This window comes from Saccostrea echinata, unplaced genomic scaffold (assembly GCF_033153115.1).
Source record: "Saccostrea echinata isolate AGI-Se365-2 ecotype Australia unplaced genomic scaffold, CSIRO_AGI_Sech_v1 ptg000072l, whole genome shotgun sequence".
Lineage (NCBI taxonomy): Eukaryota > Metazoa > Mollusca > Bivalvia > Ostreida > Ostreidae > Saccostrea > Saccostrea echinata.
In genome coordinates this window covers 1529665-1673843 of record NW_026889821.1, presented here as the reverse complement: position 1 = coordinate 1673843, position 144179 = coordinate 1529665, and the positions used below count along the sequence as shown (strand labels likewise).

General features: G+C 32.5%; 3 protein-coding genes, 2 long non-coding RNA genes and 1 pseudogene across 5 annotated transcripts; 4 read left to right on the top strand and 2 right to left on the bottom strand.

Annotated features, from left to right (window-relative positions):
* Window positions 1-16215: 16215 nt before the first annotated feature.
* Window positions 16216-19104, bottom strand: LOC133176245 (uncharacterized). Its single transcript, XM_061311397.1, has 5 exons — window positions 19094-19104; window positions 17904-18274; window positions 17389-17627; window positions 16761-17067; window positions 16216-16466 (listed from the first exon to the last, which is right to left on the bottom strand). Exons 1-5 carry the CDS (start codon window positions 19102-19104, stop codon window positions 16216-16218), a joined length of 1179 nt encoding a protein of 392 aa, XP_061167381.1.
* Window positions 19105-60897: 41793 nt separating this feature from the next.
* Window positions 60898-76137, top strand: LOC133176244 (uncharacterized). The gene is made up of 3 exons (XM_061311396.1): window positions 60898-61036; window positions 75113-75277; window positions 75827-76137. The coding sequence occupies exons 1-3, from the start codon at window positions 60898-60900 to the stop codon at window positions 76135-76137; spliced, it is 615 nt and encodes a 204-aa protein (XP_061167380.1).
* Window positions 76138-78347: 2210 nt separating this feature from the next.
* On the top strand, window positions 78348-88935 carry LOC133176243 (uncharacterized; annotated as a pseudogene).
* Window positions 88936-96127: 7192 nt separating this feature from the next.
* Window positions 96128-104345, bottom strand: LOC133176242 (uncharacterized). Its single transcript, XM_061311394.1, has 5 exons — window positions 104252-104345; window positions 102674-102858; window positions 101158-101302; window positions 97359-97433; window positions 96128-96315 (listed from the first exon to the last, which is right to left on the bottom strand). The coding sequence occupies exons 2-5, from the start codon at window positions 102824-102826 to the stop codon at window positions 96128-96130; spliced, it is 561 nt and encodes a 186-aa protein (XP_061167378.1). The 5' UTR covers window positions 102827-102858; window positions 104252-104345.
* A 2820-nt stretch (window positions 104346-107165) lies between these two features.
* Window positions 107166-108211, top strand: LOC133176285 (uncharacterized). The gene is made up of 3 exons (XR_009719426.1): window positions 107166-107268; window positions 107726-107956; window positions 108170-108211. It is a non-coding gene; the product is annotated as an uncharacterized LOC133176285 (long non-coding RNA).
* Window positions 108212-124104: 15893 nt separating this feature from the next.
* LOC133176269 (uncharacterized) lies at window positions 124105-128533 on the top strand. Its single transcript, XR_009719415.1, has 3 exons — window positions 124105-124186; window positions 125878-126078; window positions 127927-128533. It is a non-coding gene; the product is annotated as an uncharacterized LOC133176269 (long non-coding RNA).
* Window positions 128534-144179: the final 15646 nt, after the last annotated feature.

The window sequence follows — 144179 nt, the reverse complement described above, 5'->3', positions numbered from 1 at the left end:
ATTGTTTTTTTTTATTTGTAGAGTATGGTAAGTGATATCATATGTTGAAGCATAATTTTATTGAGTATATTCCCACTTATTCCATGAAGTGTAAGAGTTCGTTAGTTAATTTAAGTATCGGTTTCCTCAATTCAGCTACTTTACTAATTTACAAAATAAAATACAAAGCTTTAAACACATTGACAATTATGTGATAAACAATTGGGAAATACCTGATGTGGGCGTTGAATTCAATAAACATTTCGGATGTTGAAAATTTTGTTTTCTGTTACTAGAAATATATTTAAAAATTTTTCAGAATATTAGCTTCCTGTGAAGATTAAGTTAAAATACAATATTTGTTTTTAAATTATATCGGAGGCGAACATTGAAAAAATACATGTACAAGCCAGTCTTACCAACTTTTGCACATAATTTTATTGTACAAATCCTTTGAATAAGTTACATGTAGCATTCTTTTAGGAAACAGAGGGACATGGGGTTAAGTACTTATTATAATTAGATTGAACTTCATTCAAACAACATCAAATTAGATGAGTAAAAGTCCAAGATATCCATACAATAAAAAGCTGAGGAACTCAATATCATCTTTTATGAAACAATTGTTTTAAAAAATATATATTGCCCATGTGAAATACAATATTTAATATACTTTTTTTTCATGAAATACACAGAAAACCCTAAGAATTAAAAAAAAAATCTGTTTAAATTATATATAATTCAATATATTTCTTAATTAATTCGATACAAAAGACAATAAATCATGCATCACGCAAACAGCATTTACTTATGAAGGAAGGTAAAAGATTATTTTTTTTGTAAGAATTACACAGCACTTAAATTGAAAGTTTCAGAAGCAGTGTTGGATGTTTGTTTGTATAAATCTGAACATTATCTTTAAATCTGAGTAAGGCTACCTGATATAACATTTGTACTGAAATCATGTATATCTTTAAAATCGATTTATTCTATATGTGCGACTTTCTGGTAATTTACTCTTTTGATTTTCCTCACTCCCAATATCACGAAACCCTACGGCCTCACTCATGACAACAATATTATGTTTCTATTTATATATTTATATATATTCTATGTATAATATCTATATTGTAATAAAAAAAAATATGAACAAATAAACAAAATAAAAATTAAAGAAATTTTTTTTAAAAAATATCATTGTCCATCTTGGTGCCCACGCCTCCTACATCTCTCTTCATTCATTCCTCCCCTCATGTAGGGTATATGGATACCTTGTCCACTGTCCTTCATTATAACATTCTCGACCTTTCCCGACGTTTCGTAGCGTCTCAAGCGTTAACCAGCGCTGACTTGACAACCAGGAAACCACGAAACTACGGTTCCCATATTCGGCCTCGGCCTAGCCTATCACACTTTCGAGAGTGAGTCATTTATAGGTTGCAACCTTCCACAGCAAAAATTATTATAAAGTATCAACATTTATGCAGTTATAAAGGAACCTTCAACAAATGTTTTCAGACATAATAAAACATGACACCAAACGGGTTGTTGAACAATACATAAGTGCTAAAACGTATAAACTTTTCGATAAAAATGCATCTTTAACTAGTAGGAATCAATTCGTGTCATACGACAGAGAAAAATATGTGTACACTAGTAACGAGCCAACATAATTACTTCTACGCTTAAACTCACTAATTGTGCACGTGGTAAAATATCCTGTATACCATTCGAAAACATTGACAATCTCGAGGATATAAATAGAGAAAATGAAAATTCAATCCATATGAATACAGTGAATTACTTTTCAGTATAAGAAAAGTAATTAAAAGGCACTCATTTGATTTGAGATTCAGTCACCACGAATAAACCTATTATGTAATTTTTCATAAACCTGAATTTGTATCTACCTTCACTGGTCAAGGAAATCGAGCGCTACCGAAAACAACCCTTATATAGCAACTGGCTAAATATCTAAGTTCAACTGAGCATCACAAAGTGGCTCGTTGCAGGATAAAATACTCTTATACAAATGAAGTTCAACACAGAGTAATACTAATAAAATAAAGTTAAATGTTCATGCAACTATCATACAATACTACAAAATCGAAATTGATTGTGACATACAGATTGGTTTGTTTAAGATTTACGGGATATTAGTCTCATGAGTAACCAATATATAATAGATTAAATATGTTTTATTTTTTTTTAAACTTCAATAACATTAAAGAATTAAGTTTTAAGAAACGAAAACAAAATTCGTATTCGCAATCTGAAACAATAAGGCATGATAAGAAATGATAACTTACAAAGAACTACGCACGCTAAGTCTCTATTACCGCTTACATTTTACACCTATTTAATTCAATAATAATGGCAATTTGGTCATAAATCTGTGTTGACTGCAAGGAAGAGTTCAATGTTAATTGATAATCTTAACACCAGCGTTAAATAGTTAATTACTCTTAATTCCAGCTTCTTTTATAATGGAATATAACGATGTTTACCTTTGAAATCAGGCTTGAAAGCATCAACATATTATAAAATAGTCTTGGATATGGATAAATGTTCTTTAAATCTTTTTGTATGCTTTAAGCAATTTGAAAAATGACTTAAAGGTAGGCAGGAGAACACTACTATCGTTCGCAGTTCTTACGGGAGTACGACTGAATACCGATACATGTATTCACAAGCAATTTTAAAGAACAGCAGAGAGATAAATCTGCTGTTTAAATATGTGTTATTTGTAAAGTCTATATGGATACTTTTTTGAGAGAGAGAAAGGTGTCCAGATATGGTAAGTATCTATTTGTGTTTTTCCCCTTTGAAAAGTACATCGAGCAAAAAAAAAAATGAAAATCAGTTATATAAGTTTTAATACATAAGAATATAACGTAACTGTTGTTTTGTTACGATGCAATTTGATCATGACTTTGTGATATTTTTCCTTTATTTAATACACACCTTAATCGTGTACTCTTTGTCATCACAAGTCTTAGGTATTTCCCGTTTTCCTACTATAGAAAACAGATTAACAGGAAATAGAATAGATAATTTTCTAAACCCTACAACAGTTGTATAGAAATGGTGATTAGCATGCATTGCATTTTTTTAACAACTAAGTAACTCATTTTCTGTATAATTGAAGAAAGAAGTGTTTTGAAATAATATGTTGCGATTTCAAATGCAATCTTTAATATACTTTTGTTTTCATGAAACAAACAAAACGTTAAAAAAAAGTTCAATTATTTTAAATATATTTTAGCACCAATTAATTCAATATCCATGACAATAAATTATGCATAAATCAAACTCCATATACTCTTTCAAAAAATAAAGAATTCACGCTTTGTAAGTTTTACTCAGTGCTAGCATTAGAAGCTTCATCAGCAGTACTGTTTTGTTGTTGTTGATTGTTTGTTTTTGTTTGTTTCTTTATTTTTATTTCTTTCTTTCTTTTTTTTTTTTGGGGGGGGGGCTATTTTTTTTTTTCTAATAATGAGTGATGCTAAATGATAATTCATGTTAACGAAAACCATATATTTTTAAAAAGACCATTCTATCTGTGCGACCTTTTGGTAATTTAATCTTTTGACTTTGTTTATATATTTTGAAACAAGAGGCGGATTTGTGGTTTTTCCAATTGAAAGATAAGGACTCGAAGGAAAATAGTCTGATATAAGTTTGAATACAAGAGAAAATATTGTATATGGTTTGAACGCAAAGATATTTATCGAAATAGTCATTCTGCTACAATACGATTTTACATCTCGATATTTTTCCATTACATACAATGTGTACTTCAAAGATAATCGCATGTACAACATGGCAGATTTAAAAAGTCCTTCCATTAAGACATCAACGGTTTTGAGGAAAACCAAGCTCACATGTACATGATTTTAAAGAATACCAGGTTTACAATGTTTTCCCAACATAGAAACAGTAACAGGAAATAGAATTGACCAATACCTTGAATAGTTGTATAGAAATGTTAATTTTCATGCATTGCACCGTTATATTTTTTTTCTTTTGAGTACTGGTGACACTACTTAGTCTTTAAATAGATTGCATTTCTCAAGGAAAATATTTAAATCATGCACTCCTTATTAAGAAGTTCTGTGCATATGGACAGAAATATGATATTACTTTTGGAAATTTTCTTTAACTTCATAACTTTTACACTTCGCTATATATGCTCATACATGAATTTCAAGTACTTGAGCTATTTTCTTTTTATTTTTGTTTGTAAAACTTAATCAAAATTTGTATACCACTGCATAAAATATTTAGATGATGTTATTGAAAATTACCAATGTAGATTTATGTTATCATGTCATCATCGATATAGATATAAAAAGATCAGGGATTCCCATGGTCAACTTTTAATTCAATAAGGAAATTAATTTGCACTACCATTATTTTATTGTTTACTGTCGTTTTATCATTTCATACGAAGTGGTTATAAACAGGTTTTGGAGGTAGGTATTGATACTTTTAAAGTCAATGTCACATTTTCACTCCCATCTAAAATCTAATCGACAGGGTAACGAGAGCTGAAGGGAGCAGAGATGCATTTGCACTATTTTGGATCTACGTTATATATCTGCTTTTGGAATATGAAATGTATGGCAAATGTGGAAATTCATTTGACTTACTCAGCTCAAGAAAACAAATTCAGTAGTCTAAATAGGCTCTGTATACGATAAATAATGAATAGATTTTTAATTTAAAAATGTAATTTTTATTGTAGGTTATGGACCATTGAATATTAAAGATCAATATGCATGCTACCCTGTATATCTCAGCAGGAGCGAGATTTGGGATTTTAATAACTGTTTTAGTGGCTGATATTGCTGTAGGAAAAAGACAGGGAAAAGTGCGTGAGATATTACTCCTGTAGAATTTTTAAGAGTTCTTCAAATGTTATATTTCTGTAATTACTGAAACACATTGTAAACAATTAATCATGCACTGTTCTACTTTAAATGAAAATGCACCTGTATTCAATCATTAAATACTGAAAAATGGAAATATAAATAATAAATACAGTTCAAGAACTGGAAGAAAAACGCAATCTATCTTTTTGCCAAATAACTTTTAAAGTTGATTTTTTATTCTATTTCAGAATATCTACGGAATATGCCCAAAGTCTAAGGATACTGTCAAAGATGTAGTACAATGTCCAAGAAATCAAGAGGAATGGAGAAAAAGAAACGACAAAATGAATTGTGCTTCAGTTCAACAATATTGTACCGAACCAGAGAATTTCATTTATCACTGCCTTCCAGATTCCCACTGGAACAAAACCATAGAAGTCTGTACTCCCAGAAAACGAATTGTTCTACGTAAGTAGTATTATTATACCTCATTAAAGTCAATCTTAGCGATGCTACAAGCTAAGTTGTTCTAGACAGGCACGTGACTTGGCAACAAAGCTTCAAATATGAATGTTCCTATCGTCGTCATGTTTTTCATCCTATTCAACCTCTTCGGAGATTCGTGCATTTTTCCTCAATACTTAATCGAACGAAAACTCACAAGAGGAGCTGAAACAATTTACAATAGTACAAAAATTTCATCTACTAGGTAGAGAAGAAATAGGGCATCTCATTTCCAACAAGTATGCGGCTCAATATTCGCTCTTGAGTACATCTGGGAGGACAAATAAAGAATTCTGTAGACACCTTTTTTCCTTAGATTTCTTTATGTGTATTTGAAGTTTTGACTCTAAATAGCCCAAAAAAATGTTTGAATAGATAATCAAGTCAAAAATGAATATTTTATTAATGTTTGAAATATGTGTCACGTAACACATGACAGACATATAGCGTAACATGACAGACGTATGATAAAACGTGACATGATTAAAGAACACTTCTGATGCTTAGCAATACAAATAATCTGTAAAAAATAAAATTGAACAATTCCTTAAACAATGCAAAAAAATTTTCACTCTTACATAGAAGAAAAAAGATTTTTAAGCTTCTTTTGATGCACAAACTGATGATCGTAACACTGACAGACTCCTTTACTTGCCCAGCCAAATGAACCATAAACTTTCATTATTTTATCAAAAAGATAATGTTGCCGTGAGAAATGGACATTATTCAAATTTTGATTCCTTATAGATTTTAAATTTGAATTTTTAAAAAATAAATCTCTGCTATACGCTTTGTCACATACAAAATTTCCACCATGTCTGTCATGTTACGATATTTCTTGAGCAATACCTGTTTGAAACGAGCCAATAAAATTTGTCATTCAAAGCTTATCTTTTATTCTTGGAAATTATAATACACAAGACATTATTATTTATGAAAATACTAATGAAATTTTAAAAAATAAATTATTTCATATAGATTAAACCTATATCGTAACATGTACGGATGCACGTAACCCTGACAGACTCGTTTTAAAAAGTGCAAGAAAACAACTACAAAATTGTATTGTTTAAGTTATAAAGACAAATTTTGCCTTATGATACAGTAATATTCTTAAATAAAAATACTTCTAGGTTTAATACACTGAACGTATAAATCTGAATGAACCCGTTTGATTCACGTAACATGAACAGACATTCGTTTTGTCTGTCACCGTTACGATAGTATTCAGGCAATGTCTGTCAATCGGTACGTTATGTAAGAAATGTCAAATTTTAAGTGTTTATGTAGTGATGAAGAGCGTGCAAGTTCATATTTTTTTTTTTTTTTTTTTTTTTTTAAATCCAAAATACACCTACTAGCTGACAATATTTGATGATATGTGTTTAAAATCTAGAATATAGACAACTTATATTTTCATGAACGTAACATACTTTGTGTAACGTAACACTTGACAGACAAACGTTCGTGGCTTCTCGGGCTCTCTCTGTAGCTCTTCTTATCGAAATGTAAACGTATTTGCATAGAACACTGGAGAAAATTTAAATATTCATAACCTTTAAGTCAAATGTATAAGAAGATCTCCGAGCTCCATTCTTAAAATAGAACGTAACGCCCACTTGCCATGACAGACACAGGAAGCATCCCACAGATTTGTTAATTTCTAAGCACACGTGCTTTTCTGTTGAATCTGCGATCACTTAATAAACAGGTAAATTTTCTATCAGTAGACAAGAAAGATAAAATAGTTTGCATAATCAATGGCCCATGTTATAACAATGTACCCGGTGTATTGAGTCTGAGAGACGTTACGTTCAAAATATGAGAAGAAATAAATTCCAATTTTTCTTTTATTTTAGACATAATGTGCATTAAAATACTTTTGTATGTTAATTCTATCCTTCCTAAACAGTTGTGAATGAAGGTATTCTGTGTACAAGGTATTATCGCCGTATATTTGACTTTTATTTTGACATGATTGAAAATGCCCCCCTACACATGCGTAATTCTAGTGGAATTATCAAATTCATTTCAAGAAAAAAAAGTAAGTTGATGAAAAAAATCTGCTTATTTTATCTTTTTTGTATGTTTGCAATATACTTTTCAATATAAAACATTTCTTATTTCAATTTTTAAATGATTTATTTTATATTCCTCTTGTTAAAATCATAGGTCAAGATGTACTCAAGAGCGAATTTAGAGCCATGCATAACAAAGGAAAAATAGAATTGTCTGTGAATTGACCAAATTAAGGACCTCGGTAAAGTGTTTAAACTAAATGTGACTTTGAAAGCTGTACCAAATTTGAAAGTTTGTGTTTAGTTTTTTTTTAAGATTTAACTTGATCCGGTATAATTAAAAAAATCCATTGCATAAATATTTGGGACATATAAAGATCTATTCACCTAAAGAAACATATGCCATCGGGGACTACCATTTTTCTTGGGTTAATGGATCTTCATATCTCCCTCACTTCCGTGCATCAAATATGTATTTATTGTGAGGAACTCCTTTTAAAAATCTACGTATATTATATGTATCACTCAAAACATTAGGACACATGATTTCTGAGTTTGTACAGTTTGTAACAGATACCCCCTCCACTCAAAAAAAAAAAAAAAAAAAAAAAAAAAAAAAAAAAAAAAAAAAAAAAACTACATTTCTTCTTATACAGATCAAGAAGTTCGCCTTTTGTTTTCCTTGTTTCGGTACCCTTATTGTGAGAGTACATTCAGTGTTTCTTTGGCTCAAAATCATTGTATGCATGGTAACATTTGGTTAGAATTCATCAAAGGAAAAACCTGAAATTATCTTTATACTAGCATTTTATACTTTTTTCTTTTCGTTTTGTCTGTTTTCTCGGTGATTTTCTTTTTGTTTTTCAATACAATGAAGTGAACGTTATGCCCTTTATCGTTCGATATACGGAGGACTTTAATTTTATTTCGAGCTGACAATAATATCATCTTTATGTGTTTCAAATGTATAAAGTTTTTTTTTTTCTCCAGAAAAATGTGCTGAATATAATGAAGAAGGAATGAGGGTTCAAACTAATTTTGAACATTCATGTTCAGACACAGAAAATCCTTGCCCAATGCATTATTTGTCGGACAACGCTTACAAATGTAAGAATACTGTTTCGCTCATTCACTTCTTCAAGCAAATATGTTGCCACCTATAATACTATACTATAATACTATAATGAAGTATTATTAATAGTTAGCTATAGTAAACTCTACACATCTATAGTAATTACTATCACATAATGTCAATTCTAGTTAACTGTAATGATAACTTTGACGTTTTCATTTTTTATAGTGATGCCTTTGAAAACTTTGACCTACCATAATGATCACTATGACACTATGGTGATAACTTTAAAAACTTTGATTAACTGTAGTGATTACCATGGCACTATAGTGATCACTTTGAAAGAAAGAAATATTTACAATTGTGATCAGTTTAACGCTATAGTTATAATTCTGAATCACTATAGCCATCACTATGAAAACTTTGATTAACTTGAGTTATCATTCATTGCACTTCATATCGTTGTATATAAGATGATTACCTTAAACATCTTGTATGTTTTCATGTACCTAATGACATTTATATGATATGACTTACTCATATAAAAAGAACAATTAAATTGAAAGTCAAACATTTTTCATTTAAGAAATGTTTTGCCAGTTTTTTATTTTTTTTTTTTAAATTGACATACAAAGTTTCAAAATTCTATCAAGCTGAAAACATTTTTAAAGCACGAATGTTGTCAGGTAAAATCGTGAACAAGTTGTCAAGAGTGAAAAAATAATAATTTCTGCGTTCTAAAATATTCGCTACTCTTTAGTACATTTTTCATCAATGAACATAGCACATTTCAAATAAATATATTTTTAAATAAATAGAACATGTGATGGTATTGCCTTACGGCACACGGATGACAACGTCAAAGTGTCTAAAGCAGCTTTACGTTTTCTCTTTGCTAAAAGAATGTTGATTAGCCCAAATTAAATTTGAGAATTCCACTGAAGAACATACTCGAGTTTCCGTTTATTCCTCCAGAAATTGTGGAGGGACCAAACTTGCAAACACACGGGATCTTCTGAAGATTCATTAGTAAGCTATTTTCAGTACCCACTCTATCATTCAACTAAATAAGCAATCTTATATCGACGGTATACAGTTAAAACGTATTGTTTGTAGCTGTTTGTCCGTACGTTTTGTTATTCCCGAGGATTCGATCGAAAACTTTTCTTAGAAAACTCTCATTTCACATGTACACTAAGCACCCTAAGTACCTACGTGTGATGATATTTATAGTTTGTTTCTTTCTGTAGTCTTTTGAAGTCTCTTAGGGAGCTATTACTAAATCTAAATCAAACTGAACTGCTCTCCGGTGCGCCGTTACGTCATAAAGCGTCGATATTTTTTTCGTGTGTTGTATTTATCAGTTTCTCATCTCCAATGCTGTTAAAATTAAGCAAATGCTTTGGCAGTTTCCAAATGACGACATAATAGATATTGAATTAAAAGTATGTTAATTTTTATTCCAACCTTGTCCATTTCATATTTCACTTCCGAAAAAAATACTCGAGTTTTCTCTAATGAAACCCTTGTTTTTTATCGTTCACCGTAGGACCGTATCCTGTGCTCATTCAATGATAATATTTTTTGTCTATAAATTATTCGAAAACTAATATGTACTTAAATATGATATATTAACTTTGCTGAACATTTTCACTTAGGGCGCCCATTGTTTTTCGATTAAAACGCTTTGTCCACGATTTTACAGGACAATCCTCGTATTGTATACAAATTGCATGAAACTTTATACTAAATACAAAACATCATCAGATGTCTTTGCAAAAATAATATGAGAGAGTCAGCAACATCGGATGATACCTTTGTTGTGAAATGACCTGAGGCTTCTATCACAAAATTACGAGGGGTGATCAAAAGTTCGCGAACTAATTGAATAACTTCCTTAAAAGAAATAAAATGAGGTTTCAGTGTTCATTATTTTTTAAAGTTGTCCTCTCCAATTTTAATGTACATCTGCCATTGTTCTGCCCATGCGCGAATCACGTGATCCAGGCGGTCACGTGACATGCTTCGTAGCGGTCTGTTCACAGAAGCTAAGAGATTTTTCCGAGTCTTATACTTCTTACCATGCAAGTAATTTATTATAACAAGAACAGACCATCTGTCAGAAATGGCCAAATCTCGGCAATAGGATGGGTGGATAAGGATATCCCTTCCCAGAATTAGCATGGTGATCATCACAACCTGAGTCCTCTGTCTCGGGAGCGTCGAGAATCCAATGTGGAGAAAGAATGGGCGCCTTCTTTTTTTCATATCTCATATGTTTAAAGTCTAAAGTAAACGATATTTCAGGGATTTAATAATTATATTATTGCTCAGATATTCGACTATTTCTCTTACTGTAACTTGGCCATCTTTCAAAGCAAATTGCTCAACTAAGGACACATTTTTTTACCGGCTTGCTTTCGCTGGTCAACAGAACAAACATCATTTTTAACCACCTCCCTGCCTTCAATAAAACAATTAATCCAATTAATTATTGAATTTCTGGTAAGTCTTTTGTCTTCATAAACCTTGTACAAATTATCATATTCTACTGCAGAGGAATTTCCGAGATATACGTTAAACTTTACAGCCGTTCGTTGCTCGAGTACGACTGAGTCAACCATTTTTTGTCACAAGTGACCTACATACTGACGTCATTTTCACATTGTGACGTCACAAACACGAAGCAAAATATTATTTAATATCTGCTATTTATAGAACATGTGTATGACTATATGTGTGTCAAATTTCATTCTGATCTGAATTGTTGTATATCCTTAGCAATATATATTTTTTTTAAATTTTGAATAGCTAGAGTTATCACTTCTAAAACTTTGACACATTTATTTAGTATAGTTTGTCTTTGACAATATAGTGATCACCATGGCAGGTCAGTGATTTTGAAAACGTTGGTTTACTATTGTGAAAGACTTTGATTTACAATAGTTAACTTAGGTAAACTGTAAATATAATTATGTATCTCTAGTTTACATGAACGGTAGTATATTTTGTTAAGAGTGAATCCATTGAAGATAAATGAATAGAAATATGCATATTTTCAATTATTGTATCCTTTGTAGATCAGCAATGTTATAAGACAAAAAATAAAGTAATCATGAACATTTCACAACCTGGAGAAAACGAGTTAAGGCCCACTGTCGAGATCAGGTGAGTTAACTTGAAGTTCCTAAATTTAAATTATTACAAACATTTGTTTTAATTTCGTTTCTGAATCCTAAATTATTAAACATCTTTTTAAGTGAAAAGCCGATACTCTTAAAAATAGTGTTAGGAATCTGAACGACAGAAACATAAAATCTTATGTCGTATTTTTTTTATTTTCTTTCATGCTTACAAATAGAATATCAAAATATAATTAATTTCGGGTCAAAAAAATTGTTCAGGAAATATTAATCACGATCTGGAGTAAATGTTAATATTTTTCTACATTAACAGAAGATGACTCCGTCTAAAGATTGTTATCAATTAATATATATTAGCCTTACGTAGGTATTTTAATTTTCATAAAATCAAGTTCGAATTGGTAAAGGGTGAAGAAAGAACTCTAAGCAATTTACTTTTGCAATATTCTTATCATCGACGTTTCATAATTTTCATCAGATTTTTAATATTAGTTATGAAAAGCATATTATTTGAAGATAAACTAAAATAATTTGAGTATTCAAAATAATCGCAGGTAAGTCCTGTTTTGATATCTTTTGCAGCAGTTGTTCATATACGCATGGTTTACAGCCGGTCTGTATAAGAACAATGTTGTTAGTGGTGGCAGCATTGAGGATTTACCATGTCCAATTCATCGTCACGTGAATTCCAAAATGGCGGTAAAATGATAATGCGAAGAGCTATTCTTACCTCGTCGGATTTACACAGGCAAAATGTGAACAAATAAAAGGAGAGGTACTTGTCGCAGTGTGTCTCTATTTAATACAGCTTATAGTTTTATTGGGTCCGAATTGTAGAATATACAGATATTTAAAAGCTTATTGAGATTAAACTTATTCACTTTAATTTACATCTAGAATAAAGACATTGTAGTCAATGTTGTATATTTACATTTAGAGTAATTTTGCTAATGAAATCCATTGGAAATCTTTAACATTCAATACCCTATAACACACAAAAACCTTGACACTGCGCGGGAGAATACACATTAGGAACTACATGTATTTTCAATACTCTAGGAATACCAAATGTATATTGTTAGGCTCAATTTAAAAAAAAAATTGCCCTTTTAAATTATCGTACAAATATAACAACTCTACCTTTGAAATTAATTTGTCATTTTTCTCTCTCAATATTCATTTGCGTTATTCTATATTCCACGTCACAACGCCTATTACGTCTATTAGCAAACCAGTTCTGAAAGGCGCTAAATTCATAATAAAGATAATCGAAATTAACAAATACGAAAACAGAAAATCAGAGAATGTGAACATAAGTATTGAATTCTTAGTTTTGGATGTCGTTGGTCCTATAACAGCACCTGTCAGGGCCACAAATTATCAGACCTCGCTAAGGCGTTGTATTCAATTTGTCGGCACGGCCAGGTGCTGTCATACGTCAAGGACATCCAAAAATAAGATTTCAATGCTTAAATGTAATATATTGAATCTTAAAAGACATGATTATAATAATTATCAAAAATACCATAGAAAGAAGTTTAGAAAGCCTAAAAGCTTGTCAATATCCGACATTAAAAAAATCACAATCAAGCTTTCCATATATTAAAGAAATTGGGGTAAAATAGTTTTTTTAAATGCAAATTAACTGGTTAGTGTTAAGAAATTAATTACAATAGTTTTTTTGCATTTTGTTAACGAAGACATAAGAAATGCCTGACATTCAGTTTAAAAAAAACGAAAGTGTTAAAATTTCAACAAAACTTACTTCTTTCTATAATTAAAAAGGTTGACCCTTGCATCTATTTCAAACAGCAAACACTTTACGAGCTAGGTTTAATACATGTATAATAATATTAAAAAAGACATTCACTTAGTATTTAACCAAAACAAATACAACACTTTGATGGAGTAAATTACATCTTAACCATGCCTTTTTGACACGTGAAACATTTAGAAACATGCATGTAAAACCCGGTACTTTAGGATGACCCACTAAGTACATGCTGTGTATGATTCTTTAAGCATTTAAAACCCTTAAATGCAGGCGGTGTGTTGTGTTTTCCACGGTAGAGTAGTTCATCTCGACATTAGTTGGATTTTAAGTGATATTTAAAGATACGTACGTCTAGGAGAGGGTCATTTGGAACAAATAATACACTTCAGATTTACCGCGTTGTTAATATCTGAACGTGAATCAAACAATGCACAATCTATAATAAGAAGCTCAAAATTGTCGATCCTTCTAAATTGAAAAGAAATTAAAGTTGTGAAATTTTATATTTCCAGTTACATATCAGTAGTAAAAAAATAAGCTTGAGTCTTGAAAGTTTTCAATGAATTTAAAAGAAATGGTTTAAAAGAAAAACCGGCAATATTTTACAAAATATACAAGCAACTAAATTGAGAAAGTATGTGGCTACGTACAAATCTCATTTTCTACTTGAATACATGTATGTTACTTCAAAATAAGATGAACTTAAACATATCCGTTTCTATTACTTTCTTAAAAAAACTCTTCTCGTGTAAGGTGAAAGAAGATAAAATGTACCACGAATTATTTTTCTAAACAAATCCTCCGTGTTTTAAACCCCCTTTTTCTTTATGATAAAGTTTGAGGAATAACTTTAATATCCGATCGAGGATGTGAAGGTGTACAGAGTTGTCTTTCTTGCAGTTCTTGTAAAAAGGAATGCGTTTGAGGGGATCTGTTTTTGTTTAAAACGATTTTTTTTGAGTTACTTGGTATTTTAAGCGTTAAAGGACTTTTGAAATGGTTTAGGGAAGTTAATTTTAAATATTTAAGAGTTGAATGGTAAGAACATTAATTTAAGATTAATGCCAAATATGCAGTGTCTGTATACAAATTTACCCCATAAAGCTTTTTTCACAAGTTCAGCGTCATCTAAGCTTCCATCTACTCAAAAAAAAAAAAAGAATACAAATTTTGCTGTGTGATTTTAAAAAGAATTTCTGAAGTTTGACAATATCGTTCTACAACATCAAATAATTAGAATTTACATATTTTACTACATAATTATGGAAAAATTACAAGATTAGATTAATCCATAGATATGCTTAACTTAAGAAAAATGCTTTCCAAATATATTTAAATCAAAATGACAGGACACATATAATGATAAAACCTGGATAATGGATACATCCAAAAAAATGAGAAACTGGTACATTTACTTAAATACTTGAAGTAAAATATCAAGATTGAAAAAAAAAAAAATACATGCATATCATGAGCACAGGAAAGTTAACTTTTGTATGGACATTTTCCAGCATTTATACGTCGAAAACTGCTATACATACTGAAGGAATAAAAAGAATTTGAATTGTTGTTCTTCAAACAAACATTATTATGCAGAGATTATCTACGATTTCAAGGCAAAAAGATCATCGAACACCACATGTGCGCTGGATGGCATTTTAGCACAATAATAATAATAAAAAAAAAAACATTGTTACAATAAGCATTCATGTTATCACGAATTTCCTCTCTGCGTATGTCATATACAAGACGGTATGCATGGGAAAAATGCATATGTATATTTCTACTAATATTTCTAATATGTATATTTTCTAATAAAATAAAGATCAGAAAAAATGAGAATACAAATAAACTTTTTGCGTATTACTATTAAGAAAAAAATAATGTTGAAACTGAATCCCTTTTTATAATATTCATTAAGAGAATAATAATAATAGGCGACTAATTTCCCTTCCTTACTATTGAAAGGAAAAGTTAAACAAAGCATTGCCAATCGATATATTGAAGTACATTTCTGCAAAATAGGGCAAGAGAAAAACTTAACCTGGTATATTTGTTTGTAACAAAAAACACATACAAACCTAGAAAATAATGATATCTGAGGAAAAAAAAAATTATTTCATTAATACACATTGTACAATTAACGATTGAATGTTTTATATAAAAAATGGAAGTACACGTGTTTATCGTAAAATAAAAGCACCAAAACTGCATAATTGAAACGCGTTTTCTCCAATGTCCATGCGCTTGAACTTCATCTACACACTGTGCTTCAATGTAATATCCGTATTTGTCAGTGTCCCAATCGAGGCAAATTTGAGAAATGACGCTAACCTGGAACATACTACTCACCAAAGGGTAAGACGCTACAATTCACAACTCTGTTATTGATTCTTTTAAAATTGGTAAATATTAATGTTAATAAAGGGGAAAAATCCTTTTTTATGTTTTCTATTTCTGTTTTCTTGAAAATATACTCCAGGAACATCAATTATCATGTGATTTTCGAAGTTTTGCTTATACGACTGCAACATACGTCTTTGATGACAAAAACATGGTGTTACTGAAACTTAGGAAAGCTGTTTCATGTATAAGGATTGTCCATACTCACTGAAAATCAAGAGCGTCGTATAGATACCGTCATTCGCAAAATAACCCTCTTTCTTCAAAAAAACAAAAATACTTGAGAAACAAGGCAAAACGAATATGGCACATAGCGTTTAGCGTACAAAATCAAATGCTTTTTACACATATTACATGTACAAGCTGAAGTCTTCCATCGAATCAAAGAACAGAATCCGAATACATCCGGAAACATTTTTTTCTCTCCCTTGAATCATATATATCTTCACTTCGTCAGTGTAATATACCTGAGCTGGGGGATTGTTTTGACCTCATTGAGGATTGGTTTTATCATTTTCCTGAGATGGCTCATTTGATGAGGGGACATTTCCTTCCAAAAGCTGAACACCCTCCCAGCTGACGCGTGGTCTTGCACCAGCTCGTTTGAGAAGACAAATCTTAGATTTCCATTATATTGTGTGTGTCCAGTCAGTCTCTTTGATTCCTCGTCTTTGCCTATAATCAGTATCGGCACAGCTGTGACAATTAAAAAATGAAATTAAACGTTACAATGTAGAAAATTTGCTAAAATTGTTCAATTTTTATGTACTTATGCAGGTTCTTTTTAATTTTGAGTGTATTTTTTACTTTTTTCGTTGCAATTTTGATCATCAGAATTTTGCAGTTAAAATGATATAATTTTCATTTCCGATAAATTACGAACAAAAGTTCATCTACATGCATTGTGAATCATTTAACAGTTATACAATATAAATGGTTCACGCTTCTATGAAGAGACGAAAGGAATATAAAAAAACTATTATGACTTACCTCCCCAAGTTTTAAGTACTTTGACAGTTGCTAATCTCAGATCTTTACTCCCGCTTCCATAATTCAAGGTGTTATCACACACAAGAATAAACAATTTAACGTGAGGTATTTTGCTAATGTCATTAAAACTTTCAATAACGTAATAAGGCGCAGACGCAATCTTAATTTCTGTGAAATAAGATAATAGTGTCTCTATAACAGAATTGTAGATACTGAGACATTCTTTCCGGAAAAGTACGATACACATTTCGTTCCTTAGGACTCCGTGTTTAGGCGTTGATGGTGCAGTATGGGTAGGTGTTCCATTCTTTAAAAAAAACAACAGATTTCTAATATTTCAGATAGATTAACGAGTAGGAACATTATCATTGACTAGTAAAAAATCGAATGATTTCAAGTATTGACTGGATTCAGACTATAAATGACAAAATGCTATTCATTTATGAAATCATGCACTATGTGATAAGAATTAGGCTAATTAAATAAACACAAATGTAATGTCAGTAGAGTGATAACTCTTGTCACATTGCAGCGTATTATGAGATAATACACAGTTAATATTCATGCATCTATATCCTTCCCGAACATTGGCTAAAACTGTCTTTTATTTTAGAAATCATGTTCCTACCTTCTTTTCTTTCTCGTCTTTTATGACGCCATTGGGTATAACTTCAGATCCATTGTCTGTGGCGTCTTCTTGTGTTGATGCAGTACTGCCAGTCATAGCTTCTGAATGAGTTACTTCTGATTTATTCAAGTATCTTCTTATATTAACCTCAATTGCTTCCTTCCATTCTCTACTATGGGGTCTTATCCTTGTGAAAATCTCAAACAATATTACTGTCAATAGGAAGTATAAAATGACTTCTGCAAAAGAAATAGGGAAAGAGAATGTTAATGATGCCTTTATCATACAAGAATTTGTCGTTAGTGACTGACTGTACCTGTACTTTTAATACATAAAACATTACTTGCTTCACCTATGTTGGAAGTTAAGATTTCACAATGTACAATTGTTTATTATTTTAAAAAAAACACTATTAACACGCATGTTTTTTAGGGGAAAAAAAACCTGACGTAGGATATACAGAAAATTGATATTTCAATTTCATATAAGTAAAAAGCACGTAAACGGTTACTTACCATCGAAAAATATCCTAGAAGTTATCTCAGCTGCCTGTGCTTCAGCTTTACCACAATGTAAAGATATATTATCCAATTTTTCGAAAAATATTTTCAATTTTTCAGTCAAAATGTAATTCAATTCTGATTGGTTGAGAAAATCCCGCTCTAAATTCTCACTCAGCGAGATTTGATCCTTGAAACTGCTTTCAAGCACATTGATCTTGTCTTTCATTTCTGTGAAAATCATGAACCAGGGACACGATTCTTCGTCCCCTTTATGACATTCCTTGGTTGGATCGTGGGTGACTGTGTCTGAGTGTGAATCGGAAGCTAAAGCCGTCCAAACATACTGAAAGGATGCGATTACTCCAATCACAGAAAATACTGTGCTGAAAAAAGTAATTTTCTAACAGTTGAAATATCTTTTGTCAATTATGATAATATGATAATCAGAATCTCTTATAAAAGTTCTATGTCAGCGTATATGCAATTTGCATCAAAAACTTCACGCATTTTGATTTTAATTTTGCTTTTTTTACATCATTTTTTGTATTCCGTATGACTTGACAAGGTTGAATAAAATTTAAAATATGTTGTAATGTCAAGAGAGAAATAAATGTAACTAAACTATATTAAATTCTGACTTTTCAATTTGACAATGTAAATAAGATATGTGCATAGATCATTAAAAGAGAATAGCAAGCTCTTTCTTTCTTTCTTCCCCTCTTTCTCGCAAAAATGTATTTGTAGAAATTACCTCATAAACCATACTTTGCATTATTAAGTATTTAGAATTGATTTCCCCGACCATCGATAAACCACAAACATCAATTTTTCTAAGTAGTGAACGTTAACTCCTAACAGTAAGTATATAAAAAAGGAGTATTGATTGAGAGGGCCAATATGTTACATTTACTTATTACACGTTGATGCGAGGCTTTTGGGGCCAATTACAAATTACGCTTGAGAATGATGTCCCAAAAACTTTTTTTAAATTTTTTTTCATCTGCACAATATGAAAATAACGAAAGCCTTTTGTATTTACTTGCAACATGTTTTAAAAATCGATTTTAAGACTACTGAGCTTAAAAAAAAGCCGCACTTTAAAGCTGTTTTCCTCATTCTTGCATCACACAGTGAATCGTTAACGTTGAAGGAGAAATTTGATTAAATACCACTAACTAATTAGAAAATTAGCTCGTGATTACCTTATCTCCATTTTGATTTCACTAATTAACGAGATTTACCAGGGCAGATCAGAAATCCACACGTTTTAAGAAAGGCTTCATCAGGTAACAGTAGATCGATAACAAGAAATAATCAGATGTAGAGACACACAGCTGTTACGGCGATGTGACAATCCATGTGTGAATTTCACTGACGACTTCAGTGTTCAATGGAGGTGTTTTTTTTTTTGTTTTTTTTTTTTTGTTTTTTTTTTTCCAATAGAAGCATTTTGTTATTACTATTATTTTTTTCATCGAAAATTTTAATGTTAAAGTTTGTATCAATATATGTATATATTCATTAATTAACTTCTGTTTTTATTATTTTATTTTATTTTTGGTACTTTTAAATTTAATCTATATATTTACTTCATTTATTCATGTTAAATAAAACCCTAGTTCTATATTTTCCTCAAAATTGGCATGAAATTAAAATTGACTACACATATAATAAAAAGTATTCCTTTTATTTCTTTCTTCAGTTTTTATATCTGTTTGGGTTACCTTAAGCAAAACAAATACCAAAGATCTGCAAAAGATTTCTCGGGAATCATAACCAGCAAATTAAAGCGGTCGTCGTTGCGTTGTAGTAGAATATATCGTCAATAATTACATGATCATTCCATTGCTCATTGCTCTGCTTGCTCGTGTGTATGAATATTAACCAATATTTGCAACCAAGCTTAGGTAGATATAATACATTAAGTTACTAGTACATTTATTCAAGATATCCAGTGCATATTACAACGCATGAAAATGGAGCTAATAATGTTAAGTATTTTGAAGTCAGAGGTTGGCTAATTCGTTTTATTATATTAATAAATCAGAATCAGAAAAATTTACTACTCGGATATCTAGCATGTTAAAGAAGAAAACCAAAAGAAAGTAAAAATGAAATACTACCTAAGGATGAAGAGGACTCCTATTGCTTGTCTTTTCACATTTTCAGGAAATCTTCCGAACAGTAAATCTATATATTTACGAAACTGTTCGTTAACAGATAGCATCCATCCCGGTAAATGATCGCTTAATTCGGCCATTGCTATAGTTTTCCCATAGAGAGGTTCCATCATCTTTGATTCTCCAGGAACCAAAACAGATCAATAGAATTATGCAGAATCATGGCTGTGTACTGTTGGGGCGAACTCTGTGTAAAGTTCTAGGGATCAAATCGATTTATGCAGGACAAGAATAGAGTTTATATATTATATGTGGATGATCAATTGTGTTTTATGAGACGGCTAGTTACTGTAGGCTGAACATGCTTACAAATCCATGAATATTTAAAAGAATCCAAATAAAGAAAATATTTTGACCCTTTCAATTTGAATTCGATAATTAAATAGGTTAAAAAGAGTTGTCTTTCATTTTACGGGGTCATTTCCATTTATATTTATGCGGTTCTCTTATTTGTTTGATTATTTATAATTAAATAGGTTAAAAAGAGTTGTCTTTCATTTTACGGGAACATTTCCATTTATATTTATGAGGTTCTCTTATTTCTTTGATTATTTAATCTGCTCTTCTAAAATAAACTCAGAAAGTTCCAGACATCTCAATATGTATATCTAACAACATAATACACGTACATGTATTTATGAAAGCACATCAATTATGATATAAGAAGGTGCGTTCAAAGAACAAATGGCTTTTAGAAAAGATCTCTGTCTTCAATAGTCTTGGAGAAAGTGAAATATTTCTCCCTTATGATTTGATACAGATCTACATGTATTTACAATGCTTAGAAGAAAAGCTTTTTTTTTCTCCTAGGCATTGTTATTAATTTGTGATAAATGAAAATTCAAATTTTAACCTTTAAGCCTACATGAAAAGGAGACATTTGGTGAAAAAAAAGATTTTATCTTCCTTTGGTTAATATATTCTGTATTTAATATTTTGATTTGCTATGAACTCTACGCTAGAGTTTTTTTTTTTTTTTTTTTGAGATAGAAGAATTTCAATAAAAAAAAATTCAGCCTAATAAATTTTCATTTGAAGGGAAAATTATCAAATACGGCTTTTTTTTTGTGTCAACAATTAACACAATTTCCACCCATTTTTCCCTGTATTGTTGTTTTTCCTTGAAAAAAAAATTCGATTAACACAAGTTTCCCCCATTTCCCCCTGTATTATATTTGCTTGAATAAATGCGACAAAGAACACTTTCTTTGGTTATTATTATTAATTATTTGATTATTAGGACTAGACCCTTGTTCGAAATAATAAAACACTGTCAAGGCTACATTTTGTTTACATTTATTGTTGTCACTCTAGTTTAACTCGCTTTTGACAAAAATTTAAATAAACAAATAAGAAGAGAGAGAGAGAGAGAGAGAGAGAGATCTTTACACTGAATCATTGGAAATCTTCCCATTACAAGGTATCTGGTGAAAAAATAAAAAAAAAAAAGGTACCATTTTAATCGGTTTTAAATTATAGTTGTATGAATTAAAATAATGACGTAAATCACGTAAAATTTGCAAAAATAGTTTTATGTTAAAACATGGATGCTGGTAAAAATAAAAAAAAGCTGAGTCTAAATGGCTATAGTCTTGTTATTGGGGGTCTGATATATCGGAAAACATTTAAGCATACGCACTTACGTGTACGACAGATTAATAGCCAACCGATTCATATTTTATATAGCACACATCCACGTACATTGGAAATGGGCACACCAGAAGGGTTCCAAATGTTCTTGGTTCAGTTTAACATTTCAATAATCATACTGGTGAATATATATATATTTTTTATTTTACATAAACGACAGTTACATAACAAAGAAATATATTACAAGAGAAATAAAACAACTACATTCCATTCACACAAGCGATCACAAAATGTTAGTTAATGTTTTGAGCCAACTGACTTATTGAGACCAGCATTTAGATGTTTCAATACAAATCATATGATTTAAAATATGATCAATATTATTAATAATAAAACAACCTAGTTTTACACAGATACACATGTCATTCATACACACAAGAATCTTGACGCCTGTACTCTCATGCAATTTTTAAAATGAACTAATCTTACACTTGGAGATTTTATCTGAAAAGTACAAAATCTTTCAGCGTAGCACCGTGTTTCTCAATCTTCAGCGAGTCTTGAGATCTTCCTTGAGGCAGTGGACGATGAACAGGATATGTTTTAATTTTCTTTCTATTCGCTGACTAGAATGTAATGAGACTCAGGACATAGTTCTTCTAAGTAAACAAAGTGTGAAGAATAAACCGTTTAGAAACGTCCTGAAATATAATAATTAATGAGAGTGCAGTCATTAAAAAAAAAAATAGGTATATAACAAGAGAGAGAGAGAAAGAGAGAGAGAGAGAGAGAGAGAGAGAGAGAGAGAGATTGCATTTGCTACCTTGAACTTGATGAATGAAAATTATTCTCTATTGTTTTCGTATTTGTCTTTCTACTCCTTTTTGCCATCTCGTAGCATGAAGGATCTAAATATGATAAATACAGTAACTTCAGTTATAAATGCATGTTTCATAAATAACATAATTAATAATTAAAATTACATTTTTTGTGTTTTGAAAACCAAGAACTAGGCAGAAACCTATCAAGGAAAATTTTTTTTTTATTAGGAAAACCAATGGTAAATCATTCAATTCTTACATTTATAAGCCTCGGCTGAATTATAACTGGTTGGACATGGTGGAGTATGCTGCGTACAGTCTGCATCGTAATTATCCTGAATAACCGCTCCATGTATATTAAATTCGGCGCAGAAACCTAAAATATTACGAAAATAATCGTTCAAAAAATAAAAAAAAAATATTCAAATTTTAATACACAAGTGTAGCGAACATGTTGTGTTTGTTTGTTTGTTTGTTTTGTCTTGTTTTTTGTTTTTGTTTTTTTTTTAAAATTTCAAACCATCGATCAAAAAGTTGCATTTTATTTTTTTTTTCTGTATGACAGACATAAAATCGCTGATAGCGTTATTTGTGTTTCTTGAAAATAAGTTATATTATATATTAAAACAATGCTGTCTTTTGTGTTGGTTGTTTCTACGAGTATGTGTAAATTTCCTTTAAGGGTAGAAAAAGTTTTTAAAGGGGATATCTTTAAAATTGCACTTTGTGCAATTTTTGCAATATTTCTTTAGCTTATGTTTGTACTTCAAATGCGGACCGATAAGAAAAATGAATCGCTAAAGATTGAGGAAAATATACATTTTATAACGTTAGATGTGGCTAGGGGGATGAAAATTCTAATGAAACACTGAAGCTTAGAGAATTACGCACATACCTAATATTGTGCGATTTAATGCACATACTTCCATCGTTGTGTTACGATAAGCGTTTATAACACAGTGGTATTGGAAAACATAATTCTGAGTATTGTATGGGGGTCCAATAGATTCTGCACATGACTGAGTAATCGATGCACAATTCAATTTTTCTGCTGCTCTCAACCACGCCTCCTCATCCTCTGGACATTTTTCTACAAATCTCAAGGTTAATTTGGATACCTCGCACGTTCCAAATGTAGCAACCTATTAAAAATACATCCCTTTATTGAAGACTAAAAAAAAAAATGAAATTTTCAAAACTGAAAACAATTACTCTTTTTTTTTATCTTTGTATGTGCAGGGAAACACATTACTGTTAGTAAAAGCAATATTTGGCTTCGTATTTCATCTCTTTTCTCTACTTTATTATGATGAAATTTGAATTTGATTCGTATATACAAATTCTGACATATATTTAATTCATTCATTATCTAGCACAAAGAATGGATAAAAAGTTGTTAATTGTTACATGTACTTACGTTTGTAACATGCGTTACAGTAACTATAAAAATGATTGAAAAACTGTAATTTTCTCCCATTGTCTTCTTCTTGCGAATGAAAGTTGAATCTTCTCTACCTTTAAAATGAGATCAATCATTAATAAATCAAAATAAATGGTAAAAATTATATATAATACTGGTTTAATAAACACCATACCTTTGCTAGGACAGGTAACATCATATAAAGCTGAAAAATTTTCATTTGAAAAATCCTAGCTGCACCCATATATTTTCAATGCATAAAAATAGAACGAGAAAATCCCCTTTAAAACGAAGTGCGGTTATAGAAGGCTAGACACTTATAATCTCTAATTCTTTCAATTTATGAGATCGCAATTTGTATACTTTTATCTGCTAGAAGTAGGGAATATACATTCAAATGAATTATACATTGCAGTCGTGCAGAGGAACGCATTGTTGTGACATCTTAAAAAGCTTTAAAGAACAGTAACTCTAACTCTTAATATTTGATTTTATGCATTAAATATTTCTTTACTTGGTACTCCAAATTATATTTATAAAAAAAAATCTCAAATATCTATCAAAATAAAATGTAACTCCCAAAATAGTAAAAAAAAAAAAATAATTGCAATTGAAATGATTTTTTAAAGCAGTATATTATTTGGTACGGTGGCTATTTAAACACATTTTGTTAATTAACTGCTTTGATAATCACTTGTTTACTTCTGTTGATTTATCAGTCCGCTGATCACTTTTCTCTGGGTGGTTACATACACCGAATGTAAAAAATGTTATAAAAATAATAGGTGTTAATTGTTGAATGTTTTTATGCATACATGTATTTTTCTTCCACTTGTAAAAATAAATGTAAAAAGCAATTAAATTCAAATAAAATTAAATAAATTTCACATATTTCGAAAAAAAAAATACAGTGAGAGAATTTATTCTTTCAAAATATATCTTATATTTAAAGACCAAATACGAAGGGAGAACGATGAATATACCAATTGTTACTTACTGGCTCATTAGAGCCGTAGCAATAAGTTTAGGTCACCTTTTCTCATCAGAAGTTGTCTTTATCTAATGCGGTCGTTGTCAATGTCATCCTCATTGTTATCTTTTCACAACTTTATATCTTCTTTGAAACGACTGGGTATATTTCAAAAATTGGCTGAAAGAATCCTTATAAAAATGGAATCAAAAATCTTTGATACAAGTGTAAGGACATTGAGCCCTTGCAAAGGGTATGAGAGAAATAGCAAATATGGTTCCCCGAGGGAAATATTTTCCTGCCAAAGGGAACCATAAATTTGCTATTTCCCAAGTATCCATATCTGTTATATTAAACAGAAACAATCTACAGGAGATTTGTTAAACCAGATATCATACTGGATGGAATATCAGACTTTGAAATAAAAATATAACTTTCAAGTTTTCTCTATTTGCTATAAACTCATTGATTTTTCCTTTATTATCCATTTACATTTTTCCCCTGGCTCGTTTAATATTTTTCATCTTTAATCTGGTTTCTCGTTGAAACCCAAAAGGATCATCAAGTTCAATCTTGTGTAGTATATGAATAAAGGTACGTACATGTACATATTTGCAACATAGTACGTCATCATCGAATATGGCAACAAAAAGGAATATATTAATACAATTTGAAATGATATTGACATCAACAATTTCGAGCTGGTAATTCAATGGATGCAGTAATAAAATAACTCTTCATTCCAATGTTTATCTGTTTGTATCAAACTATTTCTATGAAAAGGATCGCTGTAAGTTTAATTTCATGAGTCGATATTCTTTAAACATTTCATTCACGAATGTAAAGTTTCCTTTTGCCTTTAACAAGGACATAACTTATCATTTAAAGACTAGGAATATTTCTGCTTTCTCCATGTTTGGTAAAAAAGGACATTACCAAAATATTACGAAGCAAACATGCTAAAGATTTTTTATCGTTCATGTTTTACTGCCATCGTATTTTTCACTCACTATGTGATAATGTATCATGAAAATCGTATTATATTTTATTAATTTCTTTATTTTTTTTTAAACATTTAAAAGATATAAAATTAAATAATCAATCATAAAAAAAATGTATTTTTTCCCACTTTTAGATAACAAAAAAATTATATTTTTCTTTAACTTTGTTTATTTTTCAATAGTTGTCACTATCTGTGAGAAAGAAGGAGTTTGCATTGCACATGCAATCGCCACCTTACTTGATGATAGATCTCTGGGGGCTATGTACCCCTTTTCTTCACAACAGCTCAAAAAATTAATTATCCCCTCTCATATTAATTTCAAATGTATTTGTACTGTTCGTATTTTTAAGGCATTTTGATACAGTCAGTAGTATTTATATTTTCATGGAAAGAACACGTGAATATTTGACAAGTCAATGTATGATTGGGATATGTCTGCTCAATTTCAGTTTCAGTTTCGTTGACCCCCCCTCCCCCATTTCTTTTTACACATAACACAACATCAACATGGTAAAGTACTGATGTAGAGCTACTGGCTTTGAATCTCCCGAAAGTTAGAACAGAGCTGAGTTGACTTGCAATTGTTAAAAACATGATTTTTTTCGCCAGGTCAAGACAAATTTCGGAGCGGTAGCTGACTTTTGAAAAATCGTGTCATTGCATTCCTGTCCTTCGCTCATTCGTTTCACGAGGAAAGCTCTAGACTACGTTCTTGTTCATTTTGATTTTAAGTGATGTTGTCAATTTCTATGCATCAGTGTACCAGAATTCTTATGTATGTGATTTTCAATCAATGAAATATACAATTGTCTTTTTTTTTGTACATGTTTATACAGTATTAACCGATTACATCTATATTGCAGAAAAAATATAAAGATTCAAAAAACAACTATAATTATTTGTTGCCATATACTTCGTCATTATGTTTATTTTGTGAAACGTACATGTATGTTCACTCCAAATTTCTACCAAGTTATAAGTTGCTAGTTTGATTTTAAGAGTCGGGTCATATAGCCTGCTGCATTCTGTGTAATAAAATTGATATTTTTTTTTAAAAATTAAAACTCTTTTTGAACTTCTTTTCTTCGTTTCATACTTCAACTGACCAAATACTCCGAAATATCTGACGTTTTCCAGGCTTTTTTTTTTCACGATTTTGATATTTTACGTGCCAGGAAAACGTCAGATCCGGCGCCATTACGAAAACTGGAAATTCGCCGCCTCCAACTGGAGGCGGCATTCTCGGGTTGACTTTCGATACTTGCGAACCGAATTAAATGCTGAATTCACAACTTATTAATAGTACAATGTCTTTAGTACTCACCACCATCGTTTATATGGGTTTGTTTATGAAATATACAGTCTGGTGAAAACATTTTATCAGACGGTCGAGTTTTCTTTTCATTTCGTGCATTTTAAAATCTTGCAACACCTGTATGGAAATGTTGAGTGATATTTTCTTTTCATCGATATTAGTGAGTACTAGAAGCATTGTGCTACCAATAAATTGTAATTTCGGCATTTAATTCAGTTCGCAAGTATCGAAAATAATCTCATGTTGGAGACGGTGAAATTTCCAGTTTTCGTATTTGCGCCGGTTCTGACGTTTTCCTGGCACTTAAAATATCAAAATCGTGAAAAAAAAAAGCCTGGGAAACGTCAGATACTTCGGACTACTGACCAAAATACCCCCATGGTTATACTTTATCCCAAGAAATATGCGCAGAATAAGCATTGTTAAATACTGAGCATAGATCTACGGTGTATATGAAAAATAAAAAAATTGAATTCTAGATATTATTTTTTTTAATTTGTATTAAACTAATTTTATTTCCTAAGTTTGAGAACTGTCTCCTATTTTGTTTTTTTTTTAAACATTTGTTTGATTTGTCAATAAAATCAATGATAGGTAATTTTTCTCTGCCTCCATGAATACTGTTCCCGCTCCAAGAGGTAAGTTGGTAATTTGTATTATATAAACACCGAGATACCTAACTCGTTATAACGAGATAATCATCGCGTATTAACGAAAAAAAAAACAAATCCTTTATACCGAGATAACGAGATATTAAGTCGCTAAAAAGAGATGCTAACATCTTATTACGAGAGATTTATTTAATAATAATGAAATAAAAATTTCTTTTTTATCTTCTCAAAAACAGAGCCTTTTAGGCTTTCGTATTCGTACAAATCAACACAGCCGTGTCACACAAAATATAATTCATGAAAAATACATTTTTTAACAAGAAAACAATATAAAAAGTTGAATTTGAATTACAGCAATTTGCTTCGTCGTAACATGTATGTGTGCACCACTTGCATGCACATTGCACAGCCATATAATTCATTAAAAAATCAACCTTTAAAAATAGCCCCTTAAAATCTGACATTTGCCTTTTTAGAAACAGATGTGTAAATACGTGTATCATTTACGTTAAATATTTTCTTTCCAGTACTGTATCCTTCGTGCATGTGCGTTTGTTCTGATTCTAGCTCACTTGGACGTGCTAATTCTTTTGGAGACGTCTCTGAGCGTCTCTTTTGGGAATCAATGTTAATCAAACTCTTTCTCTCCCTGTTTAAAGGTTCATTTTCATACTCAACGAGGAAGTTTCTCATTTCCGTGGCTTGTGGCTTTTCTGTCCCATCTGTTGTGCACAAAGGGTCGTAATCAACACTTGGCCCAGCGATATCGTCATTGATTTCATGGTAATGAATAACAGTAGCGGAGTTATCTTTCTTGTGTTTTCTGAAATTCCTATATTTACGGCATCCACAATACAGTACAATGGTAAATACGATGACCACAAAAAAGCATTAAAAGCAAAGATTCCTATCAATAATGGACTCTCTGCACCGACAGTTAATGTGCCTCTGTCTTTTTCTTTTGTCTTTGGTATTTTGATTGTGTTTGTTTGAGGAAAATGCGAATGGTAGCTTTCGCTCCTTGCACGATTATACTCGGTTGAAGGTTGTTCATACACTGTCATATTTAAGCTTTTAGCAATATGATCTTTGACTTCAATTTTACTTTCTGCTGTAGGTGGTGTAGAAAACAGAGAGGTTAATTCATACTGGTTCGTCAGATTTCCGTCATCCTGCAAGGCAGCTATGAAAAAAATAGAGGGATACTGATACCCTTTTTAAATATTACATATATGATTAACTAAGCAATATGATTTGAAATAAAGTTGTCAGAAAATATTGAATAAAATACATCTACTTGTATGTTTCAACAATTGCAACAAAATAGTCATAAATCACAATGAAGTCAATATCAAATTATGGTATAAGTAGGAGAGTAAACTGATATAAACTCACTCAAAGCGGCTCGACAACCAATTAAAGGGTTACAAGAGGAGTTGTCGCATTCACATCGGAACTGGCAACCGTCCCCGTACATTGGAAATGGACATATTATCGCACAATGCTTCCCAATGTAACCGGTACCACAGGCTTTCATGTAGATAAAAAAAAAAATCCTTTTTAGATGGATCAAAAACTATCTTATTTCTTTATTTGATGCATCAATAAATATCTTATCTTTATATAAGCACTGAAAATAAAAGAAAATGATGAAACTCGTGTTTCGAATTCCTTGAAGTTACAAATTGCTATCTCGATGAAAAGAATTACAACAATTACATGCATATATGAATTGAACTCACGTATGCAAACGTTTGCATTTATATCAAGCATAAATCCAGCACAGCAACCTGGTCCACAACAATTCAACCTGTTTATTATCACAGAAGAGTCATTGTTTAAAATGATATTCTTCATGTCTATTGGGATTTAAAAAATGCTAATCCATTGAAATAGAAATTTAAATTTTAGAATATCGACTCACCCACGGCATTGACCTGAATTCAATTGTACCAGAATGCACATGAAGAGGAAAAATAAAATGAAAATCCTTTTTCTAGAGTCCATTAAAATGATGAGATGTAGTGAAAATATACACCTAGTCAGTGAAAAAATTTTTTTTCAAATTAAATCAAATATGAATTAAATTTTAAACAAGGAAGGATTTTATCAATAAACATTTCCTGAAAAATATTTTACAACATATATATGATACATGCAAAAACAGTCTGAGCTTAATTATGAATTAATTCCAGTACATCCGCTTTGAATTTAATGGAAATTCAAATTTGATTTGAAAAAAGTCGAGTCCATTTTAGCTAAAATTAAAATTCCCTTTAAACATGATTTTGCATTGCCAGAGATACCTGTCCATCACTTTTCATATGTAACCTTTTATATTTTCATCGATGCGAAAATTATTTTGGTACATAATCTCTTAAAAGTCACAATTTACTCAAACTCATATCCAATCATTCAATTACTACATCGAGGCAAAAAAATTTCAAGCAAAAGATTATTTTTCTTTGAATCCCTTCAATGAAACGCACTCAAAATTGTAAAATTTTACTTTAAATTGCACTTTTCCGAGAGGACCATGATCTAAATGTTACTTTACGATCAGGGTTGGAAAGAATAAAATGTATTCCTTATTGTCTCTTAACATCATCGTGCAACTACAAAAAACCAAGGGGGATATTTGTGCACTTATTCCACATTCTGCGTCCAGATTCTTTCTTCTCTCAAACCATTGTTTTGATTTGCCCCTACTCTCTTTTGCATCGAAAAGGAGGAGCTTTAACCAGCAAATATGTCAAAATTCGTTTTGAACATGAGTATGATTTCGCCTGCTTATTGATGAATTTCCTCTTATAGCTTCCAATCTTATTTGTCAACAAGTAGGTAGTCTTATTTTTTTGTAGAGAAAATTTTTTTTTACACATTTTTATATACGTTTATTAGCGAAGTACTCCATGGATTTTAACAATTGCTTTCAATTGGCACTTTTTCTTGTCTTTCCTTTAAGAAAAAAATGCGATTTATTTGCAATCAAACATTCATCAATATCTGAAATCTGCATGACATACATTTACACTATATGTTACATGATTGTCATTGCACTTATATCAAAGTATACTTTATTTAACATTTGCTACAGTAACATAAAATTAATCACAACAAACCACGGATGTAGTTTCTGATCCTTATGTACATACCCGTATGCACTGTTCAATTCACATTATTATCTTTAATCACACATATCAACAGCACAACCATCACATAGTTAAAAAGAATATATTAAATTAAAATCTACAGACATTCATACATACACCCTCCGGACAGGTGTATTTTTATGCCATAAAAATTGAATTTTTTCAGAGGAAAATACTGTCGAAAAAAAAACCCACTCGCCTCTTCCACTTGTTTTTACGACAAAGACTTATCTGGACACTGTCCTTCTTAGTAAACAGAGTATGAAGAAAAGGGCGTTTACAATTGTCCTACAATGGAACAATAATTATGTACTTTAAACATAGGACATAGATAAATTAAATGAGGTTGAGGTATTATAAGTACATGCTTACCTCGAACTTGAGGATGCACGAAATTCTTCCTCCATTGTTTTTCTGTGATTTTTCGTCATTTCATAGCATGATGGATCTAAATCAAAACTAGCTAATTTATTTCAAAATGCAAAATTCCACGAAAAGGAGAAGAAAAGAATCAGTCTAGGCAAAGGGATACTGTGAAATCACATAAGTTCGTGGAGTAAAATTTTTGTCGTTTAAAAAAAGCATGAGTTTATGGGGATTTAATTTCATTCATAAACAATTGTCAAGTAGTTATGAATATGGCATTTTACATTTCCTGGTGGACATGAATTCTTGGGTCTTTTTGCATTTCATAAACAACAAAAATTAAATCCCCACGAAAATGAGTAATTTAACTGTAAAATACAGATTAAAATGGTGATTGCCTCTTTAAAGAAAAACAATTACAATCGGTAAGTTATTAAATGTTTTACATTTATAGGCCTCAGCTGAATTATAACTCGTTGGACAAGGTGGAGTATGCTGTGTACAGTCTGCATCGTAATTATCCTGTATGACCGCTCCATGTATATTGAACTCGGCGCAAAATCCTAAATTAAGTAGAAAATTCTTGATGATTAAATTAATACAAATTTTTCATAAGCCGGATGTCTTTAGATAATTTGTAAATGAAATCTTAACATAATTGTATTTTGTTGAAATCATTAAGTTATTGAGAGGATATTATAAATTTGGCAGAGCTACTGAAAAGGCTGACTTTTGGTGGTTTAATATATAAATAAATAAATAAATAAATAAATAAAATGAAATGAATACATGAAAAAAAAAAAAAAAAAAAAAAAAAAAAAAAAAACATAAATTGCTCTGACTGTTTCATTTGTGTTTCAGTTTACGCAGCGTAAAACATTTCATTATTTAAAAAATTATCTTTATGTTTTCTATGTTTGTTCAGTAGTCAGGGGACTACAATACAGTTAAAGGTGGGATGAATCCAAACAAAAAAAAAATGTATGCAAAATTTGAAAAAGATAATTTCGTCGAAAATTGATCATTGGCTATGGATTGGGAATGAGGGCTGCCTCACGAATACTTACCCAATATCGTGCGGTTTAATGCACATACTTCAATCGTTGCGTTTCGCCAAGCGTTTATTACGCAGTGGTATTGGAAAATATAGATTTGCGTATTGAATGGGGGTCCCATGGATTTCATGGAATCTGTGCACGACTGAGTAATAGACCCACAATCTAATTTTTCTGCTGCTCTTGCCCACGACCCTCCATTTTCTGGACATTTCTCAACAATTCTCATAGTTAATAAAGAAATCTCACAAGTGCCAAATGTTGTTACCTGGTAAAAAGAAAATTGCGCTATTAAAGATTTTTAAATTCAGATATTCTCCTACCCTTTAAAAGCGGAATAATTTCCATGCCTCAATGGGCATACTTAATTTAAAAATATATATATTCTTTAAGGTCAAGATCTAGTAAATGAAAGGTGCCTACATATTTCTCAAATTTGAGAAATAAATTCCTTTAATGATGCCTCATAACTTAAGCTTGGTCAAATAAGGTGTTTCGGGTCATAATGTGTAGGTAAACAAGACGAAAAATCATATTTTAAACTGCCATTTTTAATGAAAAATAAGGAAAACTAGTTATAAATATGGGAGCTTTTTCCATATCAGACAAAGGAAATGTATCCAGATTGCCTACAGTCTGTCAGAAAACGGTAATTTATATGGTCTTAGTCTCTTCTTTAAAATAATAATAAATTGAATATAGATATCGGAATTATTTTTCACATGATTTCAAATTGAATTCCTTGAAAATATTTTATTTTCTACATAATTCTATAAGAGACGTAAAGTACGGGAAAAAGAAAGTTTAAATTGATTATGACGTCATAAAGGATCTAGCACGAAAAAGACAGTCTAAAGTTATTTACTAGATCTTGACCTTAAATATGTTAACATATTTCTTCATTAAATATCCTATATCATTGTAAAAGGTTCAAATTGCATTTTAATGGACCTTAAAAATGAATTGCCTTCGGACGAATTGATGAGAAAAAGGAACTCCACAAAAATAGCAGAACGTTTTTTTTTTTTGTTTGTTTGTTTGTTTTATTTCTTTTTTATTAATAAACATGCATATATATTATAAATTATGGTATCTTTGATTAGGAAAACAACAAAAACAACGATACATACACATGTATCAAGATATGTATTACACCCAATACCATCCCTCAACCAATATCAAACATTGGTCGAACTTTGATATTGGATGTAATACAGATCTTGCTATATATCATTCTGCACATATTTTGTTTTCGGAAAACGGGGAAAGAAGAAAAAGCATACTTTGGCACGAAGAAACGAAAAGACTGTTACTTACCTCTGATACACATATTGCAGTTACTGCAAGCAGAGTTAAAAAGGGTAGTTTTTCTTTCATTATCCACCTGCATGCAAATGAAGTTTGAGTCTCAATTAAGATTATGTCAATCTTTAATATATATATATATATATATATATATATATATATATATATATATATATATATATATATATATATATATATATATATATATATATATATATATATATATGTGTGTGTGTGTGTGTGTGTGTGTGTGTGTGTGTGCGTGTGTGGGAAGGCCATATTGGGGACCTTCGACAGATACGCAAGTCGTAAATTGGGGACATAAAAAACATTGGGGACTTGAATCAAGTCCCCAAACTTTTTTATCGTTTAAAACGAAAAATTGACATGTCTTAATCCTAAAAAAGTAAAAAAAATAACGTGTCCCAGTTTCGGGGTTTCATCGAACAGATGATTACACAGATATCGTGCGGATTGAAGTTGCCATCTTCACTTACACACCTCTGACGTTACACACATCTACAATGCGCATGCGCGTGTGTAAAGAGAGCGGAAGTCCAATTGTTTTGAAGCGGGATATAATAAACATGTCGAAAAAAAGACGCAGAGGAAAGCCTGGGCAGAGAATCCCAGATTCTTTTGATGAGGATGGATTCTATGTTAAAGAAACGGTGGAAAACGGTATGTTTTATTACTTGTTCGATGAAATATGGTGTATAGAAACTTACATCAAAGTGTAAGGGGGGGGGGGGGGTCAGTGACGATTGCTGCATATCGGGTACTCTGTTGAAATGAAAAGACAGTTCGTATTTATGTGATAATTTTCTTTCTTGGAATAGTACACAATGTTTGCTATTCATTTCACAATGATTTAAAATTCATCAAATGAAAGGTATAATCGAATGTGTTGTGTGTGTCATTTCAACATGAAATGAACTTCACTTGTTTTTGTAAGATTCAACTTAACTAAATTTGGTCCGTGTTAATTGGAGATTTTGGAAACGTAGTTCACATATATGTTTTTTTAGCCAATAGTGAGATCAGATTGTAACCCCCCCCTTTCTTCTTGAAATCTGTAACCTCTTACTTGGTTTTTTAGCCAAACGTGAGATCGAATTGTAACCATCACCCCCCTCCCCCCATCCCCCTTCTTCTTTAGCTCAGCAACCTATTTCTTTTCTTTTTTTTTGTTTTTGTTTTTAAATTTTTTAGCCAAAAGTGAGATCTGATTGTAAACACCCCCCCCCCCCTTCTTCTTGAGAGCTGCAATCTATTACTTCCTCTTATTTCGTGTTATGCTTAGAATATAATATGATTATCAATTTAACTTAAATTTAACTTATGCCTATAATATATAGACATCATTTCATTTGTTTTCAATTGAATATTAATGGTTTCACAACTCATTAAATTTAGCTTAAAGCCTTAAGGAGGATATTCGTGGAGCCAGCTTGAATATATTCTGATCTGCTCTAATGCCCTGTTCACATGGAAAGTTTTATTTGCAGCAAAATAATGCGAATTAAACTAATACAATTAAACTAATGCAAATTAAATTGCATTCAAATGACAGCTAATGTGAACTAAACTAATGCGAATTAAAATTTAATTTCTACAGTAAGGCTATTTAGTCAGACTATTATGACATTATTTTCAAATCACGTCACCTTATGCAAAGAAGATCCATTTACCTGTACACATTTCATTCACATAATTTTCCTTTGTTTTTCACTAAAAAATAGCACAAGTATCTATAATAGCTGACCACCCACATGTGCATTTACCTTACATTTGCCATTACACTGTGATGCATCAAGTCGCCCACGTGGCTTTTGCTCTAGAGTCATGGAGTAAGGAGTTGATCCTTATGTCGCGGGTTCGAATCCAACTGTGGGACATGGAGACCGGTCCTTCGGATGAGACCTTATAAACCGAGGTCCCGTGACACAGTAGTAAGTACCATAAGTACCAAGTATATGACAAAATTTGCAGCTCTCCACCAGCAAGTGGTGGTGTCTCCATATGTTTGTTTGTTTGTGTGTTGTTTAACATCCCTCTCAAGAATTTTTCACTCATATGGAGACGCCGCCACTTGCCGGTGGGGAGCTGCAAATTTTGTCCTATACTCGGCACTTACGGCCATTGAGCAGTGAGGGATCTTTTTCGTGCCAGCACCTACTGTGACACGGGACCTTGGTCTATACAGTCTCATCCGAAGGACCGGTCTCCACGTCCCACAGTGGGATTCAAACCCACAACGTAAGGATCAACTCCTTACTTCGCGACTCTAGAGCAGACGCTCTAACCACTGCACCACGCGGTGTCTCCATATGAGTGAAAAATTCTCAAGAGGAATGTTAAACTCTCCATGAGAACAGAGCATATAATGATGCCCTGTTCACAAGGAGAGTTTAATTTGAATTAAATACGTCAAGTTACTGCGAATTAAATTTGAAGTGCATTCACATGGAGAATTTAGTGTGAATTAGTTTAATTCGAATTAATTTACTGCACATTAAATTACATTGCATTAGCTCCATGTGAACGCTAAGAGAAGCTAACTCGAATTAAATTTTGACGCATACGTAGGCCAGAATTAAGGCACAGGCCACATGTCAGTGGTTAGATTTATGTATCTGTGCTATTTTTGGTTGAAAAAAAGGAAAGTAATGTAAATCACTAAAATGTATACAGTCACTATGATTATATATGTTATGTCAAATGATCTGCTCTGCATACATGACATGATTTACAAATGATGTCATAATAGCCTTACTGAAAAGCTATCGTAGCCTAGAAACAAAATTTTAATTCGCATCAGCTTTCTTCGCTTTTGCTGTTATCCGAATGCATTCTTATTCGCATTATTTTAATTCACATTATTTCACTTCGCATTAATTTACTGTGAATTAAACTCCCTGTGTGAACAGGACATTAGACATATAGCAAAAGGGATTTACTAAATACAACAATGACCTACCTCAATGTTACTCAAAATGCACTTATTATCTAGTGTTAAAGAGCAAAATAATTGAATATTAAGTTATTGTTTTCATAATTGTTTATATATATAAAAGAAACTCAGGGTGAAGCATCCATTGATTAAAAAAGCTACCACATTACTGATATGACAGTTCAATTCATTAAGTGACAATTATGTTTTCCACATTTTTTCTTAATTATTATCATTTTACAGCATTCCTTAAAAAATCACATTGCATGGTCTCTCTAAGGTCATGTGTTAGGAATAAAAAATTTCATTCAAAAAGATAATATGGATGAAAACATCTTGTACAAAATTTATTAATGATAAAGTAAACATTTATCACATTTTAACTGTCAAACCAGCCTTATTTGTCATTTTCTCCAAATTGTGAGCCTTTATATATCTCTACTGACATCCAGTACAAAAAGATGAAAAATGAAATTCCCAAGAATAAATATATATTTATCCCAATTTTTATGTGAACACATTAATTTCAATCTTAAAAAATCTTATGAAAAAAAAAAACAAAACAAAACAGAATATAAATATAAATACCAATTTAAATTGTTATGAAGGACATATTAAATCAGGTCATTATACCCCAAATCAGGACATTATACATGTACTCCTGTCATTTTTATTATGTCCAATAAAAATTTTATATATTTTATTTTGCATTTCGCCATGATTCTTAAAGAGAATAATAATTTTATTATTATTTCCAATAAAAATGATATTGTTTGTGCACCTAAAAACTATTCATTACAATCAGTCAGGACATTGTACTATAAGGACATTATACACATCCGCTGTAAACAGCTTACTTAGGTAAGGCATAATTTTGGGCAAGAAAAAATCGCATCCTTGTTTGATTCCTTGAAATGAATGTGTAATTATGTTCTGCAGACTTGAAGTCTTTCTAAAGACACACAACATCTGCGCAATTTCTTGTCGAATGTTTTATATCTGTTATTACGACAGATAAGACTTTCCGAATTGCCTAGGTTTCTTATTTCAGCTTTTTAGCATGTTTGGTGTGTTTGTTTATATACGAACAATTTTTAAATTAAGTTCTGCAAAGTTCATTATAATTGCATATCATATGATTCTTTTTAAAGCAGGCCGGGTGCAATGTATTTAATTTTTGTATCCTAATCTTTTCAATCAGACATTTGACATGTATTGTGGCAGATGTAGTTTATTTACGTTTTCTTAAATCATTTCATTTCGATCCCGATGTAAATTATTTATCTTATATGTGGAAACGCCCACTTTTGTCCAGTAAGTTCTTTGACAGTTCCTTTTGTTCTCATTTCCATATAAAGCTATGCAGCTAGCTATCAGATCATCGGGGAGGGAGACAGCTGACTTTGCTAGCTACACTCTTCATATACTGGAATCATTTTCTTTTTTGTCTGTTTATATTGCTTTTATAGTGTAACATGACTGTCTAGGGGTCAGTCCCGTACATAATCCGAGTTCGGAAGGATGAAAGAAAACAAGAATTTCAGTGTTTAAAGACTGAAGAATTAGATTCTATATTCTGTTAAAATAACAATCATGTAAATCAAACGTAAAACATATTAAACAATATCACCTACGATCCAAGAGTGTGATAATTACCATTATTGTAGATAGAAATTTAGCCTCGATCCTCGAAATATGTCTAATCTATAATCAATAATAATATCGACTGCTGCTGATTATACACAAATGCATGTATAATATGACAACAATAAATCCCGGCCGGGTACTATAGACCTGGGCGTGCCTAATCCGGACGGGTTATAAACAAGGGGAATAACTCCATATAACAAGTTAAGACAAATAGGGGAAATATGAATGAAATATGTCACATACAGATAAATAAATATATACACACATAATAAATACACTTCAAACCATCACAATAGATTAATATTTGGGTTAAGTTAGGCAATATTTTGGTTGGGGAAATTAGGTTTCCACATTGTACATTAATTATAACAGTTTTCTGTTTTCTGTAAGACTAGTAATAAATTTGTAAGGTCGGCATACCAATATCGAATATTGAACTAACAGAACAATACATAGAATCACGAGTACCTCGCAGTTATCTTACTTACTACTGCTCTTTTGTGGGGGAGTCGAGGAAGCTCTAAATCTCGCAAGATTTCTGGGGCATAACATTGTTTACAGCAGTGACAATCAAATGATTCGAACAATAAGCAGTGATGAGTATGCAGAAAGTACAATGTATTGCCAAGGATTGAACTCGAAATAGTAGCTATTTTGTCAAATAAGGAAAGTTTAAAGTATTTTATGAACTATAAAAAGTAACGATTTTCAATGAGAATTTCATGAGAAGAGTCCGCTTAGTGAAAAGTTTCACTAAAAATGTAACATTTGAGGATTAGCTCCTCTCTCAGATTTATTAGGCTGGTTCAGCATATGTTTAGCAAGATATTTCACCAGGATTTCTTTCTTATAAATTCCACAATGATCAATCTTGCATTGTATTCAATAGCACATTTGCCCCAATCCAACAGGCATTTCCTACCTCCACCGCAAAAGAGTTCTGCTAAGTTAAGTATATGCAAAATCAAGTATTGACTTTTTCATCAAGTTGTGTGCAATAATCATTGAGGATTTGTTAAAGAAAATTTTTGTTTGTTCCCTTTAAATCCTACAAACTGAGACCCTTTTCGATGTAAATTGTAAGTAAACAGTTATGATAACAATAATCATTGCGAGTACAGGGAGTGGCGCAAAGCCCCACTCATCACTGGGAGCTCTTAATACAATGCGTGGGTGAAGAGAAAATTTGGACATTGCACATTGATCCAAACAAATTTTTTTTCCACAGTAACTTCTGGACCCACAATGCATTGCTTGTTAAATTACCTTCTCACAAGAATAACAACAAAAGTTCAACAAATAATAAACTCGCCTTTATTTAATGGATATATTGCAGATAAATAGTCAATAAAACATTCTTCATTAAAATAAGCACTGTTCTTTCTTCAGTTTAATGGTAACGAAACTTACATACTACATCACGTGCCGTCAGAGTCTAGACGCACCAAATGTCACATGCGGTTTATAGAGACAGGCCTAATTACAATGATAAACAGTACACTGAAAAGGTATCTGCGCTTGCCCTAACGGTTGCACGATTAACATTTTATGATTGAATAATTCTCAGGTTTTTGATTGTCTGATAGCCAACATTTTAGAAATCAAAAAATGTTATACTGTAGACGTATTACATTTGGATGTGTATTTTTTTTAGTGCCTTTGGCTGAAAGAATCTTCTGTTAATTCAAGTACAATGCTAAATGTCTTGCAGCACATAATTATTCATGATTAAGAACATTAAGAAATGTGCTAAATCAAATCTAAGCTAACTTGCTCAAAAGTTAATTTCCCTCAAATATCGTACATGTACACGCTATATAGAATACATTTACAGTATTCACCTGCATGTTATCTTCCAGATGAATATTATTGAATTCATGTACAATTACTGACTTTCGATGAGGTCTACTCATTACTATACAGACCTGGTCAGGTATTAGTTGACTGAGACCGAAAGCTATTCAAAAGTCAAGAGCCGTTTTATCAAAAGATCTGGAATTTACTACATTTTTGACACAGTGACTTTAGTTCTTGTCTCCAACAAATATAAACACTCATGATATAATGCATAGTGTAACTTAACACATTATAATTGTAATTGATCGATAGCTTAACAAATGTTTAAAAGTTGAAAAAAAATATTAAACAACAAATACTCAACTATTTACTCTGTATCTAGCATGTTAACATTTAAAACGACACATGTTTTAAAAACATGCACTTTGATTGGTCAAAAATGTTAGCAAATCTATGAATAAATAAATTCAGAATTAGATTTATGAAATTTTTTTGTTAGAATGTTTGAGGCAAACAGAAGATGCATGGAATCCCCCCTGAACATAGAGACAGTACAGTTACATGCATTATCAAAGCTGGATTATTAGGTGCTACATTTAAACTCAACCATAAATATTTGCTTTTTTTTAAGGTAATGAAATATTTCAAACCGAATTTGTTGTATCATTCAACATTTAATGTCCTGTATTGCTTTTGTTGGTGTAGTGTGTATGTATGTTGTTCACCATATATCGGTGAAGGGCTTCAAATTTTGACCTTTACTCAGCACTCGGGGCCATTGAACAGTGAGGGATCTTTATCGTGCCAACGCCTGCTGTGACACAGGGCTTCGGTTTTTAAGGTCTCATCCGAAGAACCCGCAACTTTCACTTCAAAGTGCCGAGCGCATGGCGAAGAAACAGTTGCTACCCATTTTTTATGGACTTAGGTCAGTCGCGGCTGAGATTCGAACTCACAACCTCCTGATCACAGAGTGAGTGCTCTACCAACTGAGCTACCATGAACGGTCTTTTGGTGTAGTAGTTATAAGCTTCTAAAGCATATTGTTTTCAAAGAAACGAAAAGAAATTAAAAAATGAAAAGTAATTTATGCTAATTTTAATAGCCTACACTTTAAAAAGATTTCTGTATTTCCCCCTCTGAACTGTAGAGATTAGACATGTCAATTGATATACTCTATGTTATACAATTCAGTGGTTAACGATGCAACATAAGAATTCAAGTGCATAGTGTTGCCAAAGTACCTGCAGAAGTTGTAGTAAAACCTTCAGGAGTAAAAATATCATTTTCATCCTCTTATTTTTATACTTGATTGCCAAAGCTTAATTATGACTTTTATGAAGTTGTTCTTTCCAATTTAGGTATACAGAGATCCCTTGAAGAAATAAAGAACAGCTTTTAATTAGAGAATTCTCTTTTAATACAGTTACAAAGCTGTCAAACCATGATGAGTAAAAAAGATGCAAGGAAATTTGTTTACAGCCTTCCAGGTAATAATAAAATAATTCAATCTTCCAAAAGAGATTTTATCTCACTCAAGCAGAAGACTCAAGTGAGCTTTTCTGATCAAAAAGTGTCCGATGTCTGCCTATCTAGCTGTCTGTCAACCTTCTGTCCATCTGTCTGTCGTGTTGCTGCAGAACTGTAGCTCTCCGAAAAAAAAAATATATTGTCAGACCGGAGAGCTACAGTGCCACCCATTAAAAAAATGTGTATATTTACTGCGCGAAAAAAAAGTAAGCAGAATCTCGATTTATTTCTCTGTTATCAACTGCAATCTAAAAATACTATTAACCCTGTGTCTCTAACATATTTTTGCACTTTTTCCACAACAAAACATTCTTTACAACCATTGTTAATCATATCAATAGCCCTCCTGGGCCTGAAATTGAAACCATAGAAAATTTTGTCTATTTATTCTGCCATCCTTGGTGGCAAGGTAATTCGGTCCAACGCGCTTCTTGCAGATGTCAACTACAAGAGTAGTTGATAGAGGTCTAAAGAAAATTTTGAAATCCAGGTTTTGTGCAGTTGAGGTAAAAATTTAGAGAAATTAATTCAGAACTGAGCGCAACTTTTTGTGTGCAATAAATATACACTTTTTTTCTATGGGTGGCACTGTAGCTCTCTGGTCATCTATCCCAATTTTTTCAAACCAGCAAGTTACAGATCAGCAGCTTTCTGTCATGTTGTCTGTAAACTTAATTTTTACATTTTCAACTTCTTCTTCAGAACCACTGGGCCAATTTCAACCAAACTTACCTCAAAGCATTCTTGGGTGAAAGGAATTTAAGATTGTTTAGAGGAAGTGCCATGCCCCCTTTCAAGGGGAGATAACAAGGAACTCATGAAAATTTGAATTTTGAAAATTTTCTGCTCAATAACCACTTGACCAGAAATGATGAAATTTATGTGAAAGCTTCTATTAAAGTTTGTTCAAATCATGACTCCCATGGGTAGGATGGGATCATAAGAAGGGATCAGAGAATTACATAGGAATATGTAGAAATTAACCTCAAAAATCTTCCTCCAAAGCCATTATTAGTCATTTTTTATACAGAGGCATCCTCAGGTAGTGAAGATTCAAATTTGTTTAAATCATAACCTCCGGGACTAGCATTGGGCCACAACAGGGGATCAGGGTAATGCATTGGAATATATAGAAAATATTTTTTAAAAATCTTCTTCTCAAGAACAACAAAGCCATAATTTCATATTTTTTTAAGAAACTTTAAAGGTATTGTAGACACAAATTTGCTAAAATCATGCCTGGGGAGAGGGGGGTGGTTAAGGTGGGACCACAATAGGCAGTAAAAGTTTTATAATGGAATACATATGGAAAATGTCTTTAAAAATCTTCTTCTTAAGAAGAGGAAAATTTATATGAAGTCATATTTATATGGAAGCATTCTCAGGTAGAGTAGATTGAAGGTTACATGTATTCAAATCATGACCCCCTATGGTAGGGTGGGGCTATAATATGTGATCAGTTTTACACAAGAATAAATAGGAAAAGAAAGAATCTGCTGACGGAGAACAGAAGGGCCGTAGTTAATCAGGTGAGCATTATGGCCCATGGGCCTCTTGTTTGTTCAATATTTACATTAAGAATAGTTGTGTAGAAATCATCAAGATTCACTTATTATGTGTCATATTTTTTAAGTTAAAAGTTAACAGTAAATATTGTTTGTTTATCAACAGATTCAGCAAATAATGCTAGAGAATTAGTTAATGCAAGACCTAATGATGGAAATGTACCAGGTTCCATGGCTAGGAGAATGTCAGAAAGCCTCATCATTAGTGTGTTACAGGTAAAAATTTTTTTTAGGAATTTAAGAAATAAATAACAGCTAGTGTTAAAAATTCACTAGGAAATGAATTTGGTTGGTTCACGATCACATCTCTTGAGAAGCCTGAAAGTCTCATTATTGAAAGTGTTACCATGCTGGTTTCCCAGGTGCCTATAACACTGATATCCTACATGTAGGTCCCAGTCAAGCATCTGCTCTGCTGAAGGTTCCAGGAGTGAAAAATGTTGGTTAGGAATAAAGTGGCATCAGGTATTGCTTCTGTCATAGAATCTTCTTTTTAAGAATTAATTAACCCCTTAGTCAGTATTGGGGTATATAATTTTTGCCCTGCTTATCGATCTTGTTTGTCTGCAAAAATTTAACCTTGCCCATAACTTTTTTAGTAGATGGAACTATGGCATTCATATTTCACAGGTCACTTGTGACAATACCTTTCTTTGGGTATCACTTAATTTGACCTCTTGACCTTGGAATTTGACCCACTTACACAAAAAATTACCAAATTTTAACCTTTGCAATAACATTTGAACGGTTGTGCTAGGGCTTTCATCCTTCACTTGTATATTCATTGTGGTAAGACCTTTTAATGGGCATAAATATTTTTGACCTTTTGACCTTGACCTTAGAGTTTGACCCACTTTTTGAAAACTTTAACCTCGGCTATAATTTTCAACAGTTAGCACAAGGGCTTTCATATTTCACAGGTGTATTCCTTGTGACAACACCTTCCTTTGGATACCAACAGTTTGACTTTTTCACCTTGACCTTAGAGTTTGACATGTATTTGAGAAACTTCAACCCTCGCCCTACGGGGGGCATCAGTGTTTCACAAACACATCTTGTTTCACATAAATTGTAGCTTTAACAAAGACAAAGACACACTGTTGATAATTTTTTAAAATGACATTTTATTTACAAGTTATGCTGGGGGGTTCTGTTAAAATATTCTGTTTACATGAGGTCATGATGAACAAAAGAAGGTAGTACACAGTGTTTAGACTGGCAGAAGAAGTGATATGGTATCATTATTTTCTTATACATATACAGTAAAACAGGCTTTAGCTTATAATGAATTCAAGCTAATGGCAAAGTGATTTTTATTCTCTGTTTTTTTTTAAACATATTACAACTCAATGAATACATGAATAATGATTTACCTTAAGTTTTTAACAAAGCAAAATTGTCTGTCCCTAGCACTTTGATATAGGCTTGTTTTTCTGACTAACTGTACAAGTATTTATTCCACCAGTTCAAATTTTAATATGAATTGTATACCTTTTATGCTTTTGATAACTGTGATTTAATGTAGAATTATGTCCACAGCATTTTTTAATCTTTGCAAAAACTATTAGAATTATTATTAGTCCCCCACCTGTGAAACCAGAGGTGACAAGAGGTTTCACCGTGTCTGTGCGTCTCTCTGTACATCTCTCTGTCTGTCCATATGTATGTCTATCAGTCTGTCCCACTTGGTTTACCACACTTTTTTTCTAAACGCTTGCAGATATTGAGATGTTTTTTGGTATGCGAGTCTAACTTGATGAATTATAGATTAAGTTTGCATTATGATTTTTTGACGGAATTATGGCATTTTCAGTTTTAAATGGGAACCAGATTATACTTGCTGGTAGGGGACTAGCATTGCAATGGCAAAACTCTCAGAATGCTTGTTCTGGTTGAAATGTTTGTGTTTTTAGTCCCCTGCCAGTGAAACCAGAGGGGACTATAGGTTTCCTCTGAGTCTGTCTGTCCGTCTGTCTGTCTGTCTGTCAGTCTGTCCCACTTGGTTTTCCGCACTTTTTCCTAAACGCTTGCAGATATTGAGCTGATTTTTGGTATTGAGTGTATCTTGATGAGTTACAGATCAAGTTTGCATTTCGTTCCGCTTCATTGATTTTTGACGGAATTATGACCTCTTCAATTTCTAAGGGTTTTCCGCAATTTTCTTCTAAACGCTTGCAGATATTGAGCTGATTTTTGGTATGTGACTTTACCTTGATGAGTTATAGATCAAGTATGCATTTCATTCCGCTTCATTGATTTTTGACGAAATTATGGCATTTTCAATTTTTAACGGGAACCAGATTACACTTGCCGGTAGGGGACTAGTATTGCTAATGCAATACACTCAGAATGCTTGTTACAATTAAGTTGCATTTTTTTCAGAGGCAGTAAAGGAAATCGATGGTGATGTTTCTTGTGTTGGTGATGAGAATCAGAGTGAGGAGGAAATGGATGACAGTCAAGACAATCATGATTTCCACACTTTAACTCCAGGTACTGTATACACACTACATTACTGCATTACCCATCTTTAAGCAATAACTTCCTTCTCTTGATATTATAAGCAGAAGCCCTGAATGCACAGCATTGTTAAGGCTGCATAAAGGGAATGGGGCCTAATTTTTACGGAAAAGTTTACTATGACATCACACAAAAATAGTTATTCCTCATAATACCAGAAAATGAAATAATTTGCAATTTTAAACTATCTTAACATAATAAACAACATGAAAACCACCAATGCATTAGTTTTTGTTGCTAGTTAAATCCCACAGAGCAGGTTATTAACAAATTACTGATTGCAGTGAACTTGTCGACATGACATCAATTTTGGTAAAAATGATATATTTCATGTGCTGTGAGAGACAGAGCGAAGATTTTTTTTACAGTGAAAAATGTATTTTATTATTAAACAGAATATTATTTACAGATTTCAGACAGGCAAGTGATACAAATGTAAAACCTTTGTTTAGTGCGATTATTCAATAATTATACAGAAAATGTATTTAATAAATTCTTCCTTGTTTTTATGTACAAGGTTCCCGACCCATGTTTAACATCGAGGTGCCTAATTAAATCGTTTTTTCGCAAGGGCATACACTTAATAGATCTGAACCGTTTTTTGAATGTAAATAAAGGATATTTTCCATAACTTGAAAAGTGCTGCTGCTTTCCCGAAATCAAGAGCATTATTTAATAAATGCATAAAACACTTTGTAAAGGTCACACATATTTCAACTGGAGCTACATAACATGAATTTTTCCATATAAAATGCAAATTCTAAAGCAGCAGAACTTTTCAGAAAGTACAAGGTATATAGAAATAATTTATAACTTAGATTTTTTAATGGAACTAGGGTATGCCCTTGCGATATTGAAATTTGTGTATGACCTACATGTAGTACACATTATATGCAATTATCACGTGACTTCTTAATAAGGTTACCAAACTAGATTCAATATAGAGTGGGGTAGAGGCCTACAATATTATTTTTATTCATTTTTAAGTCATCTGGGAATATAATAGCTTTACAAAAATAAATCAGCATTAAAAAGTTATCTATTTGTACATGCCTATTTTCCATTGATTTCTTCATTGTATGCCTTAACAGTGCTGCGTGGTCTACATGCATGAAAAATGTGTAGTTCTCAATACTGGATATTGAGTATGAACAGAAGAGCTTCAGTATAAGTGACAAAAAGAGTGGTTATATATTCAAGGGTAGAGCAAGGTATATTCTGAAATAAGTTATTTGCGTTGGTGGAACTTTACCAATATGAGAGTCATCGCATTTCACACAGATGTCTTCTGAATGGAGATGGAAGAGTGAGATTAAATTCCAAATAGAACAAAATATTGATCTAAAACTGAATGTAAATTTAAGTAGCCAAGCACGCAAGTTTACAGATCATTCAAATAATGAATGTACCTATTTAATACATATATATTAGTGAACAATCATTCTCCTACCAAATTGTATTTCAGATGCTGAAAAGTTCTTCACTTTTCACAAAATACTTAGCCAGTCATGATAAGCCACTTTCAGAGCTATTTGCTTTATTTTTATACAGACAAAAGTATAAACAGAAGAAAAACTATATTCTGAAAATTTGATTTTAAGGAAAAGGAAGCCACTTTCTGATCACAGATCCACAACAGAAACGGAAGATTCTGCGTGCAAGTGACAGAAGATACAAAAAATCCCATGGACATCATGTGAAATGATTTTAATCAAAAAACATTTCAGAAAAGATTAGAAAAATGTAATAAGAACTTAGATAAGTGTTAAAGACCAAGCATATAATCTAGTTTAAAAAAAAAAACAGAGAAAATCTTGATTTACACACTAATTTCAATTGATATATTTTTGAGAAAAATGATAAACACTGTGTTTTGGAACCACAATTAGCAGTATTGGGGGTTAAATTGTTTGCAACAGTTTTATCATTATGAAACCTGCATGGACCATGATACTTGCATGACTGAAGAGTGCAGAAGAAACTGCATGATGTGTGTAGCAAATGATTTTGAAGTACATGTATTAAATATTCTGTGCAGAAGGAAATTTTTTCCTTTTTTTTCATGAACATGTTTTCAAGTATTGCATGACCTTTCTGAAAGTGAAAAAAATGTGCATGTCCCAATTAAGTTTGATCAAGTCTCCAAATAAAGTTATATGCAGAAATTCTTTTTTTATTTATCCACTATGGTATTGTTTATGAAATCTACAGTGAAATGTACTTTTAAGTGAGTTGAATTGAATATAAAGAGTTGGGTTCACTTTATGCATAAGATAGCCCTGTCCTTATATCAGTTAATTGTCCATCACCCTCTGTCCCATTTCTAACATCCAAATAAAGCAGAGAGTGCCTTTCATTCCTTTAACAAAGTTTCTTAAAGAGTCCAGAGATTGGAAATTAAACAAGCTTTGTAAAATTGCAAAGTTCTTGAACTTTTGCAGAAAACAGGCTTATTTGAAAGAAAACTAAATACAAGCTTACTCCTCAACCCAAAATATAAAACATGTTTTTCAGAAACAGATCCTTAATTATTAAATATCCTCTGCATGGATTAGAGATTGCACTCTATATGAAATATTTTTGAAAAATGCTAAAACTTTTGTCCATTGTTGAAGCAATTTTCAGGATATGGGGAAAATCTTTCCTTTATATTGATGTTTGAAATAGGACCCTGGGACTTTGTCAGTTAATTGGTATGTATGAAGGGCCATTTTATGGATAAAGTGAACCCAGCTCTTTACATCATTTTTAATAGATACAGTCACCAAAGGTCCAAAAGATAATTTAATGCACATGATATCAAAACTGAGTAGTTTTGATTTCTCACAATTCAAAGGACCATAAAAGCCCTAAGTTAACCTTGCTTTTTTTATAATGTTTATGTCTACAAACTTTTACCATATGTATCAGGTCCTTAGTTTCTAAAAATACCATTATCTTGTGTAAGTCCCCAGAGTTTTACCATCGTGTATAAGGTCCTCGGTTTCTATAAATACCCTTATCTTGTGTAAGCCCCCAAACTTTTACCATGTGTATAAGGTCCTCAGTTTCTATACATACCCTTATCTTGTGTAAGTCCCCAAACTTTTACCATGTGTATCAGTTCCTCAGTTTCTATTAATACCCTTATCTTGTGTAAGTCCCCAAAGTTTTACGATTGTGTATAAGGTCCTCGGTGTCTATAAATTCCATTATCTTGTGTAAGCCCCCAAACTTTTATCATGTGTATAAGGTCCTCAGTTTCTATAAATACCCTTATCTTGTGTAAGTCCCCAAACTTTTACCATGTGTATAAGGTCCTCAGTTTGTATACTTTCATTATGTGTAAGTCCCCAAACTATTACCATGTGTATAAAGTCCTCAGTTTCTATAAATACCCTTATCTTGTGTAAGTCCCTAAACTTTTATCATGTGTATAAGGTCCTCATTGTCTATAAATACCCCTATCTTGTGTAAATCCCAAAACCTTGCATGTGTATAAAGTCCTCAGTTTCTATAAATACCCTTGTCTTGTGTAAGCCCCCAAACTTTTACCATGTGTATAAGGTCCTCAGTTTCTATACATACCCTTATCTTGTGTAAGTCCCCAAACTTTTACCATGTGTATCAGTTCCTCCGTTTCTATTAATACCCTTATCTTGTGTAAGTCCCCAAAGTTTTACCATTGAGTATAAGGTCCTCAGTTTCTATACATACCCTTATCTTGTGTAAGTCCCCAAACTTTTACCATGTGTATCAGTTCCTCAGTTTCTATTAATACTCTTATCTTGTGTAAGTCCCCAAAGTTTTACGATTGTGTATAAGGTCCTCGGTGTCTATAAATTCCATTATCTTGTGTAAGCCCCCAAACTTTTATCATGTGTATAAGGTCCTCAGTTTCTATAAATACCCTTATCTTGTGTAAGTCCCCAAACTTTTACCATGTGTATAAGGTCCTCAGTTTGTATACTTTCATTATGTGTAAGTCCCCAAACTATTACCATGTGTATAAAGTCCTCAGTTTCTATAAATACCCTTATCTTGTGTAAGTCCCTAAACTTTTATCATGTGTATAAGGTCCTCAGTGTCTATAAATACCCCTATCTTGTGTAAATCCCAAAACTTTGCATGTGTATAAAGTCCTCAGTTTCTATAAATACCCTTGTCTTGTGTAAGCCCCCAAACTTTTACCATGTGTATAAGGTCCTCAGTTTCTATACATACCCTTATCTTGTGTAAGTCCCCAAACTTTTACCATGTGTATCAGTTCCTCCGTTTCTATTAATACCTTTATCTTGTGTAAGTCCCCAAAGTTTTACCATTGTGTATAAGGTCCTCAGTTTCTATAAATACCCTTATCTTGTGTAAGCCCCCAAACTTTTATCATGTGTATAAGGTCCTCAGTTTCTATACATACCCTTACCTTGTGTAAGTCCCCAAACTTTTACCATGTGTATCAGGTCATCAGTTTCTTTAAATACCCTTATCTTGTGTAAGTCCCCAATTTTTTACCATGTGTATAAGGTCCTAAGTTTCTATACTTTCATTATGTGTAAGTCCCCAAACTTTTACCATGTGTATAAGGTCCTCAGTTTCTATAAATACCCTTATTTTGTGTAAGTCCCTAAACTTTTATCATGTGTATAAGGTCCTTAGTGTCTATAAATACCCTTATCTTGTGTAAATCCCAAAACTTTGCATGTGTATAAAGTCCTCAGTTTCTATAAATACCCTTGTCTTGCGTAAGTCCCTGAACTTTTACAATGTGTATAAGGTCCTTAGTTTCTATACTTTCATTATATGTAAGTTCCCAAACTTTTATAATGTGTATAAAGTGATCAGTTTCTATACATTTATTATGCATAACTTTAACTATGTGTATAAAGTACTCAGTTTTATAAATAACTGTATCTTGTGTAATACCCAGTTTCTATAAATACCCTTATGTTATGTAAGTCCCTTAACTTTTATCATGTGTATAAGGTCCTCAGTTTCTTTAAATACCCTTTGTCTTGTGTAAGTCCCCAAACTTTTACTATGTGTATAAGGTCATCAGTTTCTATAAATACCCTTATCTTGTGTAAGTCCCCAAACTTTTACCATGTGTAAGAGGTCCTCAGTTTCTATATATACCTTATCTTGTGTAAGTCCCCAAACTTTTACCTTATGTATAAGGTCCTCAGTTTCTATAAATATCCTTTATCTTGTGTAAGTCCCCAAACTTTTACTATGTATATAAGGTCCTCAGTTTCTATAAATACCCTTATCTTGTGTAAGTCCCCAAACTTTAACCGTGTGTATAAGGTCCTTAAGGTCCTCAGCCTGATACATCGAAAGAAGACGGTTGTTCATGATCAAAATACATTGTGATTTATTTTAAAAGAAATCACCAAGACTAATTGCCCATGTGTTTCTAAATTCAAACGCAAACAGGTCTGAAATGCCTTAAATATTTCTTGTTTTTCGCCTGACACTGTAGCTCTCTGGTCATCCATCCCAATTTTTTCTGACCAGCGAGCTACAGATCTGCAGCTAGTCTTATGCATGTATAAGCTGCAGATCTGTAGCTCGCTGGTCTGAAAAAATTGGGATGACCAGAGAGCTACAGCGCCACCCTAAGAAAAAAAACTGTATATTTATTGCGCACTCATTTTTAGAAAAATACACTATTATACCGTATACGTCCTTTCTCTAAACGTGAGAAAAAGTGCAATCTGCTTGCATAGAACGACATATAGATGTGATTGACTGAAAAAATATGTATGTTTGAGATATACGCTCTTACATTTTTTTAATTAAGAAGGGAGGGGGGGGGGGGTATCGATCCACACTTCAGGCGCCTGTATTTACAAGGGTTATAAGGAATGTATTGCTGTGGAAATAGTACAGGAATATGTTAGGAACACACAGTTAGTTATATTTTGAAACGGCGGTTTGAAAAACACGGAAAAATAAATCGAGAAACAGCGCACTTTTTTGTGCGCAATAAATATCCACTTTTTTCAATGGGTGGCACTGTAGCTCTCCGGTCTGTCAATATTTTTTTTTCGGAGAGCTTCAGTTCTGCAGCTAATGCATGTATATGCATTATTTTGTACTTTTAATCAACCTGTACGTACATAAGCCGCTGACTAATGAAAGAGGCAATGTAGCACATGCACTTGTTTCTGCAATAAATTTTTAACCCTTTGCATAATGATTATTATAATATGGGTTAAAAATTTATTACAGAAACAAGTGCCTGTGACCTCGATATGTAACCTCGCCACTTTTGCTCCTTACTCCAACGCGAATTCCGGCTGGATGTACATATATAGTCGACACTACTTTTTAAAATAAATTTAATAATGAATATTATTCGTGTATTTTTTCTTATATTAAAAGCTTTACATTCAAGAATATAGTGATACTCATCAGCAACTTGGGCAATATTACAGGCTGTACAGGGTTTTTTCCCTATGTGGTATATCATGCTATCGTCTGGCTTCTACTGGTAGACGACGATTTTATTTATGAAATTTTAAAAGTATTTTTCTAAATGAAAGAAAAGTTACCAATGTAATTTTCAGATCCCATGCTTTGCTTAAAGAGTTTATAAACTTATCACTGAACAACTTTTGAATAATTTGATGTAACATTTGCATTATAATGAAGATTACATGTTGTATCCTTCATTAAGAATTCATATTGACACCTTGTTTATATTTGATACATCTCGGCATGTAGTATCGGGGGGGGGGGGGGGGGGGGGGCTCAATTTTTTACAAACTTAACTTTTTACTGTTGAAAATGTTCCTAGAAAAGATTGTTACGCCACTTTTGTTCCAGTATATTTAAATCATGGGTAATGCATTGATAACGTTTGACTGTGATCCCCCTTTCCAACGACATAGGATTTTAGAGTGTGGACAATTTATTTTTTTTTTCTTGTCACATTATTTTTTTCAGGTAGGTTGTCATCCCACCCCCACCCCTTTCAGGCTCAACTTTCAGAAACGATACTACGTGTCTGACAGCACACACATTTACAGATTTTCTGTAAAATATGCAATTCTAACCACGGGTTTAATCATTTTTCATCACTATACAGTTTAAGCATTTTGTACAATACATTTACAATTTTATTTGTGGACTTAAAAAAAGCTTTGGCCAATTATGAAATAATTATGTACTATACAGTAATACATAGATTGGAATATTGATTTTGCAATGGGGTGACTTTATAAACATTGATCACATGACAGTTACTGGTGTTGTAATTGGCCATGATAGAAAAATTATTGCAAAGTATCCTTGCTATGAGAGGAAACGGGTTGCACACCACCAGACATTCTTCGGATGCAACTTCTGACCTACAAGGATGATCTGACGTACATTTTCTAGGCGATTGAAATTGTCAAAGTTTTTAGCGGGTTTATTCCTAAGAAATACAAATCACTCGTACCAAACTTCCTCGCTATATGTTGGTATATGCACACTAGATATACTGATATACATAGAGCCATATATATCAGAAATTCAGAAAATTCACTTGATGCGAGTCTTTGCCTTTACATATAGGCCATACTTTAACGATTAATTCTACTTTAACCCACGAATTTTTTTTTTTTTTTTTTTTTTTTTTGCCTGCAAGAACGCCATGTCTACGATGTCTGTTCGACAAAATACGACGTTTGAACGATTTAAGTACTAATTAAGGCGACTGCATTACTAATTAGTTACAATCTTTCTACGACTATGAAGTATTAGTTACATTGAATTAAAATGCACACAAATATCTTTTCAAAGTCATGTAGAGATGACCCAGAGATAGAAAATTTTTAGAAAACCGTGTTTAAAACTGTAACATTTTGTACCAAATGACTCTTCTAGTCAATTTTCAAGTTAGTTTTTGGCAAATCAAAATACAATATCGGGTAAATATTTCCCTTTCCTATTTCACAGGAACTTAATACATCAAAACAATGCTAAAATTTCAGGTGACAGGTCAAGGAAATTTTCAATTTTCAAGTGCGCCCAGGTTCCTGCCGAATGCCAATCAAAAGCACCCTCGTTCTTTACAAACACCGATAGATAACGATAAGATAATCCGTGTCAAACACTTTTGCCGTCTGGATTTATCAATATAACTTTTTTGGACTCAGAACATTGTTTTAGTGAGCTCAGATTTTTTTTTTAGAATTTCATTCATATCAGTTTGTAATTAATATTGTTGATCAAGATGAGTATGACATAGAAAAATATCCAAAACTTATTTTTGATCTATTTTTTTTTTTACCTGTTTTGGTAGTGAAGTTGTAAAATTTATAATAAAAAAACTACATATATGCCCCATCTAACCCACCTCCCCTTTGTTTTTGTTTTGTTTTGTTTTGTTTTTTTTTTTTGGGGGGGGGGGGGGGGGGAGAGAGACATACCGGTACAACAAGGAATGTGTTTAAGAGAGATTTGACAGATATATCACCGCAAGAAATTGACTGATTTACTTTTAATTCGTTCAGAGGTTTAAATGCCGTGTTTATTTATCTATTTATTTATTTTTTGTTTTAATTTGAAATTCAATATTCAGAAATTATTCCGTATTGAAAATCTTCTCATGTTAAATCACTTATTCCTCATTTAATTCCTGAGTGGCACTGGTCGGACAACAAAGGAGCAGAGTGATAATGTCCAAAGACAGTGCTTTTTAAAAGAACTTTTCCCCAAAAAAGTATCATTATTTTTCTGTGTTTTTTATGTCCATGCCATCAAAACATTTTATAACTTTACCTGTAACACTTTTACTCATTATTACCATATGCCATTTTTAAATCTGTTCAGTTCTTCTTAAATATGTAGTAGCCTTGTCGCATTTTACTGTCCCTCGTTCCCCTTTACGCTCTTACCATTTCTACTGAACAATTTGGAGACAATGGCCGCATCCGACTGGTTACTTGTTGTTTCATGTTAATCATTGCCATCGCTGGGACTTGTTAATAAATTCGAAAACCACATTCCTCGTTACTTTGGACATTTCACTGTCAACATTCTCTCTTTTTAGTTCAACAACATATCTTTTTATACCAAAACTACGGATACACAGCCCAAAGTATGTGATCCCATTATATCACACGGACATATAGCTCTTTTGAAACATTTATGAGAAGGCAAGAAATATCGATCGGTGAAATTGACACCCAGTCATCTTTCCTCAGAGGTCAATATTCGTCGTCACAGTGCTATATATGGGCGTATTTGACATGTGATGCACAGGAATCGTGTTTATGAAACATTTAAATAATTAATTAAAATATCCATAATTTGGTCGGCTGACCACAGCTGGACAGGCTTTACAGAGTTACACACATAGGAAAAAGCATTGGCGCAAACAATGCACAGCCAAAATTTATAATCCTCTCCCATGTTCGAAGAGAGCAAAATGCGGACTCCGGTGTAACAACGAAAAGTGACCCCCGTAGAGTATTGACCAAGGTGTCATTTTTCTACGAAGAAAAATGACCCAGGTCAATATTCTACGACAAGAAGGGTCATTTTTCGACCGTAGAAAATCCTTCCAGGCCAGTAATTCTACGACTCCGGACCGTTGCTCGAGACGATAAGGAAAAAGTTGCATTTTCATTAAAATACCTCTTCAGTTTATCATTTATGTTCGCTTATCTTAATAATTACGATAACATAGTAACACTGCAAATACATAATAACACCAGTAAGATAATAGGGTATAGTCAAATGTATTTTCATCTACATGTGCAAGTATATCAAAGTTTCAAATTGGTTTCGCTCTCAGTGCTACTGAACTTATACATATTTATCTACATGTATTTTAGAACTTTCATAAACCAGTTTAATAGGTAACATTTTGAACCACATGACTCATTTAGCCAATTTTCAAGTTATTCTTCAGCAAATCAGAACAACAATATTTGGAAAATATTTCCTTTTCCTTTTTCAGAAGAACACAATACATAAAAAGAATGCTGAAAGTTTGACTTTCAAATACGCCCAGATTCCTGCCAAATATCAATCAAATGCGCCCTCATCCTTAATAAGTTTAAGGTATATTTACTACTTTGTGACCACGGCCTTCAGTTTGAAATTGCAAAACTCTGAAGAAGTTCAAGAGAGAAAACGTGTTAAATACTAACAGGGCGTAGCTTCCATTGTAGTACGGAAGCACGTGCTTCCACATTGTTCGGTGGGAAAAATGAATTCATAAAAAGTTAAAATGCTTTTCAAAAATAAATTTAAAACACTCTCCGAAGAAAATACTGAACACTGAACTGTAGTAAAATTTGGCATTATTTGTTTAATGTTTTAATTTTTCAATTTATATTAATTTATGAATATCATTTCTATATACAATTTATAAGACTCGAGTTCATGAAAACATGCATGTATGATTGAAATTTCAAAAGCATTACATGTATATAAAGGATAATACATACTTAGTGTAATATTGAATACATGTAAATTGCATATAGGCCTATAACATGCAGTCTAATAATAAGGACATCAGGGAGAACCAAGATTTTTTTTCTCGCTGAAAACGCATTTATGACAATATATATCATTAATAATAACTACAAAAGGTATTTAGAAAAAAAAGTATTGATTAGCATTTAACATTTTATGGTTTAAAATGTTATAAATCTTTTTAAGTCTATCATCACTTATCTAAAATGCACTAGCTTCCAGGGGCTTCGTACCCAGAGTCCCCTGGACTTCGGCTTGGTCCCATCGGGGCCTTATGCTCCCCCCCCCTCCCCGCCATTTTATGCTTCCACATTGATCGACCCCAAGCTATGCCACAAGATGCTAATTTGGAGTTATAAAAGGCCTGTATGTACAAGTCAACCAAATTACCGAAATTCAGTGTATAACAAAAACATGTATATCTATGGCCATATATGGCACGAAAACAGACACCAAATAAATAAACACCGTGCGTTTCATAAGTCTACCCAACCCAAATTTTGATTTATAAATTAGGGTCCCCATTTTTCTCTGTTTGTGTATGAGGGACTGAATTTAGGTCCCCAATTCTGTTTGCTTATGAGAAGATGGGTCCCCTAATTTTACACAGAGTCCTCAGATTGGCACGTCCGGGTCCCCATTTTCTAAATTCATGGAAATATCATTCAATCTCAAAGACTCACTCCATCTACTTAAACCAGGATACCTACGAAGTAAAATGAGTTAAACAATACCAAATATGTCATGAAATCGCTTAGTCCCCATTTTAAGTTTTTATGACAGAGTCCCCAGATCGGAGTCCATACACGTATGTGTGTGTGTGTGTGTGTGTGTGAGGGTGTGTGTGTGTGTGTGAGGGTGTGTGTATGTATATATATATATATATATATATATATATATATATATATATATATATATATATATATATATATATATATATATATATATATATATATATATATATTACTAAGGAATATATCAATCTAAAATTGAAAAAAAAAATACCTATAAAGTGATAGAAGTGAAAATAAGCTAAAAAAATTTTCAACTAAGAATTTAATGTTTATAAATAGAATTGAAAAATTTCCGATCACAACAACATACCTGTGGTTATATATAGATTTTGAAAAATTTCAATTAATCCTCCGGATCTTATTCAGAAGATCACAATGTGGAACACATATAAGATCCAAACATATGTACGTGTATACATTTTAAGTTACCTATTGTGGTCAGAGTGACATGTGCGGCAAATAATAGATTTCTTGTATCCAAGGTATCAAGAACACTAACTCTAACATATTTTGATGTTCTTTCATGAATATATATATATATATATATATATATATATATATATATATATATATATATATATATATATATATATATATATATATATATATATATATATATATATATATATATATATATATAGACTAATTAAAATATAAAGGTATATCATTGAATAGTTATATCATCGTTAAAGCACTTGTTGCTTTCCTGTGTTGATACAGACATTTCTTCCGGTTGTTTAAGTGCAACTATTATTGAATTCAAATAGGGCATTTACATATTCTGAAAAAATCCAACACTCTCCATAATCACAGATTAAACATTAACGATGGAGGAAGAACGAATCATATCATATGTTTTACCTTCTTATTTAATGCTGTTGGTGACATGTCATTCACAAAAATTGTGTGATAAGTATGCTTCTTTTATCATTCGTGCATAGCATTATCATTATGTTTAAAAGTCTGAAGAAATGTAGAGAGGAATCATATTTTATATGAAATCATTAATTTATATCTATAGTCCACCTAAATGCTGTTCTGGTTATATGTTTGAAACCAAGAATGAAATTTGTGTCGGTAGGTGACATTATTATTATTATTATTATTATTATTATTATTTTTTTTTTTTTTTTTTTTTTTTTGATTTGATCATATTCTTTAATTTTAAGAAATGAAGAAAAAAAAATGTTGTACATTCATATTTTCTGGAGAGTGTACAGAATGTACAACAATATCCTTTTAATTAAAACCATCCATTTATTTTTTTTTAATTTAATTTAAAAACTATTCATTCAATTAAAGGTGTAATGTGGTAAAGGTCAACTATAAGATAAATTTGCTTTTAATTTTTCATTAATCTAGAGTGTAAAATAGGGCGTTTTGGACAACATTGCGAATTAGAGTGTCCTTATCCAACCTTTGGACGTTTCTGCCAGGGCCTATGCATCTGTGATAAAAGCAGCTGTCATTATGCCAAAGGTTGCTTCCAATATAATTTGCCAAGTATGTTAATTGACAGATATTCATATAATTATATTCTCCCTACGTCAAAAGGTGTTTGTCTCTTCGTATTGATTACAAAGTGAATGTTTTTGATTATTTAAAGTTTTTTTTAGTGTTATTGGTGTGTTAATCACACAGGTTGTCACGTAGGCATATTTGGTGAATCTCTCTACAAACCAAATTTAAAATTCTTTTATTTACATTTAATATGTTTTAAACAAAAAAATATACCTATTTATTTATTTATCATAATTATTTTTTTTATGCTGCACAATATCGTTATAGTTTCGTTACAATCTCGTTTGCCTCACTTTGACGTCACTCTGTGGTCTCCATCTTTATTTCGACGAATGTCAATACAAGAAAATGGAATTCAAATCAATTTCATGGTGGGTTTAGTAGAAATCAATGCAAATGTTAATATATACATACTTTTTATGGACAGGGGGAATACATTTTTGTATTTTATGCTAAGAGACTAATGCTGGTTGTGTCATTTTTTTAAGATTCAGGAATTGAGGTAACAACCGATAAAACTGAACCGAAATTTCACTCCAGAGGTTCTTTCTATACGAAAGAAGAAATGAATGAGAGTAAAGTAACAACGGGAAAATCAGTGGAAGTCAACTTTCTCGATATTATTGTTAAGAATGAAAGTCAAAAGAGAAGTGAACAATTTCGAATTGGAATCCTAAGTCTGGTGGGCCTAGCAAGTTTTCTTGTTGCAATGTACATAGGCACCTTCTTGTTCAGGAGACAAAACAACAGTTACAAGATATTGAGGAAAGAGCTAAATCCACGAAGGGGCTAAATCGGCCCAGTCATCAAAATAAATGAAACTTTCTCACATAAAATTCTAAGATTTATATGTTGTAAAACAATTTATTCTTTAACAATATCTTTTCTGGTTTTCTTTTTACATACGTTTAAATTTGGTATTGTTTTTCTTAATAATACTATCACGTCATTACGTTGACGTTACATACTTTAACGTCGTGACGTTGACATTTTGTATAAGAAACTAATATATGTACGTTAATGGAATAAAAATAACCAATATAGGCTCTTCTTTAAAATTTTGGGAAAATTTTACTATGAATTTTTCAAGAAGTTCTGAAAACTTTTGGTTTAATTTTTAATTAAAGCTATTTGTGCTCTAAAGAAATGCCACAAAGAATATACAACGGTTGTCTGGTATAATCGTTGATATATGTAACACTTTTAAAGGATAATAAGAGACACGTTAAGCTGAAAACAAACACAAAGTGTTTATCAATCATGTTTGAGTAAAACTGAATTAATGTAGTAAAATACATACTATAGTAGCTAAGGATAAGGATTTTCACCTGATACAAACAGAGTTACAGCTCTGAACCGACAAAAAAGTTAACGGGGTTACAGCTCTCAATGCTGTCTGTGGTATTACCATTATACCATATACTATTGGGGTTAGCGTTCAGAACAGTAACACCAGACGCAATACGGAAAGCCTCGCTCTCTTTCGCACTGAACGTATTGTGCGCGGATTACTTTTAAAAAAATCATTATATATATATATATATATATATATATATATATATATATATATATATATATATATATATATATATATATATATATATATATATATATATATATATATAAAATGAAAAAAAACGAACACATATGATTCGTAATATTGCTCTATATGAATTTATACCTTTTTTTTTTTTTTTTAAATTATTTTAGTCTTCTATATTTAAAATACAATCAGTTTGATTTTTTTTTTCAAGCTCTTACGTATATCCATGCACAATACTTAAATCAGAATCAGTAGAAATATTTCATGTGCATCAAACACATTATCAATTTAAAGCTTAAATCAGGATTTAAGTTAATTGTATTCATTATAGATCCATATTGCATAAATTATATAGGTCCTAACATTTAGTATATGGTTGTACTTAAAACATAGACCGTATATTATTTATAAAAATAATAAATATTGTACATGTATTTTTTAAAACTCCTCTATACGTATAATTTGTTCAGATAAGTTATAATAATTAAAAAATTACAAATTAATATAAATGATTAAAGGCTAATCAGCTGTTGGTGGCTTATAGATTTAACTGTGATAGAAATAATATACATATTTTTTTAATTATAAACCATAAAAATTTCTACATTTGTTATTTTATAAAAGTAGGACGTTCACGTCATGCAGAGAAAATAAAAAAAAACTGCAGATGTAGCACGGTGCAGTATAACAGACTGGTATAAAGGACCCCCCACCCCCCCCCCCCCCCCCCAAAAAAAAAAATCCTCGCTGCTTCTCTGAGTAGTGGTATTATCGATGAAACAATACAACATGAATATCTCTGCGTGATAAATTAACACTTCCTAATGAAATACCCACAAAATTATGGGTCATCTTTAATTGCACTCTGTAGGATACATAGGCCTATCTGTTTAATGTCTCTGTTATCCGTACCCATTGTGAAGTCACGTGATAAGAGGAAGCTTCAGAACGGTCACGTGGATGGACACCAGTACCATGGGTCAAAGGCGCAGGCATACCTTTCTGCAACATTTGTCAACAGTCCAGTAGAAGGTAAGAAAATGTTTTAACAGCTGATTGAAAAGGGGGCTCGTTTTAATCGTTCTCATCCTCCTTACTAGGTACTAACTCGAGGAAAGTTGAAGCCACGCTTTTCAAAAGTTTTGTCCCTTGGTCGCCATCTTTCTCAATTCCCATCTAGGCCTTATCTCAGCGAGCTTCGTAGAGACTAAAAATTTTGGTTTGGTGACCGCAGAGACACCGTACCAACACTTTTAGTCTCTACGAATCTCGCTGAGATTAATCTAGGCCTATAGGTCTATGTAGCGAACCCTTTGCAACTTTTGTCTTTTAACATGTTTTACAGGAAAAAGGTCTTTGCTTCTTGTATTTTGATTTCCCAAGAACATGGGGCATTGAAAAAAAAAAATAATGACAGTACGCCCTTTTGAATTGAAAAAAAAAACCCGCCAAATTGGGGGGGGGGGGGTGCAATACAACATGAAGTTTCTACATCTTTAAGGAAGGGAAATATAGATTAAATTATGACACTTTTTTTAACATGTTTAAAAAATCTTTTTCTATTATAGACCTAGTCTATTTAGTAGCCTACTTTTTAACCAAAAATAAACCAAAATGAATATTTTCACTTTTTTTTTTAATTCTTACAAAAAAGATTTCTATATTCAAAATAAGTTTTGCTATTTTGTCTTTGCAAATACCCTTATATTTATGTATTGATTTATCATATCATGTGTATCCCCCACTGCATCACAATATACATTGTTGCACCCTAAATCATTTCTTTTGATCCTTTTGACCATTTGGTTGACCCAACACAAAGCCACAACTTTTGAAAAGATGAATTTGCAAAGTAAGGACTAGCCTCTACAATGTATTTACCCACAGCCACATGACACTTGCTCACACCTATGTCTGACTTAACCCCATCTATTAATATTTTGTAATATTAAATTAAATTCAACATTACTTATTCATTTGTATTTATCAGACCTGAAGGAAGCAATTTCAGTTTAGAGGAGAGAGTACAATCATATATTTTCAGTTGGGGAGGGGGCACCACCAAGAATTCCATAACAAGCCATAAAAAGAACTAGTAACGCATTCCAAAATCAAAACAGAAAATCTTTTTTTCTGTTTTAGGCATTCTGCCCTCAGGTATTGACAAAATCTAACAAAAGAACACAGTTTTATAAGATATTTATTCATAAGATTGTGAAATATCAGCGTTTTTCTAATAGAAACACGATCTAGTGTCACAAATAAACTAAAATGTCAATATTTAGAGGAACTATTGACAATTTTGCAAGACTTTACGGGGTAAATTTCACCCGAAAGAAAATCATTGATTCACATCTTAAAGATAGCAAAAAACATACAGGGTAAATTTCCTCTCAAAAATGACATTGAAACAGTGTATTTACAGTAATTCAAAACAAAAGCAACAATCTTTTAGATAGCAAGACTTTACGGGGTAAATTTCCCCCAAAGAATATCATTGTTACAGTATTCCCTACTCTTATAAAAAGCGAACATTACAGAACTCTACAGGGTAAATTTCCTCTCAAAAATGACATTGATTCAGTTTATGTACAGTGTTTGAAAGCAAAGGCAACCATCTTGATGATAGCAAGATTAACGGGGTAAATTTCCCCCCAAAGAAAAGCACTAATACAGTATTTATGATTCGCAAACATCGTGAAGATGGCAACAATCTATATAGTAATTTTTCTCTCAAAATTCATATTGATACATTTTATACACTAGTGCAGTATTTCTAAGCAAAACACCAATCTTGTAGAAAGCAAGATTTTACGGGGTAAATTTCCCCCCAAAGAATATCTCTAGCTGATACAGTATTCACTACTCTTATAAAAGCGAACATTACACTTTAAAAATTACAGAATTCTACAGGGTAAATTTCCTCTCAAAAAAACATTGATTTAGTTTATATACAGTGTTTGAAAGCAAATGCAACCATCTTGATGATAGCAAGACTTTACGGGGTAAATTTCCCCCCAAATAAAGTCAATAATACAGTATTTATGATTGCAAACATCGTGAAGAAGGCAACAATCTATAGAGTAATTTTTCTCTCAAAAATGACATTGATGTAGTTTATACACAGTATTTCAAAGCAAAAACAACCATATTTTAGATAGCAAAACTTTACGGGGTAAATTTCCCCCAAAAGAATATCACTCATACAGAATTTATGCTTCACAATATCTTGGCGGTAACAAAAATCTACAGGGTAAATTTCCTCTTAAAATAATTATTGATACAGTTTATCTTATACGTAGAAAAAGCGAACATTACACTTTGAAAAATCGCAGAACTCTACAGGGTAAATTTCCTCTCAGAGATGATATTGATACAGTTTATATACAGTATTAAAAGCAAAAACATTCATCGTTTAGATAGCAAGACTTTACGGGGTAAATTTCCCCCCAAAGAAAATAACTGATATAGTTTTTATGATTCACAACATCTTAAAGATAGCAACGGGGTAAACTGCCTCTCAAAAATAACATCGATACAGTTTCCATATATTAATTCAAAGCAAAACCACCAATCCTTTAGATAGTAAGACTTTACGGGGTAAATTTCCCCCCAAAGAAGGTATCACTGATACAGTATTCATTACTCTTATAAAAAGCGAATAGTACACTTTGAAAATCGCAGAACTCTACAGGGTAAATTTCCTCTCAAAAATGACATTGATTCAGTTTATATACAGTGTTGAAAGCAAATGCAACCATCTTGATGATAGCAAGACTTTACGGGGTAAATTTCCCCCCAAAGAAAATCACTGAAACAGTATCTTTGATTCGCAAACATCTATAAGATGGTTACAATCTATAAGGTAATTTTCCTATTAAAAATTACATTGATACAGTTTATATACAGTATTTCAAAGCAAAAACACCCATCTTTAAGATGGCAAGACTTTACGGGGTAACCCCCCCCCCCCCCCCGCAAGAATATCACTGATTCAGAATTTATGCTTTGCAATATCTTGGAGGTAGTAAAAATTTACGGGGAAAATTTCCTCTAAAAAATATTACTAATACAGTTTACATCAAACTTAAAAAAAAGAAACATTAAACTTTGACAATAGCAAGTATGTACGGGGTAAATACCTCCCAAAGACTATCAATAATACAGTTTATGTTATTCAAAGCATGAACAAACACTGCAACTCGATGATAGCAAGACTTTACGGGATAACCCCCCCCCCCCCCATACACACACACAAAGAATATCACTGCTGCAGTTTATATAATTCACAGAATAAAACAAATATTACTTTTTGAAAAAAGCAGAACTTTTCAAGGTAAATTTCCTCTCATAAAATAAACTAATTCTGTATATATTGTTTACAGAAAAAGCATGCATTACATCTTGATGACAAAAAGACTCGGGGTAAATTTCATATCAAAGAATATCAATAATATATTATTTTTATATTACAAACGATACCTTTATCTTAATATCATGCAAGCTGGAAAAGCTGAATATTAAAGTTAACATAATATTAAACCTTCTGAACATAGAAAAACATACAAAAACAAAACCCTCTGACATCTTTCTTTCTCTGTTAAAGGTATAAGATTTCTTTGTGCCCCGTTACACTTTCTTTATTTAAACATCGTCCTCCTTTAATATCTTTGACCGAAGTTCCAATACTATGCTTTTCTCTTGGCTGATACACTAGACAGATTGTAGAGTGCATTTTCCAAAGGAAATCTGGCAATCCTATTCTGAACCAATCCATAGTCGACCTATGGATGAAAATTTTAAGTCTCATAAACTTTAATTTTCCAAAGCCTTAGGCATTTATATATGATTTCATGACAGATATGACTGGTTTAATATTGCGCACTAGAGTAGATCAGCAGGTGCCTGCTCCCGAATTTTTGTAAAACAGTCTTTCTGTTTATATTGCATGGAAATTGCATTCTTCTAAAAATCCCCACCCCCCAACACACACTCATATACACACATACATTTATACATGTTTCTGAGAATAATGCTCATTCGTGATATGGGTCTACATAAGATAATCAAAAAAAAGTTAAATGCACTTACTATAGTATTATATTTGTATTGTACATGTATTACTGATACCCTCTAGGTCCATCATGGACATTTTTTAAGGGGAAGTGAGAGAGGTAACTGAGAGCATATGCAGATAGTTTTTACTGCAACCTAAATATTGGTTAAAGTTTAACATTTCAGCTTCAATTATTTCACGTAATAAAGAAAGCAACCAAGTTCCGAAATCCTTATGCTGCGCAATGGAATTGTAGATCAGGAACAAATTCAAATGCAGATACTGCTTAAAATACATATATCGTGACATATATAAAATTGTATATTTACCTTGTTTGTTCAAGATTTGGACTTGAATTTGTAGTTCAGTTCCAGCACTAAGCAGTCTTTTTTGTATCGAATCGTCCATAAAAGTACACTTTTGAAACATTCTTAAAGTACTTGTGTCCACAAAACTGAGAGATCATCTAGCTTGGTTTCCTTTCCCTAATTTGCTTAGTGTTCTGTGTGACCTTTGGCGTGGATGAGCCAGGGAACAAGGCAAAAGAACGCCGGCCATATCAATACGGCCAATAATATTTAAATTCCCAACTCACTATTCATCATGTAGTGTATATTACAGGGAAACGGACACATTGCTTTCAGGGAAAATGAGTGAATTTATCAATGGGTGGTTGCGAGAAAAAAAATTGAGGTGATCAGTTTCTCATCACTTTACCGTTTACTCTTCCGCTGCGTGAATTCCAGATGTTAATCAACCCTTTTATTGGATAGCATTGCGGTCATGTCATAAATCTGACCTAAGCTAAAATAATTTCTACATTTTCTCAGCATCCATGTCTTGATCTATAAAAAACACAGGTTGACCTTCTTAAAACTTGGTGACATTTTACATATACTCTACTGCAGTTGCATACGCATCATCTATTCATGTGGCAGTTATTATTACTTTACTAAATATGTAAGATGTGAAAAAATTATGAACAGTTATTCTTTTTCAGTTGATCTTTCTACTCTGACACAACTTTAGGTTGAAAAAGAGAAAAAAAAAATACATAACTAATGAAAAGCAATATTGATAGAACGTATTATTGACTTTAGAACTCGAATATATTGTACATCAATTTAAAAATTAAAGAAAAAATATCCACCTTCGTATTGCTTTCCATATACTGGTGTCTACCTTTCCTAGCTGTATTCTAGGCGGAGTATCGGATGTCAAGTGCAAAAATTAATGAAAGAATGATAGACAAAAATTTAAACATAAGATTTTTCATGTACCATAATTACAGTGACGAAATCTATTACTGTTGTTTATATTTTTCTCTTTACATGTCTTTTTTCCCGAATTTATAACACGTTATATTTTCTATACATATACATGTGTATATGTACAGATTAAGAGAAATGTACATGAATAAAAAAAAAAACTACAGGTATACATGGTAGAGGCCGTGTACCATTATTTTAAGCAGGCTCATATCGGCAATCGTATATTTGATAAGTAGAAAGAAGAAAAAAGGAATTTCCCGAGTGTTCTTCGAGTATTAATCTCAGCTAACTTCTTATGATACCATGTTTTGTGATTAATTTTAATAATTGAATATTTAAACACTGCATATATAGGCAGAATTATTTATGAAAGTTTTCAAAGAACAGAATTGTTACTTAGTAGACATTTTCGACAATCGATTATGCCGGAAATGTCCGAGAGGATTGCGATTGTCATAGTCAAGGTCATTTTATTTTAGTTCAAAAACGTATCATTTACAATGACTTTCCCTATTCCACGTTACACAAAACAACCCCGCGCAGCCAAGTATAGATGGCTATCAGAATTTGAACCCATTAGTTCACGATTAGTAGCAATGTGTGCTCAGCATGTATGCGTTAGGTACTCAAAGGCAATGATATAGCATTGGCAATCCTGCAGAAGTCGCCATGCAATTTAGTCAATTAATTAGAAGAAAATAATTCTTTTACACTCTATTGCTTAGCATGGTATTACAAGATATAAAGAAATACACAAAGAAAGCTTCAAGAACTTTAGTATTGTTCAAGATTTGGTCTTGAATTTGTAATTGTTCCATTCAGCACAAAACAGTCACTTTTGTATCGACTCGTCATAAAAATACACTTTTGAAACACTCCTTAAATACGTAATCAACTGTTTTAACACAAAAATTAAAATAAACATATTGCTTTAAAGAAAATTATTGAACATATTGAATTGAGGTGATCTGTCCCTCATCATTTTACCGTTTACTTTCCCGCTGCGTGAAGTCCTGTTTATTCAACCCGGGCTTGTATTGGATAGCATTGCGGCCGTGTCATAAATCTGACCTTAGGCTGTTATTTCTAAATTTTCTCAGCAACTAAATCTGTTATCTATCAAACCTAAGAGATTTTGGAAGAAATTCTGTGGATTTTCTCCAGTGTAGTTTTAGACTGAATTTAATCAAAGTGCAATTAACGCTAATCTTTATATTACCTATGAGAGTGTTGCGAGACAAATGATGTCAGCAGTGTTGAGGGAAGGATCCAAAACTTTTACAGATTTTAAAAATTAAAGCTTTAAAACATTTTCAGAGAACAATTTGAGGCCCTATTTTTTTTTTGGGGGGGGGGGAGGGGGGAGGGGGAGGGCATGATTTCAATATCCTACGCGCTCAATAATAATAATGAATTTAAAATGAAACATATAATTATAGGAAATAAACGAGTTAACTATAAACAAAGTAAAACAAAAAGGAAACTAAAATAAATGTTCGAATCTGTAACCCTTAATTTGATGGTAGAAGGTATAAGTATGTCATAGGTTACTAATTTTACCCCATTTCATTGACCACGCAAGTAGTACCAATTAAAAACACAGTTTTCTCCCTTAAATATGTCTAATGATGTATACGGGGTGGATTGGGCTGATTTTAGGGCATTGAAAGGAGAGTGTGTTGGGAAAAGAATTAATATTGAAATTTAAAATACTGAGAAATGTTGCCTTTGAATGCTTAGTAGGAAGGGTGTAAATAGGTCATGTTTACCTTCTTCTCAAGGGGTAAGTGAAATATGCATCGTATGGGGTACATGTAACTCGCTGTGTCCTAGAGGGACTTGCACACTATGGATTCTCCTTAGATTCAGAAATATTTAAAGGCTATAATTAAAAAAAACCCGCTAAATTCCAAGAAAAATTTAAATTAATTCTAAATAAAATTGAAATAAATTCCACATGTAAAAATGTAGAAGAATGCGTGGTAGCAAAATAATTAATCATATCAAAGGAAATAAATGCTAAATTTATCAATGACATCCGAAGAAAAAAAATTGTAAAAGTATTTTTTCCCCTTAGATCCACCTCTCCAAGATTCTGCCATCAATTGTCTCGAATCACTCTTAGGGGAATATCAGTGATTAGCGTTAATAGCACTTGTATTGAGTTCAGCTCACAGCTAAATCGGACGGGATTTCTTGCAATGCACAAGCTGCCCTCTTTGAATTTGTTGATTTTTTAAGGTCATTGAATTTCATTCCATTATACTAAGTTACTTGTTTTACATGTACTCTACTGCAATCGCATATGCATAATTCATTAATGTGGCAGTATTTTATTGCACTATTGAATTTTTTTTTTTCAAGATGTAACAAAAATCATGAACAGTTATTCTTTCATCTATCTATACGGCTACTCCTTTAAGTTATAAAAAGAAAAATCAATTTTAAAAAAAAGCTAATATAAAAGCAATATTAATAGAACTTTATTCCGAACTTTAAAAAAAATTAAATTTATGAGTACATCATTTTTGACATTAAAAAAAAACTATGCATTCTTTGTGTATTTCTTTATATCTTGTAATACCATGCTAAGCAATAGAGTGTAAAAGAATTGTTTTCTTCTAATTAATTGACTGAATTGCATGGTGACTTCTGCAGGATGGGCAATGCGATATCATTGCCTTTGAGTACCTAAAGCATACATGCTGAGCACACATTGCTACTAATCGTGAACTAATGGGTTGAAAATCTGATAGCCATCTGTACTTGGCTGCGCGGAATTGTTTTGTGTAACGTGGAATAGAGAAAGTAATTGTAAAGGATACGTTTTTGAACTAAAATAGAATGACCTTGACTATGACAATCGCAATCCTCTCTGACATTTCCGGCATAATCGATTGTCGAAAATGTCTGCTAAGTAACAATTCTGTTCTTTGAAAATTTTCATAAATAATTCTGCCTATATGTGCAGTGTAAATATTCAATTATTAAAATTAATCACAAAAATGGTATCATAAGAATTTAGATGAGATTAATACTCGAAAAACACTCGGGGAATTCCTTTTTTCTTCATTCTACTTATCAAATATATGATTGCCGATATGAGCCTGTTTAAAGTAATGGTTCACGGTCTCTACCATGTATACCAGTAGTTTTATTTTTTTTTTTTATACATGTACTTTTCTCTTAATCTGTACATATACACATGTACATGTACACAAAATATAACGTGTTATAATTTCGGAAAAAGGACGTAAAAGATAAAAATATAAACAACAGAAGTAGATAGATTTCGTTATTGTAATTATGGTACATGTACATGAAAAAATCTTATGTTTAAATTTTTTGTCTATCTTTCTTTCATTAATTTTTGCACTTAACATCCGATACTCCGCAAAGAATACAGCTAGGAAATTTAGACACCAGAATATAGAAAGCAAAATGTAAAATGTCACCAAGTTTTAAGAAGGTCAACCTGTGCTTTTTATAGATCAAGACATGGATGCAGAGAAAATGTAGAAATTATTTTAGCTTTGGTCAGATTTATGACATGACCGCAATGCTATCCAATAAAGGGTTGATTAACATCTGGAATTCACGCAGCGGAAGAGTAAACAGTAAAGTGATGAGAAACTGATCACCTCAATTTTTTTTCTCGCAACCACCCATTGATAAATTCACTCATTTTCCTTGAAAGCAATGTGTCCGTTCCCTGTAATATACACTACATGATGAATAGTGAGTTGGGAATTTAAATATTATTGGCCGTATTGATATGGCCGGCGTTCATTGCCTTGTTCCCTGGCTCATCCACGCCAAAGGTCACACAGAACACTAAGCAAATTAGGGAAAGGAAACCAAGCTAGATGACCTCTCAGTTTTGTGGACGCACGCAAGTACTTTAAGAATGTTTCAAAAGTGTACTTTTATGGACGATTCGATACAAAAAAGACTGCTTAGTGCTGGAACTGAACTACAAATTCAAGTCCAAATCTTGAACAAACAAGGTAAATATACAATTTTATATATGTCACGATATATATATTTTTTAGGTTTAATAACTGAAGCTGAAATGTTAAATTTTAACCAACATTTAGGTTGCAGTAAAACTATCTGCATATGCTATTAGTTACCTCTCTCACTTCCCCTTAAAAAATGTCCATGATGGACCTAGAGGACATCAGTAATACATGTACAATACAAATACAATACTATAGTAAGTAACCTTTTTGATTATCTTATGTAGATCCATATCACGAATAAGCATTATTCTCAGAAACATGTATAAATGTATGTGTGTATATGAGTGTGTATTGGGGGGGGGGGGGGATCTTTAGATGAATGCAATTTCCATGCAATATAAACAGAAAGACTGTTTTACAAAAATTCGGAGCAGGCACCTGCTGATCTACTCTAGTGCGCAATATAAAACCAGTCATATCTGTCATGAAATCATATATAAATGCCTAAGGCTTTGGAAAATTGAAGTTTATGAGACTTAAAATTTTCATCCATAGGTCGACTATGGATTGGTTCAGAATAGGATTGCCAGATTTCCTTTGGAAAATGCACTCTACAATCTGTCTAGTGTATCAGCCAAGAGAAAAGCATAGTATTGGAACTTCGGTCAAAGATATTAAAGGAGGACGATGTTTAAATAAAGAAAGTGTAACGGGGCACAAAGAAATCTTATACCTTTAACAGAGAAAGAAAGATGTCAGAGGTTTTTTTTACGTTTTTGTATGTTTTTCTATGTTTAGAAGGTTTAATATTATGTTAACTTTAATATTTAGCTTTTCCAGCTTGCATGCTATTAAGATAAAAGTATCGTTTGTGATATAAAAATAATATATTTTTAATATTCTTTAATATGAAATTTTTTGTCATCAAGATGTAATGTATGCTTTTCTGTAAACAATATATACAGAATTAGTTTATTTTATGAGAGGAAATTTACCTTGAAAAGTTCTGTTTTTTTTTTCAAAAAGCAATATTTGATTTATTCTGTGAATTATATAAACTGCATAATTGACATTCTTTTTTTTTTTTTTGGAGGGGGGGGGGGGGTTATCCCGTAAAGTCTTGCTATCATCGAGTTGCAGTGTTTGGTCATGCTTTGAATAATATAAACTGTATTATTGATACTCTTTGGGAGGGAAGGATTTAACCCGTACATACTTGCTATTTTCAAAGTTTAATGTTTGTTTTTTCTAAGTATGATGTACATCTAAACTGTATCAGTAATATTCTTAAAGGAAATTTACCACGTAAAGTTTTACTACCTCCAATATATTGCAAAGCATAAATTCTGTATCAGTGATTTTCTTTGGGGGAAATTTCCCCGTAAAGTCTTGCTATCTTAAAGATGAGTGTTTTTGCTTTGAAATACTGTATATAAACTTATCAATGTCATTTTTAAGAGGAAAATTACCTTATAGATTGTTGCCATCTTAAAAATGTTTGCGAATCAAAAATACTGTTTCAGTGATTTTCTTTGGGGGGAAATTTACCCCGTAAAGTCTTGCTATCATCAAGATGGTTGCCTTTGCTTTCAACACTGTATATAAACTGAATCAATGTCATTTTTGAGAGGAAATTTACCCTGTAGAGTTCTGCGATTTTCAAAGTGTAATGTTCGCTTTTTACAAGAGTAGTGAATACTGTATCAGTGATACCTTCTTTGGGGGGAAATTTACCCCGTAAAGTCTTACTATCTAAAACATTGGTGCTTTTGCTTTGAATTAATATATGGAAGATGTATCGATGTTATTTTTGGGAGGCAGTTTACCCTGAATATGTTTGCTATCTTTAAGATGTTGTGAATCATAAAAACTATATCAGTTATTTTCTTTGGGGGGAAATTTACCCCGTAAAGTCTTGCTATCTAAACGATAGGTGTTTGTGTTTTTGCTTTTAATTATTGTATATAAACTGTATCAATATCATCTCTGAGAGGAAATTTACCCTGTAGAGTTCTGCGATTTTCAAAGTGTAATGTTCGCTTTTTATAAGATAAACTGTATCAATAATTATTTTAAGAGGAAATTTACCCTGTAGATTTTTGCTACCGCCAAGATATTGTGAAGCATAAATTCTGTATGAGTGATATTCTTTTGGGGGAAATTTACCCCGTAAAGTTTTGCTATCTAAAATATGGTTGTTTTTGCTTTGAAATACCGTGTATAAACTGTATCAATATTATTTTTGAGAGAAAAATTACTCTATAGATTGTTGCCATCTTCACGATGTTTGCGAATCATTAATACTGTATTAGAGATTTTCTTTGGGGGGAAATTTACCCCGTCAAGTCTTGCTATCATCAAGATGGTTGCATTTGCTTTCAAACAATGTATATAAACTAAATCAATGTCATTTTTGAGAGGAAATGTATCCTGTAGAGTTCTGCAATTTTCAAAGTGTAATGTTCGCTTTTATAAGAGTAATGAATACTGTGTCAGCTAATGATATTTTTTGGAGGGGAAATTTACCCCGTAAAATCTTGCTTTCTACAAGATTGGTGTTTTGCTTAGAAATACTGTGTATAAACTGTATCAATAATATTTTTGAGAGAAAAATTACTCTGTAGATTGTTGCCATCTTCACGATGTTTGCGAATCATAAATACTGTATTAGAGATTTTCTTTGGGGGGAAATTTACCCCGTAAAAGTCTTGCTATCATCAAGATGGTTGCATTTGCTTTCAAACACTGTACATAAACTGAATCAATGTCATATTTTTGAGAGGAAATTTACCCTGTAGAGTTCTGCTATTTTAAAAGTGTAATGTTCGCTTTTTATAAGAGTAGTGAAAACTGTATCAGTGATATTCTTTGGGGGGAAATTTACCCCGTAAAGTCTTGTTATCTAAAAGATTGTTGCTTTTGTTTTGAATTACTTTAGGTACTGTTTCAATGTAATTTTTGAGAGGAAATTTACCCTGTATGTTTTTGCTATCTTTAAGATGTGAATCAGTGATTTTCTTTCGGGGGAAATTTACCCCGTAAAGTCTTGCTAAATTGTCAATAGTTCCTCCAAATATTTAAATTTCAGTTTATTTGTGACACTAGATCGTGTATCCGTTAGAAAAATGCTGATTTTTCATAATCTTATGAATAAATATCTTATAAAACTGTTTTTTTTTTGTTAGATTTTGTCAATACCTGAGGGCAAAATGCCTAAAACAGAAAAAAAAAAATTTTCTGTTTTGATTTTGGAATGCGTTTAGTCCGTTGTTTGTTGTAGTCGTTTTTGTTGTTGTCATTTTTATTAATTCCAGTGAAGTGTACCTTTTTGCATTACGACACAACCTATGAGGACAGCTGCACTCAAGGTAAATAGTAGTCTCTCCTTATCCCTGATTGGTTGCTTGTGCAACAGGCTATTTCCGTGTCAATGTTGACAAAATGATTTGACCAATCACACAGGTCTTATACCGGGGGCGTGAATTGTTTACGCTGGGCGCATCTGTCGAGATAGATTGTCACGTAATGCCAAATGGCACACTTCACTGAAATTGATAATAACTTTTTTACAATTGCATCCTCTTCTCCAGAAACACTGGGCCACTTTCAACGAGTTTGTTTTGGTAAAGGGGATTCAAATTTGTTCAAATAAAGGGCCACACCCTCTTCCAAGGAGAGGTAATGAAGAAATAGTAAAAAGTTAGGGTCATTTAAAAATCTTTAAAAATCTTCTTCTCAATAACTATTTGGGCCAGAAAAGAAGAATTTTTTTTTTCAAGTCATGACCTCCAGAGGTAGGTCAGGGCCACTTTGGGCAAACAAAGTTTTACATTGGTATATATAGGAAAAATCTTTTCAAATCTTCTTAAAAACAGCATAGTCATGATCAATCATATTTAAAAAGAAACATTCTCAGGTAGTGTAGATTTTAAATTTATTACATTCATGACCCCCAGGGGAAGGGTGGGGCCAAAATTGGCAATCAAAGTATTGCATAGGAAAACAAAGGAAATATTTTTAAAAAGCCTTTTCCAAGGAACAGCATAGTCATGATTAGTCATAATATTTAGGCATCCTCATGTAGTGTAGATTCAAGTTTGTTCAAATCATGACCTTGGGCATAGGGTGGGGCCATAATGGACATATAAGAAAAAATGCTTGTAAATCTCTTCAAGAACAGGAAAACCATGATAGTCATATTTATATGGAAGCATTCACAGATAGTGTAGATTGAAGTTTGTTCACATCATAAACCCCGGGGATAGGGTGGGGCTACAACTTGCAATTTATATTGGAATGTATCACACATTTGAAAGATGAATCTGCTGATTAAGAACAGGAAGAGCTCAGATGAGCCCATGGGCCTCTTGTTTATTGTGGGGACACGAGCATATTTATACACAATATAGCAGCTTTGTTTTCTATAATATTCTATATCATTATGTCCGCAAAAAAAAAAAAAATTGTTGGGGGGACACAGGCCCCTCCCCCCTTTCTTATGCCCATGTTCATCACTATTATGTATTGAGAGCTAGATCCCATATTTTAAGATAAGGTATTACTTAGACATATTTTTTTTTTTTTTTTTTTTTTTGATTTATGTTAACATTTACATATTAACATTCTCTACAGCTTGGTTACATTCTGAGGATCAGATAGTGAAGCAGTGGCTATGTAAAGGTCAAATAATTATTTGAAATCATTGTCATATGTTGATCAGCTTTTGTCAATATTGAGTGTATTATGTCCAGAATTACATGTTGGTATTTTTCATTTTTATTGTTCAGATATGCCACTTAAAAGCAAAGATGCCACTTAGAAGTAAAAAAATATTCACAAAAAATTAAAGTAATTAAATACAAGGAAGAGGGAAAAGAAATTGAATTTGTGAAGTCTGAGCCAAAATGTTCAGGTTCCAAGAAACCAAAGAAAATTGCCACAGAGGAACTGTTGGATCAGCCATCAACTTCAGTTGTTCAGGAAGGTAATTGTATGAATTAATTTTACATGCATCCTCATAGCAATAAGGACTTTAAATATAACCACCACATTTCTTTTTTACTTCCAGAACGAGAATAAAGTTTTTCATGGTAATACATGTATATAATGATTATGAACTGTCTAAATTCCTCTATAAAAATCAAGACCAATGTTTTTCATGTTGATACTGAAGCATCCCCATCTTATGTGGATTCAGACCACTTAAGCCAAGACCTCTTGGGTGAAGGGTGGGTCAACAATATGAGGTCAAAATTTTTCATGGGAATAAAGTGGGAAAAAATTGTGAAACCTTTCCTGACAAACATCAGGACCAAGGTGTCAGACTCGATTGAGATTTAGGGATTACAGTTCTCTGGTTTACTTTAAATCTGTTGCTCATTGTCTATCATGGGTCCTCCAAGACCGTCTAATCTCTTAGTAAAAAAATAACAAGAAAGGAAAAGCAACAAAGTTATCAGAGATAAGCATGTGAACCAATTTGTTATGTATTACAAACTTTAGAATATTTTATTAATTTTATTTTGAAAAATAGATGTAAGGACTTATGTATCCAGAAAAACTAAAGAACGAGAAGGATGGGAAACAGTACAGCCTTCAATGCTAAGGGCTAGAATTGAGGAAATGTGCCCATCAACATGGGAATGTTGTTTTTGTGGCAAGGAGACGATGCATATTATCTACTGTCCAGACTGTGGTCCAACAGCATACTACTGTGAAACATGCTGCACAAAACTCCACAGTGTAGTGCTTTTTCACAAGCCATGTGTTTGGAAAGTAAATAATAATCAGCTGGTCATCTTTAAAAAGAATTGTTTGTTTGCCCTCTTCCGACCGACTGACTAAAAACAGCCTGATTCAAAAATTTTTTGACCTCCAGGAAACAATTTTTTTTTTAATTATTAATAACTATTTTAACTTCACATTTGCAGGTGTTTTTGACTAAAAGAATATTTGCCCCTACCTACCTACACAATTTTTTTATCCTCTTTTGGGAGAGGGCAAAAAAAACAAATTTTTGGCCTTATTTACTTTTTTTTTTAATTTTTTTTTTCACAATTATATGAACTTCCTTAAAATGAACTTTAATTTAATACAAAAAATTACAAAATTAAAGTTTATAAATATCCCTTCTGGTTTATATGCATTTTTTAAATTTCCTTTGTCTTTTTAAGAATGATATGTATGTCCCATATGAGAATTCATCTGAAACATGCATTGGAAGGGAAGATCATTAGGAATGTCCCACCACCTACACCAAAATCCTTGCTGTGATAAGCCTATCAGGTAACCACATTTCTAATTGTTAGCTCACCTGAGCTGAAAGCTCAAGTGAGCTTTTCTGATCACCCGTTGTCCGTCCGGCTGTAAACTTTTCACATTTTCAACTTCTTCTGAAGAACCACTGGGCCAGTTTTAACCAAAATTATTACAAAACATCCTTGGGCGAAGGGAAGTTTAAATTGTTAAAATAAAGGGCCAAGCCCCCTAACAAGGTGAGATAATCAAGAAAAAACAAAAATAGGGTGGGGTCATAAAAAAATCTTCTTAAGAACCACTGGGCCAGAAAAGCTGAAACTTAAGTGGCAGCATCCTGGGGTTGTGTAGATTCTAAATTATTCAAATCATGACCCCTTGGGGTAGGGCGGGGCCACAAGAGGTATTAAAAGGGGGGAAATCAGGTGAATAACATCAGGGAAAAAAACTACTCAGGTGAGCGCTGTGGCCCATGGGCCTCTTGTTGTAGTTTATAATCTATGTCTCCAAATGTTTTTTTTAAATTTTTTTCTTATTTTTTGCAGTTGAATGTAAGAAAGACTGAAAAAGCATATTTTTTTGTTTTTAAATGCCCACTTCAGATTAAGGGGAAGTACTTTTGTCAAGTAAAAAAAAAAAGAAAAAAAAGAAACGCACACACCTCAAATGTGTTAAATTAACATTCACGATTGTGAGATGTTAAAATTTTGTACAAAATTGAATCGTTTCCTGAGTAAATGAGAATTGGTTTTAGAGAGCTAATTGTCCCTTCTTTAAGCTGTTTATACCCCCCCCCCCTTTCAAATAAAGGTGGGTGGGTGGGGATATAGTAATCACCTTGGCCATCTGTCTGTCTATGCAATCTTTTCCAAGCTGTACTTTGTAATGTAGATTCACTGAAACCTTATACATGGTACAAAGATTTTTTTTATGCCTGCAGGTGTGTCTTGATCTTGCTCCAAGTTCATTCTGGCAAGTTCAAGGTCACTGGCAGAATAATTGTAAAATTTATGATTTGTGTATTTTCTAACGGAAAAAAATTGGATGTCCATCTTTCACTCAACGAATACTTGAAACCTAAAATCATGTCCTTTTTTCTTTTTTTAATCAAGGACAATTTGGCAAGATCAAGGACACACTTGCAAAAATTGATTACAAATAGGCATTTTAAAAATATTGCACCAGGGGGCATTACTTTGTGAACTTGCTAACATTACCTGTAGTTCATTACAGTGAATGATGGTTAGTTCCAGACCCTAACAAAAAATTAAATTTTGATCAAGTCATGACTCTTTGGGATAGGACAGGCATAGAATAGTTTGTACAAATATTTGCATATAAATAAAGCTTAAATCTTTTAGCAAGTTAAGTGTATTCTGTCTCAAATGAAATTTATAAGTGTTATTGTATGTTAGCATCCCCATCTACTGCAGATTAAAGTTTATTTGATATGTCTTGACCCTCAGAGCTAGGAAAGGGCCACAAAAGAAGGGTTCAAAATTTAAATCAAAGATCTTATATGAAACATATTATGTACCAATGTTTTAAAAGTAAAAGTCATCAAGATTAAGAAATTTGAAAAACATGCAGACACAAATGGTAGTATTTTAGGTTTTTGAGCCTCCATATGTATATAGTTTATTTGTTATAATGAATTTCACTCTCATTAACAGTTTTCCTTGGCAAATTTGTAAACAATATGAAATTATTCAAGCATTTATTAAAAAAAAAAGAATAACCCTGAAAATAACATTTATATCGGTTCTAATTGAATTTCAGGACATCAGCATAAGATAAATATGCAATTTTGCAAGTGTGAGAAGGAGTCTATCACTTTAGTCAGGTGCAGACTTTGGCCATCTTCTCCTGAAACTCCCCGTGTTGCATTTGATTTTAAATTGATGGAATTGGCTGTGGTCCTTCAGCTTGAGGGGCATTTATCTTTAAAATCCTTCTGTGATGCCATCATTCAATCTCAAAATGGATTTCCTGTTATGGTGCGACCTGATGAGGTAATTGTTATTGTTATATATAAATATCTCTCTCTCTCTCTCTCTCTCTCTCTCTCTCTCTCTCTCTATATATATATATATATATATATACATATATATATATATATATATATTAACTTTACCTCAACTGCTTTATAGAAGATCCTATTTGAGAGAGGACTGATAGGAGATGCATTGTAGTAATGATTATGTTGCTCAGTTGTCTTCTTTGTATCATTATTTATTGCAATATTGATAAAAGAGGGAAGTGGAATTTGTTTAAAAAAAGAAAAGAAAAGAAATAATTACTGGTATAACACTTGAAAGAGCTTTTTATGCCAGCATCAGTGTGGGCTTAGGGAAGTTTTTGAGAGGAGTAAAAGTTTCAGACAACCAATCGGATCTATATCTTAATTCACATCTTTATCTTATTCAATGGACATGTCACAATGAGATGCATGCACTGCCTTGTTGAGTTTAAAATCTTCATTAAAGGTAAAGGTCACAGTAGGCAATTCAAATTAGACTGAAGAATATACTTTTGAGTCGTATTTAATCAAAGAAACTTGACCTGAAGGGAATCGTTCAATTCATATAAATTTTATTTTAGCATGATGATTAAAATCTGAAATAATATTTATATCAAGATAGAGAAACTGAATGACATCTGAGTAAATTGACATTTAAATACAACAAAATATAATTGGAATACAATTAAATTGTATACTGTTAAATCACTAATTTTCATGGGATAAAATTTTATGGTTAGGTCATTACTTGTTCAAAGAGATTTTATTTTGTGATTAAAGAGGAAACATTATTTTAATGCTGCAATATTGAAATTCAATATTTTTTTGGGGGGAGGGGGGTGTACATTTATGAATTCCTGAGTCTCTTCATGTCATGAAAACTATAATAAATAAATCCCTGTGAAATTAATCAATTTTACATTATATATGGATGTGCTATATATCTTTGCCTTTGTAGTACAGTAAAACATGCTTATAACGAAGTGCCAGGGACAGGTGATTTTGCTTCGCTATAAGCCTAATTCGTTTTATCTGTTAAGTTTACAATATATTTTAAAGTCTGATGGGAAATGAAAATCACTTTGCTATAAGTTTCAATTCATTATAAGCGTGTTTACTATAAGCGTGTTTTACTGTAGTTTATCAAGCAGCAGTTTATTGAAGAACAGTATTTTCTGAATTCAGCATCAATAAAACCAGTTATCTTTTGAAATGTATATTTTTATTGCAAAAAGCTTAAATATTTTGTTTCTGTACCTACAGGTGAAAGATATATACAGAAGTCTTGTTGGGGATTCTTTCAATGAATATCGTTTCCATAGATCTCAGTTTAACAATAGAGAGATGTATGAAGAGAACCATATTGAAAGTACCAATGAATGCCCTATCTGTAGTGAGGTATGTGTGTAAAAATGATAAAAGTGAATCTTGATACCTGTTACTTCTTTTCCAATATCAGATTGAGCCTTTTTTTTTTTTTAGGTCACCTGAGTCACTCAGGTGACCTATTGCTATCTGTTTTCGTCCGTCGTCCGTCGTGCGTCGTGTGTTAACATTTGAACATTTTCAGCTTCTTCTCTGAAACCTCTGAACCAATTTCAACCAATTTTAGCATATGGCATCTATGTGTGAAGGGGAACAAAATTTGTGAATATCATGGTCCCTGCCCCCCTGGGGCCTGAGGGGTGGGTCTAAAACCACCAAAATTAATGCAATCTTTAAAAATCTTCTTCTTTACTCCTGGACATCAAGCAGTCAAACTGTTTGCATGATTGTAATAAGCATTGAGCCCTCTACCAAAATTGTGAAATTCATGGCCCCAGGGTCAGGGGTTCTGGTGCTAGGGAGGGACTGTATAGATCATATAGTGAAAGTGCATTATTTCTTTGAAAATCTTCTTCTCTACTCCTGGGTATTATTGAAACAAATTAAATACATAATTATGTTAAGCAAGAGTGACTCTACCAAAATTGTGAAATTCATAGCCCCAGGGTCAGGGGTTCTGGTGCTAGGGGGAGGGGGGGGGGGAGCTATATAGATCATATAGTGAAAGTGCATTATTTCTTTGAAAATCTTCTTCTTTACTCCTTGGTATTATTGGAACAAATTGAATACATAGTTATGATAAGCAAGGGTGACTCTACCAAAATTGTGAAATTCATGGCCCCAGGGTCAGGGGTTCTGGTGCTAGGGTGGGGTTATATAGATCATATAGTGAACGTGCATTATTTCTTTGAAAATCTTCTTCTCTACTCCTGGGTATTATTGAAACAAATTAAATACATAGTTATGTTAAGCAAGAGCTACTCTACCAAAATTGTGAAATTCATAGCCCCAGGGTCAGGGGTTCTGTTGCTAGGTGGGGAGGGGGGGGGTGCTATATAGATCATATAGTGAAAGTGCATTATTTCTTTGAAAATCTTCTTCTCTACTCCTTGGTATTATTTAAACAAATTAAATACATAATTATGTTAAGCAAGAGTGACTCTACCGAAATTGTGAAATTCATGGCCCCAGGGTAAGGGTTTCTGGTGCTGGGGGGGGGGGGGGGGGCTATATAGATCATATAGTGAAAGTGCATTATTTCTTTGAAAATCTTCTTCTCTACTCCTGGGTATTATTGAATCAAATTGAATACATAGTTATGATAAGCAAGGGTGACTCTACCAAAATTGTGAAATTCATGGCCCCAGGGTCAGGGGTTCTGGTGCTAGGGTGGGGTTATATAGATCATATAGTGAACGTGCATTATTTCTTTGAAAATCTTCTTCTCTACTCCTGGGTATTATTGAAACAAATTAAATACATAGTTATGTTAAGCAAGAGCTACTCTACCAAAATTGTGAAATTCATAGCCCCAGGGTCAGGGGTTCTGTTGCTAGGTGGGGAGGGGGGGGGGTGCTATATAGATCATATAGTGAAAGTGCATTATTTCTTTGAAAATCTTCTTCTCTACTCCTTGGTATTATTTAAACAAATTAAATACATAATTATGTTAAGCAAGAGTGACTCTACCGAAATTGTGAAATTCATGGCCCCAGGGTAAGGGTTTCTGGTGCTGGGGGGGGGGGGGGGGGGGGCTATATAGATCATATAGTGAAAGTGCATTATTTCTTTGAAAATCTTCTTCTCTACTCCTGGGTATTATTGAATCAAATTGAATACATAGTTATGATAAGCAAGGGTGACTCTACCAAAATTGTCAAATTCATGGCCCCAGGGTCAGGGGTTCTGGTGCTAGGGTGGGGCTATATAGATCATATACTGAAAGTGCATTATTTCTTTGAAAATCTTCTTCTCTTCTCCTGGGTATAATTGAAACTAATTAAATACATAGTTATGTTATTAGGAAGGGTGAATCTTCCAAAATAGTGATTTTCATGACCCTTGGATCAGGGGTTCTGATGTTAGGGCCCGGGCTCTATTTATTATATAGTGAAAATGCATTAATGCTTTAAAAATCTTCTTCTCTGCTCCTGGGTATTTTTGAAACAAACTAAGTACATTGTTATGATAAGCAATGATGCCTCTTCCAAAATTGTGAAATTCATGGCCCCAGGGACAGGGGTTCTGGTTCTAGGGTGGGGCTATTATAGATCCTATAGTGAAGGTGAATTTTTTCTTTGAAAATCTTCTTCTCTGCCCCTGGGTACTATTTAAACAAACTAAATACATTGTTATGATACACAAGGATGCCTCTTCCAAAATTGTGAAGTTCATGGCCCCAGGGTCAAGGGTTCTAGTGAAAAGGTTTTGGGGGGGGGGGCTCTATTGATTATATAGTGAAAAAGCAAAATTTCTTTGAAAATATTCTTTTCTGCTTCTGGTTAAAAAGCAAAGAAGCTAAGTATATAGTTATGATGAGCAAGAGTGCTTCTTCCAGAGTAGTGAATTGCATGACCCGGGTCAGATGTGCTGGTGTAAGGGTGGGGCTCTTGATAATATAGTGAAAATGCATTAATTCTATTAAATAATCCTGTCTGCTCCTTAGTGTTAAGCAGATAAACAAAGTGATTACTTATGATGAGCAAACTTCTGGTCACAGGGTGAGAGACTGTAGTGTTTCTTGGTGGAGAGGGGGGGGGGGGGGCTCTATTGATAATATAGTGAATCTGAAGTAAAAATGCATTATTTCTTTAAAAATTTTCTCTGCGCTTGGGCATATCAGAGGCAAAAAGATTAAAAGTTTTAATAAGGAAGGGTATTTTTACCAGATTTTTGAACATCTGGACCATTTGTTCAAGTGTTCTGGTCCTGGCCAGAGCTCTATTAATTTGTATTCTACTGAGAGGAGTTATTCCCCTTTGCCATTTACTTTTGATAATTAATCACTGTAAACAATGTACTTGAAAGGTTAATAGAATAAGAGAATTAAGCAAGAATTTTTATTGTATAATACAAAAAGTATTTTCATACTTTTAATGATCAGAGAGACTTATAAGTAATAAATAAATAAAAATGGAACAAAAATAACTTGTCTTATTAAATGTTCATCAAAGACCAAGAGAGGCCAATGTAAGAGATTTCAACAAGAAATTAAAATAGTACAGAAGCACTGATAGATTTTAATACACTGTATAGTGATAGTGATAAATGGAGAACAGATTAGAACCTAATTCATAAACTATCAATGAATACTAGATTAATTATTTTGTTGATCCTGATCACCCTAGTATTTTTCTTGCTTTTGGGCAACAAAGCTTCACCTTTCAGTTCATTTTATACTCTATGGATCCTCTAAATTGTTGTATTATACTCAGGTGACCGTTAAGGCCCTTGGGCCTCTTGTTTAAGTAAACTGAAATATCTACCAGTAACTTCAATGGGAGATATGGGTATATATTTCATGTATATTGATGAAAATTGTTTGAAATATAGTATCTTGACTTTTTTAGTATGGGTAAACAAGTTTTTCTTCGATCATGTAAGATATTTGCATAAGATCTACACTTGAAAAGTGAAATTTACTCATTGCTTATTTTAACAAAGATTATTAGAAGAAAAATGTGAATGTATTCACATTTCTGTATTTGCAAGATTTCAGAGTATACAGCATCCAGGTTTTACAAGTTTCACTGTGGCTGCATTTCATTTCTGGATTTTTTTTTAAAATTTTCAACTTTTCATTTCCGACATTTTAAAGTTTTCATCTCCAACATTTTTCATGTAGTACTTTTCAGAAATGAAAGCAGGATTGAAGATTTTACTTATAAAAAAATATTTAAGAATAGATGATGAATAAATCATTAAAATCTAAATAATGAGTTTTGTAATAAAGGGAAAATAAGATTTTTTTTCCTGAGGCACATGTAAGTGTTGTGAACTTTCGCAAACCCTGCAAAAATCCCAGAAATGAAAAAAATAAATGTCAGCAATGCTATGCAAAATTCCGGAAATGAAATGCAGCGTTCACTGTATAACTGTCAGTGGACAGAGGAGTGAATTAATTGTCCACATGTTAGAGGTGTGAAACACTGTTTTGATATGAAGATTTTTGTGTGCATTATGTATTTAACATTGGCTAAAATTTTACATAAAATTTATGCTGAAGTATGGTATACTTCCAGTCTGCAAATTTCAATATCGGGCATCTCTAATGATAAATCACTAAACACTAAATTCTCAGTAAATCAGCCACTGGACCCTCTAATCCATCTGTTTCAATCAGTCTGGCACTTGTCAGTTTTGATAATGTAAGTTTTACTATACAAATTAAAATTTTACATGTTGTAATGCAATCATTTTTTATGATGAGATATCTAGGTTTAAGAGTATCATAAATTGTCTTTATTTAAGAAATGAATTTAATTTTTAAAGATTTATGAGGACATGAATTATGACGCCAACACTTTATGCTGGCATAGTTCATAAAGCGCATTAGCGCTTCGTGATAAATATGCTGGCGTAAAGTGTTGTAGTTCATGTACCTCATGAATTTTCAAAAATCAAATTCATTTCTTATATTTACATTATTTTTCTGATGAGTTGCCACAAATTATGCCATTCAACTGTCATTTTTAAAGCCAAACAGTTTGCACTATAGTTTTGACATCAAGTGTGGTATTATGATGTAACATTGGAGATATTCATGCTCATCCACAGTAGTTCATGGGAAAATAAACAATCTTCTAATTTGCAAAGAAACTTAAGGATAAATATTTGGAAATGTAAATATATCTAAACAGATCTTTGGGGAAAAAATGTAAGTATAATGAAAAGGTGTATTTATATTAACAATATAAATTTTCAGAGTGAAGTAACTAAATTACTTTCCTTGGATGGTAACTTTGGTCTTGTACATAAGAAATCATCAGGAGAGGGAAGTGGCATACCCAGAAGAAAAGAAAGATTTTTCATGGACCAAGACAAAGTTGACGCATTTGTGTCAACTTATGGTCTAGATACCAAAAAGCAAAGTATTGTAAGTGTTTTATTTTATTGAAGAAGGTTCACATAAGGCTGTATCAATTAATTAGCATAATTAGAAAAGGCAAAAAAAGTAAATGAGTTTATAGAGGAATGTTGTTGATTTGATTGTTATATTAAGATAAATGTTTATATTTTGGGTTTCTGAAATGGCATATCTGTCCCAAAAAATATGACATACATATTTATAGAAAACTGTGATTTAGTATTAGTGATATCAATCTTTATTGTTCTTGAATCAGTATTACCAAATTCATAGTGATGCATATAAAATCGTAATTGTCAGTTTGATTCAATTTCATAGTATGAATACATGTAACTTGCTGGCTATTGTATGCAGGAAATATCATGCATATAATGCATTGCAACATCTTTATTAGCCAAGGGTTTCTAATCTGCTACTTTGCTCACAAACCCTTGGCTAGCTATGTTGCTATCAAAAGTCTGGATTGTTTTTGTCAAGTGATTTCCAATCTTACATCATATACACAGCTTGCGTCATTGTTAGACATAAAGAGTGTTTCAGGTATGCAGTTAGAATGAAAATGCAGCAACTTTTTTTAATGTGTTCTTGTTATGTTTCAGAATTGCTCAGATTTTCAAGCAGGAAATATCATCCGTTCTAAAAAGAAGACTGATAAATTAGATATCACTGGTTTATTTGGTTCTGTGTGCCAACATGATATCCCACAGATTTTTTTAAATCTGAAACATGGTGAAAGGTAATTAATTTAAAAAAAAAAAACGGACTTCATATATTTGAGTGTATTGATATGAGATCATATACTTTATAGTCTGCAACAATTAATGGAAATAGGAAAAGTATGGTTATATATAGAGGTAGTACATAATGTTCTTTGTTCAGTGATTGAAAAAAGACTAGTTCCTTTTTTTTCTTTCTTTTTTTTTTTAAATTTGTCAGTTCTTTAAAATACTAAATGTGTACATATGTAAATAGTTGTTGACAAGTCATGAAATTTCATTTGAATAATGTACTACAAGTTACAGTATGATTAGATTCTACTGAATTTATTTAGATTGGCATATTCAGTGCACCTCCTACAACACTTGGTTGACAATTCTGAGCAGGATGAAAGACCAGGAACTATTATGTATGACATAGCATGTAGCCTAAAGAGACACTTGCAGGTATAAATAATAAAAATCAGTATATAGATTTAGAAATATTTTTGACCTAACTGTCTCATTAAAAACTCTGTTTTTATTTATTGTTACTTCATTTTTTTGTCAAACAGAAAGAAAACAAAGACCTACAGGCATATTTCAAGTTTGTTGTGCCAGTTTTTCACAGTTATGCACATAATATGGCATGCCAGGTATGCTCTATTAAAATTTATAATATAAAAGTATGCTGATTGTTTTCAAATGCAGCTGCCTAAATTTAATCGTTTAGCACACTGTGAAGGCATTGGAATTCTTCGGCATTTAGTTTTAATGCATCCCCCATAAAATGGTCTGGAACATATAGTGTTAACCTGTTCTGTCATTCCGTCATCATTGACTTTCTGTTCATTATCTTGGCAACAGTTGCACACATTCAATTCAAATTTGACATATGGATACATCATAGAAATGCGTCAAGTTTGAATTTGGTCGTCGTCTGATGATTTTTGACGGAGTTATCCCTCTTGAACTTAGACAAACATAGGAAATTCTCACTTTCCCCTCACTAACTTTTGGAAGGATGTATGTATAAGGTAGAAATTGCCTAGATGTGAAGATATTTTACCAGAAAATACAGGTCAAGTTCGAATTTGGTCCTGGTCTGGTGATTTTTGACAGTTATCCCCATTGTACTTAGAAAAGATTTATATTTCTTTAAAAATTCACAATTTCTAATCAGTACGGCATTTGAAATTTTGGCTACCTGCGGGGGCATTGATGGTGTTACGACACATCTAGTTCTCAATTATTGTGTAATATCTTATTGTAAAAGAATATTTTTTGAATTAAGTGTTTGGGAGAATTGGCATTATTTTTTTTAAATTGGAAATAGCAAGTTTAAGGGGGCATAGGTGATTACTGGAGTGAATGAAATAGTTGAAATTGTGAAACAGATTTATTGATGTGATTTAAATGAAATCTGCAAGTGTAAAAATCTACCCTATTTTTAACTTCTTTGTGAGAATGTCAGCTGCAATTTTTTCATTCTTAAATTTCTTAATTGTTTTGATGATGAATGCCCTACAGTGGAAACCAGTCAACAAAGTGAATTAACTGGCATATCAATTTCCAAAATATGTTGATAATATGTTAAATTCTTTAAGTTTTTTGTCTTTAAATTCAGACCCTATTGATAACAGCATAACAATTTCTAGTTAGAATCATCCCCAATTTAATTTAAATATGTTCATATCCAGACTTGTCTTTCTTTTGAAAGCCAAAAAGTAAATTTTGCCAAATAAAATGTAATACATTGATCCAAAACTTTTTTCAGCTTGAATATGGGCAGAGGTTTGTTGAAGGAACTGGACTAAATGATGGAGAAGGTGTAGAGAGATTGTGGTCCTACCTCAGAAAATTCAGTTCCATCACAAAAGAAATGACTGTTTCAAATAGACAACATTTGATTGTGGATGCACTTGAACATTATTCTAATAGAATACTGTAAAAGAAAAATTGGGTACATTTCTTTTTACATGACAATATCTTTAACTTATCCATTTTTGGAGGTAGATTATTAGATTTATAGAATTCCTGTATGATTTATTTATTAGTAAACATATTTTTATTATTTGATACACTGATGTTTGTTGTTTTATAATTTGAATTTTGAAATAACTTTAAGGCGAACGATTAAAGGCCATGCTGGAGAAAGCCAAAAAAATACAACAAGAAACCAGAGATGTGTACACTGCTGTTGAAGCCAAACATGATGGTATGCTATAAATTTATGAAATTTGATAAGGTAAAAAAAATAATTAGGATGAAGCATGGAAAGGCTATCAATGAATTTACTTCACTAAATCAAAAATGTTTATCTTTTGAAGGTAGTTCCTCAGAATGGTTTTTACTCTGGAAAGAGTTATCGAGAAGTGGAAGACAGGTTTCCGGTAAGATTGAATGCTACTGAGTAATGAGCTTAGAGTTGTTTTTTTCTTTATATCGAGTAAAATTGTATATTGCTATTTACAGATGTAACATATTTATTTCTTTGAAACAGAATTTTCCTGATTATCATGAAATCCTTTTTTTTTTTTTTTTTTTTTTTTTGTCTTTTCATGACTCATTAGAACCATGCATGCATGTATTTTTACACTTTGCATATGTACTCGTATAACCAGTTAATGCTATATTCATTGTCAATTTCTTACAGTCACCTTAACACCAGATGAGAGGTACTGTTGGCTTTCCAATCAGATTGTTACACAGAGGTAAGTAGAATTACTTCAAAGACTTCAAATGGTTATTTCTAGAAATAATAATTTTTTTTTTTTTTTTTTGGTTAATCAAATGGAAAGTATAATTGTTTTGTGGTAGCTAGTAGTTTAAAGAATTTATTTAGACTTTTTAAAGTTGAATAATCTTTAACAAATTGTATAAGATTAATTGGGAACTAAATGTTATTAATGGATTGAAATTATTTACAAGCTATAGATATACAGTTATACTTTGGTATCTCAAACACTGATATCTTAAATACCTTGGATATGTGGAGGTGATTTGGAAATCCTTACCAATTATTCTTTAAGTATTTTAACCCTGATATCATGAATCTTTGATATCTCTCATAATATTATAACAAGGTTCGAATGTATTTGAGTTTAATAAAATATATTTTTCTTTGCATCTGCATGTATTCATTTCAGATATATTTTGATATGAAACATTTTGATATTTATACTATTTGCAGGACAATGTTGGCTGATTCCCTTGATGAGGATGAAAAAATACTATTGAAAGGCCATATTCAAAAGTAAGTTTGTGTGTAAGTATTAGTGATATCCACAAGTAACTGAGTACTGGACTGTCTTTTGGATACTGATCATCTACCTTTTTTCATTCAGTTACTCATTGAAAATGTTTCTCCTAATAGAAATCCTAAATTCTAGCTGATATAATTAAAAAGATTTTTTCTTCAGCTGGTTTACTACAAAGTGGTTATTCTGGTATGCATTGGGGAAATTAACAATAGTTTTGCAGTAGCTTTATTAAACTACATAGAATTGCTCCATGTCCCTTGCATATGGTTACAAAAAACCTCTTTACTGTTAGATTTTTCATATTTATTAATTGTTAAATTCACCTTATCAACACTCTATTGAGTGGACCTATGAGCTTACATGTCATAAAACTAATTATTTATATGAGGATCAATGCTATTTGTATTATTGCACTGTACATATAAGGAATCAGTGCTCTTATTAGCCTCTTACAACGGAGTTGGAAGGGAATGTAGTAACGCATGTATGTGGGTTAGTTTATCCTTTGTGGGAAATGGAAGTGACATAATTTGCATTTGGATTGATGTTTAGTGCTGCCTTAATTTATAGAAATGCTCCTTGCAAGGGGATGCTATGCTTTGCAGTGCCCTTGTTCTCAAAATTAAGTAAAATGTAATTTTAATTTATAACTTAATTGCTGTCCATGGCCATTTGAATAGTTTTATGGTTTAGTTTCATGTTATCAAAGAAACATTATCATTTTCAGAGAAATGGCAGTCTCAAGTTCAATCACTTTTTCTTGATGTTTTAACTTCATTTTGTCTAATTCTTGGAATACATTTTAAAGTTTGATCGGAATCATGGCAAGTTGAGATAACAAGGTTTAACTAGTAAAGTTTGAGAAAAGACGTTTATAACCCCTTTTAAAGCTTAATTTTGCATTTTTTTTTAACATAGCTATATATACTTTTTGAAAAGGATCTGAATTTTAACAAAAGTGACTAGTAAAGGAACACGGTTGCACAACAGTATTAAATTTTGCTATATATTCTTACCAAAAATGCGCAAATTTGAGTAGGTGGTATTAATTGAAAACAAACTTTTGAGAAGTTTCCTTTTCAGATCTTGTAAAACAATTCTTTATAAAGATTTTAGTACCAAAAAATACATAGGCATCCAGCAAGGCACGCAAGTTTGTTTCGGTCGAAGTCGAGCAGGTGCTTGAACTCCTGCCCTAGGGTCCTGAAAAATCTCTATTTTAGAAGAGACACTGTGCTTTTCATTACTATACATTTAGTTTTCTTATACCAAAACAGAAAAAAGGATTGTCAGAGAAATTGTGCATTTTCACGGCGTCTTCCCACTTAGTCAACATTTTGAAAAAATACAGGTAAAACACAGGTAAAAGTGTGTTGGCTAAGTGGGAATGGGGTGCAAATTGAGAACAAAAGAAATAAAGGACTATATTCGGTAATGACCAATATTTGCCCCCAAAATCAAACTTTGATGGAGAAATATATAATTATGTTCTAAAACAGGGGGATATCTGCAGACTTCAAAGCAATGAATATTTTCATAATCCATGATGCCAAATGTTAGATATGACGTCAGAAAAATGATGTAAATTCAAAATTTCCATGATTTATACAGACAAAGGTGTATATTATGTCAATATTTTGAGTAAAAGTCACCGAGCGCAAATCTGCTCCAACTCAATATTTTAATATAATGTGTAGAATGATGATATCAATGAAATATGTAAATATTGTTCTGGAGCAGGCCTGTGCTGTATAATTTTATAGTAAAAATTGAACAAATTTTGTCCATTTTTTCCTGTTCCTGAAAAAGAACACAAAATCCTAATAGTTTGTGATGTCATAGAAGAAAAAATTGCTAATAACCTACTTTGAAACTATAACATTTTTTGCTAATTTAGAATTCTCATACAATATATACAATTCAGCACATTTCAAGATATTATCAAAAAATGACTTTTGTGGGGGCAAAAATATGCATATACCGCATATAGTTCTTACAGGTAGACTATAGTCTGTTTTAAGCTACATGTACATGTGTAAGCCAAATAAAATAATTTATTTAATTTTGTAGCATGTACATAAGAACACCATGATGAATGGGGCCATAACTGTCACAATTTTGGTAAAGGTAGAGTAATTGCTTGATCTTCATAACTATGCACCAAGTTTATCTGCTAAATATAAGATGATAAGAAAAAAAATATATGCATTAATTTTCACAATAAGGTTACAGCTCAACTCTTTCTCTAGAACCCTGACCTTGGGGCCATGAATTTCACAAAATCGAAAGAGGAAACAATGTGCATTACAATCATGGTAACAGTTTAACTGCTCAATGCCTGGGAGCAAGGAAGATTTTTTTAAAGATTAAAGATTTTATGGTTTTAGTGCCACCCCTCAGATCCCAGTGGGACAGGCACAACGAAAATCAAAAAAATTTGTTTCCCTTTACTCAAAGATGCTTAATGTAAAAGGTGGTTGAAATTGGTTCTGCGGTTCCAGGGATAAATCTGAAAATGTTCCAAAGTTAATGGTGGACTGACGACTGATGATAGATTAAAAAAGGATGACAAACAAAAACAGTAACAGTAAGTCACCTGAGGTGACCATAAAAATTTCAATTTCCGCAATTGAAGTGCTTAAAATTACAAATTAAACAATTACAAGTTGCAGAATACCTAGTTCTGATGTCACTCCAAGTATGCCAATAAGGTCATTTCCCACATCCTCCATCTCTGTAGTGGCATGCTGTGCTGAAAACATTTTTTCAGATATTAATTCACATGTACCTTATTGAGTAATATTAGTTTCACATGACAGTCACCATGGACAAACCACCCTACAATGGTTCAACAAATAAATCATTTTAAGTAATTTACCTATCAAACTGGTTGTTGAAGCAGATGCTGCACAAACAATAATATCCGGTATTTTTTTTTTAAAAAATGCAAATTAAAGTTGAACACAACTCATAAATAGGCAAACACCATATTTATTTTCTTATCACCTATCTATCAACATTGTGGTATATAAACCCTTGCGTTTGTTAATCAGGATTTTTTATATGTTGTCACTGTGGCATATAGAATATGAAACAATTTTGCACCACCTTGATTGCTATGCAGCAAACGATGAAGACAAAATCATACATTTCTACATCACAACATAAACAGGCTAGTAAATCTAAGTTCAGGCAAGTTAAACTGTAATTTCAACACATTTGTTCAGACTGACAAGGGAATATTTCTCAGAAAAACATGTACTGTTATCTAACCTACATTAGTGTGTAAATAAAACAATGGATTGAAGTGAACACTTATTTCCACTAGGAAAGTGATTGACATTGTATATGCATTCAGAATCCCTCCAAAGCATTTCTAGATTGTACTCTTTATTAAAAAAATCTTCTTTATTCTGTTTTCTTTCCTGATGAATATGCTCTACCTGTAAAACCTTTGTTACCTACTAAGAACTTATTTTTATTTCCTCATAAAATATTAGTAATAAGATGTGTCCTGATCAAAATATGTACTGTACGTTTTGTGGCAACTGTCTTCCTTAAGCATTGCCTCACAATTAATCATTTCTGAAAATCAAAATTTAAGAAAAAATCCTACTGAAAATGATTTTTAGAAATATTGTAAAGTAAACAGGGTTATTTCTTCTAGGCAGCTTGAGTTTACACGTTATCAACATTCTTTTCTAGTACGTAGCTCAAGCTGCTTAACAGACATTGATGTAACTGGTCACATTTTTTTCTGTAACATTTACAGTACATGTAGTAAACTACTAATCTAGATTTTGTATCAGTTTAATGATTAAATAAAAAAAAATCTGTGAGCAAGGAAAATACATTATAATGAAAGCTTTATATCACTACCAATCAGATATATATGCATACATGATGATGTAGGCAATGGTTCCAATGATGATGGCCTAGTAGAGGAGGTAGATGGTTCATTAGAGGATGCAGATGATGAGTGTTCAATGAATGGTTCCTGGGATAGAGAATCTGTAGGTTCTTCTGCTGACTGTGGATAACTTGATAATAGGGAAAAAAATCAAAATAATTGCATGAATTAGGAATTTTAATGTAATATATTAAAACAAGAGGCCCATGGGCCACATCGCTCACCTGAGTAACTTTGGCCCTGCTGTTCTTCACCTAATTTCCTACCTTGTAATACCTATTGTGGCCCCGCCCTACCCCCGGGGTCATGATATGAACAATTTAGAATCTACACTACCCCAGGATGCTTCCATGTAAGTTTCAGCTTTTCTGGCCCAGTGGTTCTTGAGAAGAAGATTTTGCCTTCATATTTCAATGTAAAGCTTGGATTCCCTATTGTGGCCACGCCCTACTCCCAGGGGGTCACGATTTGATCAATTTAGAATCTACACTACCCCAGGATGCTTCCACATAAGTTTCAGATATTCTGGCCCAGTGGTTCTTGAGAAGAAGATTTTTCCTATATATATCAATGTAAAACTTGGATTCCCTATTGTGGCCCCGCCCTACCCCCGGGGGTCACGATTTGATCACTTTAGAATCTACACTACCCCAGGATGCTTCCACATAAGTTTCAGCTATTCTGACCCAGTGGTTCTTGAGAAGAAGATTTTTCCTACATATCTATATATATTAATGTAAAACTTGGATTCTCTATTGTGGCCCCACCCTACCCCTGGGGGTCACGATTTGATCAATTTAGAATCTACACTTCCCAAGGATGCTTCCACATAAGTTTCAGCTATTCTGACCCAGTGGTTCTTGAGAAGAAGATTTTTCCTACATATCTATATATATTAATGTAAAACTTGGATTCTCTATTGTGGCCCCACCCTACCCCTGGGGGTCACGATTTGATCAATTTAGAATCTACACTTCCCAAGGATGCTTCCACATAAATTTCAGCTTTTCCGGCTCAGTGGTTCTTGAGGAGAAGATTTTAAAGTCTTTTACTACATATTTCAATGTAAAACTTGGATTCCCTATTGTGGCCCCGCCCTACCCCCGGGGGTCATGATTTGAACAATTTAGAATCTACACTATCCAAGGATGCTTCCACATAAGATTCAGATATTCTGGCCCAGTGGTTCTTGAGAAGAAGATTTTTAAAAATATTTTCTACATATTTCAATGTAAAACTTGGATTCTCTATTGTGGCCCCGCCCTACCCTCGGGGGTCATGATTTGAACAATTTAGAATCTACACTATTCCAGGTTAATTCCACATAAGTTTCAGCTTTTCTGGCCCAGTGGTTCTTGACAAGAAGATTTTTAAAGATATTTTCTGCATATTTCAATGTAAAACTTGGATTCCCTATTGTGGCCCCGCCCTACCCTCGGGGGTCATGATTTGAACAATTTAGAATCTACACTACCTCAGGATGCTTCCATATAAGTTTCAGCTTTTCTGGCCCAGTGGTTCTTGAGAAGAAGATTTTTAAAGATATTTTCTACATATTTCAATATAAAACTTGGATTCCCTAGTGTTGCCCCACCCTACCCCCGGGGGTCATGATTTGAACAATTTAGAATTTACACTATCTCAGGATGCTTCCACATAAGTTTCAGCTTTTCTGGCCCAGTGGTTCTTGGGAAGAAGATTTTAAAAGATTTTTACTACATATTTCATTGTAAAACTTGGATTCCCTATTGTGGCCCCGCCCTACCCCCGGGGGTCATGATTTGAACAATTTAGAATCTACACTACCCCAGGATGCTTCCATATAAGTTTCAGCTTTTCTGGCTCAGTGGTTCTTGAGAAGAAGATTTTTTAAGATTTTTACTACATATTTCAATGTAAAACTTGGATTCCCTATTGTGGCCCCGCCCTATCCCCGGGGGTCATGATTTGAACAATTTAGAATCTACACTACCCCAGGATGCTTCCATATAAGTTTCAGCTTTTCTGGCCCAGTGGTTCTTGAGAAGAAGATTTTTAAAGATTTTTACTACATATTTCAATGTAAAACTTGGATTCCCTATTGTGGCCCCGCCCTACCCCCGGGGGTCATGATTTGAACAATTTAGAATCTACACTACCCCAGGATGCTTCCATATAAGTTTCAGCTTTTCTGGCTCAGTGGTTCTTGAGAAGAAGATTTTTTAAAGATCCCACCCAATTTTTGTCTTTTCTTGATTATCTCCCCTTTGAAGGGGGCTTGGCCCTTCATTTTAACAATTTAAACTCCCCTTCACCCAAGGATGCTTTGTACCAAGTTTGGTTAAAATTGGCCCAGTGGTTCTTGAGAAGAAGTTGAAAATGTGAAAAGTTTACAGACAGACGGACGGACGGACGACGGACAACGGGTGATCAGAAAAGCTCACTTGAGCTTTCAGCTCAGGTGAGCTAAAAACTAAATGTGTCCTATTGAAGCTAATTGTGGCCATTGGGCATAATAATGAAACATTCAATACAAACATATTTAAAAAATGTACAAACTGAATATATACCCCAAAAAATGAAATTTCATTGATTTCAAGCATTGTAAATGTGTCCAAGAATACCAGTCGTAGTTTAAGGATATTTCATCCCCTGGCCATAAGCAACCTTTGCATCAAGTTTGAGTCTCTGCAATCTCTACATATTCTGAAATGATGCACTTGGCCTAGCTTCTTGACACTCCCTAATATAATCATTTTTTTGGTGAAAAATTAGGGTCGAGCTATAAGGAAAAATTCAGTAAACCCTCTGAACACCCCAATTAAGTCAAAACCAACCCTTCCTTTGCAAAGTTTGGGCTTCCAAAACCCTACCAAATGTCCCTGGAGGAGAATATAATATTTCCCCTATTAAGGAGGAGCAGTGAAGCAGTCTTTTTTCTGTAGAAATGCTTATATGCCCATTCAAAGTAGTGATGTTCTCCATGAAAAAACATAAAGTAGACAAACTTGTTCATCTAAGCTTCTGAATTTCTTGTGAGTTAGAGAGGAAAGGAAACATTTTCTTTGAATAAGTGAATTTCGATCTTTACATGTGAATCAGCTACTATATGTAATTAAAGCTTAATGAAATGTTCAAAGCATTTCTACAGTAGAAATTAGGTATATGCTAAGAGTGCAAATTCATCTGAGTGTTACTTCTTTCTTTTTATCAAAATAAAGAGACTACCATATACAGTGTAACCCTGGCTCTTAAAGGTTTGTGCCTTTAAATGCTTTTTAAAGTATCAAACACTTTTGATCAAATATGACCATTATACACATACTTTATTGAAATGCTGGGACAAGATAACAACAGCTGCAGCTTTTCTTCTCCATAGTGTGATGGAGGGTGCAAAGGTAAGACAGCCTGGGGAAGTCCCTCCACCACAATATCCCCTTTACGCACCATCTTGTAGGGAAAGCACCCTGCTTTGCCTGAAGCCTTTCCTGTTAAAACAATTTTACATCATTTTCCATAGTATCAGTCATGAACTATTAGTGTTCATCTTCAAAGTAACCCACAAAAGATTCTACAATTCTGACCTTAGCTGCGGGTCTACACATTTTTGGAGGAATTTAAATAAAGCTTTTGAAAATTAATTACAATATATATATATTTATATATATATATCCTGGGAAAGCATTTTTTTTCAATAGGAATCTTATTTGAAAAATTTATCAAGCTATCAAAGTAAAGAAAATAAATAGGAGACAGAAGCAGGCAGAGCATATTACATCTCTTTGGAGAATGTTTTGAAATTAATTACATTCACAAACTTGATAGGTATAAAAAAAATTTTTGAATGATTATTTTAAAATATCCACAAATAAACATATTTGGAGAGTTTAACTTATGTTAAGACTCAAAACATTGCAACACATTCTGAACTAAAGATAGTTTTAAAACTTCTGATTTTTTTCTTTAAACCACTGAAGTTTGAAAAATTTAATTCTCGGGACTTAATATTGTACTTTGATCATTTAATTAGGTAGTTAATAATACACATTTTGATAGGGCCAGTGCTTGATGTATCCATCAACATTAATTCTTGTCATGTTACATGACTGATCTATAATGAGATTTAAACTGAAGTTTGTGACATATTTCTGGCTAAGCCAAGTCGATACACTAAAATGTTTTCTAGAATTGGGATATAAAAAATTAATCCTTCATTTATTTTATGATTCATTTCCAATTTAATTAGATTTCAGCTATAAAGCAGGAATAAACTTAATTTTTATTATTATACATGTACATGTATATGCAATATATTTTCGGATTTTGACAAAAGGAACATCGTCTCCCTTTGAGAACCCAAATGGTAGCTAAGGGACAAAACTGGTCTGAAGAAACTGAAACCACTTTTGACCTATACTGTTCAATAAAAAATCTCAGATATATTATATATTTGTATGCTTTTAACAATTAAAAAAAAATTCAACACCCTTCTATACACTAGACTTGAAATGATCATAAAATCTATACTAACTGTATAATTCGTTCATGTGTACTTGAACTGTCTTTCGCAGCTCATTGACTTTTGATTTCTCTGGAGTAGAATAATCTGTAATAAATAAAGATTATTAAAAATACATATTTCCTTTTTGTGATTCTCATTTCATTATAAAAAAAGGGTCATCATATATTTTTGAAAAAAAAAAGATTTTCAGACAAGACAAAAAAAAATTTTTCTTTGATCTTCAATCTGGGACAGATCGAAATATCAAATGGATAACAAAATGCAGAAATACAAAATACAGGAAAACATAAAATTTACAATCCATGAAATACACTTAACTTAATATGTACTTTATTTTCTCCATACCTAAGAATTTATGTTTAAAAATATATTTTTTACTAAAGGATGAATTCCTGGAACTATGATCTGGGGCCCCTTTTCTACGATGAATTATAATAAACCTCATACCAATCTGGTAATTTTAAAATAAGAGTAAAGGAAAATAACACCTTGAGAAAATAAATATCAGTCTATAGTTTGTATTCTTTATAAGTTGTAGGAATACCACATTATAGAGGAATTTTTAGACCCTAGCTATTACAGCTATAACTGGTTTGTGGCTTTTTTCTTTTATTAATATAGATGAAAGGAATGGGCAGATAAGTATTAAAGAAGGATATACAGGTCTGAGAAATTATTTTAAAGGGCTATTGTTATTATTTCACAGTTCACAAAGAGTTGCTTATTGACAAAAATTGTCCAATCCAATGAATGAATGATGCTTACAACAAATTTGCATTTTATCACAGACACATATGGTTCAGGTCAATTTACATCCCATCTCTTCTACATTTCAAACTTTAAGTGGTCAACATAGGCCATTTATAAATGATGATGTGAGGAACCTGTCTATTTTTTTTGGACAAGTCAAGAAATGCACATAAAATTTGTATTCACTGATACAAGGGAATATATATAGGCAATTGTCCATCAATCCCTTGCCAAATGGAGTGGAGAAAAATAGAATTCTAGAAAGTATGTCAATAAAACAATTGTTTTTAATTGTGAGCATAGAAATAATTAATAGCAAAGTATGGTTCATATTTCATCTGACTAAAATGCATGAAAAAATAATATTGTCTATCCAAAAGCAAAAAAAAAAAAGTTGTTTTTTTTTCTTAAATACTAAAATTTCCTAGCATTTGTATTTTTGTATTATTCACCTGAAATGCTACTCATTTATCTGATTGGTTGGTTTGAATGTTACATTGGTACCTCAATTAGCACGTGAATTTATTTTGATTGGAAAGGCCAACAAGATTTTCAAATGTTTTAAAACACACTATTTGAGTACATTTTTCTCCTTTCACATATAGGTATGTATAGACAATAAAATACAAAGATATATGCCAAAGGGGCAAAATGTACCCTCTTTTGCTGGTATATTTTTAAGGCTTCAATTCAAACAGTGAGGCAACTTCATGGGCCAAAATTCAATGGAAATCTGATGTAAACATGGTAGGCCTACCCAAGTCAAAGTGAACTGCTTATTTTAGCAGTTTATAAACAGTTATTAGGCAGTCTGGCAATTTTTTGGCAGTTTTTAGGCAGTTCTTAACAGTCTTAGTCTTAGCATTCCTTAAAACTGCTTACAGACTGGTTAAAAAACTGCTAAGAATTTGTGTAAGCAGTTCAGTATTGAACAAACTTAAGCAGTCAAACAAGCAGTTTCTCAAAACTGCTAAAAGTGCAACTAATTCATTTCGACTTCTTATAAGAAGTAATTCAACACTTTTTCACTCTTGGTGGTCCTAACTTTCACTAGCCTTCATTACTGCCCATGTGTTACTGTTAATGCTTCCTGATGATAACGTCACAAATAATTGGGGGCCAGGCAGGAGTTTCTTATACAGAAAATAAAATTAGAAAGAAAAAAATATATACTAAAAATCTTACTAGAAATGATACAATAGTTTATAATAAATTGAGGCTTCATATTATAAAAAGCATGAGCATATGAGCTTCTAATCTTTATCCCATCAACTTGCAAATCCAGTCCTCTAGTTACATTAACAACCTGCTGTGTCCCCCTTGGTTGCTTGAAACTAAAGGGTTGTATCCAATGAGGAAAGCCAGTCAAGATTTGTGCACCTTTTCCACATCAGTTCAAAATTACAAATTGTGAAGATGTTTGTGATGGTCTGGAATATTATATACCCATACAGTGAAGAAGTAAAATATATGCTTTGGAAAATACAATTATCTGTGATCACCACATCCAGGATTGGATGTGAACATAATATTTAGTGACAAGTGTATCTGAATTAAATTCCATGAGATGGGAAATCATTATTATAAAAATCTGATCATACATGCATTCAGCAACAATGGAATTGAGTGATATAGGAAAATTTTTAAAAGATTTGTTGGCAGTAAAGTATTATGCTTCAGAAAATATGGTAAGTGTGTGGGCTTGTGATATAATAGTCATCCCCACTCTCATTTGGATAACTGTTAAACTATAAAACGTATAATCTAGTTTGTATTTTAATTATTAGTACTTGGTATAAATTCAAAATATTTGCAGATAAATTTAAGCTATACTGATAGAGGGATCTGTAGATTAGTCCACTGTATTAATTAACCAAGCTCTAAAGTTGCCACTCGTTTATGCAAGAAAATGGACTTAATGAAAGGACTTATTTAATACAATTCATACCTGATCTAAATCTCAATACTAAGTTAAATTCCCATATGTGATGTTATTTTTTCAATAGCATAAATTATATGCATTTTTGTATTCATATATCATGTATATGGGTGGTGTTATCTTCTTATAAGTAGACAAGAATAGTACTTATAGCATTCTTTTTACCGGTTTTTAAGCAGTTAATCAATTTTCAAATTTATATGTAGGTCACTCAGAGTCATTTCCATATAAGTAGAGCAAACAAAAGAAAACACCTTTAGCAGTTATTAAGCAGTTTTTAAGCAGTTCTCCTTAACCTTCCTATTGACTGCTAAGATACTGCTAAGGAAACTGCTAAGCAACTGCTAAGTTACTGCTAATGAACTGGCTAAGTACTGCTTAAATTGTGGACTGCTAAGAAAACTGCCTAATGATCAGTATGACAAAAACCTTCTGCCACCAACAGAGGAGAAGGCTAGTAAACTGTCTAAGAACTGCTAAAGCACTGAACTGTTAAGGTTAAAAAACTGCTAAAGAACTGCCTTCCACTTTGACTTGGGTATATACCCCCCAAAAATATTTAATCTTTCACATGGTGTTTGTTTTTGGTAAAAGTGGTATTCCATGATATTATACTTTCACGTAAATTATTAGAATCTGATTCATCGAGAAACATTTGTTAAAAAACACTATTAATGAAGCCTTGCCCTCCAGCATAGCAACAGTCAACATTGCTTGACGAAGGGTGTTATTCCAAAAAATATTGACTGTGCAGAATTTATGCACGCAAGGTTCACTGTAATATGTATTTGTATAAAACATTCAGTATAATATAATAAATACTGCATGTAGCTGAGTGTAACATTGAAAATTTTCACCCCTCGAAAAAACCATTGTCAACCTCGGCTGTGCCTCGGTTGACAATGGTTTTCTTGGAGTGAAAATTTTCAATGTTACACTCAACTACATGCAGTATTTTTATAATGATACACATATCAACAATTAAGTGCATGTATGAATTAGAGTAAAATTAAGATTTTATTTTTTTGTCATATTACCGGGGGCCTTATGGCACGTAATCCTTATCGATTATTACAAAAGTTAACATATAAACCAATATCAATTTATAGACCTACTAACCTTGATTACAAAATCGGCTGAAATTTGGTTCAATATCCTCACGATCAAGGAATTCTCGACCCCTCCCTGTTCCAACGCTGTGGACAGTATTATTTTCAGCCACCAAAGCGAAATTGGGCAAGCCCATATTTTCCAATCGCCTACTCTACAAATATAGATCATTTTACATTATCAAAATGAGTTCAATTAAAAGAAGACTCAAATAGAAGTCAAGAAATCAGCATTTTTTGGTCCCAAGATGACTGCAAAAACCTGATACTTATAATTTTCATGATATGTAATATGAAAACAGATTCTTTTCAACAAAAAATGGAGATTAAATGACATCATAAACATGACAGTTATAATAAAACAGGCCTTTCAAAATCTGCTAGTACCTGATATTTTTACCTAGCTGAAATTATGATTATACCAGCCAAAATATTTGATAGAGAAAAATTGAATACTTCATTTAATCAAAATCTTTTCTATAAGTTTCCTCCTATTTTTATAAAAATACTAGGGCTGGGACGATACAACTTTTTCTATATCGATACGTATCCCGATATTTGAGCCACGATACGATATGTATCACGATATGTTAAATTGGTTATAAATTCTTTTTTTTATATTGAAATGAACAAGATATTTCTTCACAAATAAGAATAATTTATTCAAAGAAGTTGTATATCTGTTGTAAAACTTAATTATTTTGGTCTTAATTATTATGTATTTCATATTCATATTTATATTAAGCATATTTATTTTACATATTAAACCCAAAATGTTAAGTTAACAAAGAAAAACATTAGTCAGAATTTTTTGGGAAATATGTCGATATTTCTTCATACGTATCGATATGCGTATCATCCTCACATTGAATCGATATTATCGATATCTCGATATATCGTCCCAGCCCTAAAAAATACTGTCTGTTTCTAGTCAGGAAATAAGTTTGTTTTGAGTGACTTAATTTATATACATAAACAATGCATACCTTAGTACATGCATGCATTTATGAATATAATATTAACAAATTAATTAATTTGTTTACATTATTGTGATAATTAAAACAGGTTTGGATTAAACTATCACAAAGGGAAATCATATTAATCTGTGGTGGTTGGTTCATATGTGGTAGTGTACATTAGATACAGTACATGGCATCCTACTAGCTTGGACTAGTGGGTTAACCCACTGGACTGGCATGCCAGAGTCCCTGGATTCAATCCGAAGCCAATTCAGATAAATGTCTCTGTTGCACATTGACAACCAAAATTTAACTGGATTTTGGGGTCATAATGATTTCATATTTACAAAACATTCGTTGTAGTGTACTGATACATTGTAAGATGTCCCTTGTGGATATGTTAATTCATAGGCAAGATTAAATTCATGAAATCCATGAATATTAGTCCTTCATAATCAATTATTAATCCACAGCAGTAGAGGCAAAAATAATTAGGTTAACATGAATAATTGTAAAAAATCAAAAATCTCTACTAAATATATAAATATCAAAATCTGAGGTATTTACAGTCCATTCCAGTTGCTTCAGAAGGGTTCTAATGGTCTTCTTCTGAGTAGTGGGATCATCATTTGTTGATACACTTCCCCCCTCTTCTGACATCTCCCTCGCCATCTTTGCGCACCTCTCTTTCTCCTTCTCTCCAGCTGCCTCCCACTCCATTTTCCATATTGAAGGATTAAAGCCAGGATGATCTACAAATTTGAGTATTTTTCAAGTGAAATAGAACATGCATGTAATCAAGATAATAATGTAAAATAATTTTCTTACTAAATTAATAAAACTTAATAAATATATGTATGAATGTATGTGGCATCAGGTTATAAAAAAGGAAATGAAGATACAATGAAATAATATTATTTGACAAATAGAGGCCCATGGGCCTTATAGGTCACCTGAGTATCATGTAGCAATTGAATTTGGTTCTTGTGTTAAACCAGAGGACATGAAATTCACGATTTTGAAGGAGGCAGTACCATTGCTCATCATAACTCTACACTTAGCATGCTTACTTTGATTACTTAATACCAAGAGGCAGAGCAGAAGAACAAAGAAAAAATGCATTTCCACCATATAATCAGTAGTGCCCCACCTCACAGGAATCCCTGACCCTGGGGACACACATATCACAATTTTGGGAAAGGTACCCTTGCTCATCATAAATTTTTGATTAATAACAAAGAGCAGATTTTAAAAGCATTAATTAAATTTCAGAATATAATCATTAGGGGCCCCCCAGCCAACAGGTACCCCCCAGGGGCCATCAAATTAACAACTTTGGAAGAGGCACCCTTCCTCATAATAACTATGTACTTAGATCATCGGCATAAAACCCAGGACCAGAAGAGAAGATTTTCAAAGAATTAATGCATTTCTACTATATAATCAATAGAGCCCCGCCCTAACACCAGAACCCCTGACCCAGGGGCCATGAAATTCACAATTTTGGAAGAGGCACCCTTCCTCATCATAACTATGTACACAGTTCATTGGCTTAATACCCACGAGCAGAGGGGAAGATTTTTTAAGAAATAATGCATTTTCACTAAATTCAATAGAGCCCCATCCTAGCACCGGAACTCCTGATCCTGGGGCCATGAATTTCACAATTTTGGTAGAGGGCTCATTGCTTCTTACATGTACAATCATGCGAACAGTTTGACTGCTTGATGTCCAGGAGCAAAGAAGAAGATTTTTAAAGATTGCATTAATTTTAGTGGTTTTTGCCCCACTCCTCAGGCCCCAGGGGGGCAAGAGCCATGGATTTCACAATTTTTACTCCTCTTCACCTATTGATGCTATATGCCAAAACTGGTTGAAATTGGTTCAGTGGTTTCAGAGAAGAAGCTAAAAATGTTCAAAAGTATACGACCGATTGACGACGAACGACGACAGATGAAAACATATATCAATAGGTCACCTGAGTGAGTCAGGTGACCTAAAAAAGGGAACTGTCACTTAACTATATCAAAACTTGATTGGTTATTGGATTAAATTTACCAGATTCTATAAGTTTCAAAGTGAATTATAATTCATTGGAAAAGTTTAAAAAAAAGGTTTTTTAAAATTTTAATAGTCAGATCTTACCCTTGGAGTATTCCTTACAAAATAAGGAATAAGCAGTTGGCCTTACTGCTGGGAGTGTCTTCCTTTGAACCAATTTACCATGTCCACTTTTGGATTTGTGGTAATTTCCCAACCAATTCTGAAATAAAGTATATATATATATATATATATATATATATATATATATATATATATATATATATATATATATATATTTATTTATTTATATATATATATATTTATTTATATATATATATATATATATATATATATATATATATATATATATATATATATATATATATATATATATATATATTTATATATATATATATATATATATATATATATATATATATATATATATATATATATGAAAAAATAAAACACCACAATCAAGCATTTAATATTAAAACAGTGTATTATTTGAATTTGGAATTATTTTGATTATTGGAATTTGGGGTTTTCAAGAAAAAAGCCCTTAGTCAGACTTACTTAACAACTAACAAGAATTTCCATTTCTTTTTGTGTTAGTCTTAACTAACTTAGTTAACTAACAATAATTTTTCTAATAAATGTTGGGTTAGTCTTAACTAACTTTGCCAACTAACAAGAAATATTCCAATAAATGTTGGGTTATTATATAGTAATACCACTAATAATATGTTTGAATTCATTCTTTCTCTTTAATTTATAATGATTTTGTGTTTATCAATTTTATTTTTCTTATATAATGTTGTTTGTGCTGGTGTTCTTTTTTATTTGGACTTTATTTTGTGGACTTGGCCTAAAACCAAGGCTTAGTCAGTGTTTGTTCAGTCTCAGAAGGGTTAGTTAGCGCACGCGCACCATAGGGGTTAGTTGTGCCAGGCATGACTAACCCCCTCGAGCCTTCAACACTACAACAATAAAAAACGTCCCAAAATCATTTCAACATCCGTGTTCTGAATATTATGCGGTCTTTGCACTCAAGATATTCAAGAATCCTCACCAACATGCGTAATTTTCGTAATTTCTATCGTAAGCAGGGGTAGACAAATAGAATTTTTCAGTACTTGCCCTCGGACAGGTTACCATCGTAAAATTACTTGTCCTACCAAAAAATATGCTTGTCCCACTTTTTCTTTAAATTATTTCTCAACTGATACACTACATGGGGACCAAAGTAGACATAAAATCACTTAATTTTTTGCACGGAAAAATTTAGGGGTAAGTCTTGTTCCAGGGAGATTTCTTAGCTTGTGCAGTGCGCATAATTTAAACTTTTCTCAGTATTACTTTAACATCCCAAAAATACTGAAAGAGAAAAAAAAAATTTTTTTTGAATATTATAAAGTATTTGATTATGAAAACCACCACTGCATGTCGATTGTGACTCTCAGTGATTGCCAGTCAACAGCTCCAATTTTAATATCAGTATAACACGTTTGTACTCACGGCATGAATTTTTACATTATTTTTTACAATACCTAAAAAGGTCTAAAATCCTCTTCAACTTTTTTGACATGAAATCGATAGCTGCTATGTTTTACGTCCTGTGTGTATTTTAACTACACATAAATGGGTAAATTCTAGAGGAGTTCCGACCGAGTATTCGATGTAGTGATGAACAGCAGCGAAAAACAGGTGCTCTACTGTGATTCAACCCGTACGAAACTCTTAACCGTTTTCCGCCTGGAGTCCGGGTGAACTGAGACGGATTCCGGTTAAGTGCTAGGTGGACTAAGCCGTACTAAAGGCGGACATGGAAAACGTCTTAGCTTTAACCGTTTTCCGCCTCATATCTTAGGTGGATTCCACCTTAAATCTGAGGCGTATTTTTGTTAGACGTTTTCCGGCTTAGCTCTTAGACGGATTCTGCATTAATCTTTAAATTATGAACAGTTTAAATTATGACCACATGTTTCATTCCTCTAGATGACCTTGTTTTCTAAAGGCACTAATGGGGGAGATATTCGAAAAAAATAGTCAAACATGGCTTTTAATCCAGTTATTAGACTTTGAATATTAGGCTTTTTATTACATTGAAGATTGCGTTTCCTAGAGGAGTAATTTTTTGCAGCCATATTGTGTATCAGATATACGTTTCTAATGCGTTCCTGCTTGACCACCCTCTACAGGGGGCGGAAGTTTTCAGGCAGAGCCTCTCTTTGAATGCATTGGTCAGTTTGAATGCAGATTTTGAAAGTGATGACTGTTGGTCAATTTGGTTGATGAATCTTTATATCTTATTCAGTTTAAAAAGGAACTCAGGCAAGATGTATGCCTGTAAATTACTATTCTGAAGATGATTTGTTATGTGTTTTTGGAAAAAAGAGTGATAAAATCCAACTTTTGGTGTTATTCTTAACTAAGCTTTGAAGTGAAGCAAATTATGCTCGGTGAACATGCTGAATGGACAAAGAAGAACCTCTAAACACTGTACAGGAATACATGTAACTGTGAAAGACAATGGTAAGTTAAAATTTTTAGCGGTGTTTTTTCTTTTCTCTCTTTTTTTGAATTCGTACAGCCAAAATATGTACACACCACTCTCCACCATTACTTCCGATAATTAATTCCAACTGGAATAGCACTGAGGCCCTATATTCACATTATACTCTACACTAACCCAGAATGTTAAAAAAAAGTTTGCGCATAAAATTTCAGGCGCCATTTCTTTTTGCCTAATGTAGGGTAGTCCCCCCCCCCCCCCCCCTTGTTTCTTGTTTTCAATGTTATGAATATATCCTTTTAGATTAAAATATTAAATATCAAAAAGTACAAAGATAAAGGATAAAAAAAATTACTAATTCATTTGTCAATTATTAATCAACATGCACTTTTGTAATTTTATTTTTCACTTTGCGTATGTGTTTTCCGGAAATACGATTTCCTTTTAAAATTAGCGACCTGTAGTTACTTCCAGTTTTAAAATCACGATATGATGTGTGTTAGCACTGGATTAACCAGTGGTTTATTAGTGGAATGGTGACATAGACACCCTTCTAAAAGTGTAGTTCGCTGCTCAGTTCGGATTAGGAGTCAGGTTCTGAGATGTAAGTCATCATTTAGAATATTAATATATACATCATGTACATGGAATTCTTCTTTTTTTTTTTACCTTGATGAATTCTTAAAATACATTTTTGGGGTGAAATTTGAACAAGTTTTTTTAATTTATTTTTTCATCCATATTGAAGTGTACCATTCGTCATAACGTTGATGCATCTACACTATAGTTTTCCTAATTATTCAATAAGCAGCTGCAAATGTACATTTCAAAACATACATGGATATGAGTATATTCATTTAAGTTAGATCTACATATTTCATGAGCAGCTTTTGAATATACATGTAAATTAAAAGTGTTTGTAGAATGGGGTCTTACGTTATTACCTTTTACAAATATATGAAGATTATGAAAAGTAATTGAATAAGATTAAAAACCTATTTAAGTCAAATTTAAAACTGTAGATATTAGGATTTTCTGCAGTGCAGTGTTATACATTTCAGCACTTCGAGCTTTTTAAGTCCTCGGCAATTTTGGCCGATAAAGGTAAAATGAGGACTGCGGCAACTGCAGCAAGTCAGGATGAAGGCCAGAAGTCACTGTCCATCCACCCTTAGGAGTAAACTGGCAATGTTGCTTAGACTTCTCATTTGAGAGCTTGCCGAAGATTCATGGGAAAAAGGAATGCAATCTAACACCTGTGCTTCATTCAACTGTATTGGAGGTTATGAGAGGTAAGAATACATGAAGACATCAGACGTCTGATAAATATATGAAAAATTATTCTTATATTTTGTAAGTTTTAGTGTTGAGAGAAATTAGACAAGACTGTTTGCATCCTGATCTGTAATACAGAATAGAATGCCATAAAAGAGTCATTTTATTGAAAAATGTTGAAGAGTTGTTTTAAAACGAGAAATTCATCTCAGTTTGTATTTTCTTTATAGACTTCAACATGTGGTCACCGTGTGTGAAGAATGGCAAAGGATTTAAAGCTTGAATCATGGAAAAGATAATTTAGTTATTCCAGATAACTTAGGAAGAAGAACAATAAAAATGACACACTCTTTCCCTGCAGACAGAAAGAATTTTGTGAAAATAATCAACCAGTGGTAAATTAACAGCTAATTGTTTTGTTGAATTGACTTTTAAACATCGGTTTTGTCTTTCTTTTTTTATTTGTTAATTCAACTGTGACAGTCACATTATTAAGTAGATGTATGAAGAAAAATCAAGTTTTGGTACAATATTTTTTATCTTTTTATTTCATGTGAATTTAAGGCAAGGCATAACATTTTCAAATGTAAAATTTTTTTAGTCATTGAATTTTAAAGAACTTGTAAATAAATGATTTATAATTTGTATAATTTCATTTTTTTTAATTGTTAAGTTTGTAAAAGTCTGAAACAACAATAGCTGATGTACACAGTGATAGGCAGATTATGTAACCATTAATGCAAAATCCCTCTAACCATTAAGGCGGAATTTTAAAGAACTTGTAAATAAATGATTTATAATTTGTATAATTTCATTTTTTTTAATTGTTAAGTTTGTAAAAGTCTGAAACAACAATAGCTGATGTACACAGTGATAGGCAGATTATGTAACCATTAATGCAAAATCCCTCTAACCATTAAGGCGGAATACGCCTTGCTAGTAAGGCGGAATACGCCTATCCTAAGTAAGGCGGAATACGCCTTGCCATTAATGCGGAATACGCCTTGCAGGTAAGGCGGAATATGCCTTGAAAGTAATCCATATTAGGAAAGGCGGAATACGCCTTAACTCATTTAAATATTTCGAGCCCTATTCCGCCCTGATTCCACCCGGACTCCGTCTAATAGTCTTATTAAGTTCTTTATAGATAAAGGCGGATTCCGTCTTTTGATTTCCGCCTAAGGTCAGGGCGTAAATTTTCGTACAGGATTACATTTCAACGGTGATAAAACAAGCAACATTTGATTTTTTGTAAACTGGAGAAGCACTTGTCCGTGGGCAGGTACCACTTATTAAATAACTTGCCCGCCAAACAAAATTGGTTGTCCCGGGCGTCGGGCAATGCTATTTGTCTAGCCCTGGTAAGTCATTTCACTGGGCATGTCATTTCAACGTTCTCGAATTTTTCACTAACCTTGCAGATTACATTCAAAAAATCCCACCTGTCGCGTCAATATCGCCGAGGAAATGCTGTAGTAAATAAAAAATGTTAACAATACGATTACATGCGTTGAAAATACGGCAAAATACGAAGTAATGTAGCTGCCTTCGTCCTAAACATAGCCACTGCAGACACAACTCGGCGTCACTTCCGCTGTGACGTCATATTCACTCCCTGCACTGAGTGAGAGTATGTAGGTGGATCCAAGTGTAACGGGAATTGCAATTTCATTCATAACATACTTAAGACGGTGTTAGGCAATAATTTATCCAATGTTAATAAAGGCATACACATAGAGACTTGTAATGAAAAGTTTTCGAAACTCTATCACGCATAATTTAGTTTTAATGCACAATAAATTTATCTTTCTATTGCAGCTAATATTACAGGTATTTCTGTTCTTCTAATTGTTCACTTTTCATCTTTTGTTCACTCGTATTTATTGTTGAGTTTGTTTTTTCCTTGGTGAATGTTGTTTTCATAAAGATGAAAAATATGTCAGTTCAAGAATATTTATTTTGATGCAAGAATAAATTCTGATAGTGTAGAGAGATACTCCTTAAAGATAGTGGCAACATATCACAGGAGGAAATGATACTACTATGTTTTAGTGCTAAAAAAAGCAACGAAAAAATTGAAGATCTGTGATCCACCTATTCATTTCACTGTCAGTTAAGAGACGCAATTTAGGATGCAAATCTTGAACTTTGGTATCAAAAGTGACGTATTACTTTATTGTTACGTCATAAAGTAGCTACAAGTGGAAAAGGCTGTAGAATATTGAAGCAAAGAAATCGCAGACTTATAGCTAGGTCTAAGATAATTCATATATCTTATAATTGTAAGCATGGGGGAATACAGGATTTGTGATTGGGGGGGGGGGGACGTTTTCCAGTTTGAATAATTATGAGATAATATTTATAGCCTAGGGAATGCAAGGTTTTCAGACTTGATTTTTAAGAAAACCGATACTTGGTCATTAAATAAAATTACCATTTTTTAAATTGACCATTAATTATAAAACCAAGTATGGCATTATTAATATTAGTCATGTCATACTTAGAAAATTTTAGAAGGGGGGCGTGCGCCCCAGCCCCCCCCCCCCCCCCCTTAAATCCGCCAGTGGTAAGTAATACAAATAATGAAAAAAAAACGCCGATATGTGTTCATTTTGTTTTGATATGTCATATTATACCGATGAATTAGCTGTATCGAGGAAAAGGGAGACATTTATATACTATATCTATACTGTAGTACTATACTTCGGCCAAAGAAAACTTTCCTACATGTAAATACCTTAGATCCAAAAGTTGTTTTTTTTTTAAACAATGAATAAGAACCTCAAAAATTGCAATGGCCTGTTTTTACATTTATTTGATATAATGTCGTGTGATGATTCCGCAGATTCTCGGGATATGAAGAGTTTTCAAATTTCTGTAAAACGAAAGAGATTGAAAACCTTGGAGACACCCGACACCCCTAGGAAACACGGACCCCTAGTAATATAGTAAGGAGAGCCATGCATACATGTACATTATGAAAGTAATTTATTCTTAGTTACGGTAATAACCCCCCTCCTCCTTTCTTTCACGAAAAAAGGTTTTTCATGTTTTGACAAGTCTTTTCTTGTCTCTCTTTTATGCTTGTCAACAAATTTCTTAGTCCGGCATTTGTTTTGGTTGCTGTGGACCTCACCCCTTGAAAAGATTCCTGGATCAGCACATGGACTGGCGCGGTAAATAATGGACATCACAATAAGTGAGAAGCTTTGAAAAAAAATTGTGTTAATTGCAGCTGAGGCATACTCAAACAAAATTTACTTCCAACATTTTTTATTTCACTATTTATTATCCGGAAACTCGTAACAATTTTTTAACACATGTATAAGCTCCAGACAGCTTAGTATTACGTTACGCTACAACTCCATATAATTATTCGTAAGGGAAAAGTAGTCCCGGAGAATTGACACTGTATGGATGTGGACCCACCCCCACCCCCCTTCGCACGTTGTACAATATGAAAACTACATGTAAAGGACAATAAAAAGGTAATGCAACAACTGAATGTATGTATTTCTAGTGTCAATGGTCATGAATGACACAGTATTATAGTATGTATACCTTTGTTTGATTTCAAGAACAATTTATATGTGAATATATTTTGCGGATACTGTAATAACAAATTTAGGGATGATACTAATTAATTAAAAAAGTACATAACATCAGTTACATCACAAACTTAAGACGACAACTTTTGTCAGCCCTAGAATTCCCGGTCTTATGTTGAACACGATCTTCATTCTCGATATGGGGGCACCCTATAATTTTGGTTGCTATTAAAGGTGATAGAAATTTTCGGTACAATATCATGACTTATATGTTTTTATAGCATTTCACATGGAAATAAAGTAAAAAAAAAACTTATTTTGTCTGGAAATTATTGAAACTACAAATTTCGGGATGCGTTTCATTGACACATCTATGCACTTTCACAAAGTAAACTTTATCCTCAATACTTAAGAAAAGTAGAAATTTTGTTGTGCATTTAATAGAGAATAATACATGACAAAATCTGTATCACACCCCATATCAACCCGAGACTCCAATATCAGCCCGAGGGCCGAAGGCCAGAGGGCTGATATTGGTCAAGGGTTGATATGGGGTGTGATACAGATTTTGTCTTGTATTGTTGTTTTTATTATATATTTGAAAATAGTGTCCTAAAAATCATATATAAACTTGTAAATTAATTACTGAATTTTTAATAATTGAATGTGTTCTGTTTTTGTTGAATTTCCGTTTCTCAATCTTTTTTTAAAGGCATATAAATGCATTCAGCGATACGAAATGAAATTATTATAAATCAAACAAATGATAATTTTGAATAACATAATATGTCTGATGAAATAAAATTACAATTTGAATAAACTTTGGAAAGAAATAGGAAAAGATCCGAGGTACTCCGAATGAAAAATACAGAGGTGTTCCGGAAAGGTGTAATAAAGGGTCTGATAAAGGGTGAAATATAGGGTGCAATACAGGGCGCGTGCCTGTGCTCATGTTAGGGATGCAAAAATCCTGTATTATATAACAAATATATTTTGTGAAAAATATTAAACTATAAAATCCATATTAAACTATAATCCAGAAAATAAAGAGTAGAAATGTGAGAAAGCAAAACCCGTGAAACGTAAACTGTTTTTGTAATCAGGGCAAGAGCTCTGTTATTGTTAATGTTTAACGTTTCACCGGGTGTGTTCAATTTGTTAAACTCTGCACACATCACTGAGAACGGACTGACAGTACTGGTGAGTTGGTTTTGCTTTCTTACATTTCCACTCTGAATTGTCTGGATTATAGTTTGAATATATTTCATTAATATACAAAAATTTTTTTACTTTTCTTAAGCATTAAGGATAAAGTTTGTTTTATGAAAGTGCTAGGATGTATCAATCAAACGCGTCCCGAAATTTGTAGTTTCAATAATTTCCAAATAAAATAAGTTTTTTTTATTTATTTCCGTTTGAAATGCTATTGCAACATATAAGTCATGATATTATACCAAAAACTTGAGAAAATATTAACTTCAAATCTGTGTCCAAGCACCTTTAAATCCACATAGGACTCGTGCATGGAGCTTCAGTAACACCTTTTTTGGATCCGCTCCCAAACATCAATATGACAATACATCATCAACAGTCATTTTTAAGTTTCCTCGTACAGATATTTTTCGGAATCCTAGGTCATCACCACAGTGAGGATTGTGTGAGATTTTAATGTATGATCTTTGGGTCATGATGTCAACATTTGTCCTCTGTAAGATGCTCACATGTGTATTTCTTACAAACTCCCTAGTTGGATATTCATCTTAAAAAGCATCTTTATCTTGGACCGTTTGACCTCCTCAACATTGTAGAGCAAACTGAAGAATCTAGGTGCTCTTTTGTCAAACTTCAGATGAAAATATGCGTGAATTTATTTTACTTAACAGGAATAGGGCCAAAGTTCTGGAGGTCGATAAAAATAGGAACCGAACATTAACAGAGAGCTCCGAAAGATCATAGACACTGAAAATAGAAAAAAGAAATAGAAAAGAAAGCACTGTATAAAATACTGTGTCTACATCATAACAAAATGCAAAATATACCGTACGGACGTAATGCTGAAAGGATTGGGCATAATATTTAAATATCATCATCACAATCATAAAAGAAATCCTACATATTACGATGAATATACTGTATATAATATGAGAAGTACATTATATATCGTTTTATTGCTGTTTCTCGGTCCATACGATGATTTAGCCACCTGAGGAATACAATATTCACCGAGCCAGAATATTGCATTTCGAAGGTGGCTAAATCATCGTATTGACCGAGAAAACAGCAAAAATTGTTTTATTATATGCATGATTCAATGATTAAGCATTCCATGCCATCTACATGTAATCCAATAGATCGCCAGTCCGAAATTTGCAAATTATTGACTGGCGGTCAATAGATCACCGGTCCGAAAGTCGCAAACTATTGACCGGTTGTCCAATAGAGCACTTCGAAGTTTTCTTTTACTTTTAAATACCAGTAGTTAGAATCGATTTTTATAAGGTCACTGCTATGAAAGATTTCTTATATGTGTCAAAGGTCAACTGTTTCAGTCTTCAATGTAACATATACAGATCGATAATACAATACTTTACATATTTCACCCTTTGAATAATTTATATATACATATACAAAATGAAATGACTTTTATGGCGATTAAGGGTTGCAGTTATTGCAGAAAAAAATGATTACATGGATTATGTATTTTTTTCTAGATTGTCGCAAAGTTAATCATCGTATCTTACTATTAAATGAGAATGCTTATGGTGGTTGAAGGGCTTATTATATAACAAAAAAAAATGTTGAACGAAAAAAGTATATACATTTTTAAGGATGTGTTTATGCATTTGTCCGAGAAAGGCCGGAAAAGAGAGGAAAGGGGGGGGGGTCGTCAACCATATGACAACTTGTAGCAGATGGGGGTGGGGTGGGGGGCTGTAGACACCACTGTATGTTCTGTTGGAAAATGATGCGGGGAGTACCTATATAATTAAATATTAATTTAATGTCCTAAAAACGATTTTTAAATCTTTAGCTTTTCCTCCTCTTCATCTTGTTCTAAATATCTACTCGCCAACCTTTGCCCTTTATGGAAATAAAGAACAGGCAGAATTGACTTAGTGATTATACGTTTTGAGGGGAAGACGATTTTACCTCAGGCTACGATCAGTTGAAGTATACTTTTAGTGTATCACTCATGAACCACTGTTCATGTACTACTGCCAGCCATAGTCTTACCTAGAACCAAACCTCTATACCGAAGAAGAGTGTTGCTAAAACGCGGAACGGAACGGAAAATTTTGTATCAAATTATTTACCTCATGCATAAATAAATCATACAGGAACCAGTATTCTTTATCATACAGTTTATATCTCATAAAAAAATAACATAACAATGTAATTTATTCTTGACCCCCCCCCCCCCCCAAGAACCACATGCGCTGGTCAATGAAATACATACTAATTAGACACACAGCCCAAGTACATGTATCTATCTGAACGCCTTATTCATCACTCGTCCAAATCTAATTTTTAAAGCTTAATAATTCACCAAAGACAAAACTCTTTTTTTAATTATGAAACAGGCAATGGTGTTTTAAAACAGATGGAGGGAGGGGGCAGAGATAAGAGAATAATTATGTACACATTTGTGTTCTAGACAACGATCACTGGCATTAAGGAAAGAATAAAGGACACGCTTATTACAACTACAGGCATGTGCGGATTTAAAGGGGGCTAGGACCTCCTGAAATTAGCGGAGTTATGTTACATAGTAAAGTAAATAAAAGAAAAATGACCTTGCCCCCCCCCCCCCGTGAAGTTAATGGGAAAAGTATACATTAAACGCTTTTTTTGACCCCCCCCCCCGAAAAATATCCTGGATACGCGCTATCCACCGTCAGGCACTTGGAGCGGGGACAACGTAGACTACATTTATGCTTCATTCCCCTCCCTACCAAATAATATTATATAAATTACAAGAGTGCATTTTCTGGAAAATGTGTGATTCCTCCATTATAACAATTTCAATGTTATACTGTGTTGTTTTTCTAGTTTCACAATTTGGCCAAATATGGGGGATGAGGATGCAGAGCTGTACGATATCATGGTTATCCACGCTTTTGGAACCTGTGTATCGAAAATTAGGCTGTGTTCGCCCGTATAAATATCGAATACTGGCCATTCATTTTGATCAGAGTGGTCTTTTAAAAAGTTACTTCACTCATATTTTACCACATTGCTGGTTTTTGAGGTCAATACGAGGATTTAGACACCTGAGGAGTACAATATTCACCGAGTCCGAAGGGCGAGGTGAGTATTGTACTTCGAAGGTGGCTAAATCATCGTATTGACCGAAAAAAGCCATAATTGTTTTATTATATGATTCAATGATTAAATGACACACACTATTAAGCATTCTTACTTGTTCACATCTACTGAAGTACTAGCCGAACATTATGAAAGAAACGGGCTTAAAAAAAAGCAGTTGTATTGTATTATTTTGGAATTTTTTGTTCTAGTTTAGGTGCTATGTAGAAAAAATAAATGTCAGGCACATGTATACGATTGATTTTGAAAAAGGGGGCATTTAAAGGGGGGGGGGAAATGACGACTAACCTGAAAACAAATCTTTGACTAGCCCCCCCCCCCCATAAAAAAGGAAAAAGGAAAAGAATTATCTCAAATCAAAATTTTGTGTAAAGGTCCATAAACTTTTTCGAGGGGATGGGGGGGGGGCTTTCATTGAATTTTTTATCCTTAGAATTTGAATAAAAACTTAACATTCTGAAAAGGTGGGGAGAGGGGCAGGCCTCCTGCAACCCCCCACCTCCGACCTCTTACCCAAGAATTTATGTGCCTTAATGTTATGGTCATATGAGTGGATGTCAGGTGCAAGTGAAATAATTTTCCAAAACTATTTTCATCGATTTGGAATTTCCCTATCTATTTCTGGTCCAATGTAGAATAAATAATTCTTTATATTGACCTGGAAGATCACGTGCAGGTCAATTTAACGTAGTATTTTTCTAACATTGTTGGATCTCAGCCAATCAGAGATGGGAATTATTCAATCATATGATAATTTATGATATACATGTATATGTACCATGTGTACCGCATTATATTTTGTGTTTTCAGTATACCCTATGCTTTGCTTTTTGTACAGGAATCTTCATAAGAGAATAAACATGAATAAATCAATTCGTTCTTGATAATCAAGGTTAAATATGAACAACATACATGTATATTATGTATATCGGTTTGGTATATTTTATATATTTTCAAGGGATTAAAACTGGTATCATATTTTCTGTTTTCCGTTCCGTTCCGCTTTCCGTTTTTGTACAGGAATCTTCATATGAGAATAAACATGAATAAATCAACTCGTTCTTGATAATCAAGGTTAAATATTAACAACATATATAATGTATATCGTTTTGGTATATTTTATATATTATCAAGGTATCATATATTCTGTTTTCCGTTCCATTCCACTTTCCGTTCCGCGTTTTAGTAATAACCAACGAGGAAGCGTACTTCCTCACTCAGTATATTCTCATTTATAGTCAGAATCATACATAAACATTGTTAGTCACATTGGTTTGTGAAGAATTCAAAATGGTAGATCAATTGCACCCATGTGCGGATCAAGAGGGTAGTAGATACGGACCCCATTTTGAATTTTCAGTTATCAGGCCCGTAAACACGGGGGTGGGGCGCCCCCCTCCCCATTTTTTTTTCTGAGTATAGTATTTAGCTATAGAAAGTTTACCTTTAGATGCTGTTTGCCTCCCCCCTCCACTTTTTGTTGCTGCATGTAAGGTTGAGCACCGGCAAATTCCAGGATTTGGGCAGTAAATTGGGGGGGGGGGGGTTGTTTTGTTTTAATATTTTGTTTATTTTTTTTTTGCTTTGTCAGTTTATTTTGGGAAGGTGGCCCCCACCCCACACACTCAGATGATCTTAACCCCTCTCCCCCGGAAACTCAGCCTCCTTTTAAGTTGTAACTGCATATAAATACGTATACCCTTGCAAGACACTGTGTACACTTGTATGAAATAATGCGAATTGTCAGATAAAGTTACTGTACCCAGTAAATAAAAAGATGCCCCCTTCTTTTTTGGGGGGTCGATTTTTTAAAGGATGGACACATCCCAACCCCTTTCCTCCAAAAATTCCTGGTTCTGCATATGGCACCGGTCACATTCTATCGCAAGGGGAAAAAATCCGTAATACCTACAATATTAAACATGCTTTTAATATATTTCCTCTGCCTTTTTTCTTTTATTGAAATATTTTATCTCTGGAGCAAGGTTAGTAAAACAAGATATTTGCTATTATTTTCGAAAGATTGGCAAAGTACGTGTAGTTATAGATGTAATACCATATTTTTCAGATTTAGTTGCAATCACTGCATCTTACACATGTACTTGGTGATATTTCTACAAAAGTCAAATCAACTTTATGAATATTTTTTATTTATTTATTTATTTTTGAAACATGAAAGTAGGTGGTTGTATTTCTGACATAAAACATAATTTTTCACAGGGGCTTAACCCCTTCATAAATTCCGTATTTAGCATATTTTAAAATTTTTCAACTGACTTATTTTACCTAAATTTAAACAACCTTCACCAAGGAAAACTCAACATTGAAAACGAGTGAACAAAAGATGGAAAGTGAACACTTAGAAGGACAGAAATACCTGTGATATTGGCTGCAATAAAAACTGAAACACTGAAAGATAATTTATTGTGCATTAAAACTAAATTATGCGTGATAGAGTTTCGAAAACTTTTCATTACAAGTCTCTATGTGTATGCCTTTATTAACATTGGATAAATTATTGCCTAACACCGTCTTAAGTATGTTACGAATGAAATTGCAATTCCCGTTACACTTGGATCCACCTACATACTCTCATTCAGTGCAGGGCGTGAATATGACGTCACAGCGGAAGTGACGTCTGCAGTGGCTGTGTTTAGGACGAAGGCAGCTACATTACTCCGTATTTTGCCGTATTTTCAACGCATGTAATCGTATTGTTAACATTTTTTATTTATTACAGCATTTCCTCGGCGATATTGACGCGACAGGTGGGATTTTTTGAATGTAATCTGCAAGGTTAGTGAAAAATTCGAGAACGTTGAAATGACATGCCCAGTGAAATGACTTACGATAGAAATTACGAAAATTACGCATGTTGGTGAGGATTCTTGAATATCTTGAGTGCAAAGACTGCATAATATTCAAAACACGGATGTTGAAATGATTTTGGGACGTTTTTTTATTGTTGTAGTATTGAAGGCTCGAGGGGGTTAGTCATGCCTGGCACAACTAACCCCTATGGTGCGCGTGCGCTAACTAACCCTGCTGAGACTGAACAAACACTGACTAAGCCTTGGTTTTAGGCCAAGTCCACAAAATAAAGTCCAAATAAAAAAGAACACCAGCACAAACAACATTATATAAGAAAAATAAAATTGATAAACACAAAATCATTATAAATTAAAGAGAAAGAATGAATTTAAACATATTATTAGTGGTATTACTATATAATAACCCAACATTTATTAGAATATTTCTTGTTAGTTGGCAAAGTTAGTTAAGACTAACCCAACATTTATTAGAAAAATTATTGTTAGTTAACTAAGTTAGTAAAGACTAACACAAAAAGAAATGGAAATTCTTGTTAGTTGTCTAAGTTAGTCTGACTAAGGGCTTTTTTCTTGAAAACCCCAAATTCCAATAATCAAAATAATTCCAAATTCAAATAATACACTGTTTTAATATTATTAATACGTACTTCTGTTATTGTAAAAATATGGATTAACCTAGAGCTTTTGATCAAACTGAGGCAAATACATGGTACATGTACCAAGGTTTATTTATCTAAAAACAAATTTAAAGCATAAATGGATAAGGGAACTACCTTTACTTGAAGTTCTGTTAAATTTAATTTTGCTGCCAATTCCTGGTGAGCACCTAACCAGGCCTTTCCTTTCCTTGTGCCCTGTCCATAGGCCTCCTCCAGCATCCTCACTTGTTCTGGCGTAAATTCTGTTCTCTTTTGCTAAAACATTGAATGTTCGAACAAAACTAAATTTTCACTATACTCAGTTTTACAACAGAATTTGAGATAACAATTGATCTTTCTGGGACATTAAATAGTGAGTATTTATCAAAGTGTACATGTAAAGAATTATTTAGATTAATCAACTACAGAAATGTACATATACTTAAAAAATAAACACCCTCACTTTTGTACCTTTCATCATTGTTACTGTGGATACCCACAGGTACATTAATAATATAAAGAAGTCAATTGATGAGTACACAATACACATGCCATAGGCGTAGGAACTGGTGGGGGGGGGGGGGAGGGGGCTAAGGGGGCTTACTTTTTTTGCAAAGATATATATAATATAGGCATTGAAAATTGGGGCTTACCTTTTTTCGTTGGTTTAGCCCCCCACTTTCAATTAGCCACCCCACTTTTAATTTGCTTCCGACGCCTATGCATGCACATAAATCTATAAACATGATAAATGCATTCCTATACAGAGTATGGATATCTTTCTCATCATAAAAGGGGGTTTAATTGGTATGTGGTTGAAGAATTTCTGACAGGGGGTAGCAATTTAATTATTCAGGTCAATGGGAAGGAATTCCATGAATTTTCCCACTACAGCCCCCCCCCCCCTTTTTTCAATAGACCTTGGGGGGGGGGGTCATGCCAAGCTCGCTGACACCCCTATTATTTTGTTGAAAAATGCGATAGAAAACACAACCATTATGTGTCATCTCAATAATTACATCCGAGAACTTTTTTTACTTGGCAGTGCCTGGAGTCCAAACTGAAAATATTTGCCCACCCCCTCCCAATCTGAAATTGTTTCTATATATATTCATTAAAACGGTACCACTTCTTCTAAACAGCTTGTGTATGAGATTACTTTTAGTTTATGTGAACATTCAATATAAAAATGTAAATTTATCATCATATTATTATGTATGTATAAATACTGAGTGTACAAAACTTTTTACAATGATTCTGAAAAATAACCCGCGACCCCCCCCCCCCCTTTCCATTTTATTTTATCTACATTTTTCATAAGCAAACTGGTGTTTTACACTTACCTTTTCCATTTTATGTCTTCAAATCAGTAAAGGATTGACAAAACTAGACTAAACTTCCTTGATTACTCTCTTCTTCTCTTCTTTTGTCTTTGTAAAGCGCACGTGCAATATAAAATGGCGAGTGACGGTGAGGCTGATCATCAACACCCGTCTTTAAATTATCACGTGACAAAATTTTACATCAGTCTGTTAAATATTTTATAATTTGCTAGGCTATTATATAGGCTAAATATGAAATAAATCAAAGTGTACACATGTGATGGTCAACAGCAGGAGCGGGCATCTGGCACTGATAACAAACATGACGGGGGGGGGGGGGGTCTAATAGGTATGCAGCCGACACTGTATCATATATCATATTTAAAAAAACAACAACAAACAAACACATTTCAAATGTATTACTTAATAAATATATAAATTATCGTACTATTGTAACTTGATTTGTTCTTCTCAATAAAATTAATTAAAAAAAAAAAGTTAAGAAAAGAAAAAAAAAACTTAGGTACTCTATTAGGGGAAGTGCAGTACGTGCTCAGCAAAATCGTTTTCAAAAGTCTCATATCCAGATATATTTGGCCTTATCATATTTATATATTTATTTATGCATTTTGTTACATTCCTAAAAAAAAAAAAAAAAAAAATCATGAATATGAATAATACTTGTACGAATTAGTTCTTCCTCTGTTAAGACCAGAGACTTTCCGTATTACGTCTGGTGTTACTGTTCTGAACGCTAACCCCAATAGTATATGGTATAATGGTAATACCACAGACAGCATTGAGAGCTGTAACCCCGTCAACTTTTTTGTCGGTTCAGAGCTGTAACTCTGTTCGAATCAGGTGGGATTTTATCATTCTTAAATGTGTTATTGTATGGTCATACTGCGTACAAACAAAAAATAGACTTTTTTTTCAGGAAATACATAAGTACTCTTTAATAACGAAAACAAAATTGAAATGAAAAGTTGCATTAAAAATGAATACGTTTGAAGTTACCATCTATTTAATTGTCATTTTGAAAATTTCGTTGCATTTCCGAAATTTATGGCAATTCCCGGACATTTGCATGGCCGTAGGAACTGGGGGGGGGGGGGGGGCAAGGGGGGGGGCGTGCCCCCAATAATTTTGCCGATGTATAGATTACTATAATAAACATAGATAATATGTGTTTGTGCCCGCTCAATAATTGTTTTTAGCTTGTTAAGGAATTTTGGTAGTTAATGAGGTTTTTTTTTCTGTTTTTTGTTTAATTGTCAGGAAATTTTGGTAGTGCCCCCTCAACTGTCAACTGAAAATGAAAATTGTATGGCTGTGCCCTCCCCCCACTGAAATTGCTTCCTACGGGCCTGATTTGAAATGAAATAGTAGTTCATACATGTAATACACGTAAAATAGTGACGTTTGACGGCATGCAATCCTGCGCACCACAGATTGTCAGGAAAGAAGGTACTACAGACTTTTTAAACAAGAGTGATGCAAAGCATCAAATCGGCCGCAAAAAAAATTAAGAGTCCAACGAAAACACAAGATTTCCAAAGTATTTGAATTTCAAAACGGAACCTGAAGTTTAAAAAAAACAAGATAAACGGAAATGGCACGTATACCACTTTATTCAATGTAAATTACTTAATCGAAATAAAATTCACTAATTATGATAAATATGTTATATCATCAAAGAGAAACGTTTTTATATACCCACAATAGATATGAAAAGAGATTTCAGATGACAAAAACAATCGAATTGATTATTGCTAACTAATCGTTTTCCTATCATATCATATCTTGCACACTCCCATGTTGGGGAGTACCTATATTGTAAACCCTTTTCATAAAATCATAAAGTAATGATTATCTGGTGAGAAGTGAAAATTAAATTCAAACATAACAACATCTAAGACTTTCATATAGTTTAAAACCAGTTTTAACATTTTACTCATAATTTTCATATATATTTAAAATTACGTTTCGTTTCTCCATGTGCAATATCTAACACAACTACAAATAGATAGGCGATAATGAGTACAGAAGACGATAAAGTAATCATAATGTCATATACATATTGTATATGAGATTTTTTTAACCTGGACGTTTTCGGATCGTTACTCAGCTACTGGCAGTACTAAATGGCTATCATTACAGATTGTCGAAAAAAAATATAGACCATATTACCATACCCCCCCCCCCCCTTTAAAAAATACCATGTTCAAATGCCCAAACTATGAAGTTATATTCTATATAGACATCCTTTCAACAAAAAAACAAAAACAAATATGATAGACAGACAAAATTAGCAGTTATATCCGTTAATAATAATAATAATCATTCAGGATACATGGCCGTAGAAATCGGGGGGGGGGGGATGGCCACCCCCCCCCCCAATAATTTTGCCGATATATATAATACTATATAATACAAAACTACTATATGCTTGTGTCCCGTCAATAAAAACGCCTGATTCCCCCTTTTTTTTGCTTGTGAAGGAATTTGGGTAGTTGATAGTGCCCCCCCCCCCCCCCCGCCCCCAGCTGAAATTACTACCTACGGGCCTGGGATCTATACTAAATTAATGCAACGACCGAGTCACGAAAAATCAACCATTCTTAAATTAAATTTTTATCAAGGAGATTAAAAAAAAATGAAAACTTGTGTATGATTTTTTTTTTCATACTATATATATGAGGACTAATATAATTGGCATTGTTATTTATTCACTTTACTACTTTTTTGTTTAAATGGCAGCAGTAATTGGTCGAACTGTCCCACGTATTTAATGAGTGAGGGTGGGAATCCCAAAACCCCTCTCCCCCCAATAACCCCTGTTTTTTTTTTTTTTTTTTTTTTTTTTTTTTTTTTTTTTTTTTGTAAATTTAATAGTTTTTTTTTTGCTTCTTATTTTATATCAATGCTCTAATCCCCCTCTATGAAATTACACTACTACATGTATGCTTGCTTATCTTGGTTGCCCTCTCTCCCTTGGGCCTGTTACATTTAAGCGGAGTAACTCAAAATAGAAAGAGATAGCCACTCGGCAAACCTCGGCCGATTCAAGTATAGCCTCCCTTTGACATTTTTTTTTCATGTGTTGGCTAGGTCACAGCATGTATGCGATACTGAAATTACTTAAGGACGTATGGTAGTGACGATTTTGAATCCACCGCGCAACTCCGAATGACGTAAATGAACCGTATGTCGTTCATCTCTTTAGTAGAGTTGAAAATAAAATTTACAATGCAACTTATTTTAAAGATATATTTGATATAAAATCATATAAAATGTGACTAAAATTTCATTGGATTCAAACTAACAACAAGTCGAGGTAATTTTACGACTTATCTTACTTTTCGGTAATGTAAACAAAGCGGATGTTTCGAAAAGAATGAAATGCGGAGAAAACGAGGATTTTCGTCAACCAAATCTATTCAGCGGCACAGCAAGGCTTCGTTGACTCAAGAAAGGCGATGGTAAGCTGCGTCTGACTGAAAATTACTGTGCAAAGGTTAAACCCATCATTCGAATCACAAACGCATGACAACTCTAGCCTAGCAAAAACGATCTGCCCAGGTTTGTCTCTAGTATTTGACACCATTTAACTAACATTACCTCAGAAATTCAGTAAAAGTGATTGTGGCTCAGCTAAATACCGGTATTAGATAAGATATATATATATATATATATATATATATATATATATATATATATATATATATATATATATATATATATATATATATATATATGTGAGTGAACTGGGTACTTTTTTCTGAATTGGGGGCATGAGTGAACTCACAACATTATACACTGCATGATAGATCATTTTTAGCAAAAATTAGGTTAAGTGCACATAATTTAGAAATTGAAAAAGGTAGATATGTTGAAATTAATAAAAATGATAGGTTGTGTAAAGTTTGTCAAAACCTTGATATTGCATGTATTGAGGATGAAAAACATTTCATTTTGCTCTGTCCGAAATATGAAGCACAGAGAAAAATATTCAAAACAAAATTATCTACTTTCCCTAATTTCAACCAAACAATCCATAATAATGACAATTTGTTAAAATCATTGATGAAAACCAGGTGTAAAAGGGTTCTTAAAATATTATCTTCATTTTTATGTCAAATATCTGATATTAGAAAAAATGTTCTAGCTATAAATGAGTAACTACATTGTTATGAATCACCTAGTATCTGATGAGTACACTACATTATTTGCTACACCAATTGTTTGTATTCTAGTTGTGTTCTACTGTATTATTATACTTATTAATGTGTTCTGTATGGGCCTTTACCAATTACTGTAATTGTGTTTGTGCCAATAAAATATTTGTATTTGTATTTATAAATTAGTGACGATTCATGTTAAAGTTTTTTTAAAAAAAAAGCAGAGATTTTGTGATTAAAAATTGTTGTATTCTTCCTTAGTTGTTGTTTACAATATAGATTCAAAAAAGTGATAAAGAGCACTACACTATATTATAATAAAAACAATACCACTGGTTACCAGTGCACACATGAGGGGGTAATTTACATGATTTATACACAATTCTGTTTTGCAATTTATTTTTATATTGTGTGACATGATTGCATTCCGGAATGTTGGTGAATCAATAAAAATTCAAAAATTTATAGATGTTATTCAGGTGCGCTTGATTTTGGAAAAACGTTTCGAGTTTCATGTACTCTATCATGTCTACATGTATGTATTGATGCTTTTAAATTTAGCAAACATAGAAAATATATTAAAAGAAACAATAATTTATTATAAATGTTAAGTCATATGAGACACAGTTATAACTCAATGAAATTTGAAGGTAACCAGATGCAAGGTGTTGGACACTGTCTAGACAATTTTCTTCCAAAACATACTAGATAAAAAATTCACTACACTACAACACAAATAATACTTACCACTAAATTCTTTGGCCTAAAACAGGACTTTTCTTTTTATTAAGATTATTTCTTTCCTTATTAATTTCCAAGTTATGTTGATGGTAGAGTGTCTGAATTGCAATTTTGACTATAATCATTTTTTTTAATTGAATTTTCTTCTGAGTTCATGAAAGCTAAAAGCATCAATACATATTATAGAGTATGTGAAACTCAATCATAATCATGTAGACCACACAATATGAAAATAAAATAAAACACTCGTTTTGTTTATACTGCATCTACATTTACATACATGTATATGCAGTGATAGGGAAGAAATCTCAGCTATATAGATTTAGTAGTACATGTATATTATTTGAATAGGTATCCCTAATATTGTGGACATTGAACATGAAGTTGAGATGGAACAGGATCTGGAACCCTTAATATCTGCTATCTGGAAACTTGGAAGGAGGGTTATGGAACTGGGGGTGATATGACAGATGCTCTAAAATGTCCATGCCATTTCAGCAGCTCTTTCATGCTGTGGATATCCTAACTTATGGATCATCAGCTACCATTAAGGTACATTTACATTTGTCAAAATGTTAGGCTGTGGTGTTGTTAGGCAAAATTGTTTCCACTTTCACAACCCAGTGAACCCACCCTATTTTGCAGCTGACCCCAATTTTTTTTAAAATGCTTTTTCAAGAAAAATATGAATATTCATTTTAAATTCCCCAATAATAGCATGTATAAAAAAATTTCCACCATAAATAAAACACTATTTCTTTGACTTCCAGTCTATGCAAAAGACATCGGACCGTCAGACCTGACCGATGTGTAGTGCCTCTGGTCCGATGCGTCATTTTTTACACCGGACCAGAATGTCCGATGTGTCTATGTCCAGTTTTGAGCATTATTATTTTGATGGGGAGTCATGTATATGTTCGTTATAAGTAAAAAATTTCTCACAAATCCAAATACGTAAATGAAGGTGATTAAAACCGTATGGACCATCTACAGTACTATGCGGGAGCAATCCCTTGTAAAAGAAAAGGTGCTAGGCTTACTACTCTGCATTTTCATGTTTTTCACTTTTTTACATTAGGTTTTTTGGTCCAACAAAAATTGATTCGGTCCTGTGTGTTCATTGATTACACAGGACCCAATGTCCTGTGTGGTCCAAAAAACTTTCGCATAGACTGGACATCAGTGTTACTTGGTTGTTTTATTTAAAAAAGTCCACGCAAAAAAAAAAGAATTAAAAATATGCCTACCAGTACCTACCGGAACTCTAAATTTTTCAAGCATGAACATGATAAAAGTGGAAACAAAGCAGGTTTAACCAATCATTTTCCTTGGCTTTACTTACTAGATTATTTTCTTTGATAATTGGCTAGATTTCACAATTAGTAAGCAAGTAAATTGTATTTTATACATGTAGTGATATATTACAGTATGAAGAAAAACATAAAAATACATGTAATCAGTCAATCAGACCTATGTGTCACTTTTAGACAAATACATGTATATCATAGTTGATACCCATGACAAGTTTTAGATAAAGTTGAAAGTACCATATGTAGTGATGTAAAGATTAATCGATTAAATCAATTATCTAATCGAAATGGTCCCTGATTATAGATAATCGATTACTCAAAATATTAGTTAAATGCAAATTATTCCTTTAATTTTTGATTCATTCTTCTTTGAATTTAACTAAATCCTAAATAATAATCTAATAAATGAATCCAATGATACAAACTATTTCAAAAATGTATTTTGGAAATCACTCCAGAATTTCTAAACAATTTATTCTACATTTGAAATTGAAGAAATATAATATTTGAAATTAATCAATTTTTTTTTTTTCGATTATAGTGCATCCCATTATTCCAATAATCAATTATGAAAAAAATCCCAATTTCCAATCACTAACCATATGCAAGAATTGTAACTGTTTGATGAATACTAACTGGTATATTAGGTTTGACATTAAATATTATGAATTATACATAAATACAAACATACTTAATTATTGTTTATTTATAGTATCATAGGGACATACAACTTGTATGTTTCATAGTTATTAACTTATTAAACATTTCATGTTTGAAATAAAGCCAACAGGTTTAGGTATGTGAAATCACTAACTGCCCATATACATGTAACAAGTTTATTGATGCAGACCTCTAGTAAAAAAAAAGGGGGGGGGGTGCAACTGACATCTTAATGAAAATTTACTCTATAGCCAAATACTATTCTCAGAAAAAAGTTAGGAGGACAGACCCCCACCCCCCCAACACACACAACCATTCTGTAGGCCTGTATTGACTAGATCAGGTGGACAAGATCATTTGATTGTTATTAAAATGAAAATTATTTTATCACCTGCACTAATAACTAAAACAAGATTATTGTTTCTTACAGAGAGCGGGAACATCATGATCATATAAGCAATGAGACGAGAAAAGTTTTCAACTTTTTCCACAAAGAACAATCAATAAACAGGCAGACAAAATTCCAGGTCTAAAAATAAATGGAATGAAGGTGTACAATAACAAGTGAACATAGAAGTTTCTCTTGTAACAATCAGAATTAGACTAAAGTTTTGAGTAACGACAAGAAAAGTGTAGTCACTGGATACACTATCATTTCCTATGATGTCCCAGTATTAATCGAATGCAGTTTAAAACTGGCATTGCCAACAAATTCGATATGGAGTTATTGATGGAAGATGTGAATTGAAAACTGTGTGTGACTCGTTATAAAAAGTAAAGTGGATTCTATCTCAGAATGCAGACTTTTTCAGTTGAAAGACCCCAGAGTTTTATATGAAAAGAGTCATATATCTTCAGTCTGTTTGAAATGTCCATGACATCAGTTGTGGATACATTATTGGTGTTATCAGAATTTGCCATGTCTGTAGCATCATTTTTAGATACAATGTCAGTGTTTGGTACTAAATGTAATAAGTTTTCATTAATTCAAATTTGGTCAAATTACAAATTATTTTTCTTTTTTTTTTAATTGTAGATAGAGCAAATAAGTTTTCAATATGTTAATATATTTTGATTCTCATGAAATTTGCAATATTAAATACATTTCATTATAAGAATTATTTCATTACCTTATCATTGTATGAACAGATGCTAAATACACTGCATGTTAAAAAAAAGAGTAGAACCTGGGAAATTCATGTTCCTTATTTTTAACAAGGTTTGCCATTGGAAAAATGATGAAAATGGCACACAAGGACTGCTAATGACCCAAATGCGTGCCATGACCTTGACTCAAGATCCTTTGATCAAGTTAAATGTCATTTTAAGAAAAACATTGAATTCCTGTATTTTGTATGGAGAACATGAGATGCTCATACTGATCGTAAATATTGCATATAACCTAAGGTTACATGTATGTATTGAGTAACTGACCTTGACTCAAGGTCATTCCAGCAAGTTCAAGGCTTCTGGCAGAAAAGGTGTGTTATTTGTACCTGGTCTATTACTCTCAAATGGAGGCTAATTGGTAGTTGATACTTGACACAAAAATTGCTTATGACTCAAATCTGTGTCATAATCTGACCCAATGTCATGAATGTATAATCTCCTACAACTTTCTTGTATTAATAATCTCCCGTCCCTCATGCATATGGTTACATTGAGGAGGTAATAAGCTGCCTCACGTCATGTACTGTAAGTTTTTATCTTCATTTATAAGCTCCTGTCAGTGTGTGAGAGTTATGTCAGGTGCAGTATTACAAAGCTGCTCAAGCCTGTAGAATGCTGGGGGGACCTACTTTTTCCGAGTATAGTAGTTTGCTATAGTGATTGCCCCCCCCCCCCCCCCCCCCCGTTCCTACAAGGTCAAGCACTGTCAATTTCCACAAAATGGACATTTAATAAGTTTGGTTTCTTTTTTTTTTTTTTGCCCATCAGATTATTTTGGGAAGTTGCCCCTCCCCTATTTTTGGTGAGTTTAGTTTTTTTTTTTTTTTTTTTTGCTTGACAGATTTTTTTGGGGGAAGGTGCCCCCCCCCCCCCCCCACTTTTGAAACCGTTGCTACAAGCCTACTGCTTGACTTGTAAACTTATGATACTTATTATTAGAGAAACAAAGGTTATTTTAACCATAAAAAGAAAACTAGAAAAAGATATTTAAGATAAATAGTTTAAAACCCTTCAAATTATAAAACATAAGTTCATCTATTTTAGTGAAGGACTATTTTTGTACTTTGTGGTTTTAGCTCTTAAAATTTTATCTGATTTTGTTAAATATTGCTGTTACTCTACACCATATTGTACACATGCATAGCAAAGTACAGTGTAGTATATTGTGGTGGTGTCACTATTTTACCTAGCTTCAACAGCATGTATGATGGTTTAGTCAGACTTGTAGCAACAATTTCAAAAAAGGGGGGGGGACAACTTCCCAAAAAAAATCTGATAAAGGAAAAAAAGACCAAAAAAGGGGGCAATATTTCTCAAAAATCTGACAAGCAAATATAAAAAACACCTTATTTCACTATCCAAATCCTGGAATTTGCTAGTGCTCGACATTGGAGACTAGCATCTAAGGAAAAATTTACAACAATATACTTTACTCAGACCCCCCCCCCCCCGCATTCTACGGACCTCGGTTTAATAGCTGGTTAGTTAATAGTTACTGAATCATATCTAATCTTTCAATATTGCTCAAGATGGAAAATATTCATTCAAGACAAAGATTTATTATTAATTAAAATTAAACATGGAGACATAGAACGAATGTACAATAAGCCTCGAGCATTCTGTCTTCGTCAATTCACTTTATTTCATCCGTTCCACTAAAACGTTAGAAATTATAAGCCGGAGTTTCAAATTCTATTTTTGTTTTTGTTCAAAACAATTCATAGATAATTGTAAACACCTCCTCCAAGTCTACTTTCAACTTTGATTCCGATTCGGCATTTTGTATACGAGTTGCAAACTGGAAGTGACATGTACACGATAATGTACAAAACCAAACCGGGAAATCGGAAGATTTTCGGATTGTTCGGCAAAAATCTGGTGAAAAGCATTGCCCGCCGTGTCACAAGAGAAAAATAATAACTATAATAAAAATTTGAGTTTAAAACGACAAAATCAGGAGAGTTAGAAACTATAAGCAAGTAAATAAATTGCAATCTCATTATTTTAACATTTTATAACAGCTTTTTGAGCAGAGGAAATTCGGGTCAGGAAATTCGGGAGCACATTACTCCAAAATTACACACTAACATTATAATTTTTTATTAGCAATTTGTAAAGCAAGCAAATCACTATAAATATAGCATAAGATATCAAACTTTTAATTATTCTTTCATTATTAAAAAATACGTTGTACATATACATGAACCCATTTTCCCAATAAATTGTCATGATATAAATGAATCAAAATTAATTTGTCTTTTTGGCTTTTTTCTTGCACTATTTTGTTTTGAAATTAAAATTTCAATATTGTGGATGACATCGTTTTCAAAAAAATATTTTTATGTTGTTTTTATGGTTGTTCTCAATTTTTTAAAAATTGGTTTTAAAAATATCACTTTATCATACAGAGTTACCCCCCTTATTTTAGTGCGTCATAATTTTTGATTTACTCACTAGAACATTTTCTTATAATATTTTATGAAATATATAAAGGTACTTCTTTCATTTTATGTGGATGTTTTAGAGTTTTAATTACTCTGAAATTAGGACTTGTCAGTACCATACTCCCTTAAAACCATAAAGAGTTGTCACAGCCTTGGTAGTAAGTTATTCGTTTATACAATATAGGGCATTTTTCTTATAGAGGCCTATCACAAAAATTACACGCGATCTGTAAAATCAATCTATTGTTTATTTGATTTGTCAACTCGAATTTTCTAGGTTCAGTACTTCGAAACATAATTTATGTTAAGAGGTCTCGGATCAGTAAAGATTTTCACTAATAAATATTAATTAATCTTTTGTCTTAAAATACCACTGGCGATTTCTGAAACGCATGTTGGGTACGGGTTATAATTATAATATACATGTATAGTTATAATAGACTCTATTTGCGTAACATTAACCATTTGTATGCTGTCGATGCAGACTTCACGAGTCGACAATTAAGTTTTGTAAGGTGGCAAAACAATCATTATAAATACGTCTTGGTAGTTGCATCCGATGTAATTTGTTTAATATTCTAGGCTATTCCGACATGGCCACTCAGGAGAAAATAAAGATGTAGCCTACATGTTTCTCGGGTGATCTCCCTTTGATCACATAGCGACCATGGTGACGAGGAGCCGGGAGTTGGAAAACAAATTCAAAGCATAAATAAATAGGCTTTCAGAGGAAAAGAGAACATATTATTTTTTTTTAAACATTTCAGCATAATGATGAGATAAATATAGATCAGCTACTTGAAGGAAAAGTCTTGGGTCAGGACTGAGGCACGTATATAGTACACAAAATGTCGACACTATTGCATCTATAGGCAGTCATGCTTAGCGAAAGTTTTTCGTACTTTTTTGCACCACAACACAAAATAACTTATAATAAATATAACATTCGCATTTCGAAACTTTTTAATATTTACAAAAAACAATATAGAATCCTTCTCTTTCCTATTAATGTAGGGTAATCCCCGCTATTTTCACTGTGTTACTCGGTGCTAAGATATTTGAATCGAACGAAAAGTATTAATTTCGATGTGGCCACACCCCTCGAACAAAATAAAAATGTACTTTATTTATTCATATTTTAATCCTCTTTTCAATGGTATAAATTTTATTTTGTTCGAAGGGTGTGGCCACAGCAAAAATTTGAACCAAAGACGAAAAAAATGCTTTATTTTGATAAAAACTATCAAAGTGCACGTGTTTAGACGTTTTCTGTACAAATATGACGTCATGAAATAAAAAAAAATGGCATAAACTATAAAAGTTTGATACCCAAGGATAATATTTCTATTGTTAATTTTCTTCTTCCCCTTAGTTTAATTTTCCTGAAAAAATAGGCCGATTTAGCCCCTTCGTGGATTTAGCTCTTTGCCGTATTTGTTAGTGAGAGGGAAGCTGTTGAAATAAATGCAACATAAACTTCTTTTTTTTTCGTGAAGATTAAAACAAAAGATGACTTCTACTTAAATATTGATATCTTGGATATAATCTTTTAGCACGTGCACGTTCTTAATTTATCAGAAATAATACTATGACTGTTGCTGCAGCTGTTTGAAAATTTTAATGATATGAAGGACAGAAATAATTTGGGAAAATATGAAAATCATAATTTGAAATCTATTTCGTTTTTAAAACTCAAGATAACTGAAGTTGATGGGACTGTTCTTTCGCTGAAATAAACAAAAAAATATAGTGTCATTTGTCAAAACATTATGGAAAAACCTGAAATGTAGAGGCGGGATTTCTATTTACTGACATTTCCACACTAGTAATCCAATTTAGATATTCACTGATCCAAGACACTACAAATTTCATATACGATACCCCATTTACGTTTTTCATGTCCATAGTATAAAAACGTAGTATATACATGTACAAGAATTAAATTCTTGATCTAATGAAAATAACTATTCACATTAAATAATGAAGAGCGTGGTTTTACAAAGTTTATATAAGGTAAAACTTACTATTGAAAATGTATTAAAAAATACAGAAATTTATATTGAATTGCTTCTTCTGAAATGTGGAAATAGTGAGCAGTGAACAAGCCCAAAAGTCAAAATGACAATTTCAAATTGATAGTTGTTGGAAATCAACAACCACAGGAGGGATTAAGATATCTCTGTTACGATTTTCATGTATACCGCATAATAGCATTAGTGAAACATCGTGTCCCATATACAGTATATCTATTATGTGTGATTTTATATTAGCTTTATCCTACGAGTTACTATGGTGTGTACTAGCGAGGCTTGCGAAGTAAATATACACCATTTCAACCGAATTAGATCAAACATATATAAAATCACAATTATAGACGATCTGTTAATTTTATGCACTTTTTGTTTTAACAAAACATTTCGATTATCCTTGTAAAACTGATTATTGCCCGAAGACGCGTCAATTGGGGACATTGTCCTGTTGACGTTGACATGCCATGAGAAAGTTATTTGTTCTGTATATGAATCTGGATAGTTACATAATAGGGTCTTTCGGCATGAGTAATACATGAGAGAGAGTTTGGATTAGCTCAATTGCTGTACGGCTTCCCGAAAGGTAGCCTCTGTCACAAAGTCTTAGCCTTTGCACACAGAACACCTTCATCCAGTTCACGGTAGCTCATTTGTTAGAGCGCTCGCTCCGTGATCGGAAGGTCGTGGGTTCGAGCCCCGGCCACCACTGACTTAAGTCGATAAATAATAGGTGGCAGCTGTTCTTCGCAAAGCGATTGGCACATAAAAGTGAAAGTTGCTGGTACTTCGGATGAGGCTTTAAAAACCGAGGCCCTGTTAGTACGATAAAGATCCCTCAGTGCTCAATGTCCCTGAGTGCCGAGTACACGTCTAAATTTGAAGCCCTTCACCAGTATATTGTGACGTCTCTATATGAGTAAAAAATTCCCGAACAAGATGTAAAACAACACTCAATCCATCAATCAACCTTCCAGTTGAATCCAGTCTATCACAGTTCTTTGGGGGAGGGGGGTTGTCTAAATTGGTCTTTTTTTTTTTTTTTTTTTTTTTTTTTTTTTTTTTTTACAAATAAAAGGTTTAAAGCATTTTATTTATTTGTGGCTTGTTTTGTAATAATATTAAGTGATTCAAAATTCTTAATAAGCATGCAATCACCTTCCGTTTATTTTATTAATAAGAGATAAGTCGTCATGACTTGACAGAGCTGGGACCAGTCCCTCAACTACAACTTTAGCTTTTTAGCTTTTCTTCTATCCTGTAGAGATGGTAACGTTAAGTCGCTTAATATTTGTGAGATACATTATTGAACAATGTTTGGTATATAATCATCGAAGACAAAAACGTGCTGCTTGGCGATGCATCTTTTCGATCTTCATAATAACTAACTTTTTTTTGGAGATTGGGATCCCGAATATTTGAACTGTACTCTAGGGTTGAGAGTAGCAACGGTAAAAAGACTGTTTTTCTGCAGTGTTGAGGTTGCTTTTTTGAGATCTCGTTAACACAGTTGATCATTTAAGGTCTTCTGAGATTGTTTCTGAAAGATAAGGATTCTCTGGATCATGTAAGATGTGGGTTATGTTCAGTTTACGATGACTTTTGATTTATAGAAAGTATTTAACATTTTAGCAGTGAAGCGCATACCTTAAAGGTTCACCCTCTCTGCTCCTTTTGAAGTGCGTAGTGATCCTTCTGATTCTTTAAAAAATTATATACATGTCTATTTTATACAAAATATGTAAACTTGGAATGACATCTGGTCTGTTGCATCCTGGAAAACATTCTTAAAAATATGTGACAATCTGTTACAAAATTACTTCATACAAACTTATGATTGGAAACTATAATTTTTTTTTCAAGATCCATGGCTTTAGATCTTTACTAAAAGTAAATTTTAACAAATATAAATAATTGTATTTCTACAATTGTATCTATTATGTTGCAAACAATAGAATATGTAAGATTGAATGATTGATGTGTTTATTTGAATTTTAAAAAAGATAAGGAGTTGACGATATCAATTTGATTCTTGATGTGGTGGTGGTGGTGAGGGTCAGATGTCTTTTTCTACCTTTCGTTGATTATTTTCATCAGAGACAGATTATTACAGACAATTCATTTCCTATTCACTGAAAAATTAAAACAAGCAAAAGAAAAAACACCATTTTGCCAATAGATTAGGATGTGTTTTTAACATCTTCTAAGTAATTTTTCTTTTTAAATCTACCATAATAATCAGATGGTCCTCCACTTTACTCGCTAATATACCTGTAAAATGTCTTATAGAACATATATAACATTTGAAGCTTACTAGTAGTTTTATTCTATAAATACAGTGGCTGCAAAGTTATTGTGGACAACATACACGAACAAAAACATTACACGAACGATCCAGCACGATTAACGCACGATTAACCCTAATACACGAACGACCCTTCACATTTTACACTTTAAGGTCAAGATCTAGTAAATGACTTTAGACTAACATTTTGGTGCTAGATCCATTATGACGTCATAATCAATTTCTACTTTCTTTTTCCCGTACTTTACGGCTCTAATAGAATTATGTAGAATGAAATATATGGAGATAACGAACAGTATTCAAGCTCAAAAGTCCATTATACAATACAAAATAGGAGCAGAGCAAACATGGACCTCCAAACATCAGAGGTGGGATCAGGTGCCATGGAGGAGTGAGCATCCCCTGCCGACCGGTCACACCCGCCGTATGCTCCTTGTCATGATCGGGAAATAACGGGAAAATCCGTCGACAATTCAATGTGTAAATAATGGCCTAACAATTAGTATGAAAAACGTCAGTCAGCATTTGACTCAATGATAAATTGTATTTGCTGACAAGGTCATTGTAACGACCATAGAACTTACGAAATGATGACTTTAAACGAGACAGCTGATAATCTTGTTTTATCAACTTATTTGTCAATAATTTACCTCGTTTTAGAAATTGTACATACGTAGAGCATGCTCTTGCGTATCGAATCAACTGAGAGATATATACCCCGTATGCAGGTGATGAAGGTATATTGCTGCATAAGTAAGGGAAGTTGACGATTGAAAAGTTAAAGTCATCACGTTTATCATAAAGCTTGGTTGTTAGATTACCATTAACGTCTTTTTCAAGTAAAATATCCAAATATGAAACAGATGTGTCAGACTCTGTGGTATCTTTTATCTCAAGTTCACTAGGATATATCGTATCGACATAAGAATGAAAATAGCCATTGTTAATTGACAATACGTCGTCGATATATCTTCATGTCGAGTTGAACGCCACAGCAAGTGTTTTCTTCTTTTCACGTATAAGATTTTGGACAAATTCTGCTTCATATGAATACAAAAAAAGGTCTGCTAATAACGGGGCGCAATTGGTACCCATAGGTATTCCAATAGATTGTTGGAAGACCTGGTCTCCAAAAACCACATAGATATTGTCAGTCAGAAACTCAAGCATCTTTTTAATGTCAACTTCAGAGTACTTGTGTGTACAATCAGAACGTTTTTTAACAAAATAATTTTGCAAAATGACCAATGACAAGGTAAGTATATTTACGAGTTCCATTTTTATTGAAAAAGCAGCTGTCAATGATATCAAAAAGCCTGAACTTTAATTTATCAAGGGGAATTGTTGTGTATAAAGTTGAAAAGTCGTAAGTTTTTAAGCTGTTATTTTTGGTAAAATCTTGTGATTTCAAATTTTCCACAAGTTCCTTGGAATTTTTAAGTATCCACATCTGATTTACACCATTTCTCGAATATATTGTTGCACAGTACTCTTGAAGTTTCTCCTTCACCACTGTTAATATCTTAGTGAGGAGTAAAGATAGAGGCTTGGTTGAACATTTTCTGGAACCCGCTATGTATCTTTGTTTGTAAGGATTTTTATGAAGTTTCGGAATCCAATATAAATATGGTAATTCGAATTCATTTTGGTTGTTTGGAATATTAAAAATATCAAAACTGACATATGATTTTGAAGAATTTCTTCCTTAGAAAGGGAACTTTGAGTAAAAATTGGATTACCACTTGTAGAATTAAGTCCTAGTTCCTCTAAAATACATTTAATATAATGAGCCTTACAAACAAAGACAATGTTGTTACCTGCTTTGTCAGCAGGGACCAGTACGTACTGATCAGGTAATAAATAACAAAATAAAGTATTTTCATGGAATCCAATTTGAAATCATGTGATAAGTAATCCCGATACCTACATGTATATTCAATTTAACATCATTTTAAAGAAGAGGCTAAGAACATACAAATTACCGTTTTCTGAGAGCCTCTAGGCAATCTGGATACGTTTCCTTTGTCTGATATGGAAAAAACTCCCGTATTCATGACTGGTTTTCTTGACTTTTCATTGAAAATGACAGTTTAAAATATGATTTTTTTGTCTTGTTTACCTACAAATTATGTCCCGAAACACCTTATTTGACCAAGCTAAAGTTATAAACCATCATTTCAGGAATTTATTTCTCAAATTTCAGAAATCTGTAGGCACCTTTCATTTACTAGATCTTGACCTTCAATAGTCTTTCACGATTGCTTACGCAAACATACGATTCTTCACGCAAAATAGTTAAAAATATTTAGGAGTGGATATTTCAAAACGATTGATTGATTGTATGTTGTTTTACGTGCCTTTCGAGAATTTTTCACTCATATAGAGACGTCACCATATACTGGTGAGGGCTTCAAATTTTGAACTTTACTCGGCACTCAGGGACATTGAGCAGTGATGATGGATCTGATTTTTTTTTTTTTCGATACGTGATGATATAATTTATGATCGATTGCTGCTTTTTATATCGGACGGTATAGGTTGGCCGTGAGTTTTGGTTCTATTGGATTTTATGATATGCAGTAAGGGGAGATACAATTAAAAATAATTTGGCATAAACAAATAAATTAAAAGTATACGCAGGTATGCTAAGGCAGTACCCAGATCATATTTCGGCGAATTTAGACTTTTTTCGTAAAATGTAGTATTGATAAATCGGAAAAGCCATAGATAAAACATTTACTATAATTATCCATTGAATAGACGTCACTGAGTCTTAGGCTAAAAGAAGCACTCACTACGACGTCATCACGTGACGTCTATAAATAGAAAAATTGCCTTAATGAAAAAAATGAAAAGTTCAATACTACCCCGGGGATAATTCAATTCTTTTTGTGAAAATAATTGTGTAAAAACATCACTGGGTCATGAAAAGTGCTGCTAGAATCCTACTCTCCCAACACAGAAAAAAATATTCCAAAGTTTTGCATGGAACCTTACCAAAATTATTATATTTTGTACAAACGATCAAAAAATTGTCATCAATTCATGTTAATCACACGATTCTAGCAGCACTTTCCAAGCACTATAGAATACAAGCTTTCGATACAAACAAACCTTATGTCTCAAAGTATGAGGCGTAGTGTTGAACTTTTGCAACTTTGTTGTTATAGAAGGACAGAGGAAAGACTGATCGGGATTTCAAAGCACTGCCTGTGTTCATTATAAGAAATCATGATTAGAATATATCAGCGTACCTGATTCTTAATCTTTAATTCCTTATGAATCACACATAACATTCACAGTATATGCTTTAAAACTCCCATTTCATAGATTTGTTTACATGAATTCTGGTCACGTTTAATTCTCACCAGTCAAATATTTGATCAATAGTTATGACGTCATGGGTTTGGTGTTTTACCCCCGTGATAAATACTCAGCTGTTTATACCACCCAAAAATGACAAGATTTTGTTTATATTATGTTTTTGAATGATTTCATTCATTTCTTGGACCTGAAATTAAACATTAAATATAGATATTAAGAAATCATTATTTCTAAATTTCACGTCATACAGCTTACTATGACGTCATATTGTAGAGGCAAGTAGGATATCTCTGAATGTAGCCTTAACATACCTGCGTATCCATCTTTCCATTTTTGAATCTCTTAAACCAGCATTTTTTTACAATTCATTCACTTGCAGAAATTATAAAAATAAAGTTATGCCCTGTTCACACGTAGAGTTTAATTCGAATTAAACGTAAGTTACTGCGAATTGAATTTGATCCGCGTTCACACGGATAATTTATGCGAATTAATTTAATTCGAATTGGTTTACTGCGCATTAAATTACTTTGCATTAGCTCCGTGTGAACGCTAAGCGAAGCTAATTCGAATTAAATTTTGACGCATGCGTAAGGACAGAATTTAGTCAGAGACCCCATGTCGATGGTCAAATATAGGTACTTGTGCTATTTTTGAGTGGAAAACAAAGGAAAATTAAGTAAATCACAAAAATGTGCACAAACACTATGACATTTTGTCAAATGTGTAATAGGACTGCTCTGCACAATATGACGTGATTTGTAAATGACGTCATAATAGCCTCACTGAATAGCCTTGTTACACAAGTAGAAATAAAATTATAATTTGCATTAGTTTATTTCGCATTAGCTGTCGTGTGAACGCAATTTAATTCGCATTAGTTTAATTCAATCTTCATTTTAATAAAAAAAACAAACCCGAGACTAGATTTTTCCTGAGCACGATGTCCATTGGGCATTTACAGAATGTTGTCTCTGCCAAAAATTTCCAAGTTAATGCAAGCGCGATAACTCTTTCTGTATTCAGTGTATTCCAATGTACATAAAATTATTATGTTTTCTTTTTTCTATAATCATAGAATATTTCATTACAGCAATTTTTTTTTGTTTCTCTAATTTACTTAAGTTTTCTTTTACATTCACCTTTTTCCCTGCTCACTGAAAAGCAGGGAAGACAGAAGATACGGTGGCGGGAGGTCCAAACTCCAGTGCAATTTCACAAAACTAGACAGGTATATATCAGCACATTTGATTTTCTGTAAGGACAAACAGACCCTCCCTGCAGGCCTTACACGTTTGTTGCTGTAACAGTATAAGATATTGCCACACTATCTTGCAGTTGTGCTCGGCGATGAGTGTTCACAGTGTCTGACATGCGTTGAATAATATTAAAATCTCTGAAACAGCACTCAACCTCGAACATTACATGACATACTCTCGTATATACGTGCAAAATATATATGTAAGTACAAATTTTTAGTTTATTTAGGAAGAGCTCAATAGAAATTAAAAAATAAAATTGCTATACAATTGAATTGTACACTAAACTACAATATCTTATAAAATTAAACATGTTAAACTAAAATTAATCAATATCATTTATGAACATTTTTAAAAATCTACGTAAATGAAATAAGAATAAGGATAGCTTCTTTTCATATCGTTTGTTTTTAAAATCAATGAATTTTCACATATTCAAGAAGACAATATTCCCTTTAATTTTTTTTTTGTTTTTCATTTCATCTTATTAATTTAAGTCAGGCCAATGTCATTTACTTTATGTGATGCCTTATTAACTTTTTTGGGGGGTGGGGGATAAAAAAATAGAACAAATAAGGACTATCAAAAAATACGAGCAAATCGAGACAAATAATTTTACCAAATTTAAAGTAGGATAGATATTTACTAACCCGGATGTCCTCCAATGAAGTCGTATAGAGATACAGTGCATGTGCAAACAACGGACAAGAGAGAGAGAGAGAGAGAGAGAGAGAGAGAGAATTGACAGCATTTACTGATTTTTCCCTCACCATGCAACGGCTATGCCTTTAAATTTAAGGCTTACAAATGCAAATATTTTATTTTGTTTGGAAAATCATATTTATTGATATAATCTAAAACTCTTTTCCCTTATGAATTTAATTTGAACAAGAAAATCCTTTAAGACTGTTCTACATATTTTAGAGCTCCTGGTTTTCATTTGGTAAAATAAATTACATATCAACTTCTATTCGGGCAATGACAAGATTATTTTCATAGTTGCTCTCTTTAAAGACTTTGAACTTGCTATTTATCTTCCCATATTTCCTAAATACATGTAGGTACAAGTATATAATATATATAACGTATTTTAGCCAGAGTCCTGAAAGAAGCGGATATCATGTTTTCTCTCAAACAGTATCCATTTCAAATCCATCGTTCTTTAATTGGTTTGTCCGGCGAGCTTGTCCTTTTTTGGAGATGATTCCACCCAAAACTAATGATAAATATGACCCAAACAACAAGATGGCAGCACAACTCACACAAATAATAGAAATAAATAGAATATTCTTAGGTCTTCTTTGCTCCTCGGGTAGTTTATCCTTGATTGAATGGGTTGTAAGGGAATTTGAATCAGGGAAAATTATTTCCGTCGAAACTCGTTCCTTTGTGTAATTTGTATCACCAGTTTCAAATAGCTCTAAAAAAAAAAAGAGTGAATGAAAACATTAAACAATGCAGGATAAAATAAATTAAGAGTAAGAACAAAAAGAACAATTGGTGGAGTGAGATAAATTATTTCATGATTTTCCAATATGATCATAGTCGGACTATTTTTTCTTCGCTGAAAAAAAAAAAAAAAAAAAAAAAAAAAAAAAAAAAAAAAAAACAGGGGGTGGGGGTGGGGTGGGGTGGGGGGTTCAACAGCTCTATTTCAAAAGAAAAAGCGCACAATTTGATTTCAAATTATTTACTTTTTCTTTCCATTGGAAAACATATTATCTATTTTCAAGTAAAGATTACTTATTTCTAAAATCTGCCACCCCACTTTTTAAGCATCGAATAGAAAATTTTGATCTACAGCTGTATATAATAATTTTAAACAACATGTATTCGAAATTATTTGTCTTCCGCATTGGTCATTTAGAGTCTGCATATGAGAGTAGCTAAGGTAGAATGAAAATCATCTTCAAACTAGAATTTTACTCCCATGTTTTCTCATACGCCCGTCGCCGGCGTCGAATTGCCCCCCCCCCCAATCTTATCTATCATATTTTTTAACTGTAACAGATTGAAATGACGTACACAGTAACTGCGTCTGTCAGTTAATGTTCCTCTCTGTGGCCTTAAACTTTACATGTACATGTACATGTATATATGAGTTGCATACCGATTAAAAAAAAAAGAAGAATTTTTTTTTCGGCTTTTAAAATAAACTAGTGAGCTTTTCCCAAAATTGGGAGAAAAAAAATGTAACGATGCTGGTCATAATCAAATTGTTAAAATTTATGAAATTTTCCTGTTTTTTTTTTTTTTTTTTTTTTTTTTTTTTTATGGAGTACTACAAAATATGACAGATACTAATGATTTATACAAATTATATCAGAAAAATAATTTTAAATTTTCAAATTTCTGAGTATAAAATTTCAAAAGCACGTATTTTATACTTTTCTTTTATAATATTCTTTATGACCTCCTCTTAACCCTTTAACCCCAAGAGACGCATTTCGACGCATTTTCAGCATCACAGATATTTAACTGTTAGCGTTTTCTCAATATTCGGGTTACAACAAAACAATTGATATTTTCTGAAACTAGAGAAGAAACTAATTGTTTTTTCTACACAAAATTTTCTGTGTGATGTTGAGAAATTATCATAAACTTGGATTGAATATTGCATATCATTGCAGGAAGTTGATAGAACTACGCATAAATGACTGATTTTGTGCTATCTTCTGGTGGCGCTATCTAGATTACAAACACAATAAAATAAAAAATGAATGTCATAACCTGAAAGCTGGGAATATGCCCTATATTTTTTATTCCGGACATTATAAGGTACATACATCCGTTACAGAGATATTTGTTGTTGAATATTGGAACTTTTACGAGTAAAACACACAAAATGCACTATGACGTCATTTGACGTTTTACGTGCACAATAAAATCGTTCATGAGCTCAGTGTAAAACAAACTGGCTCTTTTGATATATGGAACAAATTTAATTTTTTAAAAAATGAATTATTTGTAAAGAAGAGTTAATGTACGACATGTTTTGAGCCATAAACATTTACTAAATTAAAAGGAATTTTCCATAGCTATGGGAGATATATTATATACATGTAGAAATAGTCTTTCACCCAACGCTCCGATTGCGTGCAACCATTGTATCAGAAATTCCTGTCGAATTTTGTGTCAGTCCTACATGTAGTAGAAATAATGAATCAAATAATTAATACTATCCTTACCATTTTCCTAATCTTCAGACTTATTATTGAAAAATAAAAAAATATATATATTTAAATCTTTTTTTAGTACTTGGTGTACTTTGAAAGGAAAAGTGCATTTTTATTAAAGCAACAGGATAGATAACGCAGTTATCCTTTTTTAATGATTAAAAGATGAAAAAAAAAACTGTCACAATGAAAAAATATATCAAAAGTACTACGTCGTACGTCGTAAACGTAACCAAACAAACAGCTTATTTTAATCAGATTGCTATATTTATAGAAATAAATTTCAGATTGCTATATTTATAGAAATAATTTTCTGAATAAACACACAGGAAACACAGGTTTCTTTGTTCGTGTTAAATTCATTTTTCAGTCTTCACAGAGTTAAGAAAAAGTCTATATCAAACTGGATAAAAATGGAAAACTAACAAATTCTCCCTCAACTAATCCTTTACAGATTAGCCGGGATTACAAGTATGTGTATTGAAGAAACTTAAAAGTTGAATCTACTGCTACAACAAAAATAAAACGGAGCAAGTGTTTTAAATATTTGCCAGAACATCTCGCGAAAATAGCAAAATGCGCTTTTGAATATAAAAACCGCCATTTTATCATTTTCTAAAAGCTGTGGAGAAATGTTAATGAATGTACAATCAGAATTATTCGGAAATTATGCCTACGCTCTATAACGTTGGAAAAACTTTTGTTTTTCACTTTTGACATCAACGGAAATTTTTTTTTTAAACATCCCCCTTTCCCTTTTCTACAGGAATTTTGAATTATTATTTAACAAATTCATACCAAAGCTCTTGTTGTTCCTGAGGGTGGGGGTGGGGGGTACGTTTACAGATAAATTACATGAGTTAAACATATGGAAAAAATGAAGGATCATTTATCCATGTCTATGAGTATTATAAAATCTGAGTACTATTTCAAAATCTCTTGATGTTTTAAAGCCTGATTTCAATGGATATACATCTT

Coding starts and splice junctions, on each gene's coding strand:
- LOC133176245 (XM_061311397.1), bottom strand. Junction 17,628..17,903: donor TTCTAGGATATTTTTCGATG/GTAAGTAACCGT, acceptor TTTCTTTTGCAG/AAGTCATTTTATACTTCCTA. Junction 16,467..16,760: donor AGTACTTAAAACTTGGGGAG/GTAAGTCATAAT, acceptor TAATTGTCACAG/CTGTGCCGATACTGATTATA.
- LOC133176244 (XM_061311396.1), top strand. CDS start 60,898: ATGTCTCTGTTATCCGTACCCATTGTGAAGTCACGTGATAAGAGGAAG. Junction 61,037..75,112: donor TGTCAACAGTCCAGTAGAAG/GTAAGAAAATGT, acceptor GATGCCACTTAG/AAGTAAAAAAATATTCACAA. Junction 75,278..75,826: donor AACTTCAGTTGTTCAGGAAG/GTAATTGTATGA, acceptor TTTGAAAAATAG/ATGTAAGGACTTATGTATCC.
- LOC133176242 (XM_061311394.1), bottom strand. CDS start 102,826: ATGGAGTGGGAGGCAGCTGGAGAGAAGGAGAAAGAGAGGTGCGCAAAG. Junction 101,303..102,673: donor TGAAGCAACTGGAATGGACT/GTAAATACCTCA, acceptor CTATATTTGTAG/AGTAGGCGATTGGAAAATAT. Junction 97,434..101,157: donor CAGCCGATTTTGTAATCAAG/GTTAGTAGGTCT, acceptor TATTTATTACAG/ATTATTCTACTCCAGAGAAA.